Source organism: Saccoglossus kowalevskii, chromosome 9, assembly GCF_978046115.1.
Source record: "Saccoglossus kowalevskii chromosome 9, keSacKowa6.1, whole genome shotgun sequence".
NCBI classification, from domain to species: Eukaryota; Metazoa; Hemichordata; class Enteropneusta; family Harrimaniidae; genus Saccoglossus; species Saccoglossus kowalevskii.
Window position 1 is genome coordinate 19,819,983 of NC_140649.1, and position 144,179 is coordinate 19,964,161.

Sequence of the window (144,179 nt, forward strand, 5' to 3'; positions counted from 1 at the left end):
TATCGCATTCGTTCTCACAGCCAAATCTGATTAATTGCATTGCCATGCGATTGTAGTAACAAAGCAGCCGGTGTTGTGATTTACGTTCCCCGCAAACAAGAGCTTTTGTTACTTCGGAATTCAGACATAAATTGAATTCGCTCTCATTTCAATTCCCGTCTGATGCCTTGATGCAATGAAATCCAAGCTAATCCGTTGAGCTTTTGATGGATGTTGTCGCGAGCTTTGATTAATCGTATGGATTCCAGTTTTATTCATCTCGGTGTATAACTTGAATCAGTCAAAGTGCATATGTACAGCCACTGAGAGAGGATTATGGGGAGATTTTCGTCTTGTCTTCAATCTTAGCTCATAAATCTCAATTCAATCATTGATATTACATTTCACATTTTTGTTTTTGTTTCTTTTTTGTTATTTTGTGATTCAGATTAAATGTCGTCCTCCTAGATGCGTTATCACGAAATCCAAACAAATGCCGATGTACGGATTTACATTTAATGAGGAATACGCACCTTATTTAAACACCAAATGTCATTTATTTTGATCAGTTACGATCCGTTGTTTTGAGTTACGTCTTCTCACGCAACAAAGGTCCGTTTGTATGGTTTCATCACGCTCTGTGCCAGTGTGTGTTATATCCTATTCACTAAAGGCATAATTTAGACGTGCATAATGGTTCGATTGAGGTGTACATGTTAGCGGGTGTGTGTGGGTTTTTTTTTTCTTTTTAAATTATTAAAAGAGGGCTACCGACAATTTCTTAAGAACAAATCATTCTCGAAATATACAAGTTCACATTGCAAATTTTCCTGCAATTGTTGGCTGGGGTGTCGTATTGTTTTATGTGTTGTGTTGTATTGTGATTTATGAATGACAAATATTATTATCAATAATAATATTATTATAATATATTTGTATAAAAGTAGGAAAATTCATATTTGTATAAAAGTAGGAAAATTCATATTTATAACAGTGAATTGACGCAAGTTCAAGTGGCAAGTAAACTACAGTCATTACAGACAGTGAGTGAGAGACATATACACCTCCTAGATTGTTACCTATTTTTAAAAGACCACTGGCAAATCCACCATGCAACATACATAATGCAATAAATAGTTTCATGTCGTGTGGTTAAAAGGCCGCGTTCACACATATGTCATGGCAGTTCCCGGTGAAAATTCCGTGTAATAAATGTCAATATCCCAGTAAAATAATACTAAATATTAACTATTTTTAATAAGTATAATTTAGTGAAATACAATTGCATTCATTTTAGTAATTATTATCATTTCAACCTACACTTGCCCGCGCACGTACGAACACCCCCCGCCTCCACCAGCGGTCTAGTGGCATTCGATTGGTGTTAATGGAATTCGATCCATTATGCAAATGAAATAGAATGCTCTACAAGTCTCTGATACGCACTAACACATTCCGATTTCGTATGTCACTTTTAGTGTGAGATTACGGAATGGATACAATACATACAAAAAAGTATATCAAACACTACGTTCGACAATATCAGACGTATAAAACTCGTGATGTAATTCCAAGTATTCTCTTGTGAATGAAAATCCCTTAAAATTATAATTCGGGATTATAATTTCAGGATTCTAGAAATATCGAATCACCATGAATGAATAGATGTTTAACGGTTGTGTAATACGTTTCACTCAAGATATTCAGAGGGCGTATTGATTTCAGATCTGGGCAAATCGAAAAATACACGCACAAATCACACACAAATAATTATCCGATTCTCTATGTGCAAGAACTAAATTATAATTCTTTTATAATAGCATTCAATTAATCCCTTATGAATTTTAGCTTCCGCATTCCATGGGTTTGATTATATTTAAGTAATGAGGTTGTAATCTTCGGAACCACACTTAAATGATATATACTATATTCAACTAGTTATGTCGGGTACGTGTGTTATCTTGCATTGCCGACATTGCAATAATAATGTTCGTCGATTTGGATAGAAACAAAAACCTAATTGCATGGGTTGCATGTATATCGGACAACTGAGTGATCCCGCGATTTAAACTTCGAACTAGGTTTTACTAATTACACTTAGAAGGAGGGTTAAATAAAAAAAAAGAGTCATGTGTATACACATGTGTGTTTGTGAGGTTATCACATGTTGTCGCGTGTTAGTAGACTTAGTTGATACGAGTGATGTCATAGGCTAGTATTATCTCTAAACGGAATGCGAATAAATGATGCAGTCCTCGGCTCCAAGAGACGACATGCTGAGTCGGTTGCAAATACCATTTAATACATTCTACATGTGAAGTGCTTTATTGTAGTTCGTTTTTATTCGTATGCTTCTATTTTTAACGTGACAACTCCCGTAACGCAGGAAATGATTTCTATTGCCAAATTTATTATCAAAATAAGATAAAATGATAACGTTTATAATACTATATCTACAGTTATATTTCACACTTAATATCACAACTATAAATGATACATATCGTAGTTATGTAGTACTATTTAACATTATCGTATGTGGTGGGTGATTACAGCAGAAAGTGTATGTGTAAACCACAAAAAAACCCCCAGTAAATCGGCACATTTTCGTTATAGGTGTTATAGGTGTTGATGTGCAAATCGGTCACCTAAACATAGTACCGCGTAGTTGAACGGCAGTGCACACTGTATTAAAGTTAGATAGCACTCCGCACATGCGATGTAAACCTGCGTGCATTTCTTCAATAATCATTTCAACTCCCAAATCAACAGGAAACGCAAAAACTTATTATTATGACCCTGGCCTTTCACCCATAATTGTGATGGCACTGACTATTTTCTCATGTACTTTATAAACTACTTATACATAAAAAAAAATGCTGTGATCTTGATTTTTGACCCATAAATAGTTAATGTGTCGAGTGAGTGTTATGTGCGACATTTTTGCAATGTTTGAAGCCTATACCTGTTTTACACGTAAACGATGCACGATGCATTGTCTGACTTACGTCTGCCACCACCTGGAGTTTGCACTAGCCAATCACGTTCAACTGAATGTGTTGATATAAATGTGTACACGTGGTTCGGGCTTTGTTTCCATTCGTCACATAATATTTACATATTAAACATATTGTTGGTAGACTACGTAACACTGTATAATCATCTTATGATACTTATGACTAGACTTTGATCGTGACACGGTTCAAAAACCGACCACAGACATCGAATTTCTGGTAGATCAAAAGACACGATATGGGTTGTTACTATGTATCTAGATGGCTTTCACACTAAAACAATCGGTGTTTGAAAACGTACAGGGTTGTGATACTACTGAGTTCTGGGAACCGAACCCAATACCTTCGTTGTCAGGCGAGCTCGCTAACTACTGCACCATCGCCCAGGTATAAATACTATTTTTTTAATTTATGTTATGAGTATTCGTGACATAATAGCAGTATTACGATATTTACGTAAAATAGCAAATCACGTCAATTTGACATTTGACAATGAAGCAAGATTGCGATTATTTGTTACCCCGTCCAACTAGCCTTTCATGAGAGAGGCCGCGAACCCGCAAATTGAACTTTTCTCTTATGTTTATCAGTAGTTTGCAGTTGGTAGCTGTAGCATGTCATTGTTCACGAAAATACAAGGTGCACTTTTTCGATTTCACGCATTACAGAGTGGCTGATTTCACGAACCTCAAACATTAATGTCATCAAATCCGGTTTTTTTAAATAAAAAAAAGTTCCTCATTATACAGAGAGCTGTCGCAGCTTTATATTGAATTCAGGAACATTTCACTCGATTTAAACCGATCATTTTAAAAGCATGCCAAGGTAATTATCACCGTCGTTGGACTCTGTAAGTCCAACGACTTACTCTGTTGATATGGGGAAATCGAATCAGACAATGATGATTACTTGAACGCGAAAAACACTCCAAGCGCAAAATGCGAGTGAAGGGTTTCATAAGTTATAAGAACACGCTTTTTCAAATGTCGTCTTAGTCGTTTCCGTGTTTCGCTGAAAAAGCACGCGCGCGTAACTTTTATCGTGAATGATTAGCATGAATGCTAACACACTTTTGACACTGAAATATCGTAACATTTTTTAACAAATTAATTATTCACTGTGACTGGCTATTTGAAAGCGCAAAAAACTCAAACTCAACTTCATTACGAATTGAATGCTGTCTCCGATGGTAAAACAAGATTAAAAATTGACATACGCTTCCTAATAGTCGAATTTTGTCTCACATTGACAGGCTTTCATCGCACTCTAAATAAGTTAGGTTTTACGCAATCTTATGACAGGTGCATTGAAACTCAATTTACTAAGTACCCATGAATAATCGTAAACGCCATTAGCAGTCTCGTACACAAAACCTACGTCCACGAAATGGCGCCTACTTCATAATAATGTGAATTTAAATTGATCACACATAAAATTGTGTGTCGTATTTGTGAATAATGAACATCTTGAAGGAAGCAAATTAGTTTTGCTGAAGACGCCACAATACCGTCATTAAATATATACTACTAAGTTGACCAAATCACACTGCCTTTCATATATCGTTTCGAAGATTAATAACCATCTGGTGCTCGAGTTGGCACGGAGTGTGTTTGATTTACTATATCGGTACAATATGCCTAACGCATCGTTGGGTATTAATAAACGGCATCCGATTTTTTGTATTCTTTGAATTATTGTACTAATACATATGTTCAATTTGAAGAGAGTCATCAGTCAGGAGTGCATAACGCATAATATATTGTCATTTTGCAATAAGACAGTTTATCACTTGAGTGGTGTAGGTATGCACGAGTGTCGGAGGAGGACACCGAAGATGGATTGCTACCCCCAAACAATAGCTTTTACATCAATCATATTACAATATGATTTTCAACTTTTCGATAAATCGTGTGGCTGTATATATAAATAATTCATTTGCAGCTGATGTGATTGGATAGATGTACGCTCTCGAATATTAAAACGAAACGCGATTTCTATACAGGTGAACATGCTTTATTATAAGAAATAGACTTTTTTGAAACAACAGTTTTTACTCCACAATCTCAAAAATACCCGATTCGCTTAATAATAATTATATAACACCACAGTTTGAATTTCGTGTAATCGAAATGATTATTTCGCACGCGTTGTGCAATTCTAAACCGACCAATATCGACCTCGAATGTGCCGTATTGGCATAATAAGTAGGGAAGTGTCCGATATTTTCACTCTATAGTTGACAATTTACAAAGAAAAACTTTTCTTGAGATACGTCAAATTGAACAAAGCAAATTACTAGAAACTGGTTGAGTCAAGATACTTAAGATATAAATTAGTTTAATTTTGTTAAGATGGTAATAAATTGACATATGATATGCATGTTATAACAAATATCTCATCTAGTCTTTTGAGATCTTGTTAGCAAATTTTTGGGGGGTGTTGGTCAGAAATTATTGTTGTGCCTGTCTATAGGTTATACAAATATATTTTCGATTTGTGAGTACATACCCCAAAAAATCACCAAAATAATATCCATAAATCATGGAGAATAAAAATTAAAAATGTCATTGTATTTGTTAACGATGGTGCGTTCTGGTATGATAATTGAGCGTGGTTCAATTAGTTTTCATAGTAACTAAATTAGGATAAGGACACCGGCGCAAATGATCATAAGTAAGTTGCACTGTCAATTGTTGAACGTTTTCTCTGTACGCAGACTTGGGTAACAGGGAAATCAATGAAGCAATGTGTTGTTAAATTATTATCTTATTTACAAAATGGCAGAACGAAATCGTAGTAATCATGATGGATAAAAAAATGTTATCACACTAAAATCCAGCGAGATTTGCGCGGAATATGCCTAGGTACTGCCATATGATTTTAACAATGAATTGTGTATTCAAACCTGTAACTCAGGCAGGTTTCAGTTTTAAATAACGCAGTCACAATCAGTCACACGAATGGCATTTTACCTTTTTATCGTTTCTCTTATACCGCGTACATCGAATGACTGTGATTTCATATTAGCGCTAATACAATTCGCCTCACTTTGCAGTGTATTTACCCGTTGTCGCTCCATCGAGTAATTTTGTCTAAACGTGCTCAGATTTCAATGAAGCGCTTTTGCCCAGACGATGTCACTAATTTAACCTTTCCAACTGAACATCGAGGAACTTCAAAAGCACAAATTGGTCATATAATCTGTCACATCAACGGACCATTAACACCACAAACGCATCGGGATTCTTATCTTTGGAATAAAAGGTTAGAACACGTTAATTTAATTAAATACTTATTTAACTTAAGTAGAACCAAGGTCATTAAGTTGTTAGTAATTATCCTTCGTATAGTACGTTCGACTCCCATGGAAACATGAAAACACTCGTAGTGGCGTGTCAAGTCTCAGTGCCAATGTACTTTGAAGCAGCTAAGTACAGAAACCTGAGTTAAATACCAACATAATGGATTACTGTGTCAATATTACGCCTGTGTATTTAATAACATGAGCCTGGGTCATCTTTGGAAACTATTGAAGACCGGTGCGTGTTACACAGCTATGTCTATATTGTGGGTATTCGTCAGTACGGACGTAGCTGTGGACTACCAATATATATGACAAAGAAGATTTCTCCATACTTGAAAGCTTTGTTATTGAATATGACATATTTTTTTCACGGATAACAACTATATCGGTGATGTAACCGTATATCAATTGTGACATTCTATTTATAGCGCCATTTACGTGCGCGAGTGTGATTCATATGCAATGCCCTTTTCGTGTTTAGATTAATATGAATGCCGTATAACGACGCCTAACTCGGTCGATTTAGAAGGAGCAATCGTTTACACGTACTCGACAAATACTCTCAAGGGTAGGCAGTTGTAAACACGTGTTTAAAAGAGACCGATGCAAACATGCATTCGCCCTATTAAGACAATGTATACAGAGGAGCGCGTGGGATCGTACAAATGAATATTTACAGTAACAACTTTAACAGCTCTAGTCAATACACGGAACTATACAAGTACACTTCTGACTTGAATTATAAGCATACATTGCAGTGCGATAATCTGTGGATGCTCCGAAAACTCAATTCGTCTTCCTGATCATATGTTTATTTTCAATATGTACTCGTTCACACCGAGCGAGCTATCTGCGGTGATGTTCATTTCCAGGAACGAACGGCGAAGACCATCAAGACAATTCCACTATGATTGCATTGACATATAGAGTAACATTATTATATAATTATGTAGTCAGCTACAGAGTCAATGAGCAAGCTAAATTGTCTCGCCGAGACTTATTGCCATATTGGTATTTTTTTACCGGATCTGGTTGGAGGGGATAGGAAAACAACTTGATATTCCTATTTAAACGATGTTATCGTTTACATATCCGGAAATGGAAATGTCAAAGAATCTACATGCGAGTTGTTTCGTCTTTACTAGCTGTTTTTTTCCACAATTTCGATTGACATTATCACATACGATTATTAACTGGGGCTGTGTAATTGCCTTACAGTCTATTGCTCGGAAAGCATCCAATACGCCCGTACTACGTTATTCCAATTGATACTTTGTTTTCGTAAATTGAGAGTAAAAATAATTTATCGCAATTAGGTTATTATACATGTCAAGCGTTATCCAAATTATGATTAAGTACATTTCCTCTACTGATCTACACTGGCTCGGAAGATGAATTCTGATTGGCTAAAAAAACAAAAGACTTGTGGCGTTGAATGCACGTTCATTCTCAGTAATGTTATGCAAATTAGAAATTCAAACTAGCTTATCATTTACAACCTTCCGAGCCAGTGCAGATTAGCCCCATTTCCTCGTAGTAGCCCCCTGATAGCTATTCTTTTAATTAGTTGATCACTTTTAAAATTTAGCAATAATCGTTAAAAATACAAATTAACGAATGCTCGTTAATATTGTGACGATGCTATTGTTGTTTGACCAATATATATATATATATATATGGGGTGTCCTTGAGAAGAACAATTATAAAACAAATGATTGGCGAAATGATGTTGTCAATATTGTGACTATAAATAATGAGAGCATTTTGTTTGATTGGGGTAATTGACATCAACGCATATGTGACTTGTGAGGAACGTTTCAATGTCCGACTCGTTGCCATGTTGTGCACCTATATCACATAACCATTATACAAGAATGTTTATAACTAATAATCGGTCCATATTATATACATATAAACATAGGAGCGACTATGCATCATCATCATAGGATGAAACTATCAATGTTATTGGCCAAAAGCTGTCACGTGATTTTGTGCCACTGGGGAGAGTTCGAATCACTTGTTTCGTTATATATGTGTATCTATGACTGTAATTAGCATTACAAAGGCACACAATAAATCTTCAAAATATTTTCTCAATGGTAATGTTTTAGTCTTATTTACCGAATGAAATCTAAATAATGTATTGATTTCAGTGGTTTCTGTATGCGTAATATTATTTTATTTTATTGGGATTTGAAGGTACAAGAATGATACGCATGTTGCAAGTAACATGCACAGTAGATGAATTTAGAGTGCATAAACCAAACAACATTTTAAGCATAAACGTGTTTTTTAAATATTACAATTCAGGTATTCGAGAAAATTGTGAATACAAACAGTTAGATAAAAATAATCAATCATAAAAATAAAACGCACGTGTGTTTGTTATTAAATCATCATTAATTTTTAATTATGATAATTATTATTTCAGTGAAACTCGGTGTAGTGAATGAAACTTGTCAGAATCACTCATAGTGAAAATGATGAGAATAATTTCCATATATCATCTAAAAAATAATTCATTATAAATACCAGATATAGAAACGTGTCACAATTGTGTAACAATCGTGTCCCCCAGCAGAAAAAGAACAAGAACAAAAATCTAATAACTTGGTACATATTAGTAAAATAATTTGAGATTCGGATTTTTAGGAGTAAAACCATTAAAGAAAACCTAGACTGTCTCCGTTTTTTCTTAAACTAGAATAATTATTCTGCTCTGTGCTGTATTAAATATTTTTTTCAACGCGTTTCCATGCTTCGTATAATATTCCCAATACCAATATTGACTAATGTAAAGAAACGCGAGCAGGACGATGCTTATTGTATTTGCATATTAATGAGACAAAATAGTTCCTATGAGTAACCAAACTTTGAAAATGATTAAACTAACACAACACCGTGGGAGCAGACGGTATTTTAACGTGGCTACCAATGTTCCGGCGATTGTAAATCTGGAAACATAATGAATTGCATAACAATAGAAATACATACAGAAAAATGATTTTTTCGCGAATAGCAAATTGTATGGCAAAAGAAATATTGCGTCTTGTGTGGACTTATAAACCTTCCTAAATGACGTGACTATATTCTCGCTAAAATATTGTATGCGTGTCGAACAGAAAGTGCAGATCTACAATAGTGCAAATAGTACGGTTTTTTTCCACAGCAATATGTTCTTATAATTTCTGACCGAATAACAATAATTATTCACATCCTGTAATGATACGTAGAGTAAGGCAACACTCGTGACGTCATTTGTATCAACCAACTCTGACAACATCATATGAACTGTATTCTGTGACTGCAAATAAAAACAAATTTGATAAATGTTTGAAAACATCAATAAATAAAAAAAATATTCAATTTAAAAAAAGTAATCAAAAGTCAATTCAAACTTGGTTCGAAATGTTGGACACAATATGGAATGTTATAACCTTAGTTGTGCTAGTGACAGTGTCCACATTTGTATAGAGTCAAGTACCACTAAATTATAATAGAATTACATTGATGAATGGGAAAAAACATTTGGTACTCGTGTATACCCTTGTTTGATACTTTCTGACTCTGTGTGATGGCATATTAGTATCATCGGAAACCCTGCCACATATATGGAATGTGGTTAATATAGTAAAATCAAAACAGAATCCTCAAACAATATCTAACATCGACGTCGCGATTACGTATCCACATACAACAGTATTCAGAATTAAATATCGGCTTTACGACTTGGTGAAACACAATGAAAACTGTTGCTATGATTATATTTAGGCTGAACTAGTGTTTGTTTTTGTAATGGAAACAACAGATGGTGCAATTCAGAAGAATTTATCGCAGAGTTCTATGACATCATAGTTACCCTGTGATGTATTTCCACTTTATACGATCCCATGAGAGAGGATTGTATGTACTTATCATGGACAAAGCAACCACATGGTATGGTGCAGATAAGGTAATGATAAAAACGAGCCCGGTATTTTTTAGTTATAGTATGTCATTATTAATGGTAAGTAACATTTGGTTATATGGCAGCAAAACGACCCGGTTTGCTTGTGAACGTAAAACACTTTCCTATTTTGGTTACAATGGTGCCGATGCGATGTGGTATGATGTGATTTCTGTCACGATTATTTGATAAATGTTTTTATACGCCGCACCGTTATACGAATATGAATACAGATATAACTACTCATTATGCGGTTCGGGCAATTACACACGTCAGCGTAGCCGTACTAGCTGACATGCCCCTTCATCTTGCATTATCGTTAGATTCCTTTCCGGAGAAGTATAGACGTAAATTATTATTCACAATTCCACACAATAAGCTTGCGAGTTTATGCGCTTGATATCTGCATCGGTTTATACATACAATTCATGCATTGTGGTAATCGTATTGCATGTCACTAAACCAGTCAATCATATCGGATTTACCATAAGAATGAAATTTCAAATCTTCTTTGACGTCGATAAGCTTTTTTTCTTGATATACGAGTTCCATTGCGGTGTCACGTCTGGCTTTTTTGGTTTAACTAATACACAAGTATGTGTCTGTGTTTTTTTTTATATGAGCTAGACAGATTATAAGGTCTTTCTCATTAGCGTACTGCGCCGAAGATATATATTTGATGAGAGCATGCAAAGTATGGCTAGATAATAACACCTTTGCCGGCTTTATCACCTCCGCCTTATGAGTAAAGTTTGAATGCCCCATACATCATACAGTTAACGGACATCCAATGGGATTAATTGTAATAACTCCATTTTGATTTGAAATACTTATTTTTTACAGCAATATGTTTTGTATTCACGGAGGATCGTTTTCTCGTCTGCTGTGTGTGTGAATGTTGCTTGTTTTTTTATGTTTGTTTTTTCAATGCTCCGCAATGCTCTATTCGTCTTGACTTCGTATATAAAAGTATTGGGTGTGACTATGGTATTCTTTTCTGGCATTTTTGATTGTCGAAAGATCGTAAAACGTGCTGCTTTCAAGGCTTTGTCAAAAATCGATTTCGTATAATAGATTCTCCAGTTTCTCTCCCTTCTATACGTTGATAAATATATCTACAGTAATCGTAAACATGTCTATATCAACCACGACAACCTGCATCTACTTCTCAATAGAAACTTGATATTGTAACGCACTCAATTGTATGTCTCACGCCTTGCGAATCAATCGTTTAGTCGCTCGAATAACCATTTTACAAAGTACGACACTGAGTACTCGGTACAACAACTATTACATTACTACTAAAATCAACTAATTGACAAGTCCTAACCAAGGTGCAAAGTACGTTACGCCAGTAATATTCGTTGAAAAGTGCTTGATATTTACGCTACCTGATTGCCAAATAAATCAATATATTTTAAGTGCACAAAACACGTTGCAATGCACGGAATGATACACATGCAAATATTTATATGAAAGAAAATTCTGATGATCTCATGAAAATGTGTTTAAACAATGCGGTAATCAAAGCTTTTCTGTCTCAAGGCATTTGTTAAATAACAGTTATTACTTTTCTGCTGTAGACTTGAGTAAGGCAACACTAATTATACAGAATCATTTCATTAATCAAAACTATTTTTTCAGCGAGCATATAGTATTAGTAACTAGAGCATCCAGCCTAATACCCGATTTTTCATATGATTTCTGGATTGCATGATTGAGTCTGCTCGAAATCAATCATGCATGCTCAGAACGGTATATTCTTGTTTCATGTTGCAACTAGTAACCTTTAATCGTGTGTAATCGCTGAATTTAATGAATAATTTAAAAGTTCTAATGGGACACATTTCTGATGCATTATTAGCACTGTGGCATTGGCTTTATATATGCCAATAATGTTGTTTCAGTTAGTACCAATATCAGTATTGTCATATTTTAAATATAATGACATCTATACTGTCATATTTTCCACTTTCACAAATACGAATACAATCATGATAATTATTATTACACTGCAGTTTTTATAGAACACTTGCCATAATACTGGCATTCACTACATTAATGTCCTATGTTGGTATTTGTTGCATATTTGCCATTTTGAAAACGTTTAAATGTTAAAAGAGTGAAAAGTGAAATCAACTGATATGTGTCTCTGATAAAACTTAATGTGTGATTAATTTCAATTCTGTAGCTTTAAAACCCTGATTGGCTACAAATGAAAATAAGTTACACGAAATGTACATGGATTTATGCTAATTTGTTTTTATTGTGAAACACATTTTGATATTGTTGTTTCATTCCTGGTCAGCATGTTCATCGCCTACTTTGCGTGAAACACAGTGACCAGAACGTTGCTCATGCATGTGCAAAAATGAAATAGATCACTAGACTAACCAATCACTGAACACTATTTAAAATAGGCAATGCGCACACTCTTGTGAGCGTATTGAGTGGTTACGACTAGACGATATCCAACATTGGGTAGTTAATAATAACAAACTGCTCTCGCCATGACGAGATACTCTCATTTGTAGTGTATGCATGCTATATCGCTTTGCTCGTGAACCCATGGCCGCCGTATATACCGCATCACTCATGAAAATAATTTCCATATTCCTATAAACGCTAAGGCGAGGCTACAGCATATACTTGTACAATGGGCAAACTATCATAATCATATTCTAATACGTTCATATTACTATAATGTTTGCAATAAAGACAGAACATTTCTGGTTTATGAAAATGTCCAATCATTATTCATATTGACAACGATCTTTGATAACTTGGTTAAATATGATAATGCATACACAATGTTATAAGTTTGGTTTATGTTGTTTTTTATGTAATTCGATTTCGGCGAAGCAATGTGAAATCATTTTGTATGTCGTGGAATTGTGTCATTGTTTCACATATTTTAGTATATCACTTTCAAACATAATTACTAAACCATTGCATCGACTAGTTGATGAATAGTTGATTCTAAAACTAGATTTTTAGACAATAGCCCATTTATCAAAATGTCTGTAATTGCATTCAACTTATTTTAAATTCTTACAATCAATCATCACTGGAACAATTTCAATATAGCCTCAGTTATAGTGTAGTATTGAACATTTTTTCCTTAAATTCCAAAAGGTCAAAAAGTTAGTACATATACAGATACAGTATATATACCACTATTTCAAGTACGTATTCTTAATGGAGAAAATAACATAGAAATATAAACGAAACGAGTTAAGACAAAACAGTGAACCTGCATATATATATTATATACATCAATGGAACTCAACGACATACACCCACAAGTAGGAGTCAGGTGTTTTGAAAACATTGCCCATGTCCTGGTATAAATGTGACGCCTGCTTATATGAGGTTATTACGAGGATACCTCAATGACAGCGGAGGTCGATGTGACGGCGTACTGTCCGAGTGCATACTTTGAGGTATCCTCGTAATAACCTTATTATTATACATCTTTTCCTTCCAAGGATACATCATGGGAATGCCGAAATCCAAAAAGTTTTGAACAGAATCTGCAAACTTCTTTGTATGGAGTTCGGTCAAACCCTAGTGGCAGCCATGCTTGTTTTTAGAGGACGCTTATGCCTCCATATTTGGAATTCGTAGTTTCTTATATGGTAGGATGAAAATACCCCGTAAAATACCTCAAAATTACAGCACGCTGTAACTGTTATGGCGTTACGGTGACTGATGTATAATAATATTCTTAAACATAATCGAATATTTTCTGCTATCAAATTAAACATCTAGTTGAGAGACAGAGAAGCATACCGGCTAGCAGACGCAATTATATATGTACTTAATATTGATTCGCCTTTAGTAGTTTTTTTTATGTAAATATCCCGACAAACAAAGATCTATAAATACTGAATTATACGCGACGGGCTTCGTATCGACTCAATACAATTTCACGCCTTTCTGCACATAGTATGAGAATGCATAATTGAGTTGCCAGAATGCTTTTGTTCAAATTCTTCTTACATGAAATTCGTTTGTGTTAAAGCAACAATCTCTATTAAATCCAATCAGCTTCTTTTGATTATTTGTGCGATTTTTGGGGTTTCTATCATTAAAAGTATAATTTAATCATTTGAGTTATTTCTCTCTGAAATACTGACGTCTGATGCTCAACATGTAGGTGGAAATCAACGAATCAGTTTTATCATATTAAACATCAGACCATTAATATCGTGGTTCAATGCAGGTTTACAGACGAGATATTGTAAGCTCACCTTTACCGACAAGTAAATAGCTTTGTATCTATTTTTTTATTTTTGAAAAGTCACTCACACAATGTTCCATATTCGCTGTCACAGAAAGTATTAACCGAAACCTTCTCTCAAAGATGTAAAATAAATATGTTTAGAAAATATATTACGGAAGCATTTACACGATTGCAGAATATGCCTGAAAATGGATATTACACCTCTGCTTACAGTGTTTTGCGTGTTTATGTATACATAATATACTGTAAAACGTGTTGAAAAAGCGGCATGCAATATTAGCGAATTGTGGTAAAATGACGTAATAGCGACATGTTGATTTAGCGAATCTCTCTTGTCATTGTTCAATTCGTTGTTTGGCGGCCATTTTGAATTGATAATTAAAGCCATTAGCGACATCTTGAATTAGCGAATCAGTTCTCTCGCTAAATTCGCGAAAAAGACATGCTCGCGAAAAAGACATGTTTTACAGTACTCGTAATTTATATTCCATTTTTTATACTCAGGTATGTTTAATGTGGAACTTGTATTAACTTTTCACAAATACATAAATTTAGTCAATGTTAGTCAATGATTTATTGTTCCGCTTACCATCTGTTGTCAATATTACTGGTTTTAGTCGTATGAATAACCAGACGTAAGAGTTCCACGCAATTGCGTAATGCGGTCACAACCGCGGTTAAGCTAGGAAGAGAACACATCATATGCATATTCAAGCGTGTATGTGTTAATATGATGAGATTGTGTTGCCATCACTTAATAACAAGTTTGGTTGTGGTATGGACGTGTGTGTTGAATCACTCTTTATACATGTCGAAACGGCGTATTGTGTCGTCGTCTTAAACTATTAATAGCGCTATTGATTGAAAAAGAAATGTGCAATAATTAATCATGGGAACATTTTTTATGCATAATGTATCTTGAGATCGACGATCGATCGATTGATTAAGAGTTGCTTGAAGCTAATCTGCGATTGTCTCAAATCAATCAAGTGTGTTCATTGCTGTGTTGATGAGATTGTAGCAGACTGGAACAGCGATTCAGTGATTTCCCAATAACACCACCTAACACCACCATGTCGCGTTAAAACCGTCAACAATTCCTATTTTTTTTATTGTGAACCAAAATATCACAGTCACACTGAAGTTGGCCCAGGGATATAGCAACAAATGTCCAATTAAAAAAAAAAACAAAAAAAAACGAAACACTAACAAATGTGGTGGTTACTTTGCCTTGTGTCTGCAACTGTGCACGTTAGCATAGGTACCCGTAAATTGGCAGTTGTTGCAAACACAGTCTAATACATGAATTACAAGCAACTGAACTAAACGACTGCACTAATTACGTGAGTTGAGAATCAAACTTCTAAACATGTGTGCTGAATTACAAAGTCTGTATAGTCTGGCTTACAACAAATTCTACACCATAATAACAAATTAATTGAAATAATTCCATAGCCTTGTTATCATTACACAGATAAATAATGGAAATTATCTTTAGTGCGTTCATAATAACACGAAGGCTGACAGAAATAATTTGTCCCTAAAAATGGATTTCGGGATACAATAATTGAATTCTGATTACCGACCCTAAATGAATGTCCTGTGAGAGAGACGTGTCAATCACAATCATAGTGCGCCGGATTGTCGTCCTGCTAATGGTGTATGTGATAATAATTGGAATAAGTAGTAGATGAACGGTGTACAACAAGGTAGCGACGATCAACTTCTTTCTTTAAGAACTTGGAAATTTTTTTCATAGAATACTATGTTTGAAAACCACATAAGTTTGAAAGTAATATTCGAAATAAAAGGTTTTGTCTTAAAATTCCTTTGAAATATTCACGTGAGGTTCGTCTTCTTGACAAACGGCATATTTATTATATATATATATACACCTTGTTTAACCACTTCAAACAACATCAAGGTTCCAAATATGCCAGTCTGGGTAAGTGTTACATATACCCGTTACCGCATTTGTGTGCATATATAAAGCAGACTTCATTTTTGCCCTTGACAAGTCAAAGCCTGTGTTGACAGAACATATCTGTCAAGTTTAAATATATTTAAAGCAATTGTGACCCTGTGTTAATTGCCAATTCCTTTCAAATATGAATGGCTTCGAGTTTGATTGACACCGCTCATTATACAATAATATAATATAAATATAACGACTGTAATGTAAAGCAACATGGAATAGCAAATACGATATAAAAAGTTAAATTCAACTCCTTGTATGATAATGAATGTAGCCATATGAAAACAGTAACACAGAATTCATTGAGGATATACAGACATTGTAATACACGTGAAAATTAAAACTACCACATTCACGAGAATGCGTATCACTCTCTTCTAAAAAGGAAAAAAAAATTATATGCAGCTTCAATTACAAAAAAAACAAGATTCAAAACTTTTCTGATAGTATGTAACGTGATATTGGTTTAGGTGATTTGTACAATTATTTTTCACGGATGTATCAGGCTGATGATGGGCAGTCAAGTCAAGACGATGTCAATTTCATTGTACAGGTAGAGCATTTTGTTGAAAATATAAGAACTGCAACAGATGAGTCTATGACAATATTAATATTGAAACTGATATACTAGATTGTGACATAACCATATCTGAGCTTGATAATAGTCTAGTGCGACTGAAACCGAATACAGCTGCAGGTCTTGATGGGATTTCCACGGAAATATTTAAAAATGCACCATTATCAGTGAACGGTTCTGTATTTAATGTATTCAAATGTAAAATTATGTGTCCGTTCTCCTTATGGTGTAACGTTTTAAGGTTTTTAGAAAGTCTGGTGTTTTAAAGAAACAGAAAATATGTTTTTTCTAGGGCCAGAATTTAGAAGTTGTTCCCAGCTACAGTTACCTTGGTATTGTTTTTTTCAAGTACATGCAAATGTGCAGGCTCAGAAGTGTTTAACAAGCAAACGAAATAAATGGCACGTTTTGGCAATCTAGACATGAGAACTGCGTTCATTGTTTACGGTTTTAAAATTGTAATACGTTTAATGTATGGGTGCGAAATTTGAGGTTTCCACAATTGCGGTGACATAGAAGCAGTCCAAAGTGGTCTTAAAGTGTGTCCAACCTACCAAATCTCTTATATTCATGGTGAATTGGGGCGCCACATCCCACGCTTCTGTAGGCTGGTACGAATTGTCAAATATTGGCTTCATCTACCCAATCGTCTACCTTATCAGTGCTATATGTTTGAGAAATCGGAGGCTAATAATGTTTATGTTGGGCATGGAACGTGATGAAACAATTACTTTTTTCGTATGGCTTTGGTGATGATTGGCATAACCAATGTGTTAACAATAATGATAATTTTATTGCAATATTTAAACAAAGATCTTGGAATATTGACATTCAAAAGTGGCATACTAAATACATCAATAACCTAAACTTTTAACATATAAAAAAACTGTATTTGGTCAAGCAAAATATCTAAACATTGTTGACAATATATCAATCAGAATTTGTCTTTGTAAATCTCTGCACACAAGTGAAGCTGATAGACCATTACACAATGAAAGAGCTGACAGAATTTGTGTTTATTGTAACCTTAACCAAGTTGAGGATGAATTTCACTTTTGTTTGATTTGCCCATTCTGTAATGCCTTGAGAATAATCTATAACTCAGAGAATGTTCTTATTTTCCCCACAATATTCATTTATTGAACACCACTATTGTTACTGTAGTTAGAAACCTTGCCAAATTTATTTTCTATGCAACTAAGAAACGTAATTCAACCAGATAGATTTTTAGTATTATTGTAAGTTTCTGTTTATTTGTGTTCTGGGTCGTTATACTAGTTATCAAGCAAATTTTAGCACAAACAATTAAATAGTTAGCTCTCTAATACATTTTTTCTAGATTTTGTTGGGGGCGTCCGACAGATAATATTGCACACGTTAACGGAAATGTGTTATTTAGTGGATAAACATTTATGCAGTCAATTCAATATTTTCACCAAAAAGGAATACTTGCTTTAACTCAGCAAACATGATGTATATTACACAGTACACAGAATGTATTGTCTTATTATTCAACTCAAAATACAATTGTATTATTAACAAAAACAGGATGTCATTAAATGTTATTCATAAAACAGGGATTTGAATTTCTTTCGTGTGTGAAATTTCAAGCGCTGTTCTACCAAATACATCTAATAGGGCCAACTGTTTTGTTAACTGACCATTGTTTTGTTAACTGACCACTGTTTTGTTAATTGACCACTGTTTTGTTAACTGACCATTGTTTTGTTAATCCAACACTGTACTGGATTGCTTGTTACCAAATAATGCATATACAGCCCTGCCTCGGTAATGCACGGACCAATTTCATTCGGTATTGACACTGAGACAGAACAACGATGAGATCAGATACGTTGTTCGTGTTGCGTACATTTGATATTCGAAATACTCGTTGAAAGTAATTATTAAATTGATGAGTACATCAGAGGTTTTGTTTTTCACATTTACCTTAATGACAAACAGAGCAAGCCTTAGATATAGCATAGACGTCGACAATATACATCAACATTTAATTGGTATTTAGAACTGCTGCAAACAATTATCAGATTAATCGAAAATACAAACCCGCAACTTAAATTATATCCATGTTAGACTGGTGCATAAACGTTTGAGTAAATATAAGCCTCAGGCATTAGTGTTTTATTATCAAAGATTTATTCGTTTTTACGCTTCGTCATATTTTTTTCTAATTTGAGTCACTAAATACAACATTTTGTTAATTAATTATAGGTGATTATTACTCTCATTTTTAATTATAAAACTAGACGTTATTGTAATTTTTAATTAGGACCATACAATTGTATATTTTAATTAAATAAACACACGACCCAAATATCAACAAATGATGCACCAGCCAGAAAATGTTTGATCTTTCCCATATCGTGAAGTAGCGTTTATTGCACTGCATTATACAGCTTGTACGCCAGTAACAACGTCATACAGTTCAATACTATTGTAACCCTGTAAATCATTCTAATTTCTGATCGATTAAACTTTTGCATTGAACCAAATAAATAGATATAAACATTTCAATACAATTACCCGGTGGTCGGACATATGCTGTTCTGTGTCGCGGCGTGTTTTTTTTTTAGTCTTTCATATCATTTGTATGTTATTACCATGCCAACTGTGGTATTGTCCTATTCAAAAGGGTGTAATTATAGATTGATCCACGATGTGCTCTCGAAAGCCTGTAAATGTATATGTTCACATTATAACGCGCGACCTTGCGGTAACTGATATGAAACAGCAGGTGGGGTTTTATAACTTATAGCGCTCAGGAAATGAACAAATGTAATATATATCTGATAATCACTTATTTGGTTTGTGCGGAGCTATCTGTACGATCACCTGTTGGACTCGTTTTTTTATTTGTGTTGGTTTTGCTATGCGATTTGCGGTTTATTAAAATAGATATTCCATCTCACACACTTACTCCCTTGGTCATGTTTACTAAACATGTGTTCATACTACTTACAATGTTTCGGATACAAGGCTAAGTGTATCTGCTATAGAGTACGACAACAAGCTTACTAATTAGATGTGTCGTTGACATGGCAACATGGCCACATCAATTTACAATTTGAATGAAAACAAATCAGCCGCAGAAACTTTCTCATACAATATTTGTATCATCTGATTTTTGTAACATATATTGAGTGAAGTAATATTATTATTATTATTTAATAATGTTTTATTTTTTTCAATATGAACGAAAGTTGAAAAAAATATGTAAATTTGATTAAAGGTGTCTTGTTTTGTTTTTCAAATATGTGAACAAAACTGTCAGATATTTTTTTTTTATTTATAGACTGTCGATATTAATCGCAATCCAGCAATGTGCACAGTTTCAAGAATGCACTGTTGTTAAGACAACCAGACGTTGTAATAGGAGCGTTGGAATTTGTATTCTTACTCATAATTAATATTTCTAATACACCACAAAATGTACCGCAATGACACCTACATGAACCCGTGCTACAGTATTGTCAGTGGGTCGTGATTTTAGTAAAATGCGTTTTAAATACATCATATTTGCTCACAGTTGTGTTCTTGTACTAGTCGTCATTTTAAAATACAACCATATAGATTGGTGAAATAACAGCGTTTTAATGCCATAGCAAGGGACTGCCAAAGTGATACAAATGATGTGTTAATTTGGTTGTGAAAAGAATTATTAAGATCTTTAAATCCCATTCTTATCGCCTCGTGAGTCTATTATCGACACTTAGTAAAGTAGTCACATGACACAAATAATTTCTTTTTCATGATCCAATGTGCAGGAGACATGGGAAACTTTGCTGGCGATGATTAATGTATTATCTCAAGAGGTATGGTACTATCTACACAGGTACATAACCTGTTGTGTGCATTCTATTTTTATGCACGTGCTGCGTGGACACACCTAGTAACCCGTCTAGGTATCAATGTCACGGTTATTCTGTATCCGTATGAACATGATTTTGTCTATTGTTCGAAAATTGTTTTAATGAAATTAGAATAATATTGAAAAAAAATATGCGTTGTCAATCTAATTAATGTATATTGAAACAGAATACTTGTGTCTATTTGTTTATTCGGCGTTTGACTCCTGGCATCATAGGCCGCGTTTATAATTATCTAGTCGCACCACGGTCAAAATTGTCAAAAATGCCGTTTACGATGAGCACATTTTCAATATCATGTGAGTGACTACCTTTAAATGGGTTGAGAACGAAATGATTGCAATTGTAGCATAATATGAGAGCTTTCCAGAAGTTTAGTTTGTACAAATGAAAAGAAAAACATGTGAGAGGGGTGTCATTGAATCTATTGAAATGCCACAATGATATCCTCTGAAAGGGATATACAGCACAACACCTGCTGAAGAAATGTATGGAACTGTGCAATTAGTGCTGTGAACATTTACGTCAATTTCTGTTGATGAATACTAATAGAATTTGCGAGTAATTAAGAATACAGGGGAGAAACCAGCACAATAAATGATGATAATTACCAGGTGTTCATTTCATTCCACGGGACGTCTATCATTTTTATAGACAGGCTTACGATTATATTGAATATCACTGTACACGTTTCTTCGTCTCCATGGCAACCAATATGACTATAGCTGGCTGCATTCTGTGGTAAGTTGTTACGCTCAACATGTGATAAATGTCAGGTAGTCACGTGAATACGGCAAGGTTATAATTTGTTTGGTGACAGAAACACAATCAACAATGAAAAAAAGGTTAACAGAGCGTTTAAGTATTAGGCTATGTTGTTAAAAAAATGAGTGTGCTCGGTTTATTATTGTCGTGAAATGTTGAAATTTTAGTTTTGGTTGTGTATCTATATGTATCTTTATCGCCAATTTATTAAAGAAATTCACTATAAACTGATCATTATTATTTCAAATAAAGCAATATTTCAAATAAAGCAATATTTCAAATAAAGCAGCATTCACCAATCGCAGTTCAACAACAACTAGCTCTTCAACACGTCTAACTGTCACAATATGAGTTTTGCATATTGGAAAAGCAGATATTTTGAGTTCAAATATATATGTATATATTTATTTACTCGTAGTTCAGGTTTAGCAGTCGTGAGACACATTTTGCCATAGTAACCGTAGCCATACAGTGGGAAGGTCACTGTATTTGTTTTATTAGACGGATTCCTGCACGCTATATTGGCTCCGAACAGATTTCATTCTGACTACCAAAGTTATGAGTTATATAAAAATGCATTAGTATATGACGCGATGTAAGATATAGTCTGATTGTAGAATATCTATAAAAAAAAATTCAGTATTAGAATTTATTTTGACAACGATCTGTTCGATTTGATATTTTAGTCTTCTTTTCTGTGTGATTGTATTATTGATGGAATTTTTTTTTTTGTATCAGTATAAGTTTGGTTCAAATAATCTGTTGAGTCTGACAATATCAACAATATGAGTTTCACATTATTACGGGGAAATCGTTAGTATGACCATCATACACTATGTTTGGCTTACGGCGTTAAGTGCGCAATCTACACTGCGAATCTGTACTTTGGAGCCGGCCTTTTAAATTTCCGACTAGTTCCTGTAAGTATCCCCGTCAAGCTGTCTTTTAATAGTAATTTCGTTGAACCATTTATAAACTTATGTTTAATTTGTGTATATAGACAGTCTAGAATGGGAAAAACAAATAAAATAAATAAATAAACCCCGATAGTACAAATATACCCACATAATGTTGTCGTTTGTTTAATGCAAATATCGTACTGACGTTTATTGGTATGTCCAATAAGGTTACTAGTGTGATGGCGCGTCACGGAGCATTTGCATAAAATTTGCATAACATATATTTCCTGTGCTTTGCATCCAAGACTTATGCACCGACCAGAGCAACGCAGCTGTTAAGGCATCCGATTCTATGTATGTGTTTTGCAGTATGTCAGATAATATTTTGTTGGGGGGTGAAACTATTTTGAACATTTCTATTCATATGCTGATCCGTGATGTTTTACCATTTGCAGGTACCATTATTTCGCAGTTCATTTCATAGAGAGGTAGACCTTGGCTGAATGAAGTGAAATGATCATCGTGACAGGACGGAGGTTGACAGACCTTGTCTTCAATGTGTTCCTTATTAGAGTGTTGTTCGCTATTCACCGAAGCAAAGGTAAGGGCAGACCATTTTTTGCTATGATTTTTATTCAATAGAATACAACAAATTATGCTATTGAACACACAGTCGCCCCACTTTGCATGGTCTATAAAACGGGGTTTTAAAAAGTAAACAGAAATTCGCGTTGTAAAGAAACATTACAGCAAACTATTTATGCAATGAATCCTGTCAATATAGCAATATGACTGTTTGTAGCGTTATTTTGAACCTAAGTGGCCCTTTTCAACTGTGTCTGCGTGGTCAACTTATTGAAAGAGTTTTCCATTCATGCGCTGTTCTTCGATACCACTTAGATGTACATTCAGGGTCACATTAATTTGTGACATCTATTAAATGCAGGCGACGAATGACGCGTTTACTATATTACGCCGCACGCGGTAGGTAGATGATGTAACCGGGAAATCGAACTATAAAACACGTTTTCTACATTCCATATAATCGTTAAGATTCTTCAAAGCGGGTAAGCAAAAGTAACTGTTAATTGCTTAGCAACAATAACGAACTACCTGTGAATAATTCATGACATTAATCATTAATCAACACTACTACGCACGCGCGCGCGCGTTTTACATACATTGCCTGTCGATGGAGGTGCTACCAGCGTGACCTTAACAGCTATGCGTGCGGTGCGGTGCACTACTATATGTTTTACCAAACTTCCCGGTGCACTTAACTACAGGACGACGACCACTCATAGCTAAATTAAAAGAGACTTCAAATACCCTTTTGGATTAACTTCAAATTGTGATAACATTTGTTACTACCCGATTCATATATTTGGCCTTTGGGCAGTTCCGTGTCTTCCGTAGTGCAAATTAATATGAGCGTTTGTCGGTATAACTTTGTCACGGTATTATTTCTGGATGTACTGATTAACCCTGCAGTTTCTTAATTCAGCCAGTCGATTCATCAGCTATATATGTTCGCAATATTGTATGGCGTTCTCTGTTTGTTCCTGGCTCAGCGAAGCCCATGCAAAACTGCACTTAATACACGCGTAGGCTTAATGCTATATAACATCGAGATATGTGTATATAGGGAATAGTTCGATGTTATTTACTCATGTATTGCGTAGTTAGGTGTTGTAATATGCACGAGGGTGTATAACTAGACACCTGCGTTGGTCCATTATATAACCAGACGAGACATTGAGCAATAAATGGAAACACGTTGATTGTGCATATCATGTAGTGTTAATTTGCAAGTAAAATCTGCAAAAATAAATTGTAAAATGAAAAATAAATTTTATTTTAAACAAATGTTGTTGACGCATTATCTCGATTTTTATGAAAGCTCTTAATTAAAAGAGCCACGTCCACCTTCTCATATATTATTGTGACTAAGAAAACATAAACTCACAATGATCTTAATAAAAAGATGTCCGACTACTCGTATTTGTTTCTGCTATACCTTATTTTAAACATTTCTCAGTGTGCAAGAAATGAAAACGTTGTTAATGGCTTCATTAAAAAAAGTCACCCAATATTACTCATGTGGTACTATTAGTTCTGAATTGAATATTACATTGAAGTCGTTTCAATTGTCACCGTCAACAGAGAACTGACATTGATCACATATTTAACGGTTTGTCAGGTAATCCAGTATTATTATATATATTGAATATATTTTAATATAAGGAACATATTCCTCAATTTCTTTCTCACATTTTTTCCCATTTACGTTGTGATTGTTGGAAACATATAATAGTATGTGGAAAGAAATGATTGAAACTGTAAATCATAATGAAATAATATGATGGTTATTTAAGCAAATATTCTATTGTGGTTTGTGGATACGAATGTAAACTAATAACCATGGTAATATTTTTCTGCCTGAATGTATTTCAATTTTACCATAAAGAAATGTCAATAATCTACTTTCATGTCCTATTACAACACTCCCCTGACATATACCGAGATTTGAAATCGACTATTGGTTGGTCATTTCAACAACATATTTAAATCGACACATTAAAACAAATTTGCATAGTCGCTACCGTATATTGCAGGGTACGGTGGGTGGAACTCTTCGTATAGCCTTATTGTCAATGAATAAACATACTCTGCCTATTGAATGCAAATCAAATGTACAGTTACTTTTGTCAATATCCAATGATGTGCGTAGTGCAGAAAACACTAATATATGTTTGGATGTCAGCTTAGTAGATGGTGGGTGTTCTACCATGTTGTGGTTTGGATCTACTGGGAAGTGTTGCTTTTGTTATTTAATGTGTCTATATCTGCCGTATAATTGACACCTTCATTCAACAACAGCCGAGCAAGGTCTAATTTTCAGACGTATTTACAGTATACAACTTGAAGTTTGTTGATCGTTTGGTGAAATTTGCATATGTTCTGCACAATTAATGCTTACTAGCGCAAAAGAAGGACAAAGAATGTGACTGAGTGAAGTAGTGATGCCTTTGGTAGACACTTTAGTGATATAAACCACCAATGGCAAAATATAAATCTTTTGTTCTTATTTCTTTAGACTAGGAAAGAATATCAATAAGTTGCCAAATTGTTTGCTCGGTTTGAACTATGCAGTCAGTCGCTCATTTAGTTACTTGTCTGTGTATCCGATAGTTAGTTTGAATATGCAAATTATTTAACTGTCTGTTTCACCTCAATTAGTATCTTTATTTCTCTTAGGGAATCATGTCTCTGTTTCTCGGTGGAGTTGAAATTAGTTTGTTTTCCATCAAAGAGTTAGTTGTGACTGACAGTGCAACACGCTATATTTGATGTGACAAACATGCCGTGGGCAATGTTGTGTTAGGTAACCATCATATCCGATGCACAGATAAAGTCAGTTCTCCGAACAAAAGTGTCGATCAATGTTCACATGTCTCTTGTTTAATTTGCTTGAACTAGGTAAATCAATGCATGAACGTTTTCTATAGTAAGTCTGTCAAATCCAGTCATCTAAGTCTCTGGTGATTCTTTATCTAAAACTGAAATGTGTTATTTCGAGAAAATGGTATGTTGATTACCTTCCATGACAAGTTCAAGTGCCGTATCAATAATTACGTACGGTTTGCAATAATTATATGAATAGCTTCTACTTTCTGTGTTTCTTACCTAAAACTTTATCTTCGAAATAAAATATATACAGAACAAGTTGTGTAATGTTATTTTATTTTTGAAATTCGGCAATCCATTGTTGAGATCTGTCCTGCATGTGTATGATATAAGTTTGTAATATCAAATAAAAAAGAAATTATCTTGTGATACTTTGATTGTCACGGATTAATTATTTTTCGGGGAACTTTATTATGTGGAAATCACACCTTCAATGTGAAACTTAATTAATCATGTTTATAGTTAACGTACATACACCAACACCCGTGATGACTGAATATTACAACGTGGTTATCAATTGGCCAAGTCGGTACGATGCGTTCGTAGATCAGATCTACATAACATTTACGATTGAAACGTTCTCACATCTTTGGAAGTTCATCCTTATACAAGATTTGAGAAGCTGATTTTCCAACTTAATTCAAATCGTTCTAGTGCAAATGAGTTCATCCAAACAATTATTATAAAGCGTGTACTTAGAGTAGGGTCACGACCTCCCATTATTGAAAGCAAACCAAATTGTTTTTTTTGTAATAGAGGTGTTAGCTGACAGGTCTAATTTTCGTACGATGAATATGAATATTACTTACTCTTGTTATTGGCTGCAGACAAAATTGGGTGTTAATATTATAGGTGTTATCTGACAGTTTCGTACGATAAAAACGTATATAACTTATCGTTTTAAGATGACTGGTCTGACTGGTCCGATTAGACGAGCTAGTGAGTGACTACTTACCGATTGATTGATTGATTGATCGATCGATCGATTGATTGATTGATTGATTGATTGATTGATTGATTGATTCATTGATTCATTGATTCATTGATTCATTGATTGATTGATTGATTGATTGATTGATTGATTGACTGACTGACTGACAGATTAACTGACTGACAGATTGATTGACGATCTAGAAACATGTTCCTGTAATAGTCATATTCACGAAGTTTAACGTCGCTGTTAGATGGAATAATTCTCTCAATACTTAATGTGATACTATTTGACAAACTATAATTGAACATTCCATGTCAAGAAGATTTTTGGTCATTGATTGTTGTAATCCGAAAACAATACTAGATATTTCAATCCACGTCCATTCAATAATTCCGTGCATTACACTTGGACGGCTTGAGAACATGGATATGATTTTTGGAATGGGTTCGTAGGAATTAACATGGTTTCGCTTCGTATTTCAACTGTGTTATTCATACCGTGATTGAAATATCGATTGGTCATAACATCTTAAGGGCTTATTTACATTCAACAATATTCACTTTAATTGCAATGCGTCACGTTTAAAAAAAAAACGATTTTTTTTTCCTTTAATTAAGACTGACTGATTTAAGTGACTAGGACACGTGCGCAAATGAAACTAACCTTTGCGATTCACATTAATAGGTGTTGTATACAAGTATTAAGGTATTTTCATACTTCACACCCAACAGGCATGCTTTCAGAAAATAAAGTATAATGTGATCCAATATACTAATTTATTCTTTTCTTCGTATTGTATGGCAGTTTTAATTTGTTACGTTATAATTAAAAAGGGTTCATGCACACTTTCTGTTGTACGTCGAAATTAGCGAGCGCCGGGAGTGGAATGTGTCACTCTTTCAATGTTGAAATAACTCTTCTCGAATTACCTGTTATTTTTGATATAAATGTAAATTTCCGTAACATTTCGCCGATTTATGGTATCTGTGGGCAGGTGTCACATCTGAATGTGAGTTTAATATCACGTTTTAACATTTTTAATCGCGCTATTGTCATTATAATATATAGACAAATAGTCGACGAAGCGCGGCGTTCGATATTGGTCACATGCTAATTATATACAACGCGTGTTTGATTACGCGGAAATGAATCACGCGCTACGCGACAACGGGGAGCTTTAATCATACCTTTTCGCTTCATATTCAGTTAAATAGGTGTGAGTACCATGCAGGTTGTTAATAATTAACGATGACGTTATTTTAGATTAAGCTTTGCCCAGAGCCAACGGTTATCATTCGTGTCAACATTTCTATAAGCTTTTATCAAATCTGAAAAACACCACAAATAGGCTTACATTTACGACGCACAGTATTAGATTGAGCCCCGATTTCACGAGAGCTAGATCTATTTTTTTCAAAAGCACTCAGAAATTCAATATCCGTGTATATCTTTCTTTTATTATTCATAATTTGGAAAGGAAGTAACACCTGGATTTACAACTCACTTTGTGCATTATGTGCTAGTGCGTTAAACACACTGATACGAGTGCGCAATTCCCGGCACCATTTCGCGGATGACTGAATGAATGATAGTTCGTACTTGTCATTGCATGTGATGACTTACTGTACGTTTCCTCTCTTGTCATAATGTCCAATAGGCAAACTCAGATAAGTATGCGTGGTATGCAGCCGCAGCACTTCGTTAGTATTCGTTTCTGTCGGAAGTATTGAGATGGGAGATCGGTTTTTCAGAATGATGTACACCGCATTACAAATAGAATTCAACATGATGGCTTGCAACTTTTGAAAGTCGTTTGATCGTGTGGCTGAATTAGTCTGCTGAGCACATATCGGGATCATTTTCCGTCGTCTGTGAAAGCTGTTCCTCATAATTGCATCCGATAAATGTGCAATTTGGGTTCGCAAATCGCAAACTTTACACTGGCATGCTTCGCTACATGAATACGAATCGCGATAAATATCCGAATTGTTTCAACCGAGCTGTACAATTTACTTCAACTCCCGTTGCATTATTAATCACAACTCCAAATGCCACTAACTGTATGCCATCAACCAGTATTCTTAGCATTTATAACTCGCATACGAATAGTTGGGCTGATGTGGCGTTTTTTGTCAATTGATGTACATGATTGACTCGTGAGTGAAGTCTGTCAAAGACGTTGGGGAGCGTTTGTTTACAATTAATTGGAAATTTGCCATAGAACTAATTATGGTTTACGGTGACAAAATGTATTCATGACATGTTAGGCAACACTTCTTAATGTACTTGTCTGTCTGTGTTTTTGTTAATGAGTGGTTCTACGTTGTGTGATATGTGTCAATATTCATTCAAGAAATTGGAAACAATGCGTTTAAATATGGTCCTATATCAGGCTACATAAATGATGCAAACTTGACTGACAGATGGGAATAACTAGAACCTAGTAAATTTTGAAATATGATATGATCAGAGAATCCAGGGACCGTCTGGTTGTAATCTGTTTTAGGCGCAAAAGCCATTCTCATTCTACATTTTGTAAAATCGATTGCGATCATTAATAATACAAAATATATTTGGAAATTGTGTTTAAACAATATATAAACAAGCCATACATAGCACAGTCCCCGTTGTGGTGATTTTCTTAAAATTAAAATGATTAACTTTCAGTCATCTTGTTATTTAATCGTCAAACGAGTTCGTGTTCATATTACATATTGGTCTGGAGCAGCATTAATTAAAACCAAAAGGGCCACCGTTCGACCATTTTGGATCGGAGCGTCAAACCAATACTTTTGTATATCTATGACATGATGTTTGATGAATATAAAAAAAATTGAACATAATCAATCAAAGAATGTCCGAGATATGGCTCTGGAACCGCGTTCAATAAAACAAAATGGCCGCCAGTCAGTCATCGTGAATCTCATCTGACAAAATGGCGTGTATCAGGGAGCCATAATGTCTAATGTATGTACAAGAGATCCGTTTCCGGAATGCAAAAAATGCTTGATTTTTGACGATTTGTCAGAACAAAAATGACCGCCATTTGTCAATCTTGTACCAGATCGTGAAACGCATTGATCTGCATATGCATGATGTATGTGTGAAGTTTGAATGTAATCGGTCTAGGCATATCAAAGATACAGGTCCGACGCACATACGCACGTAAGTCCCCGTTTGCGGACGGCGTCCGAACTGGGACTAATAATGGTGTGGCGGTGATTCTAATATGTACCCTATATTTCGCGGTAATTTAAACATCCACGTTTTATTTAGAGCAACTTTCAGCATTATTTATCTTGAATCCACCAATACTACTAGGCAGTCAATGAAGAACACGAATAGTTCGTCTTACAGTAACGACGTACGCCAACAATTTAGATATAAACTTATGTTGGCCGTATTTCTGTTAATCAAAATAGAAAGATTCGATTTTGTTCGACGTGTATACGTATACCTGTGATTGTTTTCAATCATTTGTAAGAACAGGTCTAATTCAATAACTATATCCCAGTTGAACTAATCCAATCCTAACTAACTACGTATTTACCGAAGCGTTCATCATATAGAGAAATGGACTTGTCTGTAAATGCATTCAGTCGTACGTAAACGCCGTGATTGTGTATATAAGACAATAAAATTATAGTGGTTCTTTTCATATGTGACTGTTTAGCTCCAATTAGTTGCCGCGAATTATTAACTCGCGTTGTGTTGTGTTGTGCTGGTGCTTACGACCGTTAATCGATTTGTCATTTTGATTTGTGCTAGTACATAGGATAGTTTTAGTTCAGTTTTAAATTGTACTCGCCGACGCGTGCATATATCACCCTTGCCCTCTATTCATAACATTGTATACCGCGCCCGTCAGGAGTAGTCATATATTCGGCTTATCGTAAAAGACAGTGAACGCCTACTGAAGTCACGGAGCAATTTGTTCAGTGTGTTGAGTATATGGGCCCTATGGAAATTAAACTATATAGGTAACAGAATTGAACCATGCGACAAAACGTACTTCCCTTGAAAGCAAAAGTGCTCACCGCTAAACCAAGCTTATACATATATGGCATATGGTAGATTTTTGAGCTCGTCCGCTATGCTGCTTCTATTTTATATTCTGCACTGTTATTTGCGCTTCTTGCCATGTCAGTGATAAAATTCCAACTAAAAAGCTGTTTGTAATCTTGTTGATCTCAATTTAAAATGCACAATAAATGAGATAAAGGATTAAAAATATCAATGTTGACATTTTAATAATACTCGGAGACCGAGCCAAACGATTTAAACGTTCATAACTTGGTTTGGCGATTGTCAATCGAAATGATATACATTTTACTGAAAATAAATTATTTGCCGCACTACTACTAAAATCACATGTACGAGACTATAATGACAGATTGTGAGGACAATTAGTTATAATAGAGAAGGTACGATGAATCAGGCTTGATGGTAATTGCATAGTTGTACATATCGACTTGTCTTATTGGTGTTCTACTGACAGATTATGATGGATGACCAATTCTACACGTGTAATAACCAAACTCAGACAAATGCGGATTTAATTTTGTCATGTACTTTTGTTGATGGATGCAGTTGTCAGCCATCCGCTCTGTTGTAAACTGATAATCGTGTTGTCCATACCATGCCATCACGTGTGATGTCACGGGCCTGTGCCAAACTGCACATGCGCAAACAAGATATCCGCCAATATGGTCCCACACCTTCTCATCATGACGTCTACTCTAATGATTATCTATGTAAAATCAAGATTTTCGTAACGGGGGACAAGATAATGGAAGAGAGTGGAGCACTATTTGAGAACCAAAATACATCGCGTTTTCAAAAAAATTTGTTCATATTTTTAAATGTACCTCGTAGGAGGAACCTACTAAGTTGTCACTGAGTAAGTTTGGCGAGTAACTAGGTACATGGTTTGAAATTTTACACATGATATCACACGTTGAATCTTAATTCTAATTAATTATTAATAATTAGTGGAATTATTAAAATGTCAATAAGTTACGTTACTTTCCCCAGGGAAATTTCACTCGCAAACAGTGTGGTTATTTGTACATAGCTGTGTCAGTGTGTCATTTGATGAAAATTAGAATTCGCTTACGGATTACACACACACAAGAAGTACATTAGGGATATTGGTTTCTAAAAGAAAACTATCACATTATTAACCCGCTGTGCCATTATAATCGGGTTGAGGGTGACATTTGGATTGCTGTATATAGGCTCCAGCGGGATCTGTACACGGAATCTGTACACGTCGTGTACCTGCGAAGTAGAGTTCAATTCAGAGGTCGATTTCAATCACGTTTATGCAATATATTTTAAGTAGTTGTGAAACGAATGATACGTTTGCATTATTACAAAAATGTTTACTATCATTCACACCAAAAGGGGTTAATTTGAAAAATAACCGCATAACTGCCTTTTCTAAAAGAGTCTGTTTTTAACTTGATAATTTCATTTTTCAATTGATCGAATATATATACCAAACAAATTTGTATTTTCCGCGTGTTGTAGAGAACGTCATTTGATCTGATAATGCGATTCTTGTATTCAGATGTATTGACGGGTTCTCTGCGTGGCCTCATCAATTGGAATATTTGACTGTATTTATTAATAGAATACTAGCCAAGAGCGTTGTTTCAGGTTTTCTGAGAACCGTTAACAAGCTGATGTCGCTCGTTATTTGTGCATACACGCAATTTATGTGCATACTTCCCGTACTCTGCAATAATGGCAATTATCCGTCTTTTCGCCGTGTCAGAATAGCTCCAGGCAAAGCAGATGTATATTGTTCCTACCGACTGCAAACTTATTTCCGTTTACAATCGAGCGCCGGTAATTGGTTAAACTGACTTCCACTTGCAAGCCTATTTTGAGCTACTTCCTCTTCTTAAACATGTGTACTTTTGTATATGAAAATACGTCATGTCACATTTCACATAAAGATTGATTCATATCGTTGGCGATGAAGTCGTTAATTTCGGCCACTAGTCAAGATCCAATTTTGAAAAATAAAAAAGTAAATTTTTACAGCAATTCAAATCAATAGACATGACAAATCCCAATTGTTTGCCGTCACGTTATACACATCGTATCTGTGTTTGTTTTGGTGATAGGTATACAGGTGTGGCTTGGATAAATAATGAATATTGGCAAACATTCGTTCCGATGCATATTCATGAATAGATCATTATTAAATATAGTTCTGAATTCTAGGATCATTAAAATTTCACATTCTTTCGCAAAAAGTAAAAATCATAAAAAATGTCGTGAAATGTGGCGAGCTTACAAACCAAAATATTCCATCCGATGTTTTGATTGATTTGATTTTGTTGAAACAATGTAACACTTTGACTTTGAAGGTGGCGTTCTCATAATATAAACAGCTCTTAGCTAATTAAAAAAATATCGGAACTATAATATATAATTACAAGTGAGATAATCTTCGTACGGTGTTATATTGTGGGCAAGAAAACTATTTCGAAAGAAACGTCATAAAAATGCCTTAACGCATAATATTCAAAAAGGTGACTGAAGTGAATTGTATCAAATAATGATATGCATCAGATGCTAAGAAAACGTAAGTTTGATAATGATAATAATTAAAAATACCGAAGCTAATGTGTGGGATGTTCGATTACAAAGGAGGTAAGACGTGATGAATTAGACACTCCTCAAATATCGTGTATGTATAGTATAGTCCAGTTTACTCAATCAGTATCTGCTACTATAGTATCGATTACTGTCAACAATGACGCCGTTTACACAACAGTTGTGTAAAAAAAAAGTCTATTCCCCAAGTAATCTAAAATATGAAAACTGACGGGAAGCGTGCACGATAAAGTAGACATTTTTATTTATTGTGTTTTGGTTCTCGTTAGTTAGCTGCAAAGTGAACATAATGCACTTTGCATGCGACGAATGCGCCTATTGAATTATTATTATGCAACACTAGTTTGTTAAGTGATATTCGAATCTGCAAACAAATACTGAAATATAAAGCTTATATTCAGAAAATAAACCGTAAATGAGTTTGATTTGGCATGCGAAGTCGGCACTATATTTCTCAGTCCTAATGACCTTACAATTGACGACAGTCGATCTCTTAAAATTGGTTTATTTGTAGCACAACCCAACTCAGACAATTCACTAATCTTGTCTGATAAACCCGATTATCAAATGGAAGTGGCAGTCGCTTGGGGTATCGTGTAATTGCAATTAAACTAATGATTTGGCTCTGCTTGCATTATATTCTGATCGACAGCTGTGATCATTATTCAACTTCTACGACTCAGAGGAACATCCGTTTTTGAACAAAACAAATAGTAACCGCACATGTGTCTTTTTCCTTTCAGGGGCGACGGTGGATTTCGACCCTAACGCGGTGCAATGCTCCATAAATCCTTGTCAAAATGAAGGGACGTGTATAAATATGCTGGGTTAGTATGTAATCACAGATATATAACTACTCTCACTCAATCACACGCCTCGATGAATTGATTCAAACTCTCATGGAACTACTTCCGTTTTGCGTAATTGCTTTTCGCTGTGTACATACCACTGACGATTAATATTTCATTGTGCGCATCAACGTTATTCGCCCTATGAAATCTACAAATGTAATCGTATATTTATATGTATTGTTCAAATTGCACACAGGGTCCCACAACATAATAACAGCGAGCTCCTTTAGAACATATTAAATCATTGCGCGCAACAGCGTTTTTTAAACCTCTAACCTGTAAGTTTTTTGGAATATTTTTTTTCATGCAGCAACAAAAGACGGTAAGTTCATAGATTAATTCCTTCTGTTAAATTATACACATAATCAATACATACTAAATACTATGAGTGCCTATCTCCGTTAAGATTTTATAAGCAATTCCTACACCGCATTTGTTTAAGCAACAGGGATTTAAAAAAAATATCACAGCTTGTGAGAACGAATCTAACCTTAGAGTCTAACGGAAAAGTTACTTTTTATATTTGCAGCGCACGGTTATGTGAACCCCGTCACGTGCCATGGTAGTTCGTGCTACGAGTTTGTAAGAACCTCCCGCACGTGGCAAGATGCCAACGTCGCGTGTATGACGATGTCGGCCAGTCTGGTTTCTATGGAAACTGAAACCGAAATGGATGTGATCAAGTCGTATATTATCGCAAATGAACTGTACGGTGAGTTCAGTAATGCTTGTCGCTGCGAAAGCTCCAAGACCGAAAACCAAATTCATAAAATTGAGAAGACGTGTTTGACTCTGGATAATAAGGAAAATGTAACTTGTTTTGCAAAGAACGAAATGTGCACCGACACATACAGTTACCTATTTCATTTGGTCTGTGTAGGTTAACTATTTAAGGATTTGCCATTAGCACTGAGCTTGTTATGTCCCCTATCAGTAAAATTCTATTCAAACTTTCATTATTTCAACACATTTGCCGCATTTGAAAAGTACGACATGTATTCAGATGTAACACATGGACATGCAAATATCGTACTTCAACGTACACGGCTAATTTGTGATATGAAAAAGGCACATCAACACAGCTTTTTTAATCACTCCCATTACTTATTCCAATACGATTAAAACGAGGAATACAACAACAAATGTAATGTTCACAATGGCTATGATTCTTCCCCTTTTATCAGATTTTATCCATAGTCGTCTGAGTACCACGAATGGCATGTAATGTCGAACCACCGAGCATATATCAAAATAGGTTTTCATAAGTTCTGTGTTCGAATCCATCAGTATAATGGAATGAATAATAGCGATCTCGTGATTTGATGAAACTCATTTTGAAATGAATGTTTCATCCAGTGTATGATGATATCACTGTATAATAGGTAATTGGTGAGGTACTGTCACTTTCTCCTATGATGCATTGCGGTGTCTTAGTATGTACTATTCACTACAAGATGAATCTCGTTGAATTTTCTGCACTGTACATTGCGAAATGTATTAACCATATTGTAAGATCTGATATTGCAGAAGCTTTTCCTCTAATGGATTCTTGAAAACGAACAATTACAATGGAATTTTTTTTCCCATGAGTTGCATAGTAAAGAATTCGACTTCTATAAGTATGACTCGATAACTCCGTTTTCCTCGGGTAATTCAATGTTATCTTGTCCGTTATATTTTGATTGAAGGTTCTGAGGGTCATGAACCGTATTTAAGGGTTAAGGTGTTCGTGTCAGATTCGCTCATGTCATTATTTGTCGGGGCAATCAAAACACCCACCATACAACGCTGTTTTGAATTCTGCTCCATGTGCACGTTAACTAACCTGGCTGCGTAACGTCATGTGTTCGTAATTCTTTCTGACACTGTCAAGGTGGCATAATGAGTGAAATAAATAGATATAGAAGTGTGTTCACCGCAGATCAATCCCAATTATCAGTGCTTCATATACATTTGGATTTCTCAATAAGGTCGTATTCGAATCACCGACATAAAAACTGACGCTGAAATCCTAGTTATGCTGTAATCTACGGAGATGTTTGGCTTTTGGTAAGAAATTTATGACTACGGTGAAAAACTTAAAATATGGTTACAGATGATGTGAGATACAGACTAACACACAAAAATTATCTGAAATGTTGCCATGCTATTCTATACGTTTACATTGGCATTATGTCAACACAAGTCAAGAGAGTTGGAACTGGAACTAATCATAGTTATGTCCGAAACAACAAATGTGCCATAACGCCAGAACGCTTACCGTCGACAATCTTACACTCGCGTCACGGTCGCGTCAATGTGCGTTATTATTATACATCTGTCACTGCAAACGCCATAAGTAAGTAACAGCGTGCCGTAATTTTGTGGTATTTTACGAATTATTCTCAGCCTACCATATTAGGAAATGTGTTTTCCAAATATGGAATGACTACGGAGTAAGCGTCCTTTAATAATAAAAAGGCTGCCACTAGGATTTGACCGGACTCCACATGAAGAAGTTTGCTAAATCTGTTCTAAACGTTTTTTGAATTTCGGCATTCACATGCTTCCTGGAAGGAAAAGATGTATAATAATAAGGTTATTACGAGAATATAGCAAAGTATCTGTTGCGCGTCGGTCTATACTTCCGCTCGACTGTCTTCGTGCATACTTTGCAGTATCCTCGTAATAACCTCATTTTATGTGTATTGTTGAAGAGCAGCACTCATGCCATGGGTCGATATGGGTCCTGAGTGACGTATACAACGCGTGTGTAACAAACATTGTCTGTTTACACGGAATTCCATGCGCGTTGCACAACCGCTGTTGTTACTTTTTATTTACTTCACCCCAATATTATTTTGATCTTGTTAGGCTCCACCGATCAGAAAACTACTGGGTTTTGGACTGGAGGAAACGACATTGCTAGAGAAGGGATCTGGGTGTGGACCGGAACTGACCGCATAATTACCAGCTGGGATGCGTCCACGTACTCCACGGCGCCTGGGACAAACGCGCGCGTTCAGAACTGTTTAGAGCTCAATACGCAGTATCTAGAGGACCAAGACTTCCGTTGGAGGGCCAGTCGGTGCAGTGTGCAGAAGTATTTCATTTGTGAATTCAGTACTCAACAAATCATAGAAGGTGGGTTGCATCACTAATGCGCATGTCCAATAATCACACCCGCCAGCGGCGAAACGTTTCTGTGACGTCAAAATGACGTCTCTTGTGCCAATTTACGTCACAAAAGCGCGTCATCATAAAGGGGTGCGCCTTACCGTGTATTATATGACAATTGTGACTGTATTGAAAATAGGGTGATATGTGACAATTATATCATGTTCATACTTGGTATCTAGCTAATAGTAAATATTGAAAAAATATACCGTATAGACGAACGTTCATTTAAGGTACAGATGCAGTTTATTTGGCTTGTTTTTTAATTGAGTAATTAGACAATGAAGATGGTATTATATATCCAACATGTTATATATTTTCTGAAAGCTTATTATACAAACTTTGTAAAACTTGTCTTTATTTTAAATATCCAGAATGCGTTTTTAATTTTGGGTCAAAAATATGCTTTTTTGGACAAAAGTGGTTTTAAAAAAATAGCTTAAAAACTTCAAGTCCGTTTGTGGGTAAAATTGCATCACTGGATACCTTGGTATAATACTACTAATTCAAATGCGTCCACTCATCTCTCTAACGGCTTTCAAAGTCGCACAGCATGACCTCAAATTTCACTCTTTTCTATTTTTGCATAATTTATATATCCATGTTAATTGCGGACTTGTTATTTTTGTTCCACTCTCCGTAATAAACTATCCGGACGCATTTTGAAGGGGGAACACCTTGTCAATAATGTGTGAAAATTTCGAGGCAAATGGCCAAAGCGTTTATCAGCTATTTTAATTTAAACCCCAAAAATTCACCAAAAATAGAAGACGAGAAAAAGGCTAATTTGCATATTTGCGCGTTAAACCGGGAATTACTGCTTTGTCATACTTTGTCATACTTTCTAGACTATTGAAATTGAAAGTTAACGTATAGACATAAACATTTTATGTAAAATCGTTGGACCAGAACAACTGCTCTTGAATATATAAATCAGAAACACGTCATCCATACCAGTGTTTTGATGGGGTCGGTAAAAACACGTGGCAATGGCCAGTAAATATGACGTCATCTCATGAATTATTAAACAGGGGGCGGTCCTAGGAAGGTGACCCTTTATCACGATCAAAACATCATGGCTTCTCTTCGATGTATTTTCAATAAAAAATCTACGAGTATTTCAGAGCCTATGGTTTACCGTGAAGAGTACAAAGTGGGATATTAAATTATTTATCCTCGATGATTTTTATGTAGTATTGAGAACCAACTCCAGGAAGCGAACGCACAATAATGAATAATCGCGTAATCCTAGAATCGAAACGCGAGGCACAGAAGTTTTGTTCATCGTTTCCAATCCCATTTTTCCCACTGTAACATATTTGTTAAAAGAAATATTTGAATTCTGTTCATTTTTTAAGGAGGCAATTTTTTTATTTTTCCGCAATCAGCGCACGGATGTACGTACAGAACATGCTGTTGTACTATCGGCGACGGTCGCCTGCAAGAAGAGAGCTCCAGCTCCTAACGTAAAAGTTTTAAAATTTCGACCGGTTATAAATAATTAGTGTTGGAAATCTGACATGTTTTAAGAGTGCAAAATTAAGGTGCATTTTCGAGCGGTCGTTTTTTTCGGCAAATGAAAAAAATAGGAGTGCTAAACAGTGTGCTTCGTTAGTTTAAAAAAAATGGAATGTCCGTCAAATTGACGTAAACTTCCCCATTTTGCACGGAAAGAGCAAAGGTCGTGGCCGAGTTGCAGGCTAAAAAACTCAAAAATCAAAACAAAATCATCAATCAGTAAGTATTATGACAAGGAAAACAAAACATCAGACGCGGAGAAGCGGTCAGCGCGTCAAAAGAGTTGTTAATGTATCAAGTTACCTCTCTCTGTGATTTACTTTTTCATTGAAATTATTTGCTTGTTTTCAATTAATTTTAGCGTACCTCTGCAATTTATTTTAGCATTGTCAGTTGTTTGCTTCATTGAATTAAACGGAGTTCGTCCGGTTGCAAACAAAGCTGTCTCGCACCACCTAGCAAAACTTGCGAATGTTCGAAGTACAGGTACCCATTGGACAAAAGATACACGAAAGTTTGTATCTCCCCGACCCAGTGCAATATATCCGGTTAGAATCAAAGCTCACGTGCCCCTTATTTGAGGGACCAGATTCTGCCGTAAATTCGGAATGGGATTTAGAAAAAAATAAAATGGGACTTTTAAGGTGTATTTTGGCGTCATTTTCGGACATTTCAATCATTCCTGATGCCTAAAATAGAGTCTAAGTTTTACCGTAGTCATTGACGCCTATTCAAGAGTATGATGTTTATTGTGACCAGCGTGAATGGGTAAGCTTCGTTTCGACTATGAGCAGTTATCACTGTAAACAATGTTAAATTATTCTTCACATGCTCAGTTTATTTTTTGAGAACAATTATTTAAAAATAAAATCTCTCAGTCAATCAGAAACTCGGATTCACGCCTTCAGGGAAAGTCACGTTTGGACGCTCACATCGATTTTGTTTTTCGTTCGGCTGATGCCTTCAGTGTAGCTTTTGCTTCTTCCGACGTAGAAATCATCTGAATCTTCTTTCTACCTCTCTTTCTTTTCACACCACGAATAATGTAATGATAAAAACTAGGAAAAAACGCTGAGGAAATATAATGTTTGGTTTGCTAGCGAGTGATAACTGATCTGAGAATAATTGCACATGCGCGTGAATTGAATGAACTACGACCCGCACAATCCGATTTGCATATTGTCAATCAAAGGTCCTGTTATTTGATTACTCATGCAAATGAGACAATTGGACATAAACATTGCCACATGTGAGTGTTTTTAATTTTTAACCAGAAAATAAACAGCAATTTTAACGGTGTTCCAATAAGAATTCATTGGTCAAATTTTCACAGAATGTTCTTTAGATAAAAATCTATATAAAAAACGAAAAAAAATATTTTTGATTTAAATTCACAAATAAACTGCATCTCTACCTTAAAGTGAGGTAGCATGTAGCCTGGAATCCATTCATTCCGAGTACACTAAAGAATGACCGAGTGAATCGCTCTTCAACTACGTAATTGACACATAATTCTATGTCATCGCTGATTGGCTGTCTCTACGACTTTACTGCATTACCATGCGCAACCGCAGACTGGCCTGTAGGTAAAGCCCGCTCAAAACATTGCAGACCGATTCACTATTATTCGTAGATTGCTGAAAAGTTTCGCGAAGATAGACGGCATCTAGGTCTAGATGGCTTGTAATGTGTCATTCATCTTGAAATGCAGCGGTTTTTACCAAATGTCGTTATTTAAAGCAATTATTTTTTCCACTATTGTGCATGTGATGGAATATCACAAGCGTTATGGGAACGCATTATGGAAAATCACCTCCAAATGTATACAATATAAATTAATAACTCACTAAATCATATGTATTTTTCTAAAAATGTTTCACAATATCAGGGTTCATTCATGCAAGATTTTGACAAATTTTCGTGACATTTTGGACTCTTGTATCTCGAAACATTTTCCTGCGACTTCTTTTTTTTTCATTATAATAATAAAAATGTGATGAACCGTCTTAAACCACCTAATTGGACTTGCTTAAACTGATAACTGTGTTTTAAATTTTCCGTTACTCTTGCTTGCAACAGAAAGAACATACGAATGTTTGTGTCCCCCTGGATTCGGTGGCTATCACTGTGAAAACCGACAACCAGGTACGTAGATCATTATTGATTGTTGCTGCTTTTGTTGTTAATACACTCTGACAAAAAAGAATCATGGGTCCCCGCGGATTAACGATTGTTGTGCTATCAAGTACTTATTTTTCTTAATCTCGTTAAAGATATCATCTATCAAAAATGCTCATATAAAATACTTCTTTTTATGTTGTTCGTGTGCATGTAATGAAATAAAAAATTGGCATTAAGATTGTATTATGTTCTATCAGTTACTTCATGTAACGTAACGTAACGTATCTATATATAAATTTCCTAATGAAATTGCAGATTATATCGATTTTATTTAATTATTTTTTTATCATTTTTATATCTTTAATTTCCTGGATCTATATAACACTTTTTGTTCTCTTCTCTTCTTTGCTATGTACGTAATAGACGCCATATCTTTTACACTGAATGCATGTGACAATGATCTGATGACGCTACAGTGCTCATCGGATGTCACGGGAGACGCCGCACTGTCCACCAAACAAATCCACGTCATATCCGCGCAGTATGGGCGTTGGATGCCAGGCCACGCCGGCTGTCCAAGTACCGATCTGGATATCAATGTATACGACTGTAAATTCAACAGCAGTCGGGCCAAGTATGCCCTCGGTGTTCATTGCGAAGGGCGACAAGAATGCGCCATTATGGTTTCCCGGCCAGTGATGGGATACCAAGTGGACGTGTGTCCACGTGCCTCTAAGTATGTGCAAGTGGTGTACGAATGCCGTGGTAAGAATTATTATGCGTGGTGTGAAATTAGAATCTAACTTTGAAAATTCAAATTCTGAATTTGTTATTCCGAATCGATATTTGAAGATCATACAACCCGATACAAAATACCACATGACTGTGATACATACTACAATATATGTTCAACCCAATGTGATCAATATAAATATAGTTCATTGACTCCAAGTCATATAACCAAGAAGTGAATTCAGGGAGAAACATAACGTCACGAGAAAATGAGTGTGAAGTATGGAGAATATGACAGTGCACTTTCTAATCAACTCGAACATCGCGTCTTATTTTCAGAACCCCATACTCTGCCAACCGTGGAGTGTGAACGCGACGGTGGACAGGACATCAGCTGTGAGATGTACCGTGAAAGATCGAAAATATTTATAGAATATGCCAATTACGGTCGACTGAGCAAACATGTCTGCTCCAGTGTCCAAGGAGTTGATACGAATGAATGCCGATCGATTACATCCCTGGCTGTTGTATCTGAATGGTGAGCATCACACGTGTGTGGGAGATCATTGCAGCACTGCAGTTGAAACTGTGCAATCCAGAAACTCCGCATGTACCTAAAATTATTTGATATCAACAAAACTACCCCTTGCCTGCATTCTAGATATTCAATGGGTGATCTCTAGTTTGAAATGTGAATTGTGTACTGAACACGTCCAAATATATGGCGGATTTAGTGTGACGAGTCCCTGCATAAAAATGCGCATAAATGTATCAAAGAAATGCATTTTTTCCGTAAAATATTACACAGCTGGCAAATTATTCATATATAACATATCCATAATGGTGTTACGAAGTTTGTAATAAAGGTTTACGGTCAGCAATTTTGTCACAACTTAAAAGCTTTGGTTATCATTAAAACAGTAGTCCTTGTTATATACATTCATCCCTTCTGGTTGTGAGAAATTGGTTTGTGGGTATAGCAACTGTATCCGGAACAGTAACGTAGTCAGAAAGTTTCAGTTCACGAGTAAACATCAAACTGACGTTTATTCAACTGTAGATCACGGAACACTGGTAAATACAACAGTGGCTAAAATGACGGGCCACGCGTTTCATTGTTACGCGTGACCTGTGACCTTAATATGTGATAGGTCAATCGGAGATCCTATCAGTGATCGTAATAATAGATTAACTATATGAAATAGACAATTAGCTGTGATAAAAACGTATCAACTCTAATAACTATAGAAATACTACACATCAAAGTATTATAACTGGATATAAATAATACAGCGAATGTGAAATAATACTGTAAACATCATAATGTCTAATTAGACAATTAAACTTAATTAACAAACATACACATGGTTTGTATCTCGCCGCAACAACAAGCACTGTGTTCGTAGTCCTATTCTATAGGTGTTTCTTTGTTAATTTCTTCAGGATAAATGCTACCTATTCGGCTCCAGTTAAAAGGCATATTTTAAGCACAATACTGTACAACACGACTGCAGAACTTTCAGGGAATATCGAATGTTAATGATGAATTGTCCTTTCCACGTCGTGTGCAAACACGTGTCTAATATCAATCATCGATCATTGAAACCAAAATGCTGTGATTACATATCACAATGACGTAAAACGTGTTTCGTATGTCAAAGTCCGCTATACTTGATATTTTGCAAATACAATATTATTCGCCAGAGAATGCGAATAATTGCATTAAATTAACTCAACTACTCAGCGATAGCGCTTCATTAATCACTGTTGTGAAATCAGTTTCCCGTCCATTTATTCATTATCGTTGAGAATTGCAGTAATTGCGCGCAGTCTCAAGTATCTCGTGTCGGATAGTTTGATTATTCATACATTATGGCCATTCTGTTATTATTGCATGTGGATGCGTTTTGATAAACGAAAGAATTTGTAATTTCTACATTATTTATTATGAGGTTATTACGAGGATACCGAAAAGTATGCACGAAGAAAGTACAGGTCGATGCGACGGCGTATTGTCTGAGTGCAGACTTTTCGGTATCCTCGTAATAACCTTATTATTATACATCTTTTCTTCCCAAGGATACATCATGGGAATGGTGAAATACAAAAAGTTTAGAACAGATTGAGAGAACTTCTTTGTGTGGGGCCCGGTCAAACTCTGGGGGCTGCCATGTTTGTTTTTATCATTACAAGACGCCTACGCGCATAATCATTCCATATTTGGAATTCGCATTTCCTAATATGGTAGGATGGAAATACCCATTACAATACCGCAAAATTGCGGCACGCTGTAACTTGTGGCGTTACAGTGAGAGAGCTATAATAATAGGTGTTAACAGCTGTTCCATGTGGTCTGTTTGTAGGTGCAACGGTAAGACGACTTGTAGCCTGGCTGCCGACAATCATTATTTTGGCGACCCGTGTACGGCAGCGTACAAATACTTAGAAGTACGTTATCGATGCGTTGCACAAGGTATAACAATTCTCCGTATTATCATGCGCCTTCCATACGTCATTTGAAGCTCCGCATATACTTAAAGCGGGGGAGTCGTACCCTGCAGATGGTCATAGCGTGTAATTATTTACAAACAAGCGTCTACCCATGAGCCTTTGCGTTTTAGCGTTTGTTATCGTCGCTTGGGACTCAATTCCCGCGCACGCGCAGGTGACGACCCTCCCGGTTTAATTGAACAATTCGAAAATCCAAAAAAAAATGTCGATGTTCCTAAATAATCACTGCCATTTTTATTGCATTACTTTGACTTGTATTTTCCTCTTGGCAGTAATCTCGCGGATAGGTGTGCCATTTAATTAACTTGCGAAACCTGCATACTTTTTGTCCTGGGTTTGCTGACTGTCAAACTTATTAATTGCGTATTTTTTAAAAAAGCGTAGTTCACAATTAACGTCACATTACATCATGTCATTAATTATGCATAAACTCGTTCGTTTCGATTCGGATAACCGAATAAGTAAACAAAAACTAAATATTTTTAACTGTTGCGACATTAACATTGTCACATTGTCCACATGCGGTATGTATTTCCACTGTGACGTCAGTTCTATTTTTAATCACACCTCGTTATCGGAAGAGATGGATGCATGTAAGTACAACAATTGACTTTGTTTTTTCAGCTCCAAATGTCAATTGGTATCCGGATCCTGTAGGTATTCCAGTGAACGAAGTACCGGAATACTGCGAATCAGTCTCTCTCGGTGAAACAACATGGCCCCGTACCAGGGAAGGGCAGACTGCGGCAGCACTTTGTCCAGAAGGGAAAGAAGGTACAGATAATCAGATTGTTTATTGGGGAGTTGTGGATTAGCTGTAAATGGTGCGAATGCATTTTGGAATCACAACGGGCGTTCGGTAAAGCGTCTGTATCCGACTCCGATTATACTGGATAGAAGGTGACCATTGTAGACTATGGACTAGTAGCAAAACTGTGCAAATGTTCAGTTTAGCTTAGCGCTCTAATTTTATTTCCAGATTTTCTGATTTGTTTTATTTAATTATGTGTTTTTTGTAGGTAGATTACTTTTCCGTAATTTTTCTTCTGTAGTCTAGCTAAGTTGTCCTACACTTAGCCGTGATATTTCCGTTCAAAATGCCAGTAATCATCTGTAGTTATTGGAATAAATGTGAAACATCTCGCAAAGTGTCGTGTGTATATAGTATAGCTCGTACCATAACGGCGTTCAGTCCTACGTCACAGTATGAAGCTTTAACATATTTTGATTCCTAGTTTAGACATTGAAGAATCTCTCTTCCATGGCTTTTAAGAAGCATGCGCTCACTAGTAATTCCCCGCTCTTCGAAACCGTTCATACAAATTGTAATATTATATTATATTATTGTGAATATTACAAGTCATTGTTACCCACTGCAGGTATAGTATATTGGACTTGTCAAGACGACCCGGTTGGCTGGGATAGCGAAGGACCGGATTACTCTCGATGCATATCTGCATGGGTGAATCGAGCCAATGAGATGGTAAGATCAATTTAACAATTACAAATTTCCGTACGGTTGAGTTCTCCCAATGATGTGATTGTATCCGTGACGTCAAATTAACGAGTAAAGGCAATGTCTTTCAAATCGCAAAAAAAAATTTGCTTGTGTAGTCGGTTGTCGTCTACAATATAATAGTAACTTTCAAAGCATAATTTTCATTGATTATGTGCGACTAGAGATGAAAACGATACCAACACTTTGAACGGCTTTTGTGTTTCCCATTTACGTCATAGGGTGGCTTCATCGGAAAAGACTTAAAGTGCTACCTATGGTATATGTAATAAATACTCTTCAAGATTAATTCTTTTAAATCGAGAATTGTTGATGACCTGAAATGATCGGCGTCCCATTGTTTTTAATGACTTTTCTTGGCGCTTTTATTGAACTCTTGCTGTTCGTCTATTTTGTTTTTAAGGGTCGTTTATGTGCACTTTTATTACGGTATTTCCCGTAGTGTGACTCCATGAACCGTGTGAAATAAACATACAAATTATTTTCAAAAGCTATGTCCTATCAATTTACTAAAACTGTTTTTTTCATAACTACCTTCGTTTAGTTATTGAAAATGAATTCAATGAATAATGAATTCTGGTACCCATAAATAGGTGGTAGCTGGAAATTATAATTGGTACCAACATAATATTACGAATGAAATGGCATTTGCTGAAACAAATTGATGTAATGAATAATTACCAAGAACTACGATTATCAACTATGTGTTACATAAATACATTTCCTCATCATGTTTCAGAAACTTGTTAATTTGATAAGAACATTTCAAGAAAATTCAAACTGCATCATTTGCAATATAATTTCTGGTATATATCCAGATTATATTGGAAAAAAACATGCACTGACAAACACAGAGATTCTGTGGTTAGAGATTGGACACTTGTTCATGACTTTCCTTTAGCAATGATGTAAGCAAAGTTACAAACAGAATGTGTGTGTGTTAATTAGAAACGGAATCACAATAGGATTTGAATCGATACAGAACTCAATGTCAACATACTACAGACATAGCGAATGTATAATGTATTTGTAGTTCCATTTTATAATTCCGAAACATTCGGACAGATTTAATTAATCGATCGAGTACATACGATAATCTTTCCCCAAGATTAGTGGACGGTATCACATGCATGATAATGATGACTAATCGTCTTTTCGCATACCACCAGATTGAAAGTAGAGCCCCTGCCACCGATATAGCCACGGCCCTGCAAGAGGAGACAACTACAGAAGAGTTTATGACGACTAGAGATATCGAGGAGACCGTTGTGATTGTGGATGATCTTCTACAACTACAGAGCATACAGTTGATCGGTTTGAATGATGAAGAAAAAGAGAGTGTAACCAAGAATTTTACCGAGGTTGGTGAAAATAGAACGTACTATGGATATACGTGGTTATCGAAGTAACTCACACAGACATTGGTTTGGACATAGTAGCACCAGTTGGACTATTACTTTACGAAATAGAACATTTCTTAGCGTAATATATTTGCATGCTTATATATGTGTAGGTTTGTGAAATACAAAAACAGTATAACTTTGGCTTACAAACAAACAGCTGCCCTGTATAATGAGAATGTTAGGTGATTGTCCCAGACGCTTGTAAATTAGCAGCGAGTAATAATCGCAAAGTTGCATCCCTGATTTCCTAATTCCTCGTTACATACGGGCAGTGAATCAAGGTGAAATATACAAAATTGTATTTAAAGAAATGTAATTGTTACGAGAGTAGCATATCCGTGATTTTAGACTTGCATAAGTTCCTCCTACAACAACAATGCTAGAGAACAGTGGCTCTCGATGGTTGTTCGAATGCGTATTTGTGAAATGTAATCTTCATACAAATAATATGAACACGTGTGATGCAAAACAATGATTTCAGTTTAAATTATGATTTAGAGTACATTTCTGGCCAGTTTTTTGTTATGTCGGAAATTTGCGCATATCTATTACCAATTATTAATATTAAGTATTGTTATGTCTTTCCCAATTCGGGTTATGTAATACTAGTATACTGCTATATGCCTAGAAGGTGTTGTCTATCGGAACTTCTAGCACATATGTGCTTGTGGGGTTTTCCATCTTAGTTCTCATTCTGCCTTGAGAGTTTTCACATCTCCAACGCGACATATTCAGGCCTACTATACAAAATATATCATTTTCTTCTTCGTGCGCAGGAAATTGTCGCCGTTGGCAGTAATTTACTGAATTCACAGAATATCAAGCAGTGGAACAAAATGTCTTCGGTAAGCCTAATATAAATCTGTTTTATCTGCCCAGTGTATAGTAATCCGCCGTTTTTTTTCACTGAAAGGCTTCGAATAATGATAACGAAGATTCACCTTAGTCGTTATCTTCCTTTCTAAATAGGATTACGCCTCTGTCTCGGCGACCTCTCTAGTTGACAGCATGGAGAAAAGCGCACACATGCTGGCTAATCAGATGACGGGAGCGGAAGAGATGCGAATTACCAAGGAAAACATCGGTGAGCTCACCTTCCGTACTATCGATCCGTGTTCGCTCTTTTATCTTTTGTGCCGATGGTATCGGGGATTTTAATCTTTGAAACGTGTTATCGCTGTTTCCAAGGGAACTGGTGTACGTACGCGAATACAGATTGCGCAGACGTCAAATAATATGAAAACGTGGATTTATAAGATTTTAATCACCAATTAACATGAACTTGGTAACTTTCTGATGACCTTTATTTGAATATTTTTCTATTCGCAGTCATGGAAGCAATACGAATTGAAAAGACAGGACCGGAAGGGCCAGTGAGACCGCTCTCATTTGAAGTAGGTGGCGCAGTTTCATCTGGAAATGCAACCGCAAAAGGGGGAATCACACTACCGAGTTTTATTTTGGAGCCAACATTTAATAACAACACAGGTAAAAACGTCTGAATGAAAATTGATGCGCATGTCGAAGTTTCTTTGCACTATATATCAAAGTAACAAACATTTTGAGTTGTGATCTGACTAGCACGCAAACGTCGTTCATATTGATGGCAAGCTCATTGGCAGAAAAGTTGCATATTTCATTCATTTCTTTCTGGTAGACCCGGTCAAGGTGGCATTCCTGGCATACCAGAATATTGGTAACCTACTGAAATCGGCGAATACGTCCGTTGATGGAAGCGTGGAATCCGACTATATAGCAAACTCCGTTGTGATCGCGGCATCTGTGAACGGGGGGAAATATACGGAAATGGACAGCAATGTCATTTTCATACTAGATCACTTGAAGGTACACTTGCACATTCGTATTCATTCATTCTCATAAGATTTTATTTAAATCCTGTGCCTGTAAAAACATTAAAACTGTATACATACACTGATGCATGAATATGCATTAGTCAGCAAAGCAATAATCAGCAAAGAATCAACAGCCGAACAGACTCAATTGAAATATAGATATTTTCCACAATTCGCGTAAATTTCCAAAACGTCCCGTTTAGACATGATATTCACGCTTCTATGATAACTGTAATAGTTCGAATAAAGATGCAATATGGGTGAAAACATTTTGTTTAATATTGTTGCTTGATACAGTATGTTCTTGAATACATTAGAATATGATTTATCATCAACTAAAAAAATTGTTTCTGAAGCTCACAATTATGTCTCGTTAGAAGAAACAAGCACGTGGAAAATTAAACAATATTTTTTTTACAGACTGACGGTGTTGAAAATCCAATATGTGCATTTTGGAACTATTCAGAAAGGTAAGTTTGATTGCAAATGTCAACGAATGAGTGTCAATACTTTATTTTTACATAACAGTCAAATAATACGTAAGTACGAACGGATGGACATTAAATGTATTTACGAGATATTTAAATAAAACAAAAATGACCAGCTGGGGCGTAGTTCAAATACAGCACTACATACATATGGACGCTAATCGAAAGAGAGTGTGCATGGATATCGTATTTAAAACAAAGCTATGTCTATTATACATAGCGTGTAGTGAAATTACTTGAAAATAAAACTTAATTATTTGACGGTACATGTTGTCTCTTCACAGCAATATGAAAGGTGCATGGTCTGACTATGGATGCAATGTGGTGACGAGCAACGCAACTACGACGGTGTGTGCCTGCAATCACCTCACCAACTTTGCTGTGTTGATGGATGTACACGGTACAAAGGTATAACACACGGGAATATCTATGTATATTATCTTGTATGTTTAAGGACGATAGTCAATGCTAACAAAACAGCTGATAGCATGATTTAACACAATGCGATGCACACACATTCAGAAGACAACTTTGAGTGTTGCGCAGATTAGAATTCATAGTGGCGAGAGTTATCTAGGTAAATTAAAATAAAAGTGCCACTGAGTCCCACTCGACCAAATCAAATATTACATAAATATCAGCAGGCAAGACAATTTACTATAGGCCTGACAAAGTAACAGTATATACATATTTAATCACAGAAATGATAAATGAATGTATAAAAAATGAAGTGAATAGTAAAACTGACTAAACAATCTAAATCATGTTCAATTTTTTTAAAATCTACTACAAATATAACTACTATAAGAAGAAATTCTTAAATAATGACGTGGTAAAACAGATGGTTCATGATAAATATACATTTGTAATCTCGAACAACGTGGCGTACCTGTCATATATTTTAGTGACTATGACGCGAGTAGCTACGTACGAGGATGAAATAAAATGGAAGATTTGACGACGTACTAGGCAAATTATTTCCCTTTACTCTGGTATCCGCGAATAGCATATTGGTTGGAAGTAATGTTAATCCCCGTAACAAATTCGTATACGTCAATGACGCACACTTAATCTCTGATTTAACAGTTTCAACATTAAAAGTTACGTTTACTGGAAAAAAAATGCCCTTTGGGCCCAGCTATTACTCTCACTCTGTGTCAGTATTGTTTTATTGGACACGTTACCTAGATCGCTGACCTTAATACACTTTCTCAGTTTTACGCTCTACCAGGCGGCACTTTATATGTATGACATATCATCAGTTTCAATTTAGCCGTCCCTCGTGGGATGGTATGATGATCTAATGTGGGCCCTTATCGGTGCGTGAGTTTGATGCGTAAATTTGATGAGTTCCCAGGATTATCATGACATTACGTTGCGTTCGGTTGCGACTGGTAATTATTGTCTGTATCTCGATAGGGTTCGTCAAATGCATTAACCTATGCGCCAAATGCATATGTGCATGGTGGAGACCCTCTTTGAGATGTTGTGATTAATTTAATGTCCCACGAGTATAAAATGCTCATTATGAACGGAATCGTTTGCACAATATCACAGTGAAAATTGTCAACACAGTTCCTGATAAAATTCCGCGATCAAAATTGATATGAGATGATGTCTCACGGTGTGTCTTAAATAAACAATTCAAACAAAAACAGTTTACTATTACGCTTATATGTCCGCAGTGGCGTATACTATGATAATGTATACTAGTATGTGAATACATTGTATCTATACAGAATTGTCTAAAACAAGTGTCACTACACACGTACAGTGTACTCATTAGGCGTTAATAATCATTATTTATTTAGCCGCTGAATTAAAGATGTGAATTAAAAGTGCGTTTACATAACATAATATTACATAGAGTTATATATGAAATATACTGTGGAATAGTTTATTTTCGCTGGAATTAATTTTCGCTTTTGAGCGTTTTGTATGAAATTCATTTTCACTAATTTTTGATGAGTTTAATGTGAAATATATGCAAAAAAAATATTTTCGCTGGATTTTATTTTCACGGAATACTCCCATCAGCGAAAATAGCGAAAATAAAGTATTCTACAGTAGACAAAAAACATAAATTTTAATAATGTTGTTTGATACTCCATAATGTAGATATTGATAATTTTCACAAATTAAAAATGTTGCCCTTGCAAGACACACAAGAGTAGCCGTGAGATGAAAAATAAAAAAAAAAACTTATACGCGTGTACAGTAAATGTTACATACCAAATAGCCAGTGCGCATGCGTATTAGAAATTTGCATTGTGTCATCGAACGAATTTATTTATTGGTGTATATTATAAAACAACAGTATTAAAAATTGAATGGTTCCGTCCATATTTCATCATTAATATTCATCCCTTTGCCACATGAAATAACCATAAACTGTTAGACAAACCAAGACGTTAAATATATTAATATGTTTTTCATCCTTTACTTTCTTGTTGTACATAGTCTGGGGGCAATCCTTTTATTACTTTATACATGATAACTGCTTATCATTTTTCTGTAAGTTTTTTTTTTATCAGTTTTTATCTATACATTTTCTATCTACATTGTCAATTACGATATTACAAATTACTTTATCCACAGCTCTCAGACGACCACACTCTCGCCCTGAGTGTCATTACTTACATTGGATGCATTATTTCCATCGTGTGCCTCTTCATTTGCATAATAGTGTTCACTTCGTTTAGGTAAGACGCAAAATTGACATATGAATCTCACAGGGGGACAATGCATGATTTACAGAGACTCGTTTTCTCAAATCAAGAAGTATTTGTTTAGCGAGAAAAACACAAGCTGGCTTTAGAATCTGCGGCATATGGCGACCATGTGTTTATTATATTGTATAGTGCATTTACGACGATTAGGGCAAAAAAAGTGTTAAAAAGGTGCACAGGTTTTCTAAAACACCAATATTTTGCTGTTTTATTTATTACAACAAAACAACGACTTTTAGAATTAATGCCCCCTGAAAATACCAATTTAATGACAGTGAATTGAACGCAAAGTGTTTAGTCCGTAAATTTGGAATTCTGCTTCCAATTTATTAATTTCGCAGCAGGCATGTTATGAAGAGTTTGTCCAGACCACAGAGACGCCGATAGATACGATGTAAGCGTTGAAAAGGGGAAACGGTGCGTTTATGGTAATTCATACGAAATTATCTATTGGTTGAAAGTTGAAACTTGTCATGATTGAAACTACGCCCATAACTGAGCCCAAAGCTTGTCCCCACGAAGTCGCACGTCGTGACTCATGTTTATGGCAATTCGATCGCGCAGTCGCGTAATTTGTCTGTAAAATGCGTCAGAAGGTCACAACGTGCCGATTTTTACAAACAAGCATCTATATCTCTTTGTTTAGATATCTCTCAATAATACTTATTTTTATTATATTTGTGTCGATTGCAGACCACTGTGGTGCGTGCGAAATACTATTCACCGAAATCTGTGTCTGTGTTTACTTGTCGCGGAAGTAACGTTTCTTGTTGGTATTGACAGAACTCAGAATCAGGTAATAATTAATTGTGTAATTATATGATATATAATCGATTTTGTATCTCATTTTTCTTGTTACACCGTTATATCGCGCATTCTGTGTAACAATGCTATATCACATATTCTTCGTGATAATTTATATCACTTATTGTGGTAACAATAAATATCATAACACTCGTTCTGACAGTTGTATATCACTTGTTCTTTGAAACTGTTTTATAACACTTATTTTTCTATCAAATGTATATTATTTATTTTTTAGAACAATGATTATTATTGTTTGTAATAATTTTGTATTCGAATATTTTTGCTTTTAATTTTCAACAATTTTATTTCACTCATTCGGTTAGCACCGATTTTATAATGCTTATTGTTGAAACAACTTCATATAACTTATTCCTCGTGACGATTTGATGTCATTTTATTCTTTCAAGAATGGCAAAACAACGATAGGTCGTCAAACTTTCGTTTGTATTTAAAATATCTCCATAGCGACATTACCAAGTGGACTTCCATTAGGAAGCTGTCTACATATGTGCCGCCACATTGAGCCGGGGTGACTGGAATGTTTCCCCTTAGTCTTCAAAAGTTTCCCAAATGGGGTTTACAATTTCAGTATTTATGGCTGAAATTATGAATATATGAGCCTCAAAAATCGCTAAAAAGCGTTTTGCAGGCCATGGAATTTAGTTAATTCGAGCATGACATTGGCGCATAACGTCTGGATTACACAGGGGTTTTGTTTTGTAAATTTCACTATGTTACCCCGATACGAGTGTTTTTTTTAAAGAAGCAATCATTATATTAGTAACCTTGAGTATTTTGGAGCTCATTTAAAAATATATATATTTTTTATATTGAATCTTCATTTGATAGTAACGCTAGCGTTGTGTTTAACGTAAAATTAACAATCATGTTTTTGCTGTAAACAGCTGTATTCGTTCAATGAAATATTGAAAATGTGCGTGCGCATTCGAGTTTTTCTTTGTTTCGTCGAACGAGTATTGCTATGTGTTCTGACAAAATAAGGGTTTTATTTCAAGTACAATTACATCCTAATGTATTTATCAAGATGCAATATAGAATGGTCAAAACACTAAAATTCACCACATTACCTCTTTTGTAGAACTAAACTGTATAATTTTAAACCCACAGACCTTGTGTGCAGTGTTTGCTGGTCTTATGCACTATTTTTTCCTTGCGGCGTTTGCATGGATGTGCTTGGAGGGCGTACAGCTGTATATTATGCTGGTTCTAGTATTTGCGCAAGAGAAATCCAGGATATACCTGTATTATATCACCGGTTACGGTAAGAATATTCACCTTATTGCTTTTACAACTCTATAAAACTCACTAACAGGTGGCAAATTGTGTATGTGTCTCTGAGCACTGTGTACCAAAATGGTTATTATATAACTATAATTGTATATAACAAAACCATAATTATCTTCCTGCGTAAATTCCGCTAAAAAGATTAGATCCGGTTATTTCAAAACAACGTAACTGATGGAAATTATTTAAAATACTAGTAGTTCAACTTTTCGACGTATACAGCACGTACGAATACATCGTTTGTTTACATGAAATTCGAATACGTGAATGTTACGTACACTGGTAACTGTGTTACATCAACTAGTGAACATATAGATCGAGTTTAGGGTTGAGTTTAGGGTTCAATCAACTACTTATAAAGTATACGTACGCGCAAATCAATTAATAGTTTTTAGTCCCCGTTCGGACGAAGTCCGAAAACGGGGACTTATAATTCGGTCTCCGTCCGCCCGTGTGTCCGTCCGTCCGTGCGTCTGTGCGTCCGTCCGGAGTCATATCTCAGAATCCCTTGGACCGATTCCGTTCATTCTTTGCATGTGCCTAGTACTTTATGTGGGACATATGCACATGCAGTGGTTTAGCGATTCGATTTAAAATGGCCGACTGGCAGCCATCTTGTTTTTTGAAAATGTTGTATTTTGGACATGCTTTGCCAGTTTTCATTCAAACTTGGTACATAGATTATACATGTTAGGATACATGTCCATGACGATTTATTTCACAATTGGATCAAAGATGGCCGACTGGCAGCCATCTTGTTTTTTGAAAATGTCGTATTTTGGACATGCTTTGTCAGTTTTCATTCAAATTTAGTACATAGATCATACATGTTAGGATACATGTCCCCGACCATCTGTGAGTTCCTGAGTCTGTCCGTTCGTCCGTCCGTGTGTCCGTCTGTTCGTGCGTCAGTCTATCCAACGTCATATTTAAGAATCCTGTGGACCGATTTCGTTCATTCTTTGCATGTGCCTAGTACCTTATGTGGGACATATGCACATGCAGTGGTTTAGCGATTCGATTCAAAATGGCCGACTGGCAGCCATCTTGTTTTTTGAAAATGTTGTATTTTGGACATGCTTTGTCAGTTTTCATTCAAACTTGGTACATAGATTATAAATGTTAGGATACATGTCCATGACGATTTATTTCACAATTGGATCAAAGATGGCCGACTGGCAGCCATCTTGTTTTTTGAAAATGTCGTATTTTGGACATGCTTTGTCAGTTTTCATTCAAATTTAGTACATAGATCCTACATGTTAGGGTACATGTCCCCGACCATCCGTGAGTTCCTGAGTCTGTCCGTTCGTTCGTCCGTGTGTCCGTGCGTCAGTCTATCCAACGTCATATTTCAGCATCCTGTGGACCGATTTCGTTCATTCTTTGCATGTGCCTAGTACCTTATGTGGGACATATGCACATGCAGTGGTTTAGCGATTCGATTCAAAATGGCCGACTGGCAGCCATCTTGTTTTTTGAAAATGTTGTATTTTGGACATGCTTTGTCAGTTTTCATTCAAACTTGGTACATAGATTATAAATGTTAGGATACATGTCCATGACGATTTATTTCACAATTGGATCAAAGATGGCCGACTGGCAGCCATCTTGTTTTTTGAAAATGTCGTATTTTGGACATGCTTTGTCAGTTTTCATTCAAATTTAGTACATAGATCCTACATGTTAGGATACATGTCCCCGACCATCTGTGAGTTCCTGAGTCTGTCCGTTCGTCCGTCCGTGTGTCCGTCTGTTCGTGCGTCAGTCTATCCAACGTCATATTTAAGAATCCTGTGGACCGATTTCGTTCATTCTTTGCATGTGCCTAGTACCTTATGTGGGACATATGCACATGCAGTGGTTTAGCGATTCGATTCAAAATGGCCGACTGGCAGCCATCTTGTTTTTTGAAAATGTTGTATTTTGGACATGCTTTGTCAGTTTTCATTCAAACTTGGTACATAGATTATAAATGTTAGGATACATGTCCATGACGATTTATTTCACAATTGGATCAAAGATGGCCGACTGGCAGCCATCTTGTTTTTTGAAAATGTCGTATTTTGGACATGCTTTGTCAGTTTTCATTCAAATTTAGTACATAGATCCTACATGTTAGGGTACATGTCCCCGACCATCCGTGAGTTCCTGAGTCTGTCCGTTCGTTCGTCCGTGTGTCCGTCTGTCCGTGCGTCAGTCTATCCAACGTCATATTTCAGCATCCTGTGGACCGATTTCGTTCATTCTTTGCATGTGCCTAGTACCTTATGTGGGACATATGCACATGCAGTGGTTTAGCGATTCGATTCAAAATGGCCGACTGGCAGCCATCTTGTTTTTTGAAAATGTTGTATTTTGGACATGCTTTGTCAGTTTTCATTCAAACTTGGTACATAGATTATAAATGTTAGGATACATGTCCATGACGATTTATTTCACAATTGGATCAAAGATGGCCGACTGGCAGCCATCTTGTTTTTTGAAAATGTCGTATTTTGGACATGCTTTGTCAGTTTTCATTCAAATTTAGTACATAGATCCTACATGTTAGGATACATGTCCCCGACCATCCGTGAGTTCCTGAGTCTGTCCGTTCGTTCGTCCGTGTGTCCGTCTGTCCGTGCGTCAGTCTATCCAACGTCATATTTCAGAATCCTGTGGACCGATTCCGTTCATTCTTTGCATGTGCCTAGTACCTTATGTGGGACATATGCACATGCAGTGGTTTAGCGATTCGATTCAAAATGGCCGACTGGCAGCCATCTTGTTTTTTTGAAAATGTTGTATTTTGGACATGCTTTGTCAGTTGTCATTCAAACTTGGTACATAGATTATACATGTTAGGATACATGTCCATGACGATTTATTTCGCAATTGGATCAAAGATGGTCGACTGGCAGGCATCTTGTTTTTGTTTTTTTATGCGGTATCTTGGAAGTGCTCTGTCAGTTTTCATTCAAATTTGGCACATACATGTACTTTATACATGTTAGGATGCATGTCCATGACAATTTGTTTCAAAATCTGGTCAAGGATGGCCGATTGACAGCCATCTGGCTTTTTGGCCTTACTACTATATTTCCACAATTTAAGTACCATTTTCATTCGTATTTGGCGCATACATCATACATATCAGTGTGTTTCATAATCAGATCAAAGATGGCTGAATAACGGCTGTTTTTATTTTGGCCATATTACTATGACACGAAACAAGTGTTTTGATGTAAATAAACAATCTGTTGTATACGCCACTTGGAACTCAAGTTTCAAGGACATGCTCGCGACAACCCCTCCGCTTTAATATGACGAGCACAAAGAGAACTTAACGGGGACTGTGTCATTTTCAATGACTTGTGTCATGATATGCTATTAAAATATAATGAATCCACAAAATATCAGAACAAGAAATAATGATTGAAAGTTTTTATTTAGTAATTCATGAGCAGATATTTATTCAAAAAACAAACGACCATAGGAAGCTATAAAATTATTCCTTGGTGTATTGCACATGTAAACTGAATGTCGTTACAAATTTGTATAGACATGCCCTGGTACGTGTCCTGAGTATTGAGCAATAATATTTGATATCCAAATGTTAATCTGAGGCGTCTGTCGTGTTCTATCCCTGCGTGAAATGTACACACTATATAGGTCGTCTCGCAATGCCCGTTCAGATTTCATGTAAACAAAGTATGTATTTTACACGCTGAGTATACGTCGCATGGAGCCTGTATACAACTCGACGCGGCGCGTCGACTATTTAAGGTTATAATACGATAATAGTTTCACTACTCGTCCAGGTTGAGTCACGCGCCGTTCTTGAGTACACGGTTGACCTATGTAAACGCCGAGACGATTGATCGCATTTGATCATTGCTATTCGCATGGCAGATTATTTTACAACCGACTGATTACGCTCAAACGTCGTCGTACACAGACACTCGGTAATCGCATTTGGTGGTCGGTACACGGTGATGGCACCATAATTAAACACTCTTGTAGTTCGGTACATTTGGTAAATTTGCAATGATGCAGCGCTCGATAGTTCAAAACATTAGCGGAATCTAGTAAATTGGTTGTAATAGTTCCAAAATGTCCATTGTATATTCGGACGATGTGTTTGATAATGGTTGCATTAGTAGTCCTGTTTTACGCATGCGTCTTGTATTTTTTTAAAGTTGACTTGATTTATTATTTATTTTACATGAATACAATTTTAAACTCAAACCGTTTAAGACTCGCGAACGAGTCTCGTTGCAAAATGCAGACAGACTGATATTAATATATTCCCCGCGCCATGTGCGTGCATAATTACAGGTGTACCTGCAATCATCGTTGGCATCTCGGCGGCAATAAAACACGACGGTTATGGGACATCATTCCAGTAAGTGTGATTTATTCTATGAATTTCGCGGTATAATTTCAATCAAGACGCCGTTAATAAAGGCCTGTACGTTATCCGTCTCTGGTTTAATCATGACGGGTTTTCGTGTAACACGCGTATAATGAAAGGGGTCGATGCACTTTCATTTAAATCGAGGAAGCAATCTCACGAATTTACAATTAGTGAGCGAATCACCTACTGTAAATTACGTTATTTTAGATGGAATTATACTCGCTAAATGGCATTTAGGCTGTTCTGTTTCACTGATTTTTGATGAGTTGAATGTAAAAAAAGGAAAAAGTTTTATGTCACTAGATTTTATTTCTACTAATTCACTCCTTCAGCGAAAGTAGCGAAAATAAATTCCGGGTGGAAGCACAGTACTTCCATGAAATAGAATTGATACTGTTTATTTCTCTGACAGCTGCTGGTTGACGACAGAATTTGGCTTTATTTGGAGTTTTGTCGGACCAGTGATTGCTATAACGGTGGTAAGTTTTTATATAAAGCAATAAAAAGATTGATCTATATAAACCGTTTTGTTCTAGTACTAGTATGAGTTTTCATTGGGTATAAGGGGTAATGACTGTTGTGCGTAATAATAATCACAAATACGCACCAGTAATTGTAAATACGTGGAAATAATTGTAATTGCGTGGCAATAATTGTAATCAGGTCCCAATTATTGTAAATACGTGCCAGTGATTGTAATTAAATGTCAATAATTGTACTTAGGTCCCAATAATTATAAATACGTGCAAATGATTGTAATTACGTCCGAGTATTTGTAAATACGTTACATTAATTGTAATTACCCACCAATACTTGCAATTATGCACAACTAATGTACTAGTACGTAGCCATAACGTGTTCTCGTATATGTATGTCAAATTCACTCATGAATTGTTGTCTTACTGAGTAGCATAACAACTCAGCTAGGTATTCCCATCAGACACCAATACAATCAAGAGTAGGGCACAATACCTGTTAGCAATGACCTCTTTGCCTACTTATATCACGCAACGTAATCTATCTAATTGTGTCTACATTGCCCATTTCAACGCGTCGCATAGACGTCGTGACAACTTGAGTAAGAATTTTAGTCCCCTATATCTAAAATAGGCTCTATCGCGCCATAGCTGTCTCAGATGGACCGAGCACACGTTGCCAAAACAAACACACATGTACGCGTGGACACGTTTCGACGTGTCTCTCTATATGCAATTTAATTTTCCTTGCAGGTGAATCTTGTATTTTTGTTCATGGCTCTACGAGTGGCATACGCCCACCGTTCAGTTACTGCGAAACAAGAGAAGGGGGCCGCTGTGAAAGTCAGGTGAGTAAGTCATGAACACGTGGCATTCTCACCTACCGGCTCACTCGAGGTGTTATGAAGCTCAACATTTAAGAAAAATGCATTGGTGTGTAGGCTCATAGTTTGAATAGCATATCACACAATAAAAGTTACTGATATAAAATACATAAATGGCAATCAATACAGATGAATTAAAATGGTTTTGTTCACGAACACAATATTGTGATTTTCGTAAACTAAAAAATGTTTCTTTTGCAGCACGCATAACTACGTGCGCAATGATTTTTTAGTACGTACTAATTATTAAATACGCGTGTGAATTTGTAATACATTAAGCGTTGAATACTATGCACATACACATCCAACTATACAGCTCCGGCTTGCAATATTAAGTTATCCATCATTCATGGACACGATTAGTTGTTTGGGTCGATGAGCTACAACTATGTAGCATTGTTTCATTTTAGGAAATGGGCGAAGGGCGCGGTTGTGTTGGTGTGTATACTTGGGGTCACGTGGATACTCGGACTTCTCTATGTCGATGGAAACTCCGTTGTGATGGCCTACACGTTTACACTGATGAACACCTTCCAGGTGAGTGTTGTATATATCTCTTCCCAGCGCACACATTCATACATTACCACCACGGAATATTCCCTGTTGTTCAAGGTGATGCCCGGACAATAATCCATGATTAATAGTTATACACACTAATATGAGGTACAAAACGCGTTAGTGAATGATCAGTAATATTTAGTGGAATGTTAATTGAAAAAAGACAAAACCGCGCTACGTATTCTTATTCGATTATGAGACACGAATATTCTTCTACGATTTCGCGAAGGTCTTACTTAAACTTATTATCTATCACAGTAGATGGTTTAAATTCTGAGGTTGCATCGGTGAATTGTACGATTCGTTTGTTTTTACTTTCAGGGAACGTACATTTTCGTGTTTCACTGCCTGTGCAACGAAAAAGTCCAGAAAGAAATCGGTAAGAGGTTACGCAGATCACGACTTGTACCGAGCTATATCCGAAACAAGTATCTGCAGCATCTCCAGCAGAGCTCGGGTGCGCAGGCGCAGAGTACAGCGTCCCAGGTAAGAAATACAAATGGTGTATTTGAACTCACTTGCGTGTAGATCCGGTACGATACAGTGCAGTATTTGATGCAATGTTGAGAAATGTGGCGCAGTGATATATGACGAGTGTATAATCAATGTAAGAGGGAGGGGTATTAATTGTCTTCTTTCCGCCAAGAAACATTGATGTGTTGTAATTTGCGATAACATTTGTTAGTTATAGTAAGGAAATTGTCTCTCGCTGATAATTCACGCCGTCGCTACATTCTAAGCACATCCTGGCAAAACACATGGAGGTCTGTAACCAGGGGCGCTGATTCAAATATTCATGGTACTTCATGAATTCAAAGTAAAACATGACCAATCACCGCATGTTTTAGTGGAGAGTCTGGGTCGTTTTCTTCTACAATTTGATTGGTTCTTTGTGGTTCAGAGAGAGACGCTGATTGGTGCACCCCGAGCTACTGAATATTATGATTCCTTGTAGTAGCCACCAAATATCATGATTACATAGGCCGCGGGCGTGATGATGGGAGACAATTGTACTATTCAAGTTGGGGGGCAAAGATCAGTCTCGTGGCTCGCTCGGACTCAGCGAGATCTCGCTTGTCAATTGCATCTTAGGTATATTATTACTGCTTTATTCCTCCAGTAAAAATAAAGTTTTTTACAGTAATATCTAATTATGTGTTGTCTTGTGTTAATACAGGGTGTCAGACAGAGTGAGAGCAGCAACTGTATCATAAGCGCAGTATCGGAGTCTGTCCAGATGCCAGAATCAGACGTCAAAGCTCCAAATCGTGGTAAGCACATGGGTTGAGAAATGAAACAAAACAGGAACTGAACACCAGCGTTACATGCGATTGCTTTTGAAACAAAACCACTATTCGAAAGTCTATTATTGATTTAAGAATTCGATGGAGTCTAGGGTAGATTAAAGATATAATATGGATGAAATCATCTATTTTTAAGATTGTTGTTCGATACTCTATACAAATCGGATTATGATTATTATAAACTAAAAATGTTATGATTGCTTGATACGTAACCGTACTCGTTCGATAAAAAGTAAAAACCACTAATACGCATGTGCAGTGATTGTTATTGTACGTATCAAAAAAACCAGTGCACATACGTATTAGAGAATTTCATTGTTTCGTTGAACGAATACTCAGATCATGATAAATTCTAATCTAATGGATCTATCATTACACAGCGTCAGATATCAATACTAACAATAACATGTTTTCACCCTTATTACAACTTTAAATTAGTTTGATTTTTGGAAATATATCTGTAAGTACTAATAAAATATCGAACGTTTCGAAGGTCATCTATACGCATTCAATCCGCCTTTCGGTGGCGGCCATGCTTGATTTCGCTCCAAACGAATTGTGGTCGGTTTGTAAGAAGTTCACTGCTATTTTCCACACAGAAATTTTATGGATTGTTGGTGAATAACTAGATTAGCTCTTGGCTTCCGGTAACTGGACTTCCGGTAACTGGTAACCATGCGACTCCGCGAGTGTCATGATTAATGTAATTCGCCCAATAGACGAACATGGCTGTCAAGATAACGAGAGAGCCACGATTTTTTTTTTGTCCCATTGTATTCTCTCTTGTCCGTGCGTCAACTATTTCCCAAAACTGTGTAACCATAGGAATTTGGAACAATGGGCGCGATGGCATTATAAAATTATTTGAGGGGCAATAGAAAGTATCGTGGCTCTCTCGCTGCGAGATTTCGGCGACCCGTCGTGCTAAAATACATATAGGTCCCGTGGATTCAAACTGACCAACAAAATATGTAATTTATAGAGTCAGGGTGACTAATGAAGCACGTTACATATAAGCCACTGTGCGTGAATGAATGATGATACTACAGTTGCGTGCAACGTCTTGAAATAATTAAATATGATGCTATTAAAACACTGCAGGCGAAGCGTTCGTGGATCTTGCAGCCACGAATCATAATGATAATCACTGCCATTCGAATTTATTCTCGCCATTTCCACTAATATGATGTTTACTTTGCTTGTTTTTCAGCTGACTCGTACGTTCGCGGTAACAAGGGGCAATATACGTTGTCTTGAAAGCTGGACCTTACTCATTGCTGAATAGTCGTGTGAGGGCGCTTTAGTATCAACAGTCGTCTCAGGATGCCTGCGGGAGTTATTATATTCAAGAGTCAATGTTTGTTGTTAATATTTAATGACTATATATGTATTTTATTCGCAGGAATACACATTTTTGTCAATAGGGTAAAACGCTTTCCCCGGCATTGCACGTTTATCGGACGATGAGGACGTTGTTTACTTTTAACATTTCACGGATTAGAAGTTAGACGTTTTTTTTTATATTTTTCAAAACTATAATGTTCTTTGAATTTATGATGTATTAAATGTATGTTATAAAGTTAATTAGCATACTGGTGGGTTACAAACAGTTCTGTATAATGGGAACAATGGGTATATGATGCATCATAATACACTGTAACCTCAATATAATGAACACCTTTATAATGAATTTCCTGATATAATGAACACATAACATGTGCCCCGCTTACAACAAACCCAATGTATTATGTGCTTCAATATAGTGAACATTTCACTATAACAAACTAATTGTATGTTTCCCAAAGAGTTCGTTATAACGAGGCTACAGTGTATGTCGTAATTGCTAAGCTCAATGTCCAGTCCAGTGTCCAATCTTCGAAAAAAAAATATCGTCATTAAGTGAAGCCGTAATTAGTAACTCATATAAACGACGGTACATGAGGCTTATGTCTGTCTGCGTATGTCCACCGGCAGAGGGCACAGTTTACACAAATTAGCCAGTCTGCTCACTCAAAACACTTATACTTGTATTAATTTACATTCTGTTTATTATATGTATTATTAGAGATGTGAATATGTACATTTTATTTCTATATCAATAACAAATAAAAGAAGATTGAGGTGAAGTTTAATGTGAATACTTTTATGAGTAGGTTTAGTGAAATGTTACGCTAATGCCCTGATTATTATATAACCACTATATATTTCTTTGCACATTATTTTCTGATTAAAATGTAGTGCATTCAATAAAATTTATGTCTGTTCTTTGTTTCACATTTATAATTTTACTCTCTTATGTACAGAAAGATTTTTTCAGGTATATGCAAAACCTCCTACTTCTGTCAGTTCAATAACATCCCGCGATGTTATGCAACTCCAAGCACGCCAGATTTATGTATCATAGCTAGCGTCTCATTAACTATTTTGATGGAACTATGCAATGGTCCTAGTATATACTATAAATGCCACACACCACATGTATATTTTACAAACGGTAGTTTGTAAATGACGGATTTCATAATATCATATTGAGATACACCTTTAATTTAAATCTAGCAACGTCAAAACGACAAACGTCACAGTGATGACGCAATTGAGTGTTGGTTATACAGTAGTTCCTCGTTTAGAATGGAGTGCAGCTATAAAACAATTCCATTAACAAACTACTATAGTATGTATGGCATTTTTACCATTACGTCACTGAATAGTTCCGTTGCTAGAAGGCGCTATTAACATGAAAGCTGTATTGATATACCGGAATTGGAATAGATTAGTGAAATACTTTTAACCATGTTCAAATGTTCACAAAAAAGTGTAAATATTATCGCATTACATATATACAAAGAACAGGAACGACATCTCACATGAAGTAGGCTATGCGATCTTCTAGGTGGGTCCTCTATAGTATAGCCAGAGGTGAAACAGTTTAACACAGTTAAATCTAACCTTGTCATAAATGGGGTACACACTCACCAACAACAACATCAAATCACCATGGTGGTGGTCGGATAGTTGCCAGTTGGCAAAGTTGGCAGAAAAAAAATCGTTCAAATTATTAGCAAAAAATATAGCATAAACTATAAAAATTGTGGTTTACGGAATAAAATAGACTTTGAATATAGTTTCATAACTAACTCTGACAATAACATGCTGTAGTACCGCAATGGAATGTGAGAAATGGAATGTTCAATGACGCAATATTGACGCTAGTCTGGGCTTACTATAAGTATTACACTAATTACATATTGTTCCGTGGCAGTTAGTTTGTCGTCATTTTTCGTCACAGGTGTTGCAATGCGCATGTGTTTTTATGCGTTTTTTTTTTCGAATATTATAGTAGCATACTCTTCTTCTGTGACTAATTAAACGTGTCCGATGTACACTATTTAGTGGACAGGTAATCGGCTCTAACATCGTCAAATTGCAATATTAAGCTAAAATTATGTCATATCATTATTGCTGCAAAGTATAGGATATTTCTGTATATAAATCTGTAATAACTCGTACCACGGCCAATACGATTCATAACCGCCTCCGCCGTCTGCATTTATTTGCGTCCCACACTGGTGAGACAAAATCAAGTGTATCGATATGGCAAATCCAGATAGGTGGAGCAGCGAATTCGCGTCATCAGACGTTTGCGGCGCATGTATCATTCGAAAGCAGGCGCTTTGTTTCGTCTACTTCATTGGACTCGTTGACGGTTGCCGGAGTAGCGTGTTCGGTTTCTTCGGATATATTAATATTTGCGTACTCGAAGTTGTCACCTATTTCCATATTGACGTAAGGCTGTTAAGAGACCAGAAACCAATGCATATATATGAGTTAAACACGTTTCATCCACGCACAACCCTCGTCACGTATTTGATAGTGACTAGGAAAACGCTGGAGCAGGATTGATGAAGTAACAGGTCCGCTGCATGAAGTGTATAAAATCACGTACGAAAACATACCAATGTATGGGTCAATTACTTGTCATATAAGTAGCGCCCTCTAACGTCAACGCGAATTAGAATATTGATTTGTGTTTTTAAATGTAGTCATCCGTCAATAAAAATATTGTTTTTAAAAGATTTCTCATACTTTAAATGACAAACGATCACATACACATACATTGGGTAAACTAAAAATAGGTTATTTGTCGTCACAGAAACTTTGTGTCGCTGGAGGGAGCGACCAAAGTGGTGTTTGTTAAATTGAATAGAACATTCACTAATATTTTTACCTTAGCATCCTGTATGAGTTTCTTTAAGGCCATGTAAAGTTGGCCAAAATCTGGCCGGTCATAGGGTCTTTCTCGCCAACATTGCCGCATAATCTCGTAGCTGAAATAGAAAATAATATGTACATTAAATTAAAGTTGTTCTGAAGAAAAATCTTGAAAGCATTAATTCAGATATATTTTAGAGGCTTCACGCTGATTCATTACACTATGCAAATAAACGCAATGAATTGAATTGGTGAATTGTATTTGTGTGTCCATTTCATAGGTTCCTACTGCGTCGTTTTGTGCTGTGTTTTACCGCGATGCGCTCTCGCAGTGTTGTTATGCTTGTGAGGTGTAGAACAGATGAAGAATGTTACATACACCGGTGCTTCGCAGTTCAGAGGTTTTGGCATCCTGTACTTCCGTGGAAGTTGTTGATACAATTCAGCGCACGTCAGACCAGGGTATGGAGTTCCTCCTGGGAAGAGACAACAATACAACAGTTAAGTACAAATAGGCATAATACGCATGACATATGCAATATAGGGACGGTCCTCACGTGCTAAGAAACATGCTGTTCCAACCGTTCTGGCAACGACATAGACTTTTCAGGAAAAAGTATTTTTGATTAATTGTTGATGGGCAATTTGTTCCAGGTGCGTGTGAGATTTAGTATTAATTCTAATGCATACTCCTCGGTCAATTTCCGCTGACGATATCAAATTTCAAAAAAAAAAAAAAAAAAAAAAACATGCTAAACCCACCTAAAGTGATGATCTCCCACAGCAGTATTCCAAATGACCATCTGAATAGAAAAGGTGAAAATATTAAAGCGGGAGGGTCGTCACCTGCGCACGCGCGGGAATTGAGCGATGATAACAACACACGCTAAAAACGCAAATGCTTATGGGTAGACGCTTGTTTGTAAAAAAAAAAAAAAAAAAAAAAAAAAAAAAAAAAAAATATCACGCTATGGCCATCTGACGCATGCGTTGGTTACGACTCCCCGCTTTAAATGAACATTAAATATACTTTATATTATTACGCCTAATACCAATAATAGGTCAATGAAAGGATCCCGATAACGAGAGATTATACTGCCCATGCGCTTGCACTTAGACGAGACACATGGCGGAACTGTGAGTTTCCAAAACTAAAATAAAAAACATCAGTTCTGAAACTTACACATCACTCTTCGTGGTGTACACACTGAAATTGAGAGACTCGATCGCCATCCATCGTACTGGAAGTCGACCCTGAAACATATGAAATAAGCAGGCACAGATGAGCTTATCCCGAGTTTAGCACAACAGATCGTAAGCGACTAACTAGCTAAGTGACAATACAGGCAGACACAATGCACATACCAACTTTGACATTGTGTTTGTGAAATTTGGATATGCATACTAAATTAAACGGTCATACCATGGCATGTTGAACAAATTGCTTAATAATGTTGTTAGTTTCGCCCCAAAATGTTTTTTTTTTGTACAAAAAACAAATCTCAAAAGATGCAAGTTACATCAAGTTGATCCCACCATTATACACGAGATCTACAAAACCGCTTTCTCAACTGATGCCACTTATTTCAGACAGTTTAGTTCCAGTAATATAATCATATACCTATTGGCCAATTCGCTACAACTTGATTTAACGAGAATACAAGAATATTAAATTAGTTAAAATAATACTCTAGCTAGAAGACATGTATTGCAGCAGTACCTACCGCAGTCATCTTGACATATACTTCATCGCTTCTGGAAAGTCCAAAATCAGCCACCTTAGCTACGAAGTTGTCATAAATAAGAATATTTCTGGCAGCTAAGTCGCGGTGTACGCACTAAAATATAACGGAAGATTGCACAAGTTGTGTAAAACAATGTGATTATTGGCTGCTGTGCAGTCTCTATTTTTTTGGTGCAGAATTGAAACTCTCCTTTCATACTCCCTCATATTACCATGGCAACTACGCTGTTGAGTCATTCAATTGTGAATAGTAGAATGAACATGTTGATCATCATCTCAATTATTTCAATCTAAAAATTCTAATTAATAAAACCTGAATGAGAAAAGGTTATTGTGAACATTCCTTGATAATTGGCTTTGATAACGTAACTGTGTTGTAAACAACAGTGTTGCACCACGGGTAGATCCATGGTTCTATACTGTATGTTAATGAGCATGTGAGCTATTTAGCATAACTTAATCAGCTCAATATTTATACTGTAAAATATTTGAAAAAACAATTTTAATTTCAACCCTGAGCTGGATCTCTATATTTAACGAAGTTGTAATTCAACAAAATGTCAACAAATTTCAACGAATTGTGCTCTCTGTAAACGGCTACAATGTCATAAGCGAGACGCAGTCGACGCCTGAGGGCGACCCATACTCAAATGAAAGCTGGCGCCTGAAAGACTGATTACGTCACAGAATACTTCATGTGTCCTTTGAAAATAAAAATAATCATTATTGCTTACCCCTTTTTCTGACAGATGTGTCATTCCCAATGCAACGTCTGCGGCAAAACCGAGCAATTGCTCCGCGGAGTACGTGGACGCCATGTTGGTTTTTCTGGCATAGTTCGGGTCAGTTTCTAAGACACGACTGACCCGTAGTATATTTAGGAGATTCCCATATCGGGCGAATTCGGTAGCAACGTAAAGAATGCCTAAACAAAATCATAGAATATGTGTAAGCTTTAAAATTGTACATCTTCAAATATATGACATACATAAACTCGATTTACCCCTTTTTGCATCGCTTGAAAGTGCGACTTTTTGTTTGACTAAGGAATTTATGATATTAGCACAGCCAACCAGTCAACCAGACCAGTTTAATATTATTATGAATTCAAAGTGATCCATGTTATGTTAAGTTTTAAAAAATAAAAAATAAAACATTAAAATGTTAATTTAAACTAAATTAGGAGATACATTTTTACAACATGTTGAATACACAAATAACTGGACTAACAATATTCTAATAAATAATAAAGAAACTGGACTGCTTCGAAGATCACTGGTGCATCAACAGCGGATTGGCAGAGGTTAACGACCAAGAACTAATATTCCCTCGAGATATCGTATAAAATATTTTTGTCACTTTCTGAACCACATGTGATGTAATTTAACAGTAATAACAACTTTATGCTTTTAAAATCAAAAACATTATCTAGACAATCACAACATATATCGCCTATATATTGAACTATATAATAAACGCTGTAATTCGTTTTAATGTACAATTTGTATTGTAATTTTTAGCAATTGTATATAGAGCATGTAATTTTTATTGAACAATGTCATGATAAATAACGGTATGTTAAAAATCAAAAATCTAATAAATTAAAAAAATTCACTCAAATTAATAAAATTGTGTTATAATAACACAGACATTTTAGTATTAATATAATTTTTCAAAGTTATAAACTATGACAAAAGAACGTTTTGTCAATAGAATAATGTCTTCCTGTATGTATTATTTTCTCGTAATAATATTGATGCCATGTTATGTTTTACAGTATTTTTCTATAAATGTATGTTGACAGTTTTGTGAAATATGGGCATTATTTCATATTGGCTTAAAATCTTGATCAACAGTTTGGATTTGAGAAATTTATTGACAATATTCTTGTACTAGAAGATATTTTCCTTCGGAGATAGATTTTGACAACAATTTTTGCCAATATCTCGTATTATTGCTACACGAGCCAAAACATGTTTGAGGGCGCTTTTCACATGATTTTAGAGCAATTGCCTCGTTTAAAAGATACATAATTCACAATTTCGAACTGTAATGCACCATGCTTTAATTCAGAATAATTCAAAGTTGTCAAAGTTGTCATGTGCGAAAACATAGGGAGAGGTCATTATGATGACCACTGGGGGTATAACTTACAATATTTAAAGTACTAGTATAATTCGATTCACTTTTAGATTTCACGTGCCCACCAGCGTTTTGGGGTTCTTTTGTAACGTATCTTCCATATTGATGTAGTATTACCGATTGGGGAATCATAAGAATAAAAATGAAAGAAATCGAATACTCTGACAGGTACCCAAACACCCCCCACCCCCACCCACCCTCTAGGATATGACTCTTACCTCCACGCTCACATGCGCCAATCAGATTGACAATATTTGGGTGTTTGCCAACTTTACACATGATTTCAAGTTCACCGATGAAGTCTTTCTTGTCGCTGTCTGTGGCGCCATCTATAAAGACAAGCATACCGTCACAATGGCTTTACTGTAATATACTGATAACGTAAGATGAGACTAATAATAAAATTCTGCCAATTTCGACATTATAATATTATATATTATAATAACGTGCTAAATCACAGACGTCACCCACATGTACCCGGAATATATCGTACTGTGACGCCGTATGCCTCAGGCTGATATTAACCATAAATGTCATTCTAATGTCATATAATAATTGATGTAATATGATATCCTTGTCTTTAACAAATTAATTTCCCAAGTTTTTCATTAATTTCGGCAACTTTATGACCACTTTTTTTAATCGAATTTCAAATAATGTGTTTTTCAAAGTTGTAAAACTGCCCAGGTAGAAATGCTGTAGTTGCCAATATAATATATATCAGTTCGAGCATGTTCATTTCCTACTTTTCATATTAAACACACTTCAGTTTCTGCTATCACCGCTCCTGGGCCCTGGGGACATATATTTTCAAGATAGCTTCGGTGACAATAAAGTACGGAAGTATGAAATGTTTTGATAACAATACTATGACTGTAATTCACATACCTTTAAGTACTTTCAAAGCTACATCTATAACATCGTGGTCATCTTGCTTGATGGTTGCTTTCATGACGATGCCGAAATTACCCTCTGCAATAATTCTGTCTTCAAATAATATTTTGTCCCACGGTATGCGCCAGAAATCAAGGTGAGCCGGTACTATCATTCCGCTCGTATCTGCCGCCACGCTACACGCCATACCAGACGAGGATTGTTGCTGTGCGTTGTCCCCTGGGTCACCCTCTCTATAATCGTTATTTTGCGAAGGTTGTCTTTGGATCTATAATTTTAAAAAAAATAATCAAAGACATATATAAACAAGCAGCCTCTCGGCTGAGATAGCTCCGCTGTTAGTAATGCACTTTTCAATTAAAGAACAGAAGATATAATTAGAAAATGAACAATATGCATAGTATCAATGCAATGGGACTTGCTGTTTTCAACAAGAATTCAAAAATATATTTTTTCACAATAAATGATTGTGGTTTTTAACAAGAAGAAAATATCACTTTTTACCAAAAATGACAAAAATATTCACTAAAATTAGTAAATTAAAGATATCGTCATGAAATGAACAATTTTGAGAAGGGTCCACATGTAGTACCTATTTATGTAGTATCAAAGCAATTGGACTTGCGGTTTTTAACAAGAAGTTGAAAATATCACGTTTTACAAAAAATGACAAAAATATTCACCAAAATTAGAGAATTAAAGATATCATTACAAAATGAACAAATTTGAGAGAGGTCTACATGTAGTACCTACATATGTAATATCAAAGCAATTGGACTTGCGGTTTTTAACAAGAAGTCGAAAATATCACTTTTTCACCAAAAATGACAAAAATATTCACCAAAATTAGAGAATTGAAGATATCATTACAAAATGAACAAATCTGGGAGAGGTCTACCCAAGGTACCTATACACCAAGTATCAAAGCATTCAGGCTTGTAGTTTTCAAGAAGAAGTCGAATAAGTTAAACATTGACACGGACGACGGACGACAGACGACGACGGACAATCACTCATATGATAAGCTCCGCTCGACAAAGTCGACAGCGGAGCTAAAAAATGTCGCAAATGACCAAATCCTATACAAAACGAGACTACAAACATAGTTGAACTCTGGTGACCTTGCCCTTTGTTATATAATATAATTCCCTTTAACATAGTTTGTTTCAATATAAATATACATTGTCATAATTAATTTTGAATACAAAAAAGTTTTGGGGTTGAACTAACAGTGGGGAATCAGTCTACCGAATGTCCTTTAAAGATGTAAATATCTGTGGGCGAGTATAGGGATAGTTGGTACAAGATGATGCTTACAGTATGATGGTTAACACACAACTGGTTTATTCAGAAAGACACTAAGCTATTAAATATACAATACACAGGATGTAGTAATTAAAGTCAAACATGATCCAGATGTCAGGCGACAGTTTAGCTTTGTATTTGATCTAGCTATTAAACTTGGTATATGGGTTGTTACGTAATCGTAACGTAGACATCATGTCTGTTCCCGACATTCTCCGGGCGGCCGAAAGTAAACAAATTAATTTCGACAGTAAGGGTTGATATTGCGTTGTGTAAATTATTAAAATGATGACGAATAACAATCGGTAAATTATAACGATAGATAACGATAAAATAATATACTTAGTCTAGTAAACAATACTAAGTCGGGTAATAAGTCGGGTATGTTAACATACTAAAAGTTCACGAAATAACGAAATTATTTCTAACGAATCACGATAACAAAAATCTAAGCTAATTGTTCACGGCATTCTACGTTATATATCGAGTAAAAATTAAAAGTCTTAATTGTCACATAAATCACTATGAAAGGTGTCCTGAATCTTCAACTTCGCAATAGCGGCAGCGTTGCGTTGAGGACGTTGTAAAACGGGTGGTATTTGTTTTCCCCTAGTTTCGTTGTCGGCATTCCCGTCATCAGATGTATTTTCAACAGCACTAAGTTCAAGCGGATAAAGTTTACATAGTGGACGGCTGGTTTTTCCCGTTTTCGTTCGAATGTCTGCCGCTCTCACAAGTCCATCATTTCCAACATGTAGTTTTTCAACTTTAGCGAGCGGCCAGAGTAACCGTTTTTGAGTGTCACTGTGGACTAACACGATATCTCCGATTTTATGTGTACGGAATCGAAGCAGCATTTTGACTAGGTCATTATTGATTGACGGTCCGGTTTCCAGGCATTCATTTAAACTCGGTTGGTCTCGGTATTTCGCACTGCAGTTATATACTACTCTAATCGGTGTAGTAGACGATTGCTTTTCTACGGGATGATGTGGGATATAATGTCCACGTTTTGGGTCATCATCGACGATTTTTTCAATGAAGTCTCGATTTAATTGTTCTTGGATAATAGAGTTGTAAACTTCACGCATTTCTGGAGTTAAACGTTGAGCCATTGATCTGGTTCTGGATTTGGCAAGCGTGTAGTTTGTTGGAAGGGGTGCATGACTTTCTTTCCATGGTAATTCAGCGATGTACTTGTTGCCTTCTCGTTTGATTTTCGTGTCACGGTATTGTTCAAATGTTTGTTTAACATTTGTTTCCTCGTCGCCTTTGTTCGATATGCCGATGGACTCTAAGTCCCAATACTTGGTCACTAACTGTTCTTCCGATTCGGTATTGGTTAGAATTTTCATCACTGTTGTATTCATCACAGAAATAGTATCTAATTTAGATGGTCCGGACAACAAGTAACCCAGTTTAGAAGCGACGGCGGTAGGTCCATTTCCCCTGACGACGCGATCTTCTACTATGGACCAATAGTAATCGGCCCCTATTAACAGATCGATTTCCATCTCTTCCGATTTTACTTGTGGAGCAAGTCTTAGTCCGTGTAAGTAAACATGCTTCTGTACGGTTGCTTCGATGTAGTTATGTACCGGAGAACTAATTTTCGGTACAATAAGTGAACGTAAAGTAATGTTGCCAGAATTGGTCTTCAGCATTAGATCTACACATTTGATCGCACGCACTCCGGTGTTATCTTTGCCAAAAGTACCTAAGCTTAGGTGTTCGATTTCACAGTCCGCGTTTTCAATCCCTAAACGTCTAGCTGTCGACTCAGTAATGAATGTTCGCTGAGCGCCTTCGTCAAACATAATATTACATTCTGTAGTCACGCGTTTACGGGAGATATTTCCAATCGCTGTTTTCAATAATGTTGGTCCAGACGTTGGAGTTAATTTCACATGTGTAGTATTTGGTGTTTCCGTGGTAGTGCGGGTATTCTCTCCGTGTTTTTGACTGGCATCGCAGATCGATGTGTGATGTCTTTTTCCACACTTACGGCACGAGAATTTACTCCAACATTCAGTCGATCTGTGTTTTCCACCAAAGCAATTAAAACATATCTTGTTTTTCACCAGTATTTCCATACGGGTCTTACCGTCTGACACGACTTGACATCTTCCCGATAGGTGAGATCCCCGGCAGAACACACACGGTTTCGGTTTGGCTCTGGTCCCCACATGTAGAGTAGCGGCAGTAGGAATTGGATTATCGTATTGTTCATTTCCGATGTTGATTGCGGCCTGGTTTGCTTGTATCTCTTTATAAAGAGCATCCTTCAGTTCTGTTATGGTCCACGCCTTATCGCCATGTTCACGTGAAATCTGTATTTTCACACTTTGGGGCAGTTTATCGAGAACAATAGGAACTAGTAGTTCGCCGTAACTTTCTTCAGTTTTCCCCAGAGATTTAAGGCCTCTTATATGTGTTTCTAACGAATCATAAAAGGAGCGAATACTCACAATAGTAGTGTTCGGTTTTGGTAGTTGCCACAACGCTGTCATGTGACATGAAATCAGTTTGTGTGGCTGCCCATAGCGGTCTTTCAATAGTTGTAACGCTTCCTTGTAGTTTGCGCTGCTCAGTTGTAGTCCCTCTATTGTTTTTGCGGCTTCACCTTCTACTTGTGCCATTAGGTATTGATATTTCTGTATATCTTCTAAGGAACTATCTTGATCTACTGCTGCATTGAAAGTGTCAATGAATGCGTTCCATTTCATGAAATCACCATCGAATTTCGGCAATTCCAGTTTTGGTAGGTTGACTTTCCGACTTGACTGGTATAGTGACGATGACGAGCCGTTGGTTAAGGTGTCCGGTAAAGTAGGTATAGGTGTTACAGGAGACTTAGTTCTAAGATAGTGCTTGATAGTTGCAACACTCTCATTGTTGGAAATATGGTAGTCATCGATCTCTTCGAATAGCTTGCTGTACGCACCTTCATCAGTTGTATTTGCAAGGATTATATCATCCAGGCTTTCTATGGTCTGCATTCGTTGTTCGATGTTGACCACCGTTGTATCTAGCAGAACTAGGTCGGACTGACTTGGGTTTTCTTTGGCAAGGATCTGCTCAGCTTTCTTGAGTTGTTTAGTCATCTGACATCGATGACCGCGTCTTTTCATGGTGGTTTCTTGTACTACATCCCTTCTCACGGTCTGTTCGGGTTCTTCGTCGGACATGGTAATTTGTTATAAACTTGATCGGTCTCTGCAACGTTTTCTGTTTTCGACGACAATCCTGGTCTCGGCACCAAATGTGGGCGAGTATAGGGATAGTTGGTACAAGATGATGCTTACAGTATGATGGTTAACACACAACTGGTTTATTCAGAAAGACACTAAGCTATTAAATATACAATACACAGGATGTAGTAATTAAAGTCAAACATGATCCAGATGTCAGGCGACAGTTTAGCTTTGTATTTGATCTAGCTATTAAACTTGGTATATGGGTTGTTACGTAATCGTAACGTAGACATCATGTCTGTTCCCGACAATATCTTACAAAAACATTTGTGCCTTATTTGTTTAATTATTTTAAGGGACATAATTTCCAGCTTTATTCAAAGTAATTCAGATATTTAGTATAAAAACAAATGCCTCATTGCAAAAAAAAGTGCTGCATTTAGACGTGAATAGATTCATAAAACATGCAAGATAACAGAAAATCTTAGCTGGCTTTTGTCCAAGTATTTTGTACAGGTGTCTGTCAAAAATTAATGATTCACTGAGACAAATATGAACTGCCTCATTGTGTGACTACTGTATTATATGAAATGAAAAAAACACCCTTTATGAATAGCTATCATGTTGCAAGCTCTGCTTTGTATGTAAATCAACTTAAGGTAGCGAGACTATTATTTGTGTTGAAAATTACGATTTTCACATTTATTTATTAATTGATGAAATGCACTATAAACTTTCATATTATAAAGTCAACATAACATAGAATGTCATGTAAGTTGGTTAAAATGTAGATTTTCTGAAGGAAAGCAAGGCAGCCTCAGTAGTGTTTTCCAACATCAACAACACAGGTTTAATCTGTGTGCCTATAAGTTTCAAAGATAAACTCAAGACAAAGCAATGTTAGGATGTGTTATCAGTAGCTATCTGACACACAATGAGTGTTTCCAAACATTTGAGTGGTTTGTCTCCGCCCCTGTTTGTTTCACAGATTAGTCATTTGCATATGAATGTGTCAGACACAAGGTCACACAGCCACTAAAAAAAATCATTGATTTTGGTGTTTTCATATGCCGAATTTATCCAAATATAGCTATCCAATTCCTTTATTTTTTTGGTTTCCAATAGCCTTACACATTTGGATGTCCCTACACATGTTAAAACAGACCTTGATGAGAAATCAAATTGATTGTGCCGATAAACAAGCTTGAAAATCTTTGCTGTGACTTCATGGACGTTTTCTAGGAGTTTATGTTTTTCAAAATACAAGGTCTTTAACAAAAAATAACGTATACTTATTGTCGTCGGATTATCACCAAATTTTCACAGCTTTAAGGTGACAATGAGAGGAACTTGAATGTGTCCAGACAAACTATTTCATCGATTATTTACCAACGAGTTGTGGTTTGAGTTGGGGGCAATGCAACTAAAACAGTAATTGAAATTCAGCACACTATTTTTTAAAACGCATTGCTTGAATAAAACTGACCAGACACATTCAATTTACCAGACTATTGAACAACTAGGAAAAGTGAAAAAAATACTTCTTACCGCCAGCATAAATGCGTAATTATTTTTTTTACAGAAAAAGTAATTTTTCACCTTTGATTGAGTAACGCGTCGTAGAATGCAGATACGGGCATGCAAAATACACTTGTGAAAAGCTTGAAGTCTGGCGATTCTAAAAATATATACTTTCCCGGGTCTATTTGTAGTCATTCAGTCACAATTAGAAGATGAAAACAAGTATGCAAATAATAGTCCCGCTACCTTAAATAGTTAGTTGGTGTCCAGTGGAGGGAGAAGTCAACAGTACTGTTGCCCCCTGAGAACCTACATCTTCAAACACTGCAATCTTTGTTTGAAGTGAGTTTTTAAACTAGTATTATAAGAACTCTATCATTCTGTTCTAATAGCTGAAACATATTCCTGTGAGTTTTCATTTGTCGAATGAACTGTTTGTCAAATACAGAATACATATATTTTAGAACAATTTTCTTTTTAAAATGTGGATGAAATGTTTTGCTTTTTATGTATTTTTTATGTATTGTTTTTGATTTGATAACTTTGAACTAAACAGATTTTCTATTAGCTTCAGATCTTGATCAAAGTTTGGCACCCAGTTCATAGGAGTGCTTATATTGATTTTCTGACATCTTGTTTTCTGTAAAGATTTATTGGTAGGTTTGCAAATGTGTATCAGACTGTGCAATCTCTCCATGAGTTGGTTTTGAAACCCAGTAAGGGATTCTGAGATACATTACCAAGGATATTATTACAAGATAAATCATTTGCTTCATTGAACACATACAACAATGCATATTTCCACTGAGATCAGTGACCTTTGATGTGTATCACCAGTGATCAGTCAAGTAGAAACAGTCAAAATATTTTATCAGTTTTTCTCAATTTTTGCATGATATTTTCATACAGGACATCTGTTGTTCAAACTCAGGGTAGACTTTATACTGATGAACAAGGTGACCAAGTTTGATGAAGTTTGGAATAGAATTATTATATAACAATTATTAACGACGACGACAACAACAACGACGACGACGACGACAACGACAACGCCGGACAAAATTTTTCCCTTAATATACCTTTCCCTTCCATCTTTGATGGTACGGGCAAGGTAAAAATGCTTCAAGTCAATTCAGCAAAGCACAAGCAATACAGTATACACTACATACAATAATTGGCCTATAAGTGAGTTTCTATTGCGCGTAAAAAATACTTTCTCAGTAAGTCATCAGATTGTAGGCTCGTTCCCAGTTGGTTAATGACGCCCACGGTTAATTTATTCGTCCATACAAACAAACAAATTCATCCAATCGAACGCAACTTTTTCGGGGTTGTTACAAAATTCATGTGGTGAGCAAACTCAGTCGGCATATGAGACGGTCCTGTCCGAGTGTCTGTGCAGTCAATCATATGGCGTTTTAACTAAATCGTTTACCCACCATGCATTGTGGTCACGTGATCTTGAATATTTACGTCCACGTGATTACAGTGTGTGTGTGTTATAAATATCTCTCCTTATGAAGAGATAACCGTGCACAAATGAAATATTTTTCAGGAAACTATTGAAATTATCACTTTCCAAACCTAAAATATATTTTCGTCAATTTGAGAGGACCACTTACCTCGCTGAGCTGCACGCTATTTTCTGCAAGTGATTGTCGTCTGAGCTTACGTTCGCGCCTTTTTCTCGTATAGACGACAAAGCCGACAGCGCAGCCCAGAAGCAAAATTAGAGTAATTGCTGCAATAACGCCAATAACTATTATAACGGCCGATGTTATGGAACTGTTGATATCGAACAAACCGCCGGATTTTGGAGACATTGCTGTTGTCAAAAATTTGTATGGAGCTTCGCTAGACTTGCCACGTTGTGCTTTTTTTGTCACGGCGGTGCCTAGAAGAAATTGATACCAATATAAACACAACATGTGAATACACTATATTACAAGTTAATGTGAACAAAAAAATGCTAAACAGAAGCAGTTGCCAAAGATACAGATCCAGGAGTTTTTCTGCTACTCCCGCCACGAGTTCAAACCAGTTACAACAGTTTATATGTTCATTTCCGAGAGGCATATTATTGTTTGCGTGTTGTGATAATCTACTATTCTCATTGTGTCAGTCATGGACTACCATCAAAAACAAGATTTGACCACACAGTGTTGTTTATCTGTTACCCTCAAACAGTTGCATACTAATCTAAACACTAAATATTGCTACACCATTGTGTACCAAGTTCCCAATTACATGTATTACGATTGGATGAACACTGGGTCTGTATAGATTATCATGAGCGGCATCTTAGTCAAAGGGACCAGCAGAGAATCTATGCCCTTTTCGCTGTATGTGTATGTAACACCTCACCTCCATAGTATAGGCAGTTAGAAAACCGGAAATTTTCCCCGTATATTATAATTAACTGAACAACAAAGGCAGAATGTTTTACTCGTGACATGACGTGACGTGACGTGATGTGACGTGAGGTGGCATGACGTGACGTTTGAACCTTGACATTTATATGATAAACTTAAGCGATGTACACCCGAAAAGCGCATAGATTCTAGTTAGTTCTCGGACCATTGCCACTTTCAGTATTCTCGGGTTAGTAGCGCATTTTGTGTTAAGCTGTTCCTGTCTACCTTTGGCAGCCACGCGTGAGGGCGATGTTCCAACGTTGTAGAGCGTTGTCCATGGTCTACTCCTCGCTGACTCTATCAAAGACCTAGTTGGTCGAGGTTTGGTCATCCCTCTCGTAGGCACTTGCGTAGATGCTATGATTTTAGAGGGCATTTCCGAATTAAGTGAATGCGGAATAGTGGAGGAAACCTTAATCCCAAGAAATGGAGGCAAGGAAGATAAAATAACAGGCGTAGCTAAAACAAGAATAGGAAACCAATGAATAAAAAGATAGAAAGAAAGAAAAATAAATAGAACACCACATCAAAGATTGAGATTTTATGAAAACGTGATTACGCATAGAACATAAAATATAGTTGATAAAAGTGATTTTGTTTGGTGTGAAAAATAGATGCCCAACTACCTTTCCTGGTGCGAGCAGTGGCGACATGGGTTACAACAGATTCCGCGGTAGTCGTCATTGTTTTCGCGGTGGTTACCGCACTTACTAAAATCATAAAATAACAAGAATGCGACATTTAGAATTGTCAAACAAAAAAAAATACCAAGGAAATGTAATGTATTTCTCACCAGAGACACGGTGTAAACGTCGCATGGAACCCCATACCGGGAAGCCATATCGAAAATGATGCAACAACCATGACACTGTAAAGCGAGACAACAGATCACATTTCTTCGCGGAGACTGTAATAGAGCCATTCTGTTCAAACGAAAGTATTAATGCCGTCAAAACTAGCGGCGCTATACTGTACCTTCTAGTGTGGACTTTATGAGCTCGTCGCTGTCCGGGCCGCCGCCGACTGTAGTAAACGCTTTTACTTTAAACGAGTACGGGGTATTAGGGACTAGATTGTTCATCGTTACGGTGGTGTCGGAAGTGTATCGCATTGTCCTGCTGCCACCATTGGCGTTTCGGAAAGTGTACTCGTATCTCGTTATTATGCCGTTTTGTTCGCTCAAAATTGGCGGCTGCCATTCATACGTGATGCTATCACGCGTCGCGTGACTGACGATGAGATTTTGTGGCGGCCCACTTGGCGCTGTAGAAAGACATGGAAATGGGTCAAAATTGATCTACATGACAATGTATGTGTACGTGATTTTTACTTTGTGTATATGTAATTAGGTCAAACCATTATGACTAAGAAAGCGCATGGCCACTAGAGAGCGCCATTCGAAAGTAAGGTTATTTAGTCTACTAAGCATTGAAACATGTATAAAAAACAGATATCTAAAGTAAAAGGAATTCTGTTGACTGAATCGACATTTACAATCTAAGAAAGTTTTACAAATTTCAGGAAACACAGCTTAGATAAGAGTGACCGGACATTTAAACAAAGGTCGTCATATACAACATTTTTTTCTTAGACTAAATCCAAATGTCTTACCATCTTGACTTGTCCGAACCTCGGCCTCTGCTGTATCGCCCTTTGTAACTGTGACAGCCCAGACGACGACACGATATAGATAATAGGGATGCAGACCCGGCAATATCATGTTTGTGTCAACTGTGGTCCTCCCGATCCTGTCTCTAGTAAGAACGTCGTTTTCATACAAGGCCAACTCGTAGTACCGTATGATACCATTTTTCTGAAGCGGTACTTCCCACCGAGCTATTATAGTGTCCTTCGAATGACTAGTCAGCTGCAAATACTGTACGGGTCCGGGGGCTGTGAATGTAAGTCAACACATATTTACGGTTCAACAATTTTATAAAGCAAAAAAAAAAAAGGTAAACCAACAAAGTAATGTAAAAATGTAGAATAATGATAGAGCTGAAAAAATATAATGGTGAAAAGTAATAAGGCTACTTTTTTGTTTTGAGAACCAAAAATTGAATTATGATGTCATAATTCAGTTGTGACCTTGATTCTTCTGTTTATAACGAGGACGGAGTAATATGAATTCGGATACTAATAGTATCTGAAACTTGCTCTCATACGCAGTAGCGCCCTCCAACGACGAATTGCTTTCAGGTGATGAAAGCCAAGTCGTTCGTAATGACACCATTGAGAGTTTGTATAAGCGTTGGTGACTTGAAATATATAATTATTTTGTGGTTTGTGGTTAATGCATATGATCAGAACAAAATCGACCAGTTTCAAGTCCTTTTCAACCAGATACGTCAAAAACGCAATATATGAATTATATATTAGTACCATCTTGTTCAGTCATTGCCGCTTGAAGCGCGGACGGAGTACCGTCTCCGGCACAGTTAACACCGGCCACAGCAAAAACATATTCAGTGTATGGTGTCAAGTTGTTTATCACGAAAGACAGTTGTGAAGGGTCACTGACTCGGATAATAGAAAAGTTCGAGTTTCCGGATTTGCCGTACACTAACTTGTACCCAACGATATCTTGTCCAGCGAACGCTGACCAGGTAACTCGAATCGATGTTGATCCTTCCACATCCAGTACCACGTCACTGGGAACTGAAAGAGCTGTTGAAAAATCGGGAAATTTGGGATAAGCTAGAAGGCAGTATTCTTTTTGACAACTGATCTTTACGGTATTTGGAGAAATATTTTCCTTACTAGCTAGTACATCATTAAGTAAGCATCCACCCCTTCCCATGCGCCTAACCCATTTACAAAAAATGGATACATGCTAACAATGCACAAACTACTAATTAAAAATAGAGACGTAAACAACGCGTGTAAAATATTGTTTGTTTCATGAAATTCGAACATGCGCTGCGCGACGACCACCGCCCTTTAAACACTGTTTCTTCATAAATTTGTCAACAATTGTCAACTTTTTCGAAGAGCTAAGCTATTTCTTTGCACTGTCGTCAAACTAAGATCAGCCGTAAGTCCCTGTATATTTAGTCTGTGTCCAAGCATTTCGCAGGATATTTAAACAAATTGAAAATGCGAATGGGTGACGCGAAAATGCCAACAAAATTTTACAACATTAGTTTTTTTCATTGACAAAAAAATTAGGCATGATAACATCAACGTGTTTGAAGCACACATTATCCCCGAATACTAGTATTGTGTGGAACATTGCAAACTTCTGAATTGAGGGATAATACATGAGGGATGAAATGAACAAACAAACTACTTTTACTGTTTTACTAAAATGACATTTAAAAACAAGTACGATGTGATCTGGTTATGTGGTGCACGTATTCCTACCTTGGCAGCTTGTTTTTGCACGGAGAATTGGACCAGGACGTCCAAGCAACGTGGGTCCTGTCAGTCGAATCTTTAACTGATACTCTGTGTCACTCTCTAGCCCTCCCAGGGTAAAATCGTCGTAGTCAGTGTCGGGAATGGATATATCCGACCATGAGTTCACTGTTGTTTTCTTGTACCACAGTACAACATTTGTAATGGGTCCGTCTCCGGAGTAGGGCTCTACGAACGGGTCAATTCGTAGGCTGGTGGTTCCGGCTTCTTTTAACGCCGGTGGGTTTAAAGCGTTAGGAGCATAAAGTTCTGAAACAGAGAGAAAGTTATTAGAATATTGACATGTTTGTGGTGATTCACAGACGATTACAGTTAATATATAAAATCTGCAGGCCCACAGTGGTCCTGTATTGCTGGTGATATACTTTGAAGACGGCTTGCTACACACTAACTGTCATAAAACAAATAAAAACCAAAGTTCCTGGCCTTGAGTAAACATGATCAATAAAAGGAGATTAAATAATACGAAAATTATATGTCGACAACATGATCACCACCAACCCTACAACCCGCAAATCAATTTGAAAGGAAAAGGCGTGGTTCAATGTACAGCGTATGTATTCATATGTTCAAGTCACGTACCTTGTGATTCGCACGTTGGGCCAGACCAACCACCAACACATTCACAGCCTCGATATCGGTCACAGCTTCCGCCATTCTGGCACTGGCACGACAGTTTGCAGTCAGGACCATACGTGCCCAACTCGCATGCTGTAAAGATGAATCAACACAAGTACAATTATAAAATACACCAGAGTCCTTTCATTGCTCCCCGTACGATGGGTTGGGGAATATAACACTTTCAGGAAGGAACGTATTCATAGGCTTACTTCACAGTCACTTTGGGTCTGAAAATCACTAAATACTACTTTTTTTAAATGTCATCCGCTATACGCATTTAAATTTATATGCGTATAGCGGATGACTTTTTAAAAAAAATAGTATTTATTGATTTTCAGCCCCCAGTGACTGTGGCTTACTTACGCTGGTCGCACTGAATACCCTTCCAACCTGTTGCGCAGCTGCATCCGTAGGGATCGGGTAAGCAAAACTGGTATTTCCGACACCCGTCAGCGTCGCATTCGAGGTCACATTGTTCTCCATATTTGTTGGCGCCACATTCTGCAATCAATGCGAAGTATGTAATATTAGAATTTGAACTAAGGTCCGTCCATCGGTGAGGGCGCAGTAACGTACTTCCGGTCACGACGTGGGTCATGACAGGCGCAGTGTAAATTGAAGCACATAGTCTTTTTTGTAGGTAGATACTTTAGGACAACAAAGAGCCTACGTCACCAGCCTACGATTTGAGATATGGCATAATATCTCTGCCATAGGAACTTATGGTGAAAGCGTATTAATACAAAATGGCCGCTATCAACTGAAATACAGAAAGAATTTCCTCGAAAATTTAGGCTGATGACCCCAAAATATCTTTATATTATATTTTTATTTATGAGTAGACGTCTATCATAACGATTGTGTAATCGTCTTTATTGGAAACAAAGACATTATTTCTTTGTGAGAACTAAGGTTTTACAAATACTATGAGCGAATACGTGCCGAAATCATCGCGTTCTGTGGGGGCAATACTTGATGTCCTATTGTAATAATAAATGCTTTAAATATGTGACTCAAGATTTCCTCACAGGCAATAGGAAGCACAGAAAACACTGAACATTTGAATCTACCACGGACAACAATAAACATTGTATGCGTAGGATTTGAGTACAAAAGAAATGCAACCAGACGACACTGATTACCGGTGTAGAACTACTTTATTTCACCTCTGACCCTGATACATGATATTCCAATTAAAGTACATTTGAACTACAGAGGGCGCTATGTCATCATGACATTATATGAACATTACAGTATGCGTTTTACCTGTGCTGCATGTCGGTCCCATGAATCCCGGAGGACACACACATTTCCCGGCCGTGTCGTGACACACGCCCCCATTGTTACACTGGGGGCATGTTCTATCGCAATTCGGTGGATTCCAACTGCCAGCCTGACACGCTGAGAAAAAAAATCGTAGATAAAATATTAACTATTGTTAAAGGGAACGCAATCCACAATACACACACAATAGTTGCGCCCTCCAGTGACGGGACGCATATTGGTAAAAACAATGCAATTCAAACCGGAAACTATGTTTGTGGATTTGTCTTCATAATCATAATTTTCATTGCATTTTTAACGACTTCCTGTAATCTATTTTCGTCACAGACTCGCTTTGTCGCTAGCGGGCGCTATTTGTAAGAAAGGTGTGTACAGCAACGGAACCAATTCTAACATACTTTTTGTATCTACCGTTTGTACCAATCCGTGTGTGCGGCATATTAACATATAAACCACATTAGCAGCACCGTCAGAAAATATCATAATTGTATTTCATTGGTAGTTCTTGAAAAGACTGCTGGGGAACTTATAAACTGGCATACATAATCGTGGTACTCACCTCTTACGACCACTCTCGTCAAAGCACCGTGTGAACGGTTATCTAAGGGGTGCGCCTCATAAATACCGCCCTCATACGACGAAACATGATCCACGTGGTAAACATAGTTATCGACGTCCCCTGGATTCTCTAAGCCGGCACTGGGACTCGGAAAATCGAATGGAATTCCGTTAAGACGCCACTTGATTGGATTGTTGGATGCTATTGGTTGCGTTTTCGTCATTTTAATGTCTAGCGAATCTCCCACACTGACGGTTATAGATAAATATTGCGGCTCCAAAACCGCGATGTCTGAAAATTAATAATATTGAGAGATGAAAATCAACTTTAACAGGATCGCCATTAGTTAAATGTTATATTTCGTTTGTTTTTACACATAGAGGGCGTGTTTTATTCAATGTTGAATCAGCATACCTGACCTGAACATCTTCATTGTCACCACGGTGTCTTCAGGCGCCCCGCCACTGCAGCGGAACACGCCAAATCTTCCGTCGCCAGTTTCACGTCCCCAATTTGTTTTTAGTTTATTATTGCTGATAATCGCCGGTGAGGGCAGGCCATCCCCGTTTCCGGTATCTAGAGCACGCTCAATAGTGAGATTGGATAACGGAATAAGTCTTTTGGTGTCCAGACAATAAAGATGAGTTTCATCGGTGCTCTGAACGACTGGTGAAAAATTTACGAATGTGAGACGACCAAACGCTGGAAGAAAAAGACATGAAAAACATGTTAATATTAGCAGAGTGCAGGACGGGTACTTTAGCACGATAGCATGCAATGCATCTAATTGGCATTTTTTAAAGTATGGCTATATGGTTATTTTTGTTAGACTTGGTAGACAAATAAACATGTTTATGCTATAAGCATTAGGCAAAAGTATTAAAGTGCCTGTGCAATGCCCACCCACACGTTAACTATTTTAGATCCGTGTTCTACTGAAGTGAGCAGTTATTGATTTTTTTTTCTCAAAATGGTTACTCCTATCCAAGTAAATTTAAGATATATCTCGTGCTGTAGCCACGCCCACCTATCCTGAAACGGTCGACTGTTTCCGGATTTCCGACTCTCGCCGAAAGTGCGCCACCAAATGCCAAAATATGAGAGGAAGCCATACTCCTGAGTTGTACTTTTATAACACTGCGTCATTCAACATACTTTTAAACGATATACATTTTTCGGTCGGCATTTCTTTTTTTTGTCAATTTTTTTTTTTTTTTTTTTGAGATAGAGAGTTTTTAGAAGTTGTTTTCAGAACAAACGTTTATGATGGTTAAACGTTGTGTTGTGGGCGGTTGCAGTAATACGTATAGTCATAGTGCAAGTATTCATACGTTTCCAATCGATCCGAAGGTGCGACGTCAGTGGACGAAAGCCGTGAAAACAACGAGAAAAGGTTGGGGTGGACCTTCTCCTTACAGCGTCATATGTTGTGTCCACTTCACCTCAGATTCTTTTTTTCGAAAAACTGTCTTCGGCCGTGAAAAAACAACTAGGTTTTAAAGAGAAGCGCCGACAACTTAAACCTGGCGCAACAATTTTGAAAGAAATAGATTCCGAACCAGCCCATGATCACCGACTTGTTTTGCCATCCTGATTATCGCTTTATAGAGACAATTAAGTTTGCCTTATGTAAAGGTATCAATAATTTTTGATAGTAACACGAAAACGACGCGTCGGACAAACAGGAAATTACGCAGTCCTTACACACTGCTAATTGTTTTCATTTTCGCAGGCTAAAAGTTTCTGAATTGTTCGGTGGTTGGTGTTGAATGTTGAGTTCACACCTCTGTTACTTTACTTCCAGCTTGATCTGCGAAATAATTTATGGGGGTACTGAACATCTCGACCCCAAAAAATCCCGACCCGTTTTTCATACCTACAGCCAAAACAAAGTCAGCTTGGACTTTCAGTTATGAGACATGACAAAACAAACGCTGCCAGTGATAGATTTCGCGAATAAAAAACAAAATTAACGCAATCAAAGGCGCCGACCACACGCATTGGAAATACTAGTAGATAGAACACGAAGTTTCGAATCAAAAGATGTCGATCAACGTTGAACTAGATAGAGGTTCGCGTCGCCACATTGAGACAGTGTCGCGTCGATGCGGTGGGTCGAGATGTTCAATTTGGGTCGAAGTGTCTTGGGTCGAGATGTCTAGAAATCATTTATGGAATAAGAATCCGGGCTTTGGCTGTCAATGCGTTATCACCAAGTAAATAAGTATGACAATCACGCAAACTCGAGTCCACTCTGAATTTGTCTGTATGCGTGTTGCTCTCAATTATTTTTGTTATCCAATTAAACGCCGCCAGTCACGCACTTGTCCTCGTCGTGACCCGACGCGTTCACCCATTTCAACTGAATCTATTTCCACGCGGCTGTCATTTATTTAGTAACTGTGATTTGTCGTTTTTTTTTAGTTATTTCCCTATTTTATTGATCACTATAGTTTAACGTCTAGAATGTCAAAATATGTTTTCTTTTTATTTTAATTTTGAATGTTTTTTTCGTTTTGTTTTTTGACTCAGACGATCGATGAAATAAAACAATGTAGTGACGTGCCTAGTAACCTGCTGAATAATAAGACAATTCAGGCGTCAAATCCGATTTTGACAAACAATAAAGGGGTAGATAGTTCCGTGGAAGTAAAAGTCGACACTTCGACTGACTGTGCAGCCCAGACCAACCCCGTTGATTTCCAGATGCTGCAACAATTATGCTAATAAAAAACACGGCTACGTTACACAGTTCACAAATTTTATTTAGACTTGTGATGAACAAAGAAATATGACAATGTAAACATTGGATTGTCTGTACATGTATGCATGGAGGTATGTATGTAAAGAAAATAATGTGAATAAAATATAATTTGTACATGGATTAATATTACTATAGAATATGGTTTTAATTGAGTGACACTGTGTGACAATGAAAAAAAAGAAAACACATCTTTAGACTTTGGAATCTATGAAAAACCAAGATTTGGTAATTTAAGTCCTAAATAATTCGCTGACATAAATATTGATAAATCTGTTACTGCTCGCTCTGGTAGTACATCTGTAGTCTTTTTCAAGGAACTTCAAGTATCCCCTCGTTAACCTGTGGAGGTTTAGAAAATAAATAAGGTCACAATCTTTATTTGGCATTTGTTTATACGTAATTCATTCGTTTTATGATGCATCTTTTTTTACTATTATTAGTTATTATGTTATATATGTGTTTGAATTATGGATGAAAAAAATATTAAACACATGTACAATTACTAATTAGTACATAAGTATAAGCAATTGCCACCCAATCCTCTCAAACGATTATTCGAAAAATAATTAAATTTGTTTTTCCTCATTTTCTTTTCATAATAATAAGTCAATTTTATTTCACCAAACATTTTTCAAATTTACGTTTAAAATGTTGAAACTTGCGGATGTAATGCACACCCGCGCTTCGTGTGAAGGGAAGCCAGGTAAAAACATTGGGCATTTTACGTGTGTAGAGCAGCCCACAGAAATAGTTGATGGTGGGAAAATAAGAGTTTCATTTGTGCAAAAAAAAAAAAATCAAACGTGATAAAGTAAAACGCCGATGATATTCGGGCCACACGAGACACTCGCGCCTTCGACCATGAACGAAAATCCAATATGGATGCCAATGCACGTTTGAACGGAGCAGGCAATATTTCTGAGGAAATTCGCGATCTAAGTTTATCGAGCATAAAGAGTTCACACATACTTCTTTGAAGTTATCGATAAGATATTTTATAAAGAGCAGTAAGCTTAACTAGAACAAAAAAAAAACTAGAACTTCTTACCGACTCGAAAGTTGTCCAGTGCCGAGGTTCAGCGATAGTTTACAAACGTGCGCCGGGGACGGTGACATCACTGTGACCAGCTACACCAGAACGGACATATCTCGCATCTAACTCAACCACATGCAACAAATTTGATAACCAAGTGTTCATTATGGCCCGTTCTTCCTCGACGAACAAGTACATAAGTGACAATTTAGTCAAAGACGAGAAAACTGCACAAGAAATTTGCCTTTTTTACACGTATCGGCAATGCAAGCTGCCATGCGACTTCCCTTTCTGACGTCACAAGGGGAATTTCTGCATGGAAATGAATAGCTAATGAGGAGCCTCGTTTTAAAATACAAAAAATAAAGTTGCTGTAGACTGAGTTCAAGACGCATTTTTTCACTTAAAAAAAAAAATTTATGCTTAGAAACATAAAAATTAATAATATTTATGTATTAATTGATAATTTTAGGCGTGAAAATAGCAGCCATTTCACAGGCACTTTAACGATTGTTCGGGTCGTATTAAATGATCAAACACGTAATACTAGGAAATGATGCGGAAAAAACAATAAATAGTGACGTTGAGGAAATAATAATTGAATACAGCTTTATTTCGGAGAACGGAAGTGAACGCCCCCACTAGTCTATTTATTTGGAATTAGTTTACGGAATAATATAATAGCGTGCATCATGTTTCATGGAGTGGGGGCGCGCCAACGTTGTTTGGCCATTGAGTTAGGAATCAGTGGGCATACTATAAGCCATCGCCTGTCACGACGGCACATGGACAGACATCATCGTCGGTAAATCATGACGTTAACAGTAAGGGTAATATTATTGAATTCTTTTGCTAGTAACTTGCATATCAATTACATATCACCATGCCCGGGCTTATGTCAGTAAATCATAGTATTTGACCTACACATAAGCTACATACCGCGTCTTTTTATGAAATGATATCACTTGAAAATTTTTTTTATATCGTATTTCGCGTAAAACACGCGTTAAACATAATACTCCTGTCACAATGTGAATGCACTGTCATTGTAGCCACTGAACAATTCTCTAAAATATAAACTCACTGTTATTTAATCTTTTTTTAAATAAATATTGGTTACGCATTCATTGTTGTTGTTGTTGTTGTTGTTGTTGTTGTTATTCATTGTACTATTAATGTTGTGTTCACTGTACATTGTTCCACTGCCGGGCGTTCAATACAACCACTATACTATATGTCAATTTTTTCTTGACTGTAGCAGTAAGACTACCACATGACCACGGACTATTACCCATGCTTTAAACTTAGTTTTACCGAAGTTTGTATTCAGTATCACTGAAATGCGTAATTGTTTGTAATTGCCATTTATTGTTGTCGAAGTTACAACCTCTCAAAGCGAGGGCACTTTTTTATTTTAAGTACTCGTATTAGTAGGCTTGGCACGTCACAAGATATATGCACTGTCACATGGTCTAGGAACACATTTAATTGTGAGTTATTCTCGGGTCTATTCAGAACTCCCCAGTTTTCTGGGTTCGACGTTGCTCAGTATATCTCCTCGTCGCCTACAACAGCACTGTAAATTAATTAATCACTAAGTATTAATTTCGTTATTTCGCTGAAATTCTCAGACCACCAAAAGAAAATACTAGTAACGCGACATTTCCTTCGGTGAGATGCGATCAAATTAACGCACCAATAACGTAAATAAGGCGTCGTCTGTTGATATTTCACATAACAACATAAAGGTCTTTTCCGTGCCAGAAAAACGGTCTTTTTTCGAGTGAATTCGTTGACTGGAACGAGAACAGAGATACTGTAAATACAATTTAGGCTCAGTAAAGTTTTCTACTGAAGTTTATTAGCACGGTTACTAAACAACAATTGCAGCCGTGTTTCTAGTAACCATGGTTTCGCCATAGAGATACATCTACATTTACGCAATACTACATTAAACGCAATATCCACAAAAATTACGGAATGTTAACACATACGAACATTGCTAAAGTCAAAGCCGTCATTTGAAATTCAAGAACGCTGGCAAAAGTCAAAATAACGAGTAAGTATTCCTCTGAATTTTCTCATTATGTATTCATAAATACCGTAGACAAAGAATAATAAACAACCAGCCTGCCGCTGCACACATACTACAGATTTAATCCAATTCACACCTATAACAATAGCCATTGCCAGTCTGTTATTTTAGTCACGGTTTTAGTAACCGTGATTTAGTGGTCAACCTAATTTCTCATTAACAAATAAATCTCTATAAATTTGAAACACGAGTTGACAATCATGATTTATATTTCAGTCAGTTTGACAGTGGTTGCCATGACATATACTGATAAAGGTTAATGATAAGACCAGATGGCGAGCTGGTCGAAATCAACCAAAAACATCTTATGACTCTGCAGTTTTTAAGATATAATACAGTAGCTGTAATCCTAAACCAATTTTGTTTGCGATTCTAACTAAGGTGGTATCTTTGTGGAATGTTAGTGCAAGACTATTACCCCATAAATATTAGTTAGTGTTGACAATATATAGTAGTGTTTTTCTAGATAGCTTGACGAGTAATTAATTGATTATGATGTGTAAAACTTTCATGTGATTGGTTGTTTGTTGGAAGGCAAGGCCTTGGAGTCTCTTATACTGATTGTAATTGGTTAAGGGGTGACAAGAAATAAAGATTGATTTAATGCTGTCTCGGGTGAAAACCAGGGACTTGGCAGAGAATCGTTTGGGAACATGAACGAAGCTTGTGTGTGTTTTTGTCAGCCTAGCGTGGAAACGACCGAATCCCGGTTACCTAAGTGAAAGGTTTTTAACCATCAAAAATACCTATCACATGACACTGACTCCCCGGCAGCGAGAACCACACTCCTGTTTTACAACTTCACTTCATAAAAAATAGATTCGGCTCCAGTGTCTTGCGGCTTTACTACTGTGTCTCTGAGTACAATGTTGAATGTAATGATTTCACTCTTTGAGAAATGAATTCGTCCAGTATTGACATATAGTTGCGATGGTGCCATGAAACCTCATACAAATCTGAGGTGGAAGATATACAATTAAGTTTTTTTTTGTTTTTTTTTTGCAGATTCATACTACGAGTAAGAACAAATACAACAATAATGGGAATATAAGGAAATCATCTCTAGAAATCGTCATTAAAAAGCAATTAATGAAATATTACTATTCTGTAATGAACGCATCTAACTCACTAATAACAGAAACGGCCACCATAAACAAAGTACTTACTACACAACTAATTGATATAAACCAAACACAGGTAATTTACTTGACGAATATAATCACAGACCCAGAAGGAAACAACCCTATCACGGAAAATAAGTTGAGAACATACAAGAAAGTCAAAAATGATTTCGACCAGGAAAAATACTCAAACCTTCAAAACCCTGGGATTGCACCAAAGAATCATGGGACACATTGTTTATGTTGTTTACAATGTTAATCTATCTTTTGTTATCCATTGTAATTTTAATCCAGAAGGTAAATTTGTTGTGAGATTAGGCTTAACTGGAGGTGCCGCTTTAACAACGCCAAAATAAGAACTAGGAGAAAACATTATTAGATTTATTTTGATCAATCACTAACTAAAATAGGAACAGAGAGATGTACTCGGCCAAAAAAACACAAGTAGATAATAAATTATGTAAGCTATGTAATATGAATGAGGTTGAAAATTTGTTGAAAGTTGTTGCATCATTTTCTTCGCTATTATTAGTCAAAGAAGCTATAATTCAACTTTTAGTGACTTGTCAACTCAAAATAATGTGTAATGTAGTAAAAAAAAACATCCATACTCGACTTGGCCAATGCATTAAAAATAGCACGTATAGCAGACAGCAACCCCTTCAATAAACTTACAAATTCCTCCGATACTGCATACAGATACGAAATTATTAGGTGTGTTCTAGTATTTTTGAATTATTTAATTTCTCGTCTGTTTTGATTTGAATGTTAATTTTTATTATTTTTCCATTTGTTATGTAAATATTTTAATTCCTCTGGGGGAATTTTGTGGGTTGCAATAAAATACATCTTTTTTTTGTGGACACCGTTGAGGGCAGCATAACAAACAGAAACGGCCACGATAGACTGGAAATTAAGTGCATGTCGTAAATACTAATAAACACACTCAACGACAACATTGAAACATTTGGTCCAGTTGCTTTACAATGCGGAGAAATAAGACCTGTAACACCGTAGCATGCCTGTATTACTGCAGTGAATGAACAGCTGTAATGCTGTCGATTGGATGATGTATAAAGGGGGTTATAATTAAGTTAAGACTGAACCATACATGTTCCTAATATTATATTAACTGACATTGAATCGTTCTCAGCGAAAGAGAACACGTGAATGACTAAAACGAACTTCTCTGTTTCTTATTATTTCGTATCATTATGCAAAGTGATTTCTACATGACGCGCAACACGCGATGTCAGCATGTGAGTTCCATGAACTTATCTGACATTAAAATGATATAAATACAGAATATCCATACAAAGAGCAAATGAATAAATACAGCACAGTTTCTGATTGAAGGACGTTGCTGCCTTAACACCATTTCGTAAAAAAAAAATAAGGGTCTCTGTTCTCATTAGTTGTTGTGTGAATAGCGAAATGTTGATTTAGCGAATCTCTCTTGTTATTGTTCATTTCTTTGTTTGGCGGCCATTTTGAATTGATAATAAAGTCATTAGCGACATCTTGAATTAGCGAATCAGTTCTCTCGCTAAATTCGCGAAAAAGACATGCTCGCGAAAAAGACATGTTTTACAGTAGGTCACATGACAAGGCAAGACATGACATAATTTACATATTCACTACACACATCTTGTCCTTTGTCAGTAGTTTGGCGATTTGAACAGCTGTTAGTTTCTATCAATCTTGTGATGGCTCTCGCTTTCGATTAGATTGGTGCAGCTGAGACACAAACCGGAATGTATGACTGGCTTATGAATTGTCTGACGAAAACATCCCAATCTAGCTCTGTATCAGTATTGGTAATGGCACGAGTGAAAGTGTGTTTACGATTGTAATACTACTTTTTTTTTGGCTCGTCGCTGTTTACTCGGAAAGTACTTTTTCTTAGTTCCAACATGGAACTATATAGTTCCATGGTTCCAAACAGTAGCCATTTTCTACATTTACTGAGACTAGTACCCGTGTTCTGTTGTTGTTGTTTTTTGCTTTTTTTCAACAATATATATTTACCACTAGGAGGGGGATTGTTTATCAGAACTAGGTTATTCTCAAGTATACCTATCAATATTTAAAAACGGTACATTTTTAAGCAGCCTAGATTCGAATCAACAATTTACAGATGCACGAGCTGTGCATAGCCACTCATAGCCACTCCACACTGAGGACTCGGTTCGAGTGAACGTCAGAGACCCGCCAGAACCTCAGGATTTCTAGAACCACCCAGATGGATTTTTAGAAATTCACCCGAAGCTGTACTTTCATGACAACGTCTGTCTTTGATCTGAAATGTAGAGTGCAACTTTCCATCCAATTTTAAAAGAGATACTTTATAATTATAATAAAAAAATGGTCAGTGTACATTCACATTATGAGAGGGTATTAAAAACCTCATTGGTATTTATTGACGGATTTTCTGTTTTGTCCCTCTAAAAAACAACCTATTCAACCCAATATCATATCTAAGGACCAACGAATATGTGTATGTGCAACCAGGGAGCTGTAATGAGATCTCATGTCAGTTCCCTGGTGCAACAGAACGTCCGTATTACTTCATGGAAACCGACTAAATATAAAACGCGTTTCCCAGCTTCCCCTTGTTTGTTCGCCGAATGACCATGACAATTTCCACATACGACAAATATATTTTACAGTTATTTTATAACACTTTTCATTTCCCAATCGTCCACCATCTTGATTCTCCAACAAAGGATTGTGGGTAAAGTATAACCTTATAGCCATTGTTGTGAAAAATTGAGAAAATGATTTTATCTGTGGCTTCAAAACATTGGACTTCAAATTGGTTGAAGATTTAGAACATGATAGCATACCTGTACTGGAGCCAACTATACATATACGTGTTGTTATGGCAACAGAACTGAAAATATTAATTTTTGCATTTTTCTACAGAATGCTTTATTCATTGATTCCCAAAAATATTTTCAAACTAGGTTTTAGTTTTCCGCCTTTCAATCTGACAAAGTGTTCATGGAAATCTTGCAACAAGCACAAATAATCAATATAATGTTGGCATACGATCAGTACTATGATACTTCATAGACCTTAAAGGGCGGTGGTCGTCGCGCAGCGAGTGCTCGAATTTCATTTCAACAAACAATGTATATTACACGCGTTGTGTACGTCGCCATGAGTCCCATATCGAACACGACGCGGCGCGACGACCACCGCCCTTTAACAGTCTTTTAAGGTCTATGGATATTTCAATTCAATCATAGATCAAGGTCAGGATCTCCTAACAGTGAAATATGCAACTGAACTTGAAGTTTACTAGGTTTTTCATCACAGGTGTTGACTGCTAATTACTAGTATTAGTATTGTCTTCACTCCATGGTTGCTGTGTAATGAATTCCAATATTAATAGTATTAAAATGCGGCAGTCGTCGTGCCGCGTCCTGTTCGATACGGGACTCATATACAACGCGTGTAAAATACTTTGTTTACATGAAAATCGAACACGCGCTGCGCGACGACCACCGCGCTTTAATAGGGATGCGTAAGAAACGGTTTCTAAAATAGTCACAGAAATTGAAAGTACTCGAAATGTTTCGTAAAGTATATTGATAAACCCGGATAACTGTGAGAATATGTGTTCCATTCAAGTAAACACGTCCTGTCAAATGTTTATTCAGAAAACTGTTCAGCGAAAATCGCTTTCGCATATGTGAACAGAGTTCGTGACCCCTGAACTTACGGTGGACTACTTTTATTTTACAACTCATTAAAATGCAATAAAAATGCAATATAATTTAGGTTGAGTGTTGATCCTTGGATGTTAATAGTCTCGTCACGTAAAACTTATCGCCACCGATGTGACCTCTGTGGTTTTTCCATTAGGGGCAGACCAGTATTTAGTTTGCAGTGACTAACTCGGTTTTTCAGAGCAGGAGATTGCTCCTCTGGGCCGCGGATATGAGGAAATTTTCGCCGAAATCACGTTTATATCCGATCCCGTCAGTCCACAGTTGTGAATAAATATAACTTCCATATATAGTGGTGCCGTCGAGTGACAACGTGGTGTGTGATATCATATAATAATATTATGTTCTTTGTCATTTAAATTTAACAATATCAAAAATAATTATTTTTTTGTTATCCCAACCCAATGTTGATACGTGAACGTCGTCTATTGCATGCATTTCCGTCACGGAATCCTTTCGTCGCTTGAGGGCGCGACCTGCAGAAAATGTATCATTCTGTCCCCAAAGACGTGTGTAAGCAGATACCAAAGCCTATGTAACTTCCGTCGTATGGATTATTTGTTCTCTGCATTTTGGCAAATCTCTCATGACCATTACCCTGTCAAGCGGGTGGTATTATATCGTTATAACATACGCCATTTACTATGGATAACCCTATCTGTTGATAGTTGATAGTGAGATAAATGTAGTTCTTGGGTAACAGCCTCGCGGCTGAAACTATCTAAAACACATAAAACATTAGAATTATGATTTTTCATGCAACTAATCGACTGTCATGTAATATCATATTTTACTATAGAGGACATCTTCCCTCTGGGGTCTGTGAAATAACTGAGACTTTTAATTAATTAATTAAATATTAGTAATCAAATATCAAACAGACCATGGACTATGGACCATGAAAAAAAAATAGATTACTTCTATCAAAGACACTAGTGTCTTTGCTTCTATGAATGGACCATACGACAACCCCCGAAATAAAAAATGGTTCATTCCTAGAGGATCACATTTCGTACGTCACGGGGTCAGTGATATAGGAGCGTTATTGAAATAATAATATTTCTCGAGAACGATATTATTATACATCGCCTGACCTTGCTCTAAGAACGCGATGAGATCGCCAGCTGGTAAGTATATTCGCGTGCATCCACTGTGATCCGCGACTTAGAAGAGCCGGAGATCCGGGTGTTGCCATGGTAACATGTTCAACAGGATGCTTGCAATGTGAGATAAAATGTTTACTGCTTCACTCTGAATTAATTAGGTTAGTTGATCGACATATCAACGCGTGCTCTATATTCGACATTACGCGATGATAACAGTAATTAGGTAATCGCCTATAGTAGTTTTCCGAAAAGTTTATTGCATTCGCTGAAGCACATTCCTTCTATCGTGATAAAAGCTAAACTTCTATCGATATTCAATTTTGTAATCACGTCGACCCTCCCTCCATCCCACGTTCTGTCGCACCTCTTACCTGGGGGGCAGCATACGGGAATCATTGTTTGATCGAATAATTTTACCGTGAATCACGTTGAAAAGGGTAGTGGCGATAATGTTGAATCATGGAGCTAAAAAAAGTTGAATCAGGTATTTGATCAAACGGTTGGTTGATGGTGAACACAATAGAATAGGAAATTCGAGGTGTTTAATTCACAGTCACTCAACAGGGACTGTGTTTAATTATAAGCTACCGGCCCCGGGGTACCGGCACACATACGTCCTAATAAACTAAATATGTTGGTATGTAATAATAATAATAATAATAATAATAATAATAATAATAATAATAATAATAATAATAATAATAATAATAATAATAATAATCTTTATTGTTATCGTATCCTCTATGGGACTTTGATTGAAGAATACAATAAAGGTATAGCAATGAAAAAAAAAATGAGATTAAAAGAGTATAAAACAAAGGTATTAATAAAATATAATAAATGAAAGTAAATGTTTTTTATTCATTTTGAGGCAGCTGGTAGTACTTTTTTCAGGTTGTTCTCCCTGATTAGAACACAGTATTAGAACACAGTCCCTCCACAAGGACACATTCCTTAGAAATGAAGTGTTATATTTGTATAACGAGTGTTGTACTGTTTGAATTCTGCTTTACTGAAGTATTCCATCAATGGTCTTTGTTTACAACTCTTGTCTTTATATGCAAATTATAATCTTGGATTACACTACATGAATAACCTCCATGCCATAATAGTAAACACATGGTTATCTCAACTCCCTTTTAGCTCTATAGCATGGGACACAGCATGTTAGCTCCATGGGCATGGCTGGTCGATTCTTCAAAATATAAATACTCATGTATATCGCTGAATATAGGAATAAATATTTAAAAAAATAGTCCAGACTTATAATTCCACAATACTTCATCATTTTGTATATGGATCAGACCATGTGACTGTGTATTTTTTTACATTCATTCATTTGTCGAAATGAGTCATACTATGTAGCACGAACAATGGAAAATCAACTCATATCCGGTCACGGGTTTTTGCATCCAGATTACTCGCTTTAACGCGTTATAGAACTATCGTGGTTGTGTGGTTTGACAGTAAAGATCCAGTAAAAACCACGGACGTACCAACACGTCCACGTAAAAACGAGTTAAAATCAATGGCCAATAACCATTATTCCACACCGAGACCGAAAGGAGTGGAGTTTAAGAGGGCACAATGATTGAATGGACTGAATAGAATGAAGACCTATGCGAATCATGCGCGGATCATTGCACCGACAAGGACGTAGGGGACAAACACGCTTTGACTTGAGTGTTATTACAAGATACATGTGTATCGGTATTTACCGTGGTCCTTTCAGAGCATAGTTCGATTGTTTTAGCCGCGAACACCCCACCTCGCGCCTCGTCAGTATTAGTAGATTAAAAACCATAGACATTTTCATTATAGAGTTTATGGTTAAACACGCACACATACATTTGATAACCGGGTATTCTAAAACAGGAACGATACAAAACAAGTTGATTTGGTTTCAGCGAAATCGTGCAAAAGCAATGCAGTACGTTGTTTTGTGTTCACCACACAGCTGACCCTCTTGAGTCTTGCGATTCCCATTACAGGCCTCACGAAATAAAAGAACGCGTAGAACAGTCCCATCATTGTTTACGAAAAGTAGCCATGCATCGGGTCTGTTTTGAAATAAACAAGTTTAACATATTCCGCTATCTATGTACGCCGTCATCAGCTGATATCAAGTATAGACCTACTTGTATATAGGTCTACGGGTTAAGTGATGGCAAGCGCTGAGTACTTGCTGGAACAACGATAATCAATATAATGGGATCCTCCCCTGCTCAACTAAAACTTTCAATACTTACCGAATGAGACATAGCAACTCAGAACAAATAGGCGAAACATTTCCAACGCAGTCACTGTTTATCGGGGCCTAGTTGAGTTAGCATCTATCGGTATCTGTAGATCCTATGGTGAAACTGGATTATAACCCCCCACTCGATCTGAAACTTTCTTCTAAGAACCCACTTGCATCCCGGAAGTATGAGGCGCCCGACTATAGTACGTTATTTGCTAAGAGTGGTAAATTTGCATATGAATGACAGTGGTTTTGATTACAAGATACTCACGTGAATCGGCAGACTCAGACACTGGGCGGGGCAGCCATGGCAACGTATACAATAGCACAGTCGCTGATTACATAAAACTTCTTTCAGAAAAATGTCACTTACGATATATTTGAAATTTAGCATACAGTGTTCGCGTATTTTGGATATTGAATTATTAATGGCGAGTTGTGATTTGTAAACAGGAAATCACTGCAATAACAGAGCACAGTAAAAATAAAAAGTTACCGGAAAAAGTCCCATGAGCCTTGCGTAGAAATAAGAACTAATGTTTTTTTCGTCTTTCAGTTCATATTAATGAACAGTAAAAAAATTTTGCATTTGTTCACAATATTTTTTGAGATTGTCTAATTTACATATATTCACAAACATTTTAAAATTGATAATAATAATGGGACAAGGTTTTTTTCCTATTAGAAGTTGAGCGATTTGTTATTGTTTTTCGTGTAACTTTTTTTCTGTATATTTTTTATATAAATTTTACCCAACATTTGTAATACCACCACCACGTACTAAACAAGACTTGATATGGGTGTCCATTTTTGTTTGTACGAAATCAAACCAAATCAAAAACATGGCTCACATAATCAGATACAACTGTAGTTCATAAAATTAATCACAGTCCCTCTATCGATAGAGGGACTGTGAATTAATACTAATTTTTCATCCAACATCCTATGATCTTTATTTCGAGTTTATGAGCCTTGGGATTTATTTCCCGTGGGTTTCTCATGTCCCGGACACTTCACTTTATTAATATTAAATACAAATAGAGGGACGGTGTTTTTTACATCTACTTTTTAAACAAAGCATCTTTTTTTCAATGCGTCACTTGGACGAAGATTAGGTCGGTGGCGAACTCACATACACCGCTGTCGATTTTCTCATAATTCCAAGTGTTTTTTTTTTCAATTTTTACTCACATTTTTACCGCAGTTCGAAAAACGAACTGTTTTTAATAATATTCACCGCGTATTTTTTTTTAAAACTACCCTTTATTGGTTTCCATGGATATGTAAATCTGAGCATGGAGATAAAAAGGGATTACAAAATGTGTGTTGTTTTAGGTGGCTGCGTGTTGTCACTGGATGCTAGTGCTAAAACGTTTATGTTTACATATATCTATCAAGATAATACCCCGAACAAATAAACAATTTATTCACTACTGAACTTCCATTTACTAGTAGACCTACCATGATTTAGTGCATATATCATGATTTATATTTCAGTCAGTTTGACAGTGGTTGCCATGACATATACTGATAAATGTTAATGACAAGACCAGATGGCGAGCTGGTCGAAATCAACCAAAAACATCTTATGACTCTGCAGTTTTTAAGATACAAGACAGTAGCTGTAATTCTAAACCAATGTTGTTTGCGATTTTAACTAAGGTGGTATCTTTGTGGAATGTTAGTGCGAGATTATTACCCCATCAATATTAGTTAGTGTTGACAATGTATAGAAATGTTTTCTCTAGACAGCTTGACGAGTAATTAATTGATTATGATGTGTAAAACTTTCATGTGATTGGTTGTTTGTTGGAAGGCAAGGCCTTGGAGTCTCTTATACTGATTGTAATTGGTTAAGGGGTGACAAGAAATAAAGATGGATTTAATGCTGTCTCGGGTGAAAACCAGGGACTTGGCAGAGGATCGTTTTGGGAACATGAACGAAGCTTGTGTGTGTCTTTTGTTAGCCTAGCGTGGAAACGACCGAATCCCGGTTACCTAAGTGAAAGGTTTTTAACCATCATAAATACCTATCACACATAACCCAACCCTCCCCTTCAAATGCCCATCCATGACTTTCCACTAAATAACACAGAATATTATACACGTACGGACAAGAAGATATGTTCATAGATATATGTAACAGTAGAAAAAGCGAGTTATTCGAAAAAATAGAGTAAATTGTGAAATGCACAGGAACCAAACACTCAAGTACACAGAAAATTCTCTATTGCCACATACTGTAAAGGGGGTAATTATTCACTGTGTTTTAATTTAGCTTATTTCGCTGACTGGAAACATTAAACACAGTGAATATGACAAATTTAGCGTAGAACACATTATCTAAATGACGAAACCGTGAATTTAAAACCCACTGAATATGCCTGAAATGGTAGATCAGTGAAATTTAAACCCAGTGAAAATTAGTCATTTTACAGTATTGGCTAGTCGGACATTACCGGTAGTCAGCCAAGTTATTGTGCCCTCGCCGACGGACGAGTGAATCACTTGATGAGGGCGCAATAACTGTCGCCGAGAATGTCATACCATGAAGGTAAAAACTAAGTATTGGCTTGCATTTGCCACGAAGCATGGACCTTTTTAGCATATAGTTTTATGGCAGATAATAATATACGTCTCTGCTCCGCGCGGGAATTGAGTCCCAAGCGACGACGACAACACACGCTAAAAACGCAAAGGTTCATGGGTAGACGCTTGTTTGTAAACAATGACAATGGCCAACCGACGCATGCGCAGGTGACGACTCCTCCGCTTTAAAGTCTCAAAACGATTTATCTGGAGAACAACACTACAATGTAAACTACTCTACTCAACAACAACATCAATGGCAAAGTATATAATATTATAAAATCATTGTACACCAACATGGATTTTATACTAAAGTTAAATGATATCACCTCACCACACTTTAAATTACCCAATGGAGTAAAACAAGGCTGCCCTCTACGCCCAACTTTATTCAAGATCTATATGAATGAATTTCACAATCAAAATACTGACTAGCGGTTTAGTAGTTAATAGTAGACTAGTAGTTAATATTTGCTTTAAGGTGTCAATAAAGTACTACTTAGTATACTATTATATTTATCCTATCCATTGGGGGTCAGAAGGTTTCAGCTTGATTTTGGAGGAGCAACGTCCCCAACATCTTTTCGAGGTGGCGGTCGCCCCTCCAATGAATAAAGCTGAAACCTTTTGTGTTAGCAAAACTTGTCCCTCAAATTGCAGGCAATAGCGTTTCAGAGGGTCTAAATTTAAAATATTTTAAAGTGGGGCATGTCACCGGACCCCTAGTAAGATCTCACCCCTCCGTGAAAATGTTTGTGCCGCCGCCTCTGCAGTCGAGGTATCGTTCAAGTTGTTTGTAATCGTCTCGGGGGAGGGGGGTTACTCCAAGCATGCTCCAAGTCAGACCTGGTACCCATGCTGAAGTATAGCTTTTCAAAAAATCCTCTAAACACGTACTTATTTCATGTAAAATTATACCCTTTTTCAAATGCAGAAACTTAAAATATATACCCTATATACATACTAAATTCATACTGTTCCAAGTTGGGGTAACATGAATTCATGAGATTCCTTTTTTCACACTTTATTACTATACACGTGTCAAATAACTAAATAACACCCTTTTTACGAGTTTGTTTTACTTCAGCTTGCGTACCATATTTTATTCAGAGAACTACCCCTGGGGTAATCTCGCACAAAAAACATTCCCAACATGTTGCAATTGCGAGAGATCACTGTCGCACCCAGCCTAGATTGTGAGACACTCACCGTTGGGGGCAGCACACACACACACACACACGAGAAAATACCGCGAGGAAGGCCTATTTATTCTATCCTTGTAACAGTGTGAAGTCAGTGTCACTGACTGACCGATTTATTGCAGTGTGTCATTTAGCCAGTTTCATTTTGCTCAGATCTTCTAACATTTGCACATTTAGTTTCCCCTTCCCCTATTATACCAATATTAATCATCTGTTGTAATGAAGCAGTCACACTTTGACAAATGAGTCAGTACCACACTGCCCAAAACAATACTTAAATAAACCATAGACCTCACAGTACTGGAAGGTTTATGAATAACCATAACGTTTGCCGATTGGCTATCAATTTATTTCACTCATTATCATATATTGACAAAACAATTTTCAAAAATCTTAAAGCGAGAGGGTCATCACCTGCACTTGTGCGGGAATTGAGTGCCAAGCGACAATAAAAACACATGCTAAAACGCAAAGGCTCATGGGTAGACACTTGTTTGTAAACAATGACACGCTATGGCCATCTTACGCATGCGCATGTGACGACTCTCTCGCTTTAATCTCCGATGATATGAAAATTGACTCGTAATTTCATCCTTAATAATGTCATTTTGGGTAAGATGTACAAATTAATATCTTTAAATTTCAATATGGCCCCACACATGAATAATTATGTTATAATAAACAAAAAAGTATTACTGGCCTGCTAATATAATACACTGTACAAGGGCTTAAAAACATATATACATTCTTAAATATATTCCTGTATTACCTTATGATAATATACAAACTACAAATATACAGAGAATTGAATGAATGTAGATATTTTCATAAATGCAAAAATATATCATTTCATAAAATACAAATCTGTACAAAGAGTGTTGTTAGGTTAGATGCTGTACACATTTAAAGCTATAATAAAAATCTTTTAATAAATGATAATACTGTAGAATACTTTATTTTCGCTTGGAATTTATTTTCGCTGAAGGGATGATTCCGTGAAAATAAAATCCAACGAATATACTTTTTTCCTTATATTTCACATTAAACTCATCAAAAATCAGTGAAAATAAATTCCAAGCAAAACGCCAAAAAAGCCTTTTCAGGGAAAATTAATTCCAGCGAAAATAAAGTATTCCACAGTATTGCGAGAAAATGTCAAGTATTTGTTGATATAATGTTATCATTCAAAGAACGTTTCAGGTACAATTGTGGTAAGATTTCATATAACAGTGACAGTTTTTAATAACAAAATCGGTTTACAAGTATGCAGATTTTTCTTTGTTTACTTTAAATCTTTTGTCTCAAATAGTCAAATAATAAGTGAAATCAAACAAATTTAACAAATTTCTGGGCATTGTTAAATACAGTGGAATACCCTATACATACATCATTTGCTAGTTCGTTTACCTTCAAGTAAATACATTAGGTAAAACTAAATTCCAAGACTTTCGTTGAAGCAAGGATACGTACTTGGACAAAACAGATGTGTCTAGGCATTGTTTATTATAGCTGTACACTGAACAGCACATGAAAAGAGTTGACTCCACAACTACTTACGTAAGTAAGATAAAAAAAAATTAGTTACAATGCATTACATGATTATGATTGGTCAAAATAATTGATTGAATGAATCGAGAAATATACTATGATGTTGTACAGATTTGAAAGTGATCGCTGATCCTAGCCAAGTTTATGGTTTTTAACAAACAAAAAACATTTACGCAACTTGTAATGTTTCATTTCTGTCCACTAAATACCATAATATTAGTTATATTTTTCATAATATGAAATAAAATCATAAAATAGTGTTTATAAAAGATGACAGGCAACACTACGCCTCTGTACAACTTCCTGTGGTGTGGCTGAGAGTGAGTTTTGTGCTGTTGGATGTTCAGAAACATTGCTCTCATCTGAAGTCTCATTCTTACTTGTAACAATGTCCAGTGACGCAGTGGCCACTGTAGTTGACGCACCTTGATGCGCAATTATATCCATCATCGCCCAATTATCTTCATTAGATTCCTCTCCAGATTTTGCTTTCCTTTCACTTGGAGGTGATGTTTGTTTGTCAGTACCACTCTCCTCCACCGTTACTGACCGGTCAACAATATCTAGCCTCGATGATGACTCTCCTGTTTTATCTTTGGTTTCCATAGTTTCAGTCTCTTTCACTGAGTCAAGCAAAAACTGTGCGTATATTAAAAAAAAAAAATGTACTAAAATGAAATATTAAGATTTTATATACATTATTACACTCTGAGAGTGATTAGACAAAACAATAAGCAAACCCCTTTATTTTCATGGGATACATATTTGCTGAGAATTCAGAAAGTACCACTAGAGTCCGTAAGACAAGATATTAGTGACTTTCACGAAAATGCCATGAAGTAAAGACATTTTGAAAACAAATTTTTTGAAATTCATCAAATATCCTGTATATCATGAAGTACTTTGTTTCCTAAAATAATCATCAAACTTTCTGATGAATGCTCCACGCATTTTTATGAATCCAAAACAATTCTTGAATGTGTATCAAAAGTTCATGAATATATTCGTTTATTCATCAACTATCATCAAATATTCATGCACAGCGTTTAATATTTGGAACCAAATTATCTGTGAATGTTTTTTTTGAACCTTAGTTTATTGTTTATGCATGAGGTAGATAAATAATTTATGAATATTCATGATTTTTTATTTGCATGTTGACTAGCTGCATTGAAAAGGGGAACATCGAAAATAAAACACGAAAACTAAAATTCTATAATATAATGCCCGGAGAATGGTAAATATGGTGAATATTTAATTTGATGAAGAGAAAATAATGAACATTTTAATATTTCGGAATCATGTACAGATCCCTAACCCAAACAAATTCTACACAATTTACAGCCTCCTCAAATAGATAAATCCACTGATCAAATCTATGTTTTGAAGTCACAGTACGAGTATAAGTTAAACAGCGCCCTCATATTGCCAAGTGAGAAATTAATCATTCAAATATTTACCTTTTCGGCCCTGGCAACAAACTCTGCGTTCTGTGTGGCCAGTATTTCATGCCTCAGCTTGACAACGTTACATAGCACTACATTTTGTGTACCAGACATTGTCGGTTGTTGCCTGAAATAAACATTATCACATAAAATGTCAACAAAGTCGGTTGTTATTGTAGTATATGAAGCTCTCTTAAATTACAATCTACTTAACACATGGTTAAGATCAATCAGACAACGAATTTCGAAGTTATGATGAATAACAAAAGGTGAAATGTCAAACACAATAAAGTTTTTTCTCACAATGAGGTGATTATGCTGTGCGTGCATACTTCACAGTATTCTTGTAATAACCTTATTATAATACATCCATCCCACCCAAGGATACTTATAAAATACTTTATTTTTACTTGGAATTAATTTTCTGATTTTCGCTGAAGGAATGATTCAGTGAAAATAAAATTAAATCCAGTAAATATACTTTTGTTCCTATATTTTACATTCAAGTAGTCTAAAATCAGTGAAAATAAAATCCACACAAAACATCCAAATTTTTTTTTTTCAGCAAAAAATAAATTCCAGCTATAATAAAGTATTTCACAGTACATCATGGGAATGCCAAAATCCAAAAAATTTAGAGCAGATTCAGCAAATTCTTTGTGTGGGGTTTGGTCAAACCCTGGGGGCTGTCATGTTTGTTTTTATTATTAGAGGACGCTTAATTGTTCCATATTTGGAATTCGCATTTCCTTGTATGGTAGGATGCAAATACCCAGTGCAATACCTCAAAATTACGGCATTCTGTGATCTATGGCATTATGGTGACAGATGTATAATACTAATAATATTAAGAATAAATTTTATTTATTTTTAAAAGTTATTAATGTTATTAATTATTTATTTATTATTAATTTAGAGAAACCAAAAATTCTGAAGTTTGTCAGAAGCCAAATTCTTACCTATTTAACCTAAGAAGAAGAATATCTACAGCTTTCATAAGTGCACAAGCAGCGACCTTTGAAACGGCCGGCAATAATGACGATTCAGCTTTACCAAGAGTGACACCTACATCTGGTATTACGAAATGATCATTTCGAACTTGTTCTCGCCAGTGTTCATCGACGCAAGACACTTCGTATGGCAGTAAATGGAAGTACGTTGGTTTCTGCGGTAGATAGTTCAACAATATAGGGAATAAAGTTGATTCATCATGAGCGAGGCGATGACGTGACAACGCTATCTGAAGCTCAACTACCTGGTTGGACTCAACATATGCCGGAGAAATTAAAGGTACGATGACAGATGCGCTATCCAAGACAGCCATCTGTCGATGATCTGTTGACACAGCATCTATTAATTTCAATGAGGGTGCTCTTCTTCTAATCACCGCTCTGAAAAACTTAGCGTACATTGCATCACTCGGCGCATAGCTGAGAATGATGTCGTAACTTTTGTTACCGAGATCAGTTTCTGCTGCAGCAATCTCCGTAAATGTGTCCTTGTTTCCATATTTGGAGCGATACTTGACTAAACGATATTCTTCGGTCAAATGAGCAATATTGCAATCCGCATACATCTCATCCTGTCAAAACATAATGTATGATGTCATCATTTGTTGCAATGCATTGTGGGTATTTAGTCATCAGTTTTTTTTAAATCAAAGTCAAGAATTTCTTTAATCCAGTCACCTCACAAATAAAGTGTCTCTTCAAGTAATGAAACCATGCTTTGACACGTTTTGATTTGCAGTTATTTGTCATTCAAAACATAAAAACTCTTTGACGGACAACTACAGATCAAAGCAATGAGTTTAGAATTTGAAGCAGATAAAAACAAGCAACGTCTCAGCTGATAATTCTTCATAAACTCAGACTTTTATTATCCCTTGTTTTGCGAACCCGCCGAATGAACAGAAGTGGAAAGTCAAATAAAAATAAAATTTTATTTCAGCGTAATTTCTCTAAATTGCTAAAAAGAATTATTTTTATCTTCATTTTTTTTCAGCCCGCTGCCTGACAAATCCAAGTTGCATTTTCATGGGAGTATCATGATCAAAGTACCGAAGTCTCGTGCAGATCTATACTTTATGCGCGTTGGTTTACAGTGAATCTCGGGTATTGACCTCTCTGTGAACTGCTTGAGACTACTAGGCGAACATGGCGGCGGCGTGGTTTGTGGTGACACGCCATGAAACTCTGTCGTCAAAAACCGAGAAATCCCTCATTAATGCTGAAAATTGTGCCACAATTGGCGACATTGCCAACCAGGTTATACATGCAATAAAATTTTATTTCATTTCTTCCCTCCGATCATTGATCTCACTTACAATCTTTTGAGAATCACACAAATCTAATAAAAAAAAAGAATTAATTTTATTATTTTTTTCGCCCTCCTCAAAAAAATTCGCTTATAAAAACTCGAGAAACAAGGAATAAAAAAAGTCTGGCCTAATTAACAAAAAGAAGATGCTATCATCAAATGAATCAGAGTGAGTCGTATTTGAAATATCAAAGCTATCAGACTTGTGGCATTAATCAATCTTATTTATTAATCAAAATTAGAGATTTAAAGATATTGACACAAAATTAACAAATCTGAAAGAGGTCAATTAGAGGTACATGTATAACAAGCATCAAACCAATTGGACTTTCTCTCTTTAGAAAGAAGTGGGAAATGTATTGAGCTGACACAGACGTTGTAAAAAGTTGATGTGGACGAACAAAAACAATCGGTAATAAGAATAGCCCTGTTTGATGAAGTCGACAGTGGAGCTAAAAATTATTATTTCACCTCAAAATGTAGACAAATAAATTAAGCTTTTTAAGGCACTGAAACGTACCTTTGATTTCTGGAATATTTCAAGCTGATTATTTGATTTGTCTTTCAACCACCGTACAATGTCAGTACATGTCACGTCTACAACGCTGTGGAAATCATTCCGAAATCCATCCACCATTTTTACTGATGTGAATTCTTCCGCTATGTCTTCTATATGTTCTAAGCACAACACAATTAACTGCAAGTCACTTTGCTACAAGAATGACAATATAAAGTTACTGGTATAGTAAAAATATGGTATTGAAGACAATTTAATTTAGAGTTATTAAATTATTTCATGATTTTAAATGTGATGTAATACCACACACGCAATGACTACCATCTATAGCATGGTATAATGTCTCTTGCCATACAGTACCTAGAACACTACTCACTCATCTTCTTACCTTAGAGTAATGTTTAGCTAATGCTAAGTTATATTCTTCTTGACAAACTGGTAATTGTAGATAGTCTTTAGATATACATGCAATCATACAATGACTACCATTTATAGCATGGTATAATGTCTCTTGCCATACAGTACCTAGAACACTACTCACTCATCTTCTTACCTGAGAGTAATGTTTAGCTAATGCTAAGTTATATTCTTCTTGACAAACTGGTGATTGTAGATAGTCTTTGGATATACATGCAATCATACAATGACTACCATCTATAGCATGGTATAATGTCTCTAGCCATACAGTACCTAGAACACTACTCACTCATCTTCTTACCTTAGAGTAATGTTTAGCTAATGCTAAGTTATATTCTTCTTGACAAACTGGTAATTGTAGATAGTCTTTAGATATACATGCAATCATACAATGACTACCATTTATAGCATGGTATAATGTCTCTTGCCATACAGTACCTAGAACACTACTCACTCATCTTCTTACCTTAGAGTAATGTTTAGCTAATGCTAAGTTATATTCTTCTTGACAAACTGGTGATTGTAGATAGTCTATAGATATACATGCAATCATACAATGACTACCATCTATAGCATGGTATAATGTCTCTTGCCATACAGTACCTAGAACACTACTCACTCATCTTCTTACCTTAGAGTAATGTTTAGCTAATGCTAAGTTATATTCTTCTTGACAAACTGGTGATTGTAGATAGTCTTTAGATATACATGCAATCATACAATGACTACCATCTATAGCATGGTATAATGTCTCTTGCCATACAGTACTTAGAACACTACTCACTCATCTTCTTACCTTAGAATAATGTTTAGCTAATGCTAAGTTATATTCTTCTTGACAAACTGGTAATTGTAGATAGTCTTTAGATATACATGCAATCATACAATGACTACCATCTATATCATGGTATAATGTCTCTAGCCATACAGTACCTAGAACACTACTCACTCATCTTCTTACCTTAGAATAATGTTTAGCTAATGCTAAGTTATATTCTTCTTGACAAACTGGTAATTGTAGATAGTCTTTAGATATACATGCAATCATACAATGACTACCATCTATAGCATGGTATAATGTCTCTTGCCATACAGTACCTAGAACACTACTCACTCATCTTCTTACCTTAGAATAATGTTTAGCTAATGCTAAGTTATATTCTTCTTGACAAACTGGTAATTGTAGATAGTCTTTAGATATACATGCAATCATACAATGACTACCATCTATATCATGGTATAATGTCTCTAGCCATACAGTACCTAGAACACTACTCACTCATCTTCTTACCTTAGAATAATGTTTAGCTAATGCTAAGTTATATTCTTCTTGACAAACTGGTAATTGTAGATAGTCTTTAGATATACATGCAATCATACAATGACTACCATCTATATCATGGTATAATGTCTCTAGCCATACAGTACCTAGAACACTACTCACTCATCTTCTTACCTTAGAATAATGTTTAGCTAATGCTAAGTTATATTCTTCTTGACAAACTGGTAATTGTAGATAGTCTTTAGATATACATGCAATCATACAATGACTACCATCTATATCATGGTATAATGTCTCTAGCCATACAGTACCTAGAACACTACTCACTCATCTTCTTACCTTAGAATAATGTTTAGCTAATGCTAAGTTATATTCTTCTTGACAAACTGGTGATTGTAGATAGTCTTTAGATATACATGCAATCATACAATGACTACCATCTATAGCATGGTATAATGTCTCTAGCCATACAGTACCTAGAACACTACTCACTCATATTCTTACCATTGAGTAATGTTTAGCTAATGCTAAGTTATATTCTTCTTGACAAACTGGTGATTGTAGATAGTCTTTAGATATACATGCAATCATACAATGACTACCATCTATAGCATGGTATAATGTCTCTTGCCATACAGTACCTAGAACACTACTCACTCATCTTCTTACCTTAGAATAATGTTTAGCTAATGCTAAGTTATATTCTTCTTGACAAACTGGTAATTGTAGATAGTCTTTAGATATACATGCAATCATACAATGACTACCATCTATAGCATGGTATAATGTCTCTTGCCATACAGTACCTAGAACACTACTCACTCATCTTCTTACCTTAGAGTAATGTTTAGCTAATGCTAAGTTATATTCTTCTTGACAAACTGGTGATTGTAGATAGTCTTTAGATATACATGCAATCATACAATGACTACCATCTATAGCATGGTATAATGTCTCTTGCCATACAGTACCTAGAACGCTACTCACTCATCTTCTTACCTTAAGAGTAATGTTTAGCTAATGCTAAGTTATATTCTTCTTGACAAACTGGTAATTGTAGATAGTCTTTAGATATACATGCAATCATACAATGACTACCATCTATATCATGGTATAATGTCTCTTGCCATACAGTACCTAGAACACTACTCACTCATCTTCTTACCTTAGAATAATGTTTAGCTAATGCTAAGTTATATTCTTCTTGACAAACTGGTGATTGTAGATAGTCTTTAGATATACATGCAATCATACAATGACTACCATCTATAGCATGGTATAATGTCTCTTGCCATGCAGTACCTGAATGAACACAAATTATAAAGACAAGCAGCCTGTCGGCTGAGATAGCTCCGCTGTTAGTTATGCACATGGCAATTAAAGAACAGAAGATATCATTAGAAAATGAACAAATCTGAGAGAGATCCACATGGAGTACCTATATATGTATATATATCAAAGCAATTGGACTTGCGATTTTTAACAAGAAGTCGAAAATATCACTTTTTACCAAAAATTACAAAAATATTCACCAAAATTAGAGAATTAAAGATATCATTACAAAATGAACAAATCTGAGAGAGGTCCACATGTAGTACCTATATATGTAATATCAACGCAATTGGACTTGCGGTTTTTAACAAGAAGTTGAAAATATCACTTTTTACCAAAAATGACAAAAATATTCACCAAAATTAGAGAATTGAAGATATCATCATGAAATGAACAAATCTGAGAGAGGTCTACTCAAGGTACATATACACCAAGTATGAAAGCATTCAGGCTTGTAGTTTTCAAGAAGAAGTCGAAAAAGTAAAACATTGACACGAACGACGACGACGGACGACGACGACGGACAGTCACTCATATGATAAGCTCCGCTCGACAAAGTCGACAGCGGAGCTAAAAATATAATCAAAGCATCAATATGAGAACCTGTTTTTTCCAGACAGCATTTTCCATGATAATATAAATTTTTATCCATAGTTTTTTCCATACCTGTTTTCAATTCCTCTTTATCGAAGAAAATCTTCAGATCTGGATTAAGATTTGTGAGTTTATTTAAAACTGCCGTTGCTTGTTGTGAATTTTTGTGCGAATATGAAATAAAGACATCATAATTTAAGTCGCTCCTCTTCTTTATAGATTGTCCTTTCTGTGTAACCATGGTAACTTCCAGAGTTAGAGCTACAATGACTTGATGGCATGCAGTAGCTAGTTTCAGCTTGTCATGTGGACTGTAGACAAAAACAAAATTAAAACCACATTTTTTACTGTAAAATGTCAACAAACTTTAGAATCAAAATGTTCACTCCCTCCTCAATTAGAATACATCAGATACATTATATTTAACACTGTTTCAATAGTGGCAAAGCATCATCACTATTATAGCTACACTATTGCAATGTGCTGCATTGCATATGTAATGGATTTATTTTCTGCATATTTCCATGAACCTACATCCCAAGTAAATCATGATTTAGAAAAAGCCACAGAAGTGATAAGTTCCCTGTATTTTGTAGTAACTATTTATTTTCACTGACATTTAATTTCATTATTTTGATGTTCTGAGCATATTCACTCATATTTATAATTTCACAAAATTGTCTAGGAAACAATGAGTTTTATTGTTATTTAGATTTAGTGGAATTTACTTATCAGTGAAAATAGTGAATTTAAACCCAAGGAATATTGTATGCATTTACATATATTTATTAAGTTCCATGAATAACAACTTTCAAAGCTTTATTTTATTTATTTATTTATTATTATGCTAGAGGATAGATAGCTATTAAAATCAAGATGGAGGAAATCTACATTGAATTAATGTATATAACTATGTAAGATGAGCAGTAATGGTTAGGCAGCAGAAAATAGCTTAGGTGAAGCTAGTCTAATCTGCTCCGGAATACTGATCGAGCTAAATAATCATTTTGGCTGGCGTTTTGTTAAGAAATAAAATTACATTTATACAATCTAATAGAAATAACAATAAATGTAAATATAAATGCAATAAACTCAGTTCACAATCAAGTTTCAGATGGTAGTTGTTAATCACCACCAGTATGTAAATAAAAATCTAACTATGTGAGTTGGCTAAATGTACTTTTAATGTTTGCTTTAAAGTATTGCGATTTGAAATATTTATAATATGGTTAGGAAGGCTATTCCACAATTTGGTTCCAAAGTAATCCAGGGAAAATTGACCAATGTTAGTTCTTTTATGTAGGCAGGCAAAGTTTTCATTTGATAAGTATCTAGTTTGACATGAATGGCCAGGAAAAGAGAAATAGTTACTTAGATCACAGGTGGGTATTACTGTTGCTAGCTGGAGCTTGTGTTGGTCATAAATGTCAAGAAAACCCAGCAAATTGAAGAGAGGTTTGCTGTCTGTGAGTCTCTCTTTGAACATTATAATGTGTACCAGTTTCTTTTGTTGTTTATAAATTGGATCGAGGGAAGAGCGGTAAGTACTACTCCAGACTTCTAAACCATAAGATAAATGTGGGAGAATTAAAAAGTAGAATGTGAATGGACCTTGGAAATAAGTAGCGTAATTTTGAAATTAAGCCAATCAGTTGAGTTATTTTTCCTAGCCCATGTTAACAAACCACTGCAACAATTGACACAGATAAAAATCAGGTTGAATGAAGACAAATTACCCTAACATTTGTCAAAAACTTTGACAGCATATAAAACACAATCAGCATATAAAGATTGCATATCAAATATCTGGAATACAAATTGACGCATCGTAAAAAATATGTCTGCCAGCATTTACCTGCAGTTTACATACTGTACTAATCCCATGTAGGATGGGAGAAGTTCGATCTGTTCTACGTAGAACGGTGCCAGCCGATCTCGATTTGTCTTTCTGTTGACGCATAATGCAATGTTGTACTGTTCTGTACACGTGGCCGATGTCAGGTAGGCTGGGCTTAAAACTGAAATTAAAGTTATACAGAAATTTAATGGGTCAAAACTTACAGATAAAGCATCATTTACTTGACTTTGCATACTGCTACATTCACGTCAAACAGCCATGTGAGCCCCACACTCAATCAAACGAGCAACTTGGAGTCATATATAGCTAAAGAAATATTTAATACAAAAATAATCCAGTTTATGAAACACAAGATTCTATTCAAGCCATGGTACAATTTATACACTTAAAATTGAAACTTATATCAAGGCACAGAATCATACACAAATACGTAACAACTGTTTTTTTTTTTTTTTTTAAACAACTTTAATATGATACCAGAAAAACCAAATCTTAGATTTGTGAGTGGAATTTAGAAAAAACCGAAGTTTTGAAGTAATTTACACACACATGAATTTTCTAATATTTCAAGCAAAGGTGTGGTTTTAATAATCATTTTTATTTTTGGAAGTTTTATCTCCTGTCACAATACTGTGTACAACATGCATTCTAAAGAGTAGACAAACTAATTATGCTTCTTAATTGGCTCTATTTGCAAAATATTCCTGGTTTTCAGGTTTTTAAATTTCCATGTATGGGGAAGGGGGGTAGTTGTAGTATGAGACACTGTACCTGTTATGATTTTGGCACACTTCACCATGACCTTGTACATGTTTTCTTGCCAGACACAAGTGGTATCCAAGTCTTGTTGTTCTGAGAATATCTTGATGTCTTTTTTCTCCTTCATAAGTAGGCCCTGTATCGTGTCCACTACACCAAGGTCTTTCTCACTGTACGAAATGTAGACATCAAATTCAATGGTGTCGTTCTGGAACAGAACAAGTATTATTATAACATTCAGCGAAACTCCAAATCTGCATTAATTCTGAAATGTATCTGCGCTCATTTCAAGGTTGTACGCATTTAAGGATACACATTTCAACACTTTCCTTTTTTTACACTGGACGAAGATGTTTATTCACATTGGGCGATATGATCAACATACTGCCTACGTGCATACTTTGCAGAAAAAAATCACATGATAGCCTCAATATTATAACATCTTAAAAAGCAAATAGAGAAATTTTAATTTTTTTATTGATTTTTCAAAAATGTATAGAATGGTAACTTTAGATCTTGATACATCACCCAGGCTTTTCAAAGGATCAAAATTTAGGAAAGACGTTGCTAAAATTAGTGTTTTAAACGCTAACACAAATAACTAGAACTGCTGTTTCGTGGATATTTGCACAATGTTTATCTGTTGTTAGCGATTCTGACATAACAGGTGATATAAGCTTCCTGTCACAAACAATGTGTGTTTATCTAACGTCCACTGTCAGCATTATTGTCAGTCAAGACTTCGTCGGAAAAACATGGAATTGCATTTTCGTTTTACATTACTCAAGTTTAACTCCAAATACTGTTTTCTGATTCCTGAAGTGTCTGTACTAGCATAATCATAACCTTGATCCCTCTATTGATGTATCAAGGTCTAAAACTGCCCTCCACTTAAGACAGCAACACCTCCAAGATTTTTAACCCTTAATGCATTATTATTGTTATTACTTTTTAACAATGGTTTCTTCTACCTTTATTATTGCTGTTAGTTGGATATAATACTATTCGTGTTTTTTTATTTCTTTTTATTTTGATTATTATTTTTTTTTTTTAATCATTACTTTAGTCTTAATGTTTTTATTATTAGTCTAGTTTTGTTTAGTGTAAATGTAACCATTTTAATTTCTCCTGGGGAATTTTATGTGTTTAATAAAGTATAAGTATTGGGCCAATAACTTTGTTTTTTCTCTAGATCTCTAATAATTCATCCTCATGGCAGGAAATGTCGACAGATGCTATCAACCAACTTTGAAAGAGTAAAACTAGTTAAATCTTCCATCTGAGTTTTCTCTCCATGTTTCACACTTTCTCCATTTGTAATTTCCTTCCTTGACAATCTTTATTTGTACAACCATGTTACCACCAAAGGCCTTCTCTAGGATGAGATACAGTCAACCAAAATGAACAAAATGACAATTTTGTCATGAAATTCAGGCCTGCCATATGTGTAGCATTTAGACAAGTTTATTTTTTACTAAACCCCAGACTAATAATTCAATCTCTCAAAAATCAGTTTAATTTAACAATTCAACCACCTCATGTTAATCATGACAGAAATTCCACTTCATGATTTGTTGTCACTTTCAAAAATGCCCTATGTCCAGGGAGTCTAGTGAAAAGAGAAAGCTTACTTAAGGGGGCAAGTTCACATTTCAATGCTTGGTCACTAGATTATACCCTGCATGCACTATTACAGGAGCACAAAACATGTTATTCTGTATCAACAAAATTAACATGATTTTATGCTGCTATGGCAACTTATCATCTCTATAATTACCTTCTCTTCAATTTCCTTAGATTCATATTGTTCTTTGAGAGCCGTAAAAAGAGATAAAATTCCCTTAAAATGCTTCTTATTAGCAGAATCCATCTTGCCTTCTTTGACCGATCGTGTGAAAACGACTATTTTCAGTAGCCTGAGTGGAAGGCCAGCTTTCATCCAATTGACAGCGGCGTCAATCATACCCTTCAACATAACAGTCTCAGAATAACCCTGAAATCAACAATTTTACATCAAAATAAAGCTATAGTTGCTGTTATCAAACTAACTCAGATGATTTCCTTGATTTTATCATATGGCTATATTTTATGCTTACAAATTCCTGATAGAAAAGTAAAGTCATCAAATTACTTTTTGCATAAAATATTTGTCATACATCCACGAAAAAATGATGATTTTTGTGCAATTTACCATTAATTGGTTTCTATCGTAACAATGTTTTGTCATATCCGCAAATTTCGTTTAGATACATATATTGAAAATGTTAGTTGTATGTTAGTCATAAAATCGATACTACAGTAAAAACTATATTAGAAGCTGCGGCTTCTATTAAAATAGTACAATGCAACAGAGGGGATGCGGCTTCTATTAGAGCATCCACACATATGGGAAATGGTGAAATTTTGGTTCTCAATTAATCAAAAAGAATGGGTGCAACTTCTATTAGGGATGCGGCTTCTAATACAGATTTTACGGTAATCAAATTTATCATTAAATCCATATAATTCATAAAAAAAATAGGATTTTCACTGTATTTTCACTTGAAAATCAATTCCAAGTGAAAATAAATCATTCTACAGTACTACAAGAGTTAACCCGAGGCATATTTTGAATACTCACCTGATCACCGGTTGCTAGAAGTGGTGTGATCACTTGACCATCTTGGTTTCTAAGAATTGGTACAAGACAGCGGAAAACATCCCCAACTAACTCAACTGGATGGGCGTATAAATAACTTAAACTGGAGACAAAAAATATTTGAATTTGTAAGCACATTAGTGTTTAGACAGCCATACTGTTTTTTGTATCTAATATCACATGAGCTCATGAACTTCATCCTTTTTTTATGTCTAATGATGAACATCGGTATCGATTAACAAAGTGAGTTATGACATTTTTTTCAGGATCATCATGATATGTAAGAAAAGTCCATTTTAAGCGTGGGACACATCACCTGTGCATGCGACAGATGACCATAGTGTGTTGTTGTTTAAAAACAAGCATCTGCCCATGAGCACGAGTTGTTATCGTCACTTAGGACTCAATTCCCGCACATACACACGCCTACACACAATGTAGCATACAAAGTCACATTTATGAAATGAAAACACATTTCTTCGTTAAAAACCCGCTAAAACTATTATCATTTTTTTAATACTTGCAATAGAAAGCAATGGCAAAAATTTCCTAAAACAGGGAAAACATGCTATTTTCACTGTATTTTATTGATTAATTTTCTCTGAACTGAATATGGTGACCCCTTATATTTATTTAATTTTTTTAATCCTTGTAACATGATATATCAAATATGTCAAAATAAAGAAAAAAACAATATTGTTACTTTTGTGTAGCATTCTACCTCAACTGATATCTACCGGGTATTTTCAAATTTTGTGACATCCATCAAATCTGAATACAGAAAATTCCATAATGGAAAGATCAGACTTGCATGGAAAATAATGAAACTGACAATGGTCTTCACTCGCATTGCTGGTCAAAATGCAGGTTTCAAATGTTCTTTATTCATCCATTCAATCCGATACTTTACGCATTTGAATGAAGATTCTGACCCCACTTTCTATAATATAGATCAGTAGTGGCACAGTTAACATTTAAATTTGTTGTTGATGCTAAAAATCTATAAATTGAATTTTAAAACAGATTTTTCTAACACCTTGTCATAACTGTCCTGAAATAGTGTTTTCTTTCTTACATTTCACATTTATGGTTTTGGTCAGCCTTTATTGGTTTTTGTACCCATTGACCTACATGTCACGTTTTCAGTCAACCATATTGGTTTTTGTACCCATTGACCTACATGTCACGTTTTCAGTCAACCATATTGGTTTTTGTACCCATTGACCTACATGTCACGTTTTCAGTCAACCATATTGGTTTTTGTACCCATTGACCTACATGTCACGTTTTCAGTCAACCATATTGGTTTTTGTACCCATTGACCTACATGTCACGTTTTCAGTCAACCATATTGGTTTTTGTACTCATTGACCCACATTTCACTTTTTCAGTCAGCCATATTGATATTTGTAGCTATTGACCTAGATGTAACTTTTTCAATCAGCCATATTGTTTTTTGTACCCAATGACCTATCGGTCATTTTTTCAGGTAGACCTACATTTCACTTTTTAGTCACGCATATTCATTTTTGTACCCATTGATCCAGATGTAACTTTTTAAGTCAGCCATATTGGTTTTTGTACTCATTGACCTACATGTCACTTTTTCAGTCAACCATATTGGTTTTTGTACACATTGACCCACATTTCACTTTTTCAGTCAGCCATATTGATATTTGTACCTATTGACCTAGATGTAACTTTTTCAATCAGCCATATTGTTTTTTGTACCCAATGACCTATCGGTCACTTTTTCAGGTAGACCTACATTTCACTTTTTAGTCACGCATATTCATTTTTGTACCCATTGATCCAGATGTAACTTTTTAAGTCAGCCATATTGATTCTTGTATCCATTGACCTACATGTCACTTTTTCAGTCAACCATATTGGTTTTTGTACTCATTGACCCACATTTCACTTTTTCAGTCAGCCATATTGATATTTGTACCTATTGACCTAGATGTAACTTTTTCATTCAGCCATATTGTTTTTTGTACCCAATGACCTATCGGTCACTTTTTCAGGTAGACCTACATTTCACTTTTTAGTCACCCATTTCCGTTTTTGTACCCATTGATCCAGATGTAACTTTTTAAGTCAGCCATATTGTTTTTGTAAATAATAATTTACAAATCAGTTTGAAACTTTAGTCAGCCATGTTATAATGACCTGAAACAACCGATAATCTTGTCATGTCAAATAATAGATCATTTCATCCAAACAATTACCGTGTACTTTCAAAGCATAGAATTCTCCGGAATGGATAGCGTTGTGGTAATGGACGTGACCACCAACAACAGTACAGTCTTCTAAGATCTTCTTCTTTATCCCTAGACAGTTCTCGAACAGACAGACCTAGATTCTTCTGGAATGCCCCAATCAGTGATGTCGGAGTTGCGGCATAATCACCTAAATACATGTATTGAGGAACATAAAAAAAGAATCGTAAAACAATGGTGACTGAATACTGAAAAAGACAATTAAGTTCAATTATAATGTAGTATGTAAATGGATTCGTTATTCATAGAATTTTAATTTTGCTAATTTTGTTGATAAGTAAAATCTCAAATCTGGTAATTAGAACTGGTAATTTCCATGACATAAAAATTCATGACATAAAAACCAATGAATATGCTAAAAATACCAAAATAGTGAATTTAAATGCTAGTGAAAACACATGATTTTACAGTATGTACAATGCATACCATATTCTGAAAGTTTGGAAACTCGTTTCAACTCAACTGCAACTGTGTTCCAATTTTGTTTACTTAATCGATAGAATGATACATTTCTGCACGGTTACTATCTTTTTTAGTAACCGTGATTTCTGGTATCACCCCGATGTATGGTGCCATGGTTTCATGCCTTTTTATGTCTAGATATGTCACATCTCACTGTTGTTATGCATGATGTGATTGGTTGAGACTGAGTCACATGACATTGAATAAAAATGGGTATTATATGGTATATTACATGGATGACATCACTGAAACTACTGCCCAAATAATACTGCACATAACAAATTGTCACTGGTGCTGTCCTGGCCGCTGTTGCTTTTGGGGTTGTTTTCAAGATTTTTAAGGAACTTTAGCCATTCGAAATAGACAGTGAACGTGCCAGAACGGATATTGAGTAAGATACTCTGTTTTGATGTTTAGGGTATTCTTTATATAAAGCAAAAATGTACGTCAAAGCCACCAATGAAATGTCGCAATTGGGAATGCTGTGGCGCGTTCTACGCTGTGACCATTTCTAAGCATACGATCATATACGATCATAACCGATGCTAACCGAGGATGCATGCTCTAAGCTGTGTGGCTTGTCAATAGGTGTGGTACGTTCGTGAGAAAGTCATTGTAGTCACTTCCATGGCACTCTGACATTTTTATCTGGTAAGTGGTGAAATAACTTGCATTTGAAAATTTTTCAATTCATTTCAATAGTTTTATACTCGATAAATTGAGTGATTCACACTGACGTAACGCAGTTACGAAAAAGAGTTTCTGTGGCTGGAAGTTTTACTGTGTGTATTTCGCAGTTTTTTCAGCAAACAATGTATGTATGCTATTGAGTAATGTGTCAATTGTTATAATACATAAAATATTTTATGGGAGAGTGGGTGTGAGATTAGCATGGTAGATGTGATTGTGCATAGTGGATGCATGTCCAATTTGATAAAATATATAACACCTAGTCATTTGGGCAATATCACGGTTTTAATTTTTGGTGTCTGCCCTCGGGCTCTGGCATCTTCAATATTATGGTCATGACCACTGCCCGTGTTCTGTAAATATATCGGTTCTAAGTTTTAGTCAGATCTCGTAATCGCTACAACAACCGAGGTTTCGCACCGTTTTGGGTCCGGATAGGTTCTAGCCTGCAGACGAAGTCCACAACGACACGTAACCTCGGCTATTGTGAAAGCGTATTAGTGAAAATGAGCCGTGCCAGGGCCGAAGGTCAACTGACATAGAGACAAGGATTTGTTACATGTTGGAAAACACTTGGCACATGTGCAAATCGAGGTCGTTGGTGACAAATTACATCATTCATACAATACCAGGAAATGCTGACACCAGGCACACATCCACCGCCTCTTCTTTTTTCAGACTTGTAATGTCACCGAAACATAAATCGATCTTACACTCGCCAGTCTCAGTCTGCACTCGAATCGTGTCTTCCGTGTAAAGGGCACACATGTTGGCATATAACGCCCCTGGTGACAGTCCACGTGTTAGTTACAAACCAGCGATCCCATCTCGTTCGTAGTCAATATCAACAAACCAAGTGTCAAAGCGGAACGAGGCGAACCCGGAAGTTATGTCAAGTCAACAAAGCGATGCATCGTGGGGCAATTTACAGGTCATGTGGTGGCGACATTTATAGGTGAATGTTCGCTGTGTGTGTTCCTTCGCTTGTGGCTTGGTACGCCATAACACTTCAGTCGGGAACCAGGCAAAGGTGAATGTGAACTACAATCTCAGACTAGGCTACAACTGAAGAAATACAGAAACAAAAAATATCGGTACTCATAAATAACCATTATTCAGTGTATGGTATCGATATATAATATGTGGAGAAGATTAAAATATTACTACGTCGTTGTACATATATGTCTGTGTATTGGTAGATTTGAATGGACTTCTGTTGTAGAATCTACACATCGAGGGGTTCAACGAACTACCGATACCGGTCGTTTTCTGCGGTTGTGCGTGTACCATTTATTACTACATAACTACATGTAATTTACCTGAGTATATTATTGCTGTCATAGGTGTTGAGGGACTGTGCTACAATGTAGCTGGACCTACTGCAACCGAGGTGGCTCACAACATGGCATTTTATGAAAACATTTTTACAATTCATTTCTATTTTATAATTCCCATTTTCGGTTCTGAAATCGATTTTTAAAATACACTTTCGTTTCTGATATCTGTTTTCATTTAAAAAAAACAATTGTTTAAATTCATTTTCGTTTTTAAAATCCGTTTTCAAAAACTATTTTCATTTTTAAAATTCGTTTTCATTTTCAAAATCCATTTTTGATTTCAAAATCCATTTTTGATTTCAAAATCCATTTTCGTTTTTAAAATCCATTTTAGTTTTCAAAATCCATTTTTGTTTTTAAAATCCATTTTTGATTTTAAAATCCATTTTCATTTTTAAAATCCATTTCTTTTTTAAATTCATTTTCATTTTTAAAGTCTATCCGTAAATCCGTTTTTGAAATTACTAATCCATTTTTATTTTATTTTCGATTTGGGATGCTATTCTACAAAACAAAGAACTAATTAGAGGCAGTAAAATGGAAGCGGATGTCTTATAGAGGTTAAACTACGCTACAACGGGGTTTGTGCGGGGGTGTAGATTTATGGTTTAACAATATGCTCTTTTTAACCAGGCCATCATTCGTACGTGTCACTAATGTCGCCAGTGCTCTCCAGAGCGGATTCAAGGATTATATAGGTCATACGGGTTATCAGTGTTATATTCAATGCTACAATGTAGCTAGACTTTACGTTTTGCCTTAACGCTCGGGTCTAACGCTATGTTTCTTAGAAACGCTGTTATGTACAATGGACGCAATGATCCCGGGACCCGCCGTAGGCGGCAGTATTTTCATTCGAGGTCAATTTTGGATCACCAGGTCATTCCTAAACGCGTAATTAGGACTGAGTCGAGAATCAATTTTGGGTGCCAGAAATCATCCAAAGACGTTTATTTGGGTATAATTTGCGCTGTCAAGACAAAGTTCAGGCTAATAAAATAAGATTAACGACGTTTTCCCATGAGAAAAAAGTGAATTATTTGTTGAAAAAAGCGGAGAAAAATTGACACGCAGAAATCGTGACGTTGACTCTACGCATGCAATGCAGCGTCATGGAAATTGTCTACAGTGCACGTACACGCATCTTTCGATGACGTGTTGTTTTGCCAGCCAGCCCAGGATGCCGTACAGACATTGTACTAAGGTAAGAGCCTTTGCCCTTTTCCACAAATTTTAATATATTCTTAACAATTGCTTTACCCCTAAAACTCTGCACACCATGCTATGATCATTCAGTGTTTTGTACTAAACGACTCATCGCTTAGCAAAGCCAATTTTCAGGATTTATTGGCACATAATGTCATGAATCAGAGAAACTAATGACCAAAAATAAATATTGCAGCGTATATAAATGATGACAGCGATTTACTAGGCCTATGGCCTGTGAACTCATATAATGTGTGTGCACGGTGCGACTAGTAACAATTACCTAACCTACCGGTCCTTCACGGCCACAGTTGTCTAAAACATCTAAAACCAATTAAGGCCGATATGTGTAAATACTTGTACATTAATAGTCTAGTCTATGCAACCAGCAATAATGACATGCAAGAATGGCATTGGCAAAATGATGACCTCGGATGTAGCCATGTCTAGGGCCATGGATTTGATATATAGTCTTTGCCCATTAATGTAAGTTATAGTGTCTATGAAGTATGTGATCATGATTAATCTTCATGATTATTTGTGACCACACCATTGATTATTCGGCATTGCAAGAATGGCATTGACAAAATGATGACCTCGGATGTAGCCATGTCTAGGGCATGGATATGATTTATAGTCGTCACACACTAATGTAATGTTATAGTGTCTATGAAGTATGTGATCATCATTAATCATTTGTGACCACGCCATTGATTATATAGGCTACCACACACTGTATAATATTGAGCAGAAAGCCATGTAAAAACTGCATTTCATTCACCACATTGGCATGGCTGGCTGTACTCATTCTTACTTTTTCACGACCATTGTTTGTCCCACTACAATTTTCTTGTGATTTAGGCAGATTTTTGTCACATGCAAGAAACAGCAAGAGCTACAATGTGTACATCAGAGTGCTTTTATCATGCTTGTGTTGTTGCTATTGTAGGTAAATGGCCACAGCAGGAATGTACATAACTGTCATTTATTAGGCAGAAACTGATAGGGGCCAATTCCTTGCACTCACTACATACACATGTACATCAGTGAAATGTTTTTCTGTTGCCAGCTGCCATTTTTGAAATGGTGCCACCGATCAACAGTTCATGCCACTCACCTCAACCTTAAACAATGACATGTGTTGTCATTTGTTATTAATTTTATTTTTATGGAAATGAGTTACCTTTTTCTAAAATAAACAAAATTTGATAGTAATATCATGTAAAAAAAAATTGTTTAAAATGATTGTATTTGATATAGACTGAACATGTTGGGGAAAAAATAAATCTAAAATAATAAAATCCCTGCCTAACTACCCAATATTTTTTACTCTAATACTGGAAACACCAAATTTGTTTTTCATTGGCCTCATAATGGTTTGAGATCTTTTTAATATGATCCACATAAATAATAAGGGATGAACTGGGATTCTGTACAAACAGGTCCATGATTCATTTACAGCCCTGTCATTGGTGATACCAGGATTTTACTCCTTATAGCATGTGTGTGGGCTGTCTTATGCAAACCAACAATGCTGTTTTTGCACATGGTCAATTCACTCCGGTCATATATCAGATGACACATTACCATTGCCATGCGATAAATTCATTACTTTTACCGGTTCTATCAGTCTGATGGAATTGATATCATCATTGATAACTCTATGAAGTACAATTACATTCCATATAGTCTCTTTGCACCTACTTTATTTCTTATTCATTCTGAGTGGACAGTTGGATGAACATACAATAGCCTAAAAGTAAGGGGGTATATTTGTACAACACCCTGTAACTTTGCATGATATGGGTCTATAATACTGTCTTGTAAACAGTTATCTACTGGTTTTGTACAGTTTATTGTTGCTGCACATATACTTATTGAAAATAATAAGATATAGTATTTTCGGCAATATGACTACTACCAAATTGGTCGGTGGTGATACCTATCATTTGGGTCTTCCATCAACACTTATCTGCTTTTGCACCATGAGTCGTTCCATGCACATCATACCAGATTTAATCATGACACTCTGTTTACCACACTAATTTACCTCATTATAACGTAAATGTGCATAACCTGTGTTTCCATTGAGAGGATGCTTGAATGCACGGTAGTGCTTTCAGCATCCTCTCACTAGTTATTTACAATGTGCCTCAAGATTTCATTTATGGAAAGTCCAATCATTTAAACAATGTTCTTCCTATTGAACATTCCTCTACTGAACACCTTACTCAAATCATTCATTACAATATATAATCCTTACCACTTGTTTTTTTATTTTCTTCCAGGCGAGATAATTCAACCATCACCTGTATCTCCTATTGGTTCAACTTTTTACTTTATTCTTACTCGAACTTGTTGTATATTGATGGTTAAGATAAAAAATAAAAACTTTATTTTTTCCTTGTTCATTACAGACGTTTATTCTATTCTATGCTGAGTGATGTCTAATAGCAGCTGGCCAAATTACAATCGAGTGGTGGGTGGGTCACAGTCAAGTACAAATAAGCCATTCACTGCCAAAGAACAAATATAATCATTCTTTCCGATCAAGTACTTTAACCTCCCCCTCTTGATTCAAATGACATAACCAAAAGACTTGAGACATCATCTACTTCCTATAACACACAACACCATATTCACATAATTGTTCATACATGTATACATTGTCACAGCAAAATCAATTACATAAATTTACCAACAGCTCCAGCAAATTATCGGCCCATATTAACTATAGCCTCTTTTGTAATCCCTCTAATACTTATATTTTGTGTTTCAATTACATAATGTTAGTCCAAAAATGTCAGCTTCTATTATTTCAACACAATCCTATTATCAAGGTCACGTTTGTATTGCGCTGGTCCCGCTAACTCTGGATCCACCTTTTCGAACTGTATATCAAGCACCAAAGCGCGAGTTAAATACGACGGTAATATCGGGGCAGTATGCTTGTCTACTGTTCACTCAGACATTGAGGGGCAGTGACGAGGAGAACTGTCAACATTCATATTTTCATTTTAAAAAAAAAGTGCAATATTTTACTTTTCATGTGTTTTGTTAAGGTGGCGCTGCCCTATGATGTATAGGAATTTTAAACAATAAATTACACTACTAACAAATACGTTAATTTTATCATGTTATATACCACATGAAAGCTTATTTTGCCAGCTTTTCCACAGTATGATGCATTATTGTGGTTGCTAAGGGTATCGAAAATGTCCGTTTTTGGTTAAATTGTGTTTAAAACTATTTAACTTCCGAAAGCATAGGTTTATCGAATATAATCGGGTGTTTTAGATTGTAACATTGCATGTGTATTTGAAATGCTTTAAAATAAAAGAGTTTGGAAGAAAGATGTTTTAGTTACTCTTATGATGAAATTGTGTACATGTCATATAAATAACACTTATAAAACATGCATAGTCTTGTGTTACCTTGAAACATTACATGCTTTATGATAAAACAATTTAGAAGAAAAATGTTTTAGTTACACCCATGAACACAAATGTGTCTTATACATTAACACTTTTATATTCTGTTGTTTTGGATTGAAACATCGTTTGTTACTTTGCTTTCCGGAGTAATTCAAACAGTTTTTGAGAAAAAAAATGTTCAATTCACATGTAAAAGTGGCTCAGATGTGATTGGAACTACAACTACAGTTCACCAAATGCGGAGTATCAAAATCCGTTAGGCCACGAGGTACAGAATTCACCACGTGTAGAATCTACACATCGAGGGGTTCAACGAACTACCGATACCGGTCGTTATTTACCTGAGTATATTATTGCTGTCGTAGGTGTTGAGGGACTGTGCTACAATGTAGCTGGACCTACTGCAACCGAGGTGGCTCACAACATGGCATTTTATGAAAACATTTTTACAATTCATTTCTATTTTATAATTCCCATTTTCGGTTCTGAAATCGATTTTTAAAATACACTTTCGTTTCTGATATCTGTTTTAATTTAAAAAAACAATTGTTTAAATCCATTTTCGTTTTTAAAATCCGTTTTCAAAAACTATTTTCGTTTTTAAAATTCGTTTTCATTTTCAAAATCCATTTTTGATTTCAAAATCCATTTTCGTTTTTAAAATCCATTTTAGTTTTCAAAATCCATTTTTGTTTTTAAAATCCATTTTTGATTTTAAAATCCATTTTCATTTTTAAAATCCATTTCTTTTTTTTAAATTCATTTTCATTTTTAAAGTCTATCCGTAAATCCGTTTTTGAAATTACTAATCCATTTTTATTTTATTTTCGATTTGGGATGCTATTCTACAAAACAAAGAACTAATTAGAGGCAGTAAAATGGAAGCGGATGTCTTATAGAGGTTAAACTACGCTACAACGGGGTTTGTGCGGGGGTGTAGATTTATGGTTTAACAATATGCTCTTTTTAACCAGGCCATCATTCGTACGTTTCACTAATGTCGCCAGTGCTCTCCAGAGCGGATTCAAGGACTATATAGGTCATACGGGTTATCAGTGTTATATTCAATGCTACAATGTAGCTAGACTTTACGTTTTGCCTTAACGCTCGGGTCTAACGCTATGTTTCTTAGAAACGCTGTTATGTACACTGGATCCACCTTTTCGAACTGTATATCAAGCACCAAAGCGCGAGTTAAATACGACGGTAATATCGGGGCAGTATGCTTGTCTACTGTTCACTCAGACATTGAGGGGCAGTGACGAGGAGAACTGTCAACATTCATATTTTCATTTAAAAAAAAGTGCAATATTTAATTTTCATGTGTTTTGTTAAGGTGGCGCTGCGCTATGATTTATAGGAATTTTAAACAATAAATTACACTACTAACAAATACATTAATTTTATCATGTTATATACCACATGAAAGCTTATTTTCCCAGCTTTTCCACAGTATGATGCATTATTGTGGTTGCTAAGGGTATCGAAAATGTCCGTTTTTGGTTAAATTGTGTTTAAAACTATTTAACTTCCGAAAGCATAGGTTTATCAAATATAATCGGGTGTTTTAGATTGTAACATTGCATGTGTATTTGAAATGCTTTAAAATAAAAGAGTTTGGAAGAAAGATGTTTTAGTTACTCTTATGATGAAATTGTGTACATGTCATATAAATAACACTTATAAAACATGCATAGTCTGGTGTTACCTTGAAACATTACATGCTTTATGATAAAACAATTTAGAAGAAAAATGTTTTAGTTACACCCATGAACACAAATGTGCCTTATACATTAACACTTTTATATTCTGTTGTTTTGGATTGAAACATGGTTTGTTACTTTGCTTTCCGGAGTAATTCAAACAGTTTTTGAGAAAAAAAATGTTCAATTCACATGTGAAAGTGGCTCAGATGTGATTGGAACTACAACTACAGTTCACCAAATGCGGAGTATCAAAATCCGTTAGGCCACGAGGTACAGAATTCACCAAGTGTCCCGATTTCTAGTTGTACTTAGGTTAGTAAGACCATGTAAACGTAAATACAATTAATGAGCAGCTATTTTGATCCACCTGGACATCCCAGTATCCTAGTTACCTCGGGCATGCGCATTCGCATTTTTCTGAGTAGGAACGCTTATGCGAGAGCGAGACTGAAACGGCACCTTGGTATCACGTAACCGTAGTTGCAAACCCCAAGTAATGTACCTCTGATAATATACAATAACCATGGAGGTACATGCAGTAAACAAACAACCTATTTATCAAATTCCTGTAATATATGTTTATAATCTCTACCGTAATCTAACTGCGTGTGACGTGAAGTCGCTACCATAACAACACATTTATTTATGTTCCCTAAGAAAGTTTCCCAATTTTCTTTCTAAGCACTTTTTAACATAGGAATTACACAGATTTAATCTCACTAGCATGAGTTTTATATTGGCCCGAAAACTAGCAAAGACGGCAAATGTTGCATTATTGTCGCCATCTTTATTTGTGCTTGACTTCTAGTATTCCCTCACCAGAGTGAAATACATCACGAATGTATGTTCCCCTGGAATCTGTAATAAAACTGAATTCATGTCCTTCATTAAAATTCAAAGGTTTGTGTAGTTTTGGGCCTCACTGGTCACTGCGTTTCCCGATATCACGACCTTTTCTCGCTCCGAGATACAAGGGCGATAAGACTTGATTTTCAAAAAACATAGCAACGTTGTTATTTTGGTGAATATAGAACATAATCTGTTCCAATAAAGGATTTTGATATGCCAATCAAAAAAATCATATCGCTGGTATGGACGGCGAAAGATTGTTTTGATTCATGGATCTTTTTGTGATCGTAACTATATTTATTAAAATATGCATACCAATAAAATGATAAAATAAAAACTACGAAAGACACTCACAAAGAAAGCCACTCATTGCGAAGCTACTAGTCTTTATAGAGTAAATATAAATATTGGGGAAGGTCACAGATATGCAGAACATTCCATTCTGTAATTAGGCGAGGGCAAAGAGCAGTCCATTCTACAGGACGGGTCCTTTCATGATCTCGATTTAAAACGTCAATTCGTGCATTTTAAACAAATAACCAAACAACATTATTATGGTGGCTATGTTTTCATCTGGTAAATAATTCTAAATTATTTCATTCTAAATAAAAGTGTCTCTGAAATCGTGTGTTCTAGGTAGTTCCAATAGTTCGATATCAAGTTCTTTCGTTATCACCTCGGACGAGATCTGGGTACTTGCCATCATCAATATCCTTGTGTATCGATGGGTACGTATATTCCTCACTCAGGATACCATGATTTTTCAGCTTACTTTCTTTCTCTATGAATTTTTCCAACTCACCCCTCAACTCGCCATATGGCCGATTCGAGCGGAGGTCTGTATTGATCCACGCATGCAAATTACGTTTGAGTTTATGAAGCTTGTCGCCGCATTTCTTGTGGTCATCGTGCATCCTCTTGTATGAATGGTCGGATTTAGATATATGAACAATGTATGCTAAACGCATGGCAAAGAAGCATGTAACCACAGAGGTTAAAATGCGGTGCTTCAAATGCCTCTGTAAATACTCAGTGTGCTGACTCGCTGTACCAGTTGATATCCCAGCAGTTAATGCCGCTGATTCGTAATTCTGACGTTGATCTAAAGAGCTGTAAAAGTCGGCACTTCTGTAGTGTGATATGGATTGAAAATCGGCGCTGCGGAGAAGCTTTCCTGCGCTTATCTTCAGGCCTTCCATCACCTCTGTGTCTATTTTTGAGGTTCCGGATCCAATTACTTGGTGTTTGGTTGGACTGTGTAGTTGTACTAGTTGTGCACTTGTCACACCTGTGATATGCAACATAAAAGGGAAAAAATAAATTCAATGAATACATTTATTGGTTTGTTGGACGCCACTCTATTTTGGGATTTTGCGTGGTAGAGATAGAGAAATCCACGTGTGTAAAATAATAGCAGAAAAGAAATAATAGCTCTCCCTCCGGCAGCAACTCACATACAGGAGCTCTTATTCCCAGGGTACCTCAGTGTGGGCTGCAGCATGTCAGGGGGAAGGCTCTGAAACACAAGACTACATACAATGATACCATTAAAAAATCAAGGCTGGTTCCCTACAAGTGGAGTCACATAACATCAAATATTACAGACTCTTCAAACATCCAACACAGTGAATAGGATACTTGCCAGAATATTCAAATGCGATAAAAATATTTATTCAAACACCCACCCTGCTGGACCAACAGAAATGACAGACGGATCCAACAACATGTAATCACCGTACTGACAAATTCTCGATGGAAAACTAAAGTCATGAACAAACAGTACAGGCTAAAAAGAGTCTTTAGTACAGCTAACAATTATTCAGTAATAACCGTGTTGATACAATAAATAAAACATCCCTATAGACTCGTTGATAACTCAAAACTGCGTGAAACTGTAAATATGTCTCTTATGGGTCAAAGGTCATCTATTAAATCGCCGAAACCACACGTATGAATAAAAGGTCAACACGTAAAATAAAATACATAGAATCTCACATCAAAGAAGTATAAATGTATACGAAACGGCTTAGTCTTTTCCACAAAACATTACGAAACCCTAACCCTAAATTTTGAACGACATTTTTTTATAGTTTTATTGAAGTTCTTACAATATACTAAGACATGCTTGACACAAAATACAGTACTAGACGTCTTGATTTAATTAGAGAGCAGTGCCAAATTGTAGTAATCAATATTTTTAAATCTCAGTAAATCTTAGTATAGTGTATATTATAGCAAGTTACTAACATCAACAAGTACTTCAGTGTAAAATATGTAGGTGAAAAGACAAAAATTATCAGCACAGATTACTAGTATATAATTTTCATAATTTTATGATGCACATTGTAAAATTCTGTAGCCTTAATTTAGAGATGTACAAAGTCAAAAGAATTCTTTATGTCCCCACATTCCTAACTGTATCCCTACCCTCCACCACTTTATATAAATATGTCATTCCTAAAGAAGGGGCATACACAATTGAATTAGGGATGGAGGGGTAGGGTTAGAGTGAGAGGTGGAGTACAAAAGAAATTCTCGGGATAATAGTACCCAGTACCCACACCAAATATTTAACTATGTACAACTACTGTGTTGTGGGTGTTTTACTATATACATATTTTCTCCAATAAAATAAAAAATCTCGGAAGAGTACATTGTAATTCTCGGCACAGTTCTAGAAGCCGTACCTACACACGAATCGGTGACGTAACAAACTACATGACTCTCAATCGGGTCGTTTGCTCGGTATATACGAATTGGTATATACAAATTACAATAAATATACTTAAAGGGGAACCGATACTATAAATAAGGGTCAAGATGGCCACCGTATTAGTATGCTAATCCGAACCAAGCAGCTAACATCGTGGCGGGAGCTCCGTGAAATATGCCATTTACGATGTTTGGAGATCAAGCTGTGGTTCCAAATACATATCCATGGGGGCATGAATATGTACACTAGCGATTACACTCGTCTGGTTGGGCTTTTGATGTATAAATGTTATTTTCGGTCGAAACATGCCGCGACTAGTGAAAATCACGAGTTTAAAATGGTGGCTAATGTATGCAAAACTCCTGTCAATCACAGTTTGAGTAAACGAAAATGTAAATCCCCTAGATGTTTATTCAATCTACAAAGCTTGTTGGTTTACAAACAGCATTATCGTTACGTAGTTTGTCTATGTCTAACCATGGAGGTAGAAAAGAGACCTCCATGGTCTCACCACCTCCATGGCCTAACCGTCGGTAACACTGGGACATGACGATGTAAGACAGTAAACAATGTCAATAATATTAGGTTACAGGCTTTCGGATATCCATTGCATTAAATTAAATGTAGAAGTAGAAATCATTCGCGTGGTTTAAATTTCGCGGTGAGTCCAAAAGCGCGAAAATAAAACCACGCAAAAATTTCCTGTTGGAATGTAAAACACAATACCCAAGTCAAAACAACACTCACTCCTGACCCACAATCTTACGAATTTTACCGTAGTCATTGACGCCTATTCAAGAGTACGACGTTTATTGTGGTTAGCGTGAATGGGTAAAGCTTCGATTCGACAATTAGCTGTTATCATCGTAAAAAAACGTAGCGTCTTCCCATCAAAACCAGAGGTAAAAGATCGAGATGGAACATAAGCAAATCTCCTCCGTTTTGGTAATTTGAACACGTTGGCATCACCGAGTATTTTGACTGGCTGATTAGCGATTTGACCTATAAGGTGTCGAGCATTTGCATGCGACTGGAATCGATGAAACTAAATTTAAATTTACTTGCATTTCAGAACAATTCAACGAGTTTACTTTTTGTACTGTATTAATAATCACTACCAAGTAATAATAATAATAATTGTGAAACGTAGCATGGTCGGATTGCGCTACCGTGATTATTTGCTACTAAGCAATGCAGTGTTTTTTTAGGAACGCCAGAACGATGTTGGTTACTACTACGTGGACATTTTTCTTTTGATCGTACGGCAAAGACTTGTGTTTTCTAAGGGGTGAAACTTTTTGCATAACTTTCTAGACAGTCTGGAAAAAGGAAATGGTACAGTGAATAAGTTTCAGACTGCAATGAGCTGCAAATGGTAGTTGTGTAATACTGGTAAGCGTGCAGGAAATAACCGTTCTGTTAGAGGTTCCAAGTTTCGGATATCAACAAGACATTGGCCTGACTACTTTGTATGGTGTTACCCTTTGTTTTATTTTTCGCGAAATACTTCGACAGCTCAAAACCACAAAATCAGATGTTTCCACAGCACACACCACAGAGTACATGAAGTAAATAGTTGTTGTTTTGTGGGATTAGCGGTACAGGGGGAAAGATAAGCATTCATTTACAGAGGCGGAGTTAATTACCCATGAGCACTTGGTGCAATCCAAGGGATTGAGCGGTTCCCCTTTAATACATTACACATAAAGTGGAACAAATCACGTGACAATATAATGATAATAACGGTAATAAATCCTAGCTTAACAGTTGAACAGAACGATCATATAGTCAGTGAGGTCACGCCAAGGGTCACGCACTTCATAGCAAAATAGCCGTGTGGTTGAAAATGTGTCACGGCGTTACGGGAGAAGAATCATAAAACACTCACAAAATAACAATAAAACGCGGAAGTGGTTGCATATTAGGGCGTAGCAAACATGGGAAATGAAAAAAAAACACGTAATACAAACGCCAAGGGTTCGAATCCTACTAGATACACACTCACTGGAATCGAAGCAATCGTTTTGGCTTTCCCTTCCAACTCATCGGAACATTGAAGTAGTCAACAAAATGCACACCACTCAACGACCAACACAATCGTGCCATCGAGATAAATCAAAATTACCTTGAAAAGGCAGTGGGTTCGAGTCTCACTCAGAGCTATCGTAAAAACGTAAATCAAATAAACTGAAATCCCTCAAACCGTAACAAGTAAACGAAGAAAGTCGCGAAGAAATAATAAACCTCACGAAACTTCACCATGCAGAACTGAATGAATAAATAAATAAAATAACTTACGTCTTAAACTGGATGTTCAACAGTTTCCAGATCATCACAAGAGATAAACAGAAGACCCAAGTGAAGAGGAGTTTTGTTAAAGTGTCACGTAGGCGTTCCCTATATTACGAAAAAACTTTAAGGCAACAGACGAATATCTTCTGTGGTGTTGTGGTATTTATACGGTGTCTGTGGAATTGTTGATTGAGGGTTTGAAGTCAGCAGTTAACATTTTGTTAGAAAGTTTCACAATTAAGTCAAATATCCAATGATACCAGTATATTTATTTTATTTCAACTTTCAATGGTGGAAGTTGACCAAACACAAGTTCTTACACCTAAATAAGTATCAAATATTTGTCGACTCATTTATTCTCTCAATTCAACTTAACAATATGGAATTGTGCAAAATAATTAAACCAGAGTTGTCTACACCAAAATAAGTCTCAAATATTTGTCCACACATTTATTTTCACAATTTAACAACTTGTAGTGGTGGAAATTATTTAAACGCGACTTGTTTAATCATTTAACATCATCCCAACTACAATTATTAAGAGGAATGTGTATTGGGCCATTCCAGTTTATATCTGCACCCCCCCCCCCTGTTGATGAGTTTGTGTGTTTACTTCATACAGGGTATAATTTCCATGGGTGTATAAGTCATACAAAGTTTTATTTCCAAATCACCATTAACCATACAGTAATGGAAATCCAAAACTATAGGTCCTACTTATGGTGTTGATGAGTTTCTTTGTGACACCATACAGAGTAGGATTTCCAAATATAACTCTCATCATATGCTAATTTACCAAGTTCAAAATTTTATATCTGATAATGGAAATCCAAACTAGTCCTGATTCACGGTGTTGATGAGCTCATTCGCCCCACCATCATTATCTATTTCATACTGGCCCAATACAGTCAGAATTCCAAGTTTTTTTTAGTCATAGAGTGTTGGGAATCCAACCTCATCAACCGGTATGTGGTGAGATAAGCTAGGCCACATTTTATTTAGTAGCCATAACTGCCTGGATTTCCAGAATTTTTTTTTCCATACTAGTTTGGATTTCCAGATTCTGTTTCTCCATATACAGTTGGAAATCCGGGGTATTTTCCCCATCATACAGTGCTGGAAATCCGACCTCATCAACAGAGGGATGCAGATATAAACTGGAATGGCCCATTGACATTAGGGTCAGGTCAAGTATGCGCAACGCAATTATTAACAGGAACGTGTCTTGGCATTTGGGTTAGGGTCAAGTCAGGTATGGGCAACGCAAATGGCAAACACCAAATTGGCAAGATGTACACTAATATGGCATGCATATAGTTTACACAAGAAGAAAACACCAAATTGGCAATATTTTTGACAATTGTGACTCAATAATAGAAATATGTTGTATTTCTTTATATATATACACTATATAATCTCGTCAAATGCAATGACATCCTGTCTTCCATCGTGGTATTGTGGGTCAGTTGTCTGCATAGTGATCAGGAGGACCTGGGTTCAATTCCAATCTCTGCCTGTCTTTCTCACAAACACTAACTTGTCTTAAAGTTAAGTATGACAACAAATTATTCATTTGCATGACTACCCACATGGCTCAGTGTACATTGTCAGCAATGTGAGAGGTCGCTGGTTTGAATCCAGTACAGTCGACTCCCCTAAGGATTGCTAATTCCCCCTTTCTAACTCTTCGCCCCTTTTAGAATGTATTGACCCACAAATTAATGAATATCATAAGCACAGAAATTGCCACGTCATGAATAAATTCGCATATTTTTTTAAAAATTGCATAAAGTGTAGGTACGTCTTCTGGAACTATGCCTAATTCTCGGCAAGATCTCCGGTGTGCCTAAAAAACGAACGCACGTCAACAGCTTTATTTCACTTCCGGGGATTGACACGCTGTTGGCGTCATCGCATGGTCTGATTCAACATTGCATGGAATATATGGAAATCAAACTATAAAGCTAAAATTTGACACAGTTATCGATTATAGAACTATGTTTTAACCCTGTAAGTGTCATCAATGTTCAAGATCATTAACTCACTGAACGGGGTCACGAAATATTTACTTTAGTACCCACTTGCACGTTTTTCTCGATGTAACACAGCAGAGAGATATTCATTTCAATTATGTTCGTATTTATTCACTAAATAAAACACACCTACATTAAAAATGGGACTGTTATTAGTTGCACGCATAGTTAGATATCTGTACATTAACGTGGAGTAGACGTTACTATAAATTCCGACGTCCGCCATATTGAATTTTGAGCTTCAGGCAAAGGTTATTATGTTAATGAGGAGCCTCCATTTAGACTGTTCTGTCGATATATGTTGCGGTGATATCGTGAGCTTTGAGGTATAATACATACTTTTCTATGATACTCATACAACAGTGGTGACAACACTTACCACGCTCGATGGTCGCAAGTACGGTAAAGCATATAACATAATGATTTACCATTTCCAGTGCGACTAAAAACGAACAGACAGACTCGGAACTAAGTAGCTGGAATAGCTTGGGTCTGAACATGGAGCTCCATGGTCTGAATATCTTAGAGTTCATGATGTATGGATATCGTCGCTGTATTGCCCTGATATCCAAGTCAACACAGCTTCCACTGTGCGCAGCGACATTTATTCCCGGGGCGGGCATTTCCACCGCCTGGCAATTATCATGGTGAAAACAAAGACAACTCACAGAAAACGGTACTTTGAAATGGTTGTTGACACTCCCCTTAACAGTGTAACAAGATTGCCCCTACATATGCAACATATTTAAATTTTATTGTTTAGGATTACTTCAAAAGTTAAGTTTGTGCTGTTCTCTCGATTTTAGCTGTTTTCACTGGCTTTTCGACCGCCGTTTCACAGCAGCTCGCGCAGAGCCCATAGAAATACATGGTAGAATGGTGCGCGTCTTTAATAGCAATGTAGAACGTTTTGCGACATACGGACATAGCTTCGTCCGAGGACTCTGATAGCTTGGCCAAGCGCGTTGATGAAAGAAGCAATATGTTGGTAAACTAATTCTAAACTGTGAGGGCATTGTCACATACATGTAGTCCTCAGGCTAATGAAATACTTCAAGGTGATAGTGCTTCTCGGGAACATTCACCTTGAAAATTCAAGATGCAGTCATGCTATTAGTATATGATTTTTTTAATTATCAAGATCTGTAATCAGTTGCCGCGAAATGATCAAATGTTTTGTGTCCAATTTGAGAGCAATGTTATTATGGGGTAAATAGTTCTAAATTATAAAGTGTTTATTGAAATCGTGTTTAGTAACTCGTGTCCTGGGTAATCCAATACGGTTCGATAAGTTTTTTCGGTTTTGTACAGTGTACAGCGTATTGGTTAGTCATAGCCACGTGTTGCGACAGGTATTTTTTTTTTAAAATAGTTTCATTGAAATAAATAACGGCGAGATTATTACTTTGCGACTGATATTTAGTAAACAATTCTATTATAGGCCGTTGTACCGTGACGTCAACCAGCACGTGACAAATGTCTGATAACTCGCCCTTTGGTCAGCACTAGCTTGTGATCTGCTGCGAAAGCGTTGCCAGTAAGTTTTTTTATTAACTGGGGCAGAAACACGTAAATATTTAATGATAACAACAACAACAGCACACAAGGCCGTTATGTTATCCACAGGCGTGAATGAAAGCGTACACTCAACCAGTCAACTTGAAGACGCCAGTGCGCAAAACGTAATCAAGGACGACGGCCTGTGTAGTTTCTAAAACTGGTTGCCAGCATAGTTAAGGATTCTCAATCAATGGTATTATTTATAAGGTTCAGTGCGGTATGTTGTTTAATAGCAATAATGTCCAATGTCCAATAGTACAAATCGTAGAGGATTATGAGTAATGTGTAGTGTCGTGTATGAGTTCGCCCTCTTGTCGGTCAAAATCAATGGCACTTCACTCATCCCATACATAGAAAGATATGATTGTTTGATTTGTACTTTTGCTCGACTTTATAATCGAAACGACGATTCGGGTCCTTATTAAAATATGTATGTTTCGAATGATCGACCCCCTTTGTCTGTACATGTCAAATCACGCCTTTGAACACAACAATAAGGTCACTTGTGGTAGCAATGTTTTTTAATGGGTAAATAGTTTTAAAATGTTAATCAGTCGTTGAAATCATTAGCGTACTAGTATGTCGTAATTGGTGTTTCAATATTTGTTGTCGGTTTCTGGCAGTGTTTGAAAGACAGAAAGGCCAGGGATCCGAGTTAAGTTTAATATCTAAACGATGCACGACGCGAATGTGTGATCCGACATACAATACGTCATCACTTTGGAAATTGTACTGGCCAATCACGTTCAACTGATTCTGTTGTTAGAAACGTAATTCGGTTTTGTTTCTATTGTTCACATAAAGTTACATATCCTGATAATGCCCGCTTTGTGACAATTAGTGAGGGAACACTCCGCGAGAACAAAGAGTTAGAAAGCAGATGCAAGGTTATTGCAATATTTGAGACAATACACGTGCCAATTAGGCTCAATGTCACCATGAATGTGTGATGAATTTGTTTTCAAAAACTATTTTCATTTTTAAAATTCGTTTTCATTCTCAAAATCCATTTTGATTTCAAAATCCATTTTCGTTTTTAAAATCCATTTTAGTTTTCAAAATCCATTTTCATTTTTAAAATCTATTTTTGTTTTTAAAACCCATATTTGATTTCAAAATCCATTTTCGTTTTTAAAACCCATTTTTGTTTTCAAAATCCATTTCCATTTTTAAAATACATTTTCTTTTTTAAATACATTTTCATTTTTAAAGTCTATCCGTAAATCCGTTTTTGAAATTACTAATCCATTTTTATTTTATTTTCGATTTGGGATGCTATTCTACAAAACAAAGAACTATTAATTAGAGGCAGTAAAATGGAAGCGGATGCCATATAGAAGTTAAACTGCGCTACAACGGGATTTGTGCGGGGGTGTAGATTTATGGTTTAACAAATGCTCTTTTTAACCAGGCCATCATTCGTACGTGTCACTAATGTCGCCAGTGCTCTCCAGAGCGGATTCAAGGACTATATAGGTCATACGGGTTATCAGTGTTATATTCAATGCTACAATGTAGCTAGACTTTACGTTTTGCCTTAACGCTCGGTTCTAACGCTATGTTTCTTAGAAACGCTGTTATGTACACTGGATCCACCTTTTCGAACTGTATACTTGTCAACTGTTCACTCAGACACTGAGGGACTGTGATGAGGAGAACTGTCAACACATTTTCATAGCCTCACACACTACCGTGTGATGATTTCTAGTTCGAGACTAGTATAGCAAGCCATGTGTGATTACTACAAATATTCTGACATTTCTGAATTATTCATATTTAAAAAAAAAAATATGTGCAACATTTTACTTTTCATGTGTTTTTTTAAGTTACATTTTCGTTTTATTTGTGATATTTTCTTTGCATGTGTAATCATACGTGTAACCACCATAGAGTATGCTACCAATAGTTGCGTTTGCGAACAGCTCCTTAGCACATCAAAAAAAAAAGAAAACGTGCGCGAACGCGGCTTAGCACGGGATAAATAACGCTTAGTACGGGTTAAATTTGATCCGGTACAGATTAATATTGCCTGGAGCATATGTGGTTATCCTAACCTGCCTATACACACCATGCACAGTATACTAAAACACTTTCCGAAACTGAAGACATTTTATTGGAATTATTTAGGATTTTAAAATGCACGGATTGACGTTTTAAATAGAGATCGGGTACCGATCATTTAAAACATCATAATTTGCATAAAAGGCTCAATATTGAAATTGAACAAAAACATTTGATCATTTTGCGGCTAATATAATGACGCATCTTGGTAATTCGCCTAAGTATAATGACAGAACCCCACACCCTCCCCGTGGCTTTCGTTGCGTATGGAAATTATTTTCACGAGTGATGCGGTGTATCCTGCGGCCGTACTTTCACGAGCGAAGCATCTCGAGTGAAAATAACTTCCATACGCACCGAAAGCCACGGGGAGGGTGTGGGGTTCTGTTATTATTACATATGTTCCATATTTGATTATTTCATATTAAAGAAAGAACGTGCAACAAACTGGGATGGAATTTAGGTCGGGGAATTTCATTGCCCATTAATGTGTTCCAAGATAGTGTTACGCCCTAGCAGCGCCTATCAGTGTAGAACGCGTGTCACTGTCTGTGTGGACATAAAATAATCATACGTCTAATCTGAGTCATTGTCCGAATAAATAACTCATGGACGTCCAGTTGGCACAACGACAGAACATGAACTGGACGGCTATGATACACAGTTTATGTTGAAGTTAAAAGTTCCACCACAGAATTGTGCATTGGCAAACATGCCGTGCAACTGCGGCACTTCACTGACTAGACGGGATAACTTTCGTCGACAGCGGTCATCGCTGAGCTGCACGCTACAACTTCGTTTGTGATGTTGCTTGCTGGTCGTGGATTCAATGAGTCTTGGTTACTGGTTAAAATGTTGCTCATCTGGCGTTGGTAATCTTTATTTGGAACTGGGTAACGCCGCAACGACGCCAGCGGAAACCTCCTGGTCCCGGCTCCTGGGATCTCGATGTTGGTGCATGGTTGCGGTTCCATAGTAATCGCTGATTTTACGGCGGGTGGATCTTCCAAGAGCCCTTCAAGGTTTATAAAACTCAATTTCCAGGTGGTCAACATACATTAAATTCTCTCAATCGTATTATTCCATGTGATGTACACCTAATATGCCAAAAATGTAGACGAAAATAGCAGACGAAAATGTGTTTATAAAATAAAAATAGTTCGGTAGCCAATGGAAATAACGTTTTCATTTGCATATCGACCGTGAAAATACCAAAAACATTATTGCATGGGTGATATGCAAATTAGTTTTAGTCAAAATAAGTGACTGCCTAAAATTATCATTACTGTTGTTCAAATTTCATTTCACTTGGCAAGTATATTCATGTACCCCAAGAGAAAAATATCGTACTTCTAAATATTGTTTATTTCTGCTATGTTTCGAAAAAACGGTATTCCTGAAGGGACTACTTTGTTTTGTCCCAGAGCTCATTTGCATATCATGATGGGGTGTGGAAATACCGATTTTGATTTCAGGGACGAATCAAAATAAACTGCAGTACATATGTAATAATCAACAGTATTTATATGGTAATAATCGTATAAGTAAACGAAATAAAACTGAGTATCACCAAGCTAGTTTCTAGAAATGAGCAAACTGTATGTGTCAGTCGCACTCGTTCGACGTTCCTAGTGGACAACAAACTATACAGAAACTCCCGCATAAAACGGCTATAATCAGTCGGGGTTTTGAAAATGTCTGCACGTGCACATCGAATTGCTGAATAGTCCGATTTCTTGCTAGTGTTTTTTTGTCAACAGTAAAACAAACTTAATTGGTGATTTTTCGTACAATTGCGAGATCTCGCGAGATGCATGAAAGACGCGCGTCGAACGTCTGCCGCAAAAATCGAACGATTTGATTTTGAACTAGAATTTCTTTATTTCGCAGCTTACATTGACCGGCCGATCTTCGACAGAGGAATATTGCTTCCGAATACCCTTACTTAATCGAAATTTCCTATCATCAAATGTGGACAGCACATTATTAAGCATGGAAATGTCCCCGAAATACTTTCGCGTTTGTCGAATCCCACGCGATGTTTGACGCGACTACGACGCTATGACCTTCGTTTGTCCTGTTTTTACGTTCGATTTCACGCATAACGCGTGATTCTCGCAGTGAACGGAAAATGGTCTATTTGTACTATATATTTCTTATATTATTAAGGACATTCTCAGCAATTTGTTGTTTCTTTGAATGGAACAAAGTTATATACAGGTTGATGTACATTTTATTTCGTTAACTCATACGTTCTTTTGCATATCAATACCGTTGAAAGGTTTTTAAGCTACCAAGATCTGTCATCAACTGCCGCGAAATGGCTAAATGTTTTTTGTCCAATTTCAATCTTCAGCTGAAAAGTTAATTCCTTTTAGGCGAATTGATTCGTATAATCGGTCTCCGATGCATTTAAAACACAAAACCTAACGATATTAGTATAGAAGCAATGTTATTATTGGGTAAATTGTCCTAAATTATAAAGTCTTTATTGAAATCGTGTTTAGTAACTCGTGTCCTTGGTAATTCAATATAGTTCGATAAGTTCTTTCGGTTTCAACCCTGTGCATGTAATGGAGTTGTACATCTACGAGTATGCTTTCTGCAATAAACAATGTTATTTAAACTTCGAAAATACTTTGCTTAATAGCTACCTCGGAAATAAAGTTGAATGAAAGGAGTGCAGAACGCAGAGCTGCTAAATGCTACGTGGCAACGCGTAGACTGGCGAAACTATATTTAATTACACACAAGCCACCGCGGTATGCGGGGGGGCACCCTCTAGGAATCGTGTAAACATCCATTTCCTGTGTAACGAAGGAAATGTCGTATTACTGCTCCGTTTTCGACCGGATCTCGAAATATAGCGTTTGCTTCGTTTGATTGTATACGATTCGAAGTGTGCAAATAAAGTTACCTTTGAAAACTTTATAAGTCCAAACGATAAATCTGTGTGTTTTTAAATATGACACAATTTGTCCCCACTTTAAGTGTTTTATAATTAAACACATTAAGTGTTTTTGTTAAAATCGCAAATGAGTTATTCAACATCATTAAAATACATTTAGCAATGTTTGCAGAGTGTTTCTATTAGAAACAAGCATTGCAAAGTGTTTCCACCTGGAACATGTATAAAAAGTGCTTATTATCACAACACTTTTAAAAAGTGATTTTACTAGACATACATTATGAAAAGTGTTTCCACCAGGAACATGTATAAAAAGTGCTTAATATCACAACACTTTTAAAAGTGCTTTCACGCAAAATACAAACTGAATATTGACAATGGCTTGTAACAGAGACACATTTTTATTTCATCAAACACTATGCATTATTGTAGAGTAATCATAACGTACGGTAAACGAAACACATAATCCTAAATATAAACATTAATAAGGTACGCTTGGGTATAAAATTTAAACAGAC

At 36.1% G+C, this 144,179-nt stretch overlaps 3 protein-coding genes and 2 long non-coding RNA genes across 6 annotated transcripts; 2 read left to right on the forward strand and 3 right to left on the reverse strand.

The window, feature by feature from the left end:
* Window positions 1-23,041: 23,041 nt before the first annotated feature.
* Window positions 23,042-34,419, forward strand: LOC146738951 (uncharacterized). The gene is made up of 2 exons (XR_014930392.1): window positions 23,042-23,187; window positions 34,362-34,419. It is a non-coding gene; the product is annotated as an uncharacterized LOC146738951 (long non-coding RNA).
* Window positions 34,420-35,004: 585 nt separating this feature from the next.
* LOC100375142 (adhesion G protein-coupled receptor L4-like) lies at window positions 35,005-64,481 on the forward strand. The gene is made up of 25 exons (XM_085503280.1): window positions 35,005-35,181; window positions 37,323-37,592; window positions 41,223-41,288; window positions 41,688-42,029; window positions 42,336-42,534; window positions 44,360-44,469; window positions 45,132-45,281; window positions 45,887-45,990; window positions 47,193-47,384; window positions 48,203-48,271; window positions 48,396-48,510; window positions 48,756-48,914; window positions 49,084-49,271; window positions 49,700-49,749; window positions 50,052-50,175; window positions 52,366-52,469; window positions 53,190-53,292; window positions 54,432-54,585; window positions 58,929-58,995; window positions 59,420-59,486; window positions 60,237-60,331; window positions 60,778-60,904; window positions 61,247-61,411; window positions 62,103-62,196; window positions 63,440-64,481. The coding sequence occupies exons 1-25, from the start codon at window positions 35,094-35,096 to the stop codon at window positions 63,484-63,486; spliced, it is 3,249 nt and encodes a 1,082-aa protein (XP_085359406.1). The 5' UTR covers window positions 35,005-35,093; the 3' UTR covers window positions 63,487-64,481.
* Window positions 63,588-99,823, reverse strand: LOC100375286 (angiopoietin-1 receptor-like). 2 transcript variants are annotated; one of them, XM_085503278.1, is made up of 22 exons: window positions 99,636-99,823; window positions 85,948-86,235; window positions 85,534-85,824; window positions 84,957-85,091; window positions 84,054-84,191; window positions 83,652-83,780; window positions 83,016-83,318; window positions 82,035-82,319; window positions 81,264-81,545; window positions 80,628-80,915; window positions 80,279-80,362; window positions 79,878-80,111; window positions 78,861-79,132; window positions 71,213-71,486; window positions 70,543-70,653; window positions 68,917-69,107; window positions 68,163-68,276; window positions 67,622-67,692; window positions 67,201-67,241; window positions 66,818-66,914; window positions 66,455-66,554; window positions 63,588-66,018 (listed from the first exon to the last, which is right to left on the reverse strand). In XM_085503278.1, exons 1-22 carry the CDS (start codon window positions 99,673-99,675, stop codon window positions 65,860-65,862), a joined length of 3,927 nt encoding a protein of 1,308 aa, XP_085359404.1. In that variant the 5' UTR covers window positions 99,676-99,823; the 3' UTR covers window positions 63,588-65,859. The 2 variants fall into 2 exon arrangements, with proteins under 2 accessions (XP_085359404.1, XP_085359405.1); XM_085503279.1 differs by lacking the exon at window positions 79,878-80,111.
* On the reverse strand, window positions 88,278-89,702 carry LOC146738952 (uncharacterized). Its single transcript, XR_014930571.1, has 2 exons — window positions 89,346-89,702; window positions 88,278-88,636 (listed from the first exon to the last, which is right to left on the reverse strand). It is a non-coding gene; the product is annotated as an uncharacterized LOC146738952 (long non-coding RNA).
* A 3,923-nt stretch (window positions 99,824-103,746) lies between the features above and the next one.
* On the reverse strand, window positions 103,747-122,445 carry LOC100375438 (uncharacterized). Its single transcript, XM_085503765.1, has 12 exons — window positions 122,192-122,445; window positions 120,360-120,540; window positions 118,111-118,231; window positions 117,268-117,483; window positions 115,503-115,698; window positions 114,729-114,891; window positions 112,946-113,184; window positions 112,113-112,249; window positions 109,252-109,443; window positions 107,372-107,994; window positions 106,428-106,539; window positions 103,747-105,606 (listed from the first exon to the last, which is right to left on the reverse strand). Exons 1-12 carry the CDS (start codon window positions 122,328-122,330, stop codon window positions 105,229-105,231), a joined length of 2,697 nt encoding a protein of 898 aa, XP_085359891.1. The 5' UTR covers window positions 122,331-122,445; the 3' UTR covers window positions 103,747-105,228.
* Window positions 122,446-144,179: the final 21,734 nt, after the last annotated feature.

What these genes read in the sequence shown, in the direction of transcription:
- LOC100375142 (XM_085503280.1), top strand. Translation starts at nt 35,094, where the DNA reads ATGACGATGTCGGCCAGTCTGGTTTCTATGGAAACTGAAACCGAAATG. An exon ending in AACATTTAATAACAACACAG is followed by an intron (nt 48,915 to 49,083) that starts GTAAAAACGTCT and finishes TCTTTCTGGTAG; the next exon opens with ACCCGGTCAAGGTGGCATTC. An exon ending in GGTTATGGGACATCATTCCA is followed by an intron (nt 58,996 to 59,419) that starts GTAAGTGTGATT and finishes TTTCTCTGACAG; the next exon opens with CTGCTGGTTGACGACAGAAT.
- LOC100375286 (XM_085503278.1), bottom strand. Translation starts at nt 99,675, where the DNA reads ATGTTTCGCCTATTTGTTCTGAGTTGCTATGTCTCATTCG. An exon ending in CTCACGCGTGGCTGCCAAAG is followed by an intron (nt 79,133 to 79,877) that starts GTAGACAGGAAC and finishes AATTTCTTCTAG; the next exon opens with GCACCGCCGTGACAAAAAAA. An exon ending in AGCTTTGAAAGTACTTAAAG is followed by an intron (nt 70,654 to 71,212) that starts GTATGTGAATTA and finishes TTGTCTTTATAG; the next exon opens with ATGGCGCCACAGACAGCGAC.
- LOC100375438 (XM_085503765.1), bottom strand. Translation starts at nt 122,330, where the DNA reads ATGTGTGCCCTTTACACGGAAGACACGATTCGAGTGCAGACTGAGACT. An exon ending in CCTGGTGTCAGCATTTCCTG is followed by an intron (nt 120,541 to 122,191) that starts GTATTGTATGAA and finishes ACATGTATTTAG; the next exon opens with GTGATTATGCCGCAACTCCG. An exon ending in CTTCTTCTTAGGTTAAATAG is followed by an intron (nt 106,540 to 107,371) that starts GTAAGAATTTGG and finishes TGTTTATTTCAG; the next exon opens with GCAACAACCGACAATGTCTG.